At 40.9% G+C, this 109,273-nt stretch overlaps 5 protein-coding genes across 6 annotated transcripts; 3 read left to right on the top strand and 2 right to left on the bottom strand.

Moving 5' to 3' along the window:
• Positions 1-3,684: 3,684 nt before the first annotated feature.
• Positions 3,685-13,238, top strand: faah2 (fatty acid amide hydrolase 2). Its single transcript, XM_022764136.1, has 11 exons — positions 3,685-4,262; positions 6,706-6,788; positions 7,396-7,532; positions 7,876-8,085; positions 8,891-9,010; positions 9,505-9,640; positions 10,018-10,135; positions 10,235-10,354; positions 11,263-11,374; positions 11,727-11,915; positions 12,066-13,238. Exons 1-11 carry the CDS (start codon positions 4,074-4,076, stop codon positions 12,239-12,241), a joined length of 1,590 nt encoding a protein of 529 aa, XP_022619857.1. The 5' UTR covers positions 3,685-4,073; the 3' UTR covers positions 12,242-13,238.
• Positions 13,239-14,267: 1,029 nt separating this feature from the next.
• nelfa (negative elongation factor complex member A) lies at positions 14,268-19,757 on the bottom strand. Its single transcript, XM_022764135.1, has 11 exons — positions 19,415-19,757; positions 18,249-18,420; positions 17,144-17,305; positions 16,881-16,970; positions 16,478-16,605; positions 16,239-16,308; positions 16,060-16,148; positions 15,807-15,915; positions 15,336-15,664; positions 14,968-15,067; positions 14,268-14,555 (listed from the first exon to the last, which is right to left on the bottom strand). The coding sequence occupies exons 1-11, from the start codon at positions 19,622-19,624 to the stop codon at positions 14,371-14,373; spliced, it is 1,644 nt and encodes a 547-aa protein (XP_022619856.1). The 5' UTR covers positions 19,625-19,757; the 3' UTR covers positions 14,268-14,370.
• Positions 19,758-20,736: 979 nt separating this feature from the next.
• On the top strand, positions 20,737-23,988 carry cunh4orf48 (chromosome unknown C4orf48 homolog). Of its 2 annotated transcripts, none has more exons than XM_022764179.1 (4): positions 20,737-20,823; positions 21,049-21,181; positions 21,782-21,870; positions 22,787-23,988. In XM_022764179.1, the coding sequence occupies exons 2-4, from the start codon at positions 21,070-21,072 to the stop codon at positions 22,856-22,858; spliced, it is 273 nt and encodes a 90-aa protein (XP_022619900.1). In that variant the 5' UTR covers positions 20,737-20,823; positions 21,049-21,069; the 3' UTR covers positions 22,859-23,988. The 2 variants fall into 2 exon arrangements, with proteins under 2 accessions (XP_022619900.1, XP_022619901.1); XM_022764180.1 differs by having other exon boundaries at positions 20,744-20,823; positions 21,035-21,181.
• Positions 23,989-39,013: 15,025 nt separating this feature from the next.
• Positions 39,014-52,515, top strand: nat8l (N-acetyltransferase 8 like). Its single transcript, XM_022764161.1, has 3 exons — positions 39,014-39,461; positions 40,883-41,047; positions 51,975-52,515. The coding sequence occupies exons 1-3, from the start codon at positions 39,158-39,160 to the stop codon at positions 52,340-52,342; spliced, it is 837 nt and encodes a 278-aa protein (XP_022619882.1). The 5' UTR covers positions 39,014-39,157; the 3' UTR covers positions 52,343-52,515.
• A 10,020-nt stretch (positions 52,516-62,535) lies between these two features.
• Positions 62,536-106,922, bottom strand: poln (DNA polymerase nu). Its single transcript, XM_022764111.1, has 22 exons — positions 106,590-106,922; positions 106,127-106,296; positions 105,885-105,997; positions 105,325-105,461; positions 104,913-104,981; positions 104,754-104,814; positions 104,286-104,350; positions 100,525-100,608; positions 100,199-100,294; positions 99,683-99,739; positions 99,505-99,561; positions 98,172-98,237; positions 86,845-86,902; positions 83,773-83,850; positions 76,605-76,716; positions 73,949-74,031; positions 68,999-69,130; positions 64,373-64,483; positions 64,009-64,087; positions 63,517-63,584; positions 63,231-63,292; positions 62,536-62,628 (listed from the first exon to the last, which is right to left on the bottom strand). The coding sequence occupies exons 1-22, from the start codon at positions 106,920-106,922 to the stop codon at positions 62,536-62,538; spliced, it is 2,184 nt and encodes a 727-aa protein (XP_022619832.1).
• Between the last annotated feature and the right edge of the window lie 2,351 nt (positions 106,923-109,273).

The raw sequence follows: 109,273 nt of genomic DNA, 5'->3' as shown, positions 1-109,273 counted from the left end.
ACGTAGTGTGTGCTGCATTCTGCACACACACACACACACACACACACACACACACACACACACCTCATGGCTGCGGAAAGGTAAGAAAGAAAAAAATGAATAAAATTGAGCACATTATCAAGCTGTTTCCACATGTCGATTATATTTGAGCATGTTTCCACATATCTATCTTATAATCTTTTTTTATATTGTTTTCTTATTCTGCTTTTTAATTCAATTTTTATGCTTCTTCTATTTCTGTTAAGCACATTGAATGACCTCTGTGTATGATAATGTGCTATACAAATAAATTTGTTTCATAGGCGTGCTATCACAAGATGTTTTTATTGTACTCAAATGTGGGGCTTGACCTGATTTTGTAAAGCATTTACAGTTAATTAAAAACTATGAGAAAATGTTACGTTTTCTGCACATTTTCCACATCTTTATTAAGTTATTTGGTAATATTTGTCATGCATTTTGTTTGAATGTGATATTGATTTAAAGGCAATTTCTCCACGTCGCATCACCACAGAGCTAAACTATCTGAAAAATGTAAGTAATGTTGATTGCAATGAAAAACCCCATCCCTGGACATTCAGATTTTCTTGTTAATGATAATAATAATAATAATAATAGAAGAATAATCTCAGAAAAACTCAAAATACTTTGAATTCTAATCAACAAAAAAGGTCACTTAGGCTCATAAAACAAACCGTTTCACCCCGGGGGACAGACATATCAGCCGACATCGGTCTCCAGGGCACAGAGGAGGTGCTGGAAAGTGGATCAGAGTGAAGAGCTGCTTCATCCGAAGGGAACAGTAAAGTAAATTACTGTCCACTCCAAGATGACTGAAAACAGAAGGGGGATTGGACCGTGATCTCATTAGGAAAATTAAATGCCTAGGTAACTTGAAGGGAGCTCAGAGACAGCAGTCCTCCGTCAAGGCCAATGTCAAACAACATACACCAGACTTCAGACAAAAAAAAAAATTCAAATTCGTATTAAATTAGAATAAATAGATTTGGGTTCGTCCCTGGCTCATGCCACATCACTCCACCGAGTTAGGTACTTTTTGTGTGATCAAAACAGACAGGTGAGAGCATAACATAAGGTAATAATAGATGTGACAGAACAGAGCATAAAATCATGAGCCAAAATGGCGTTGGCCTACAAAATCTTGGGTGTCACAGACTTTTTTACACTGTGTGTGTAAAATGTGAGAGTCACAATAATGAGCTATTGGTAAATGGCATGTGGCATGACAACAGACACACGAAAGAAGACAGAAATCAATACAAAAGAGCCCAAAGCCCTCCTCTGTTGTTCACTGACCCCATATCACTTTACCCCGAAGGCCTCCATTCGCAAAGGCTTTAAAGTTCCCATTAAGCACAACAGAGCCCACGGTATACTCACTGCAAAGACACCACATAAACTCAGAATAATGGGCAGTAACATGCAATTACATTTACTTTATGCTCTTTCCCAGACAGTAGCGGAGCTGTAGCAGCCTGACACAGAGATACAAACACTGTTGACTGTGTGTCTTCTCTCTTGTCTCTACATGCCCGGTAGTTTTCTGAGCTTCAGGTTTCACCTTACAGGTGAGGAATGATCTGTTTTTCTCCACTAGGTTGGGACTGTGATATGTTTGTGTTATGTTTTTTTAGACTGGGCGTACCCCTCCAGAGGTAGTTATCTCTTATTTCTGTGAATGTCTCTTCATTGTGTCAACAGAAAATGCGGCTGGATAAAGCCTCTCAGTTATTTGTTAATGGATACAGAGGTTATAGGTCAACGTCTGTGCTGCAAGGGTTGCAACATTTTTAAGTGTGCAAAACATCCACTTCCTTCAGTTGACTGAACTGAAAGAAATCTAACCTCATCCTGGTAAAAATTTCCTGCCTCTGACCGTCGTCTGTTAATCTCAAAACTGGCTGTGAAATTAGGTTCCTCCTGAAAATAAGAGGATCAATAAATAGCTCAGCAGGGTGTATGCTGCCATTCTGTGGATATTATTGATTTTATATGTCTATTCTTCACACAGTCAAACCATAATGTGAAGCTTTTTCCAACAGTATGGTAAGTGCACAACCCCCCCTGTCATTGGTGAAACATTTATCAGGCCAGTTTAGTTTCTTTTTACTTTAAATTAAAGATACAGAATCGATAATTTAACATATAAATGTCATCATATGGCTCTTTAAAATAAAACAGATTATAGATTCATTATTTGATTCATTATATAGAGTTAAGATGCTCTTGTAGATGTTAGCTTTAACCTGAAAATATATAGTTTCAGCCAACAAATACATTGAAAATATCAAATCTATGCAACTGAGGTTGATGCAAATGCAACAACAGTTTATTTTAGATCTTTAATTTATGTTCCCCAAATAAAAATATCAATACAACATTACAAATAAAAGTCCTGCTTTCAAAATCTTAATTGAGTAAAAGTACAGACGTATAATCAGCTAAATGTGCCTAAAGAATCAACAGTAAAAGTATTTGCTCTGCAGGCAAATAGACCCGAGATTGTTGTATTGATATAAATTAAATGATTAGATTATGATGCGTTAATGTGAAAGTAGCAATTTACTGACAAACACTGATAAGAACAGTTTTAAACTTGGCTTAATTTACATAACATCTGTGTGGACCTAAAACCAAACAGTAAACTCCCTCACCACCGACATGTCTGCACAGTGCGATGTTGCTGCAGTATATAACACAGCAGCAGCAGAACTGACGGGAAACAATGGACGATATAGATTCTCCACTAACCCACTGACCTGCATTGCAGAGACAGGTTTGAGACGTGCTGTGTATGTTCAAACAGGGATTAAAGCATCTGTGTTGTAGCCTTCAGCCATGCTGCCCTCTAGTGTCAACAGGCGGTCACGTCATCGGAGCCTTTTTGGTTCTCCTCACTGATATTATGATATATACAGATAGATATTATTAGATTATAATTGCTGATGCATTCATGTGTTCACTACTTTAATGTTGCAGCTGGAGCTAATTTTAATCATTTTATATTGCAGGATAACTTGTTGACTTATCTACCCATAATAAAACATCATAATTTATTTGTTGATTACATTATGTAGCTATTATTAATCTAAATATGCCAAGTAACTACCCACTAGTTAGTTAACAAATAAATAGTGGAGTAAAAAGTACTGTATTTACCCCTGATATATAGCTGAGTTGAAGTTTAAGTAGCATAAAATGGAAATACTCAAGGAAGGAACAAGTACTTTATAAAATTGTACTTACACTCCTAACTCCAAACTTTCACAGGACAAATTAACAGTGAACAGAAACATCAAGTTCACACGAGAGGATGTTTGAAACAATAGCTTGCCTCTTTTTCTGCACTGTGCCGTACACATTGAAGACGACAGGAGAGGGAACACACACACACACATGATGGTTAACCTGACTGAGCCATTGTGAAATCAGTAACAAGATCCAGGAAGAACAGGCAGCTAGCTTGACCCCCTCTCTGCCGGGAGAGGCAGCATCAGTGCAGACAAGTGGGGTCAGGAATGACAGGGCATAAATGACACAAAAATCCACTGTGATGTGCAGTATTTAGATTTATTGGAAACTTTGTGATCTCCCACTATTGTGATGTCTGATCACGCAATAGGGATTTCTAAAAAAGGAACAACAACTCAATTTTAATGTATGTGTGACCATGGGAAACAACAAGGAAAATGCCTTGTGTTTGGCCCCTTCCTGTTGATCCTCCATTGGGACGGGGAAATGAGAAAATGTTGATAAATTTTGATTAGAAAATGAGTTTAACGAAGGGTCGCCGTTGCCAGACAACTTGGTTGTAAATATTATTAAGCTACGTTGTATATATATATTCTACCACTGCTATATATAGCCAGTCCAACGGTTTTATTTTGAAGGCAAAATACTACATTTCCGGTAATATCCTCGTCCTCGCTCACCCATGCTAACTTGACTACCAGGTATATATGCATTATCCGGACCAAAGACGGTAGGAGCTGTTCCGGAGTGACAGCGGCCGTGTAACCGTTGACCTTCCTTCCTCTCACCGCAGTGGAAACATGGCTCTGAGCCGTTTGGAAAAGGCTCAGGTATGGCTCTTCAAGGCGGTCATGGGAGTCCTCTTCACGTTTTACCGGCTCTTCTCTCCTCGGAGACCCGCTCTGTCCGGGAAGAGGCTCCCGCCCGTCAACAACCCGCTGCTGGTCGTGTCAGCGACGCAGCTCGCCAGGAAGATCAGGCGAAAAGAGGTGTGTACCCGGTCAACTGACAACCGCGGCGTAACAGCCCATCAGACTGCGCTTCAGTTAATAAATAGCCACCTCTTACTTAAGTATTTCGAGTTAATGATTGTGTAGACTCACAAAAGTTACATACACAGTTAGCTGTTAGCTAGTCAGTAGATAGTAGCATTGTAGGAATTTCTTTTTGTCTTAACATCCCTGCAGCTTGTTTTTTTTTTAATTTACAAACCATGACAACCCAAACCAGCTGCACCTCTGGTCCACTCTGTAGGGATATTTTATTTTGTTTTCAAGTCTGCAAGCCCTGAGGGTGAGACTGTGACACCTGTGGATTAACAACACATCTATACTTCCTATATATACACACACCAAGCACTTTATTAGGAGCACCATGCAGTGTAGGGCTTCCCTTTGCTCTCAAAACAGATTCAGGTCTGGTGACTGGGGAGCCCACTGAAATACACTGAACTCATTGCCATGTTCACGAATCCAGTTTGACAAGACCTGCTCATTGTCAGCAACATTACTCAGATAGACTGTGGGCATTCAAGCCATGACTGATGGGTATTAAGGGTGCCGAAGCGTGCCAAGAAAAACAATCCCGACACCATTACACCAACAACACCAGCCTAGACTGTTGACATATGGCAGGTTGGGTCCATGACACCAAATTCTGACCCTACCATCTGCAGCCTCAGGAGAAATCCAGATTCATCTGACCAGGCTTCAACTGTCTGGTTCTGCTGAGTCTGTGCCCACTGCAGCTCATCTGCTTCAAGGTTCAATGTGTTGTCCGTACCTAGAGGCTTCTCTGCTCACCACAGTTGTAAAGAGTGGTCATCTGAGTTACTGTTGCCTCTCTGTCCGCACCTGTCTGTATGAACGTCCCGGGAGATCAGCAGTTTCAGAAATAGTCAAACCAGCCCGTCTGGCACCAACAACCATGTCATGATCAAAGTCACATTAACTGATCCTCCTGACCTGTATCTGCTGGATTTTACAGATTGCACTGCTGCCACATAATTGGCTGACTGGATAACTGCACGAATAAAGAGATGTAGAGTTGTTCCTGATTAAGTGCTGGTATATTATATATACACACTGCTTAAAGCGGACACTATATAAGCAGCTGCCATCAAACGCTGTAAGATCATGACTAAAATTTAATATTTGCAGGGCTGCAACGCATTGACGACCAATTAATTAATCCATTTTGATAGTCAATTGATTATTTAAGTAATTTTCAAGCAAAAATGCCAAACATTTGATGGTTTGAGGTTCTTAAAAGTTACAACTTGCTGCTTATAGTGCAGCTAAATGATAGTAAATTGACTATTTTTCACAGCTTTCTCATGTTTTATAGGACAAATGATTCATCGAGAAAATAATCAGCAGATTAATTGATAATCAAAATAATTGTCAGTTGCAATCCTAAATATTTGTTGTATGGCCATTGTATTGGATTGCAGTATATTGTACTGGTGCTGCTTTAATGCAGAGTTACAACTAGTTAATTAATCAATTAGTCAACAATTTTGATAATATATTATTTAGTCTCTTTTTTTAGGCATGAGGATTTCACCTGGGAAATAGTAATGGAGATTTTTTAAAATGTCTTCTTATGTCTTACATATTATGAACAGAATAATTAATACATTTGTTGGAAAAATATTAGGTAGGGCTGCAACTAATGATTATTTCATTATTGATTAATCATTCAATTAATTAATCATGAAGTATGAAATGTTGAAAAATTGGCAAAAATACCCATCTCACCTCTGCGGAGCTGAACACAACATCTTCAGATGTTTTGTTTTGTCCGATCAACCTCATATTTCAGTCTTTACACAAAGTTCAGGTTACTATGATATATGAGGAAGAAAAGCAGGAAATCCTCTCATGTGAGAGGATGGAATCACAGAATATTCCCTTTACTATTTGTGCTTGAAAAATTATGATTATCGAAATAGTTGCTGATTATTTTTCCGTCAATCGACTGATCGTTTCAGCTCTAATATTAAGCCAAAAGGACAATAACTGCTGCTGCTGTATGTCCACACCCGACATCAATACACATTTAGGCCTTTTAATGCACAATTACAACTTTTCCTTCTTTTGTTTGTTTTGTTGTCCTACTTCAGAAGTCACATACTGACACTGGTTTTTGAAGCTGAAACCTGTAACTGTGAGAAAATATTTGTTTCTTCTCCCCTTCCTCCTTTTCTAGGACAAACCTGATTCATGTTACATATGAAGAGGTGTACCGTCTGTTTCTTCCCAGTTCTGTCAGTTTGACTTGTTTGTCTGTTTTGTGTTTGTTCTGTGTTTGTTTTGTTTTGTGTGTGTGTGTGTGTGTGTGTGTGTGTGTGTGTGTGTGTGTGTGTGTGTGTGTGTGTGTGTGTGTGTAACTAACCCCAACACACACTTATGTAGTCTAAATGTTGTGCAGGTGTCAAGTGTGGAGGTGGTGCAGGCTTACATTGACAGGATCCAGGAAGTCAACCCCTTACTGAACGCTGTGATAAAAGACAGGCAAGAAAGAATCAGTCATCTTTATCTGAATAATCTTTTTAGTCTTTTTTTTTTTTTTAAAGCAAATATTTGGTGGTTCCAATTTTTCAAATGTGAGGATTTGATGCTTTTCTTTGTTGTACAGGTGTTGAACTGTTGTTCAGACAAAACAAGACAAGTTGGAATAAAATATTCTCTATTTTATGGACAAAACAATTGATAAATCAAGAAAATAATCTGCACATTAAATGTTAATGGAAATTAATTGCAGCCCTATTGTGCTCCCATTTCTAATTATTCCTCCTTGTGGGTGTTTGGAGCTAATTTATTATTTATTTCAATGCTGCCATTTTCCCTTTTAATTTTCTTCCTGCACAATATGTTGTGTCATCATCTGCCATGTTGGATACTGTCTTTGATACTGAAACTGAACTGAAACATAAAATCTGAAATTTGTTACTGAAAAGTATATTAATTATATAAAGAGTAATATCTGTCATGACACTTGAATTCTCTCTTTTATTTTGAACTTGATTTCTACCATATTTATAGTTTCCACTATGATGCATCGTCTGAAAACTTTTTAAATCAGGAATTACACAAATAGTTTACGTCTCTGTCTGTCCAGGTTTGCCGCTGCCCTCCAGGAGGCGGCCCAGGTTGATAAGCTGATAGAGGAGGAAACTGGAGGAGAGGAGGTACTGGAGGACCGACTGCCTTTACTGGGAGTCCCGCTCTCTGTCAAAGAGTCCTTTGCCCTCCAGGGTAACTTCCAGAAATCTAATCTCCTGTCAGCCACTTGAAACCAGGCTCTTTACTATGATTACATACATCAAATGACCAGTACCTGAGTCAACATTTGATACTGATAATATACCACATCCACCCACACCCACTTCTGGGAACATACAGCTACTTGGACAGTAAAACAATTGTTATTATTACACGTATGTAAGATTTTGAGGCAGCATTGTTAATCCTGTTGTGAAGGCCACTTTTAGTTACTGTTTGCACAAAGTATGAGAAGACAAAAAAGAAGAAGGAATAAAATACAAAAGTAAGAAGAAGAGTATTTCCCATACTTCAGTTGACCGGTTCCGTCTTGCAGGCATGCCCTACACCACAGGTGTGATCTCTAGGCGAGGAGTCGTGGCCACCGTCGACGCTCCACCGGTGGCCCTGCTGAAGAGAGCGGGCGCCATCCCGCTGGGCGTCACCAACACCAGCGAGCTGTGTATGTGGTGCGAGTCCCACAACCACCTGAACGGCATCACCAACAACCCGTACGACCTGGAGAGGATACCAGGAGGAAGCTCAGGTCAGCAACTGTCGGCTTAACTACTGAGCTATGAGGTGAAGGAGGGAATCACACACTGTTTTTTGACTTTAAATTCAGAGTTGAGAAGCATTAATTCAGAACAGCTTTATGTTGGAGTCGATCTCTATGTCTCCAGGAGTGGCCCTGGTTTAGCCTCATAATCATATTACAGTTCACTGCAGACACACAAACACAGGCTCTGGTTCTTTAAAGGGGAACTCCTCGATTTTTTTCCACATCAGAATGTGATTACAGATTTTATTTAGTATTTAATAGTTCTTTAATTCAGAATGTTTTGATCACTTACATGTTTGGTGAATTCACAAGAGTTATACTGTAGAAATAAATAAAAATACAGGCCCTTCTTCCTCATTACATTTATTTGGCAAATTGTTTTGTCCATAGCGTTAGCATAGATTTTCTGTAGGTGCATTTTTGGTGTCTAGGTAACACCAACTTTAAAGGAGCCATTTGTAAGTTTTGCTATTGCTACATAGCTAACATTAGCATTAACAGCTGTTTACTTACCTGTCTATCAGAACCGTTGTGAGTTCACATATACCCACATACATATACCCCCTTTAGGTCCCTTGTACTTATGTAATAAGTCCACTGATGTCTTCAGGTAGGGGGAGGGGTCAGTGAGTCAGGAACACTAGAAGAAAAGGGAACAGATCTTGTAGAATAGACGCTGTGCTCTGTCCAATAAACTATAATCAAACTATGGATAAAGCAGACCTGGTTGAAATCCACAGACTGATCTTCTCTGTCTCTGTTTATCTCCTCTTTTCCCTACTGGCCTCAGGTGGAGAGGGCAGTATACTGGGAGGAGCGGGTGCAGTCATTGGCATAGGCTCAGACATTGGCGGCAGCATCCGTATGCCCTGTTTCTTCAATGGAATATTTGGCCATAAAACCACTCCTGGTAAGAGAAACGTCACCTTAAACTTATATCCAGCATATCCTTACATAATGTGCTGTTGCAGGATCTATATTAAATAAGTACATGTTTATATTTGAAGCAAATAAAATAGGTATTTTAACAATAACAATGTGACACCGTACACTAACTGCTCAGCACCAACTGCAGACGGACACAGTTAGCAACAAGCAGCTAAGTGCAAGATATTTCCCTGAAGAGTTGGCAGAGACCAAACACAGAGCTACACAGAGAGTAAATGTTGGACATTTGTTCGTTAGAGAAACAGGAACACAACCTCCAAATGAATGATAATGTCACTCCATATCTGCTGGATGTGTAAATAAGCAAATGTTTCTCCTAAAAGGTGATTACATGTCAGTGTTGTGTTTGCAACTTGTTTCCAATGCCCCCAAGTGGCCAAACAAAAAGAGGTATTGCAGGTTTAAAGAACATATTTATACATCAGACTGTGCTGTACCTGTGACGTGTGTCTGCAGGTGTTGTGTCCTGTGAGAACCAGTACCCTCCCACCTCCGGCAGACAGGATGAGTACGTCAGCACTGGACCCATGTGCCGTTACGCTGAGGACATGCTGCCCATGCTCAAGATCATGGCGGGACCCAATGCTCACATGTAAGAGCTCTGCTGCTGGTGTCCCGACTGTCTTTCTGCAACACTACCTGACTTTACATTCAGATACGTTCATAGCTGATGCAGCGTACACACACTATGTTTGTACTAAGACATTGTCATTATGCCGCCAGACTTGCTGTGATAATCAAATTGTTGAGATGCAAATATGGCAGCTGTGAGGAGGCACATCCACAATGTTGCAGGTGTTTCCCTCACGCTGCTATCTCAATTCAAATTCTTATTTTTACATGACATGGATGTTATAATGGGCCTCATACAAGAACATATTTGTATTCTTATCCCAAGGTTTGTAAGACGGTGGTCTTTGTCGACTAATGTTCCTCTAATCTGCAGTATTTCCTAACACGTGTACACAGGTTGTCCTTAAATACGAAGGTTGACCTAAAAAAGCTGCGGTTCTTCACCATCCCTCATGATGGTGGCACGCCTCTGACATACCCCGTCAGCAAAGAGCTCATGGACATTCAGAAGAAGGTGTGTTGAATCTGTCCATCAAATAACTTGCAAAACATATCAGGAGGGTTATTTTTTTTCCTTTTTAAATAACTGAAATCCTCATGTGATGTTCTCCAGGTGGTGGAGCGTCTGGAGGCCGATCTCGGAGTAAAAGTCCAGGAAGTGCATTTGCCTGAGCTCCGCTATGGCTTCCAGATCTGGGACACCTACATGGGGCTTCCTGATAAGGAGGGCAAGGCAGGTCCACCTGACAACATTCTCCAGAGCAGTGTGTCCCTGCATGGCTGAACAGAGAATCTATTGGACGGCAGATAATGAGTGTTTTTCATCCGTTTTCCCGCTGGTGTAATGGAGAAAAACAGGAAAGACAGGAGGAAAAGAGGCATTAGTTACTTTACCGTTGCCAAGACTCTCCGTCTATTAACACGATTCACAGTGAAGGAAAGCAGGCCGAGCCGTAGTCACAGCACCTATTGTAGTCTGCTGCCTAGAAACGCTTTACTAATCTGTTTAGCTGCCAGGGCACAGCATACCACACACACACACACACACACACACACACACAGTCGTGTTTCCATCACTTCAGAGGACATTACATTGACTTTCATTTGTTCCGTGGAGACTTACACTAACCTTAAACCAAGTCTTCACCATCAAATTTAATAATTTACCTTACAGGGACTTAGTTTTTGTCCCTGGAGGAAGTCAAGTTCCCATAATGTGACTGAACAGATACGTGTCCTCACAAGTAGTAATACGATTACACACGTCTCTGAGGACGGCAGGGTCCTGGGTTAATCTAATAAATGAATATTACCCACGTTATTACTGAGGCCTGCTTGGTGGTGGCACACAACCACGAGGCAAGGATTCTAGTTTTAAATTAAAGCATGGTTTTGAGATAACACACTGATAGTACGGCAGAGTGCACTAACACAGGTTAGTGTCACCAGGGTGATAATGATCCCTCTACTGGTTGAGGAGTCTGGCGGCAATAGAAAACAACAACCACATGACCCTCTGCCTGTTGGTGAATGGGAACAGCACAGCACTGTGGCGGGTGAAAGATAATATACACACTCTGTGTCCTTTATGTGACCTTAGAAACAAAAACCATTTGTGTTTAACCTGTTTTCTTCCTTTAGCCTCCTCTGCCATTTGCTACGCTGATGGGGGAGCCAGGACGGCCAGTGTGGCCTCTGTGGGAGCTGCTGAAATGGATAATGGGGAAATCAGAGCATACCATGGCTGCTATTGGTAAGATTATTATGTAATTTTAGTATTAATCAATAAAGACATAATGATACAATATATATCAATTATTTAAAAGGAACAAATGAACCAACAGTTTGTGAAATAACTGATGAAATAATTAAAACCAAAGTCAGTATGATGAAATTTTGTTTTCCTGACAAATTAATCTCAACAAAATATGCATGATCAGTCATCCACAAAATAAACTTTAATAGTAAAATCAATCGTGTGTAATTATTTGTAATGAGAGCGAGGCTAGATGTATTAGCCCCTAAAGTCATCCTGTTGAAGCTGTACAAGTTTCCATAAACTGAACTGACCTGTGTGTGTGTGTGTGTGTGTGTGACGTCTTCAGGCCTGGCCCTGCTGGAGATGACTCATGTGTCCAGACCCTCGACCTTCATCATCGAGCAGAAGGAGAAGCTGCAGAAGACGGTGGACGAGCTGCTGGGCACCGATGGTGTTTTTCTTTACCCCCCGCACCCCAGAGTGGCACCCGAACACCACCACCCGCTCTTCAGACCATTCGACTTCGCTTACACCGGTCAGTATTCATCAAATCCTCATATTTCAATTTCACTGGACAGAATAATCCTAAAATGCCACCAGGAAGCTGTTAGAATGATCCAAACACATTGTGAAATTGTGAGTTTCCACTTACTAAACCATCTCATCCATTCCCTTCTATCTTCAGGTATAATCAACATCCTCGGGCTGCCGGTCACCCAGTGTCCCCTGGGTCTGAGTGAGGAGGGTCTGCCCCTGGGTGTGCAGGTTGTGGGTGGGAAGCTGCAGGACCATCTGACCCTGGCTGTGGCTCTCTACCTGGAGAAGACGTTCGGCGGCTGGAGGGACCCCGGAGCCAAGTAAAAACACATACTCCTAAAGCCATTACCAAATCTCCAGACTGGAGCCAGTTGGATCAAAGATTGTGGTACTCTATCTGCCTTGCTGCTTGCTGTAGTACACAATCACCCAGAGGTACGATCAGCTGGCTGAATGTTTAAGTGAAAGAGATTAATTTTTGTACCAATGAGGGATCAGCTGGTCCAATTAAATGTTTGTCATGATTTTATCATCTACCCTGTTCAGGGACCGTTATGTTATGAGCACAAGCTTTAAAAAAAAAAAAAAAAAAAAAAGATTGATTTTTATATTAGTGGAAATATCTTTAATCGAGCATTCACATTATCATGCAAAAACAAGGGTCTTGTGCTCTTCATGACTGGATATCTGAATTTAGACTGCTTTACCACACTGGCACCATATCAGACCTTTACAGTGTGTAGTGGAAAATGCCAGAGACTTACCTTTCAAACAACTTTTAAGTTTACACACTTTAGTTTTTACCGTTTTGTTTTGACCGGCAGCTGTACAGGTATGTATGTATGTTACTATTTTAACTCTCAAAAGGTTCCGTTTTTTAAAGCCCTGTGTGTACAAACATACACACAGAGGTTGTTTCTGTTCTGACTAATTAGACCTGCACTCAGCTTCAGGCTGGGTGTTGCTCTGCTGGGAGTTTGTTACCCCACTCCTGAAACATTAAACAATCATAAAAGGTGTAATTTTCTCCTGCGCCAACAGGCACAAGTAATCTAGAGAGGTGACAATCAGGTGTGAGGAGGTCCAATCCGCCAGACATGAAACACCTGTGTGGTTCTGTACTGTAAATGTGTAGGGTCTTTTAACTCATAACTAATACTAAGACTTTAGACAACAAATATTTTAACATCCTGACAAAAACATTGAAAAACTGCTGTTGCGTGATAATGTGAACGCTGTATAATGGCTATTAATTGATTGTGGTGCCTGTTTTATGCTGCAACTCATTTGTTTCAGCAAATTAAAAAAAATGAATCTTGAATCTTCTCCCTCATTTATACAACTCACATCCTCTAACCAAACATTTTTTTGCAGCAGGAGTGAGGTACGCTCCAGGTGAAAAAGGCTGTTAATCCTAATAACCAGTGTGCAAACGGCACCAAACCAGGAAGACAAACTGTATATACCAGAAACATTTCACCCTAAGTGTACAAAAAGAAAAACAAAATCAAAATAATATTGTTTAGAAAGAAACAGTTTAACATTTCAGCAAATACTTATTTACTTTCCATTAAGGCTTGATGTTGCTAAAAACCTGCTGCACTGTCTTACTACATGTTAATGCACAGGAAAGTAAGAAACCCTCGTTGATCAGCATGTGATCATTTCGAAATGGGGGAGGAAACGGTTACACCAAACACAAAAACCACAAATACAGGAAACTCCTGATGAAAAGTTCCCTTCAACAACAAAAAGCTCAGTCAGAAAAAAAAGATGAGAAACGTCCCGCTGGAGTCTGTTGTCATTTTATTTTCTTCCCTTCTTTTGAAAAAGGATGAAAAATTATTAAACATCTATCAGAAGGCTCCGAACAGAACTTGACAGCACTGAGAACTATTCAACGCGCATCTTTTTTTCTTTTTTTTTGGTCATCTCTATGATGACTGTCATTATTGTTCTGTTTTTCTTTTTCTTTCACAAACCATGATTCTGCTCTGAAAGGTAGAAGAATAAGCTGCAAACATCACATTCATACAGAAAAATACAGACGTTTCGTCTTTTCTTCTTTCTAGACACGTGACATGCTTGTACCTCGGAGTACAAAATGTTGAAAGGTGCCTGCCGTGAGAATAATTCCTCTGCTCAGACTCGTATAACACTCGCAGCCCTCCTGACCACAGCGTCATTCAGGAATCGGAGGCGACTTAAAAACAGAAACAATAAAAGGGTATGAGAAAAACAACCGAACAAAAAATACAGAAATATTCTTCAAAGAGTCCTGCAATTTGGCAGTGCAGGAAAAGGGAGGACCTTTCTCTCCTTGACGATCTCTCACCCTCCCAGTGCTTCATTTGGCCCAAATGTGTTTGCAAATACTTGTATGTGTGTAAACATGGTTTTTTTTGAAGTGGATAAGAAATTTTGGGTGTGTGATTTTGAGCTAGTGAAGCGCCTCAGGAGGTATTGGTGATGGGTTTGTATTTCTTGAGGCGGGTCCACTGTCCTGTGGAGTAGTTCATTTCGAAGACTGTGTCCACCAGCATGGTGGTGCTGCCGGTGCCGTCGGCTTTGGGCAAAACCTCTGTGTGTTCGCTCAGCTTGATCTGGATGATGTCCCCCTGCTCCGGGCACGGGTTCTCTGCCAGACGGGAGGAGGCAGACAAGTTATTGTTGGCTTTACCAGGTTTGTGTTTGGAAATAATCAGGTGCATTTACTGTAATTATATGACTGTGTGGTGCCTTCATCAGCAACTCTGTGGGACCACTCAGACAGACTGATGTGAAAACTAACAGTTGAATTTAGATTCCTGTATTTCCTAAGAGTTTTTCCAATCCTGTTTTCTGCTCTTAAAAATGTGACTGCTAGGAAACACCAAGTTATCATATTGACAAGATAAATGTGTTTGACGATGTGTGTCAGTCTCTCAGTAAGGGACTAACAATGTGTGAAAAATGAGATCAGACTTAGTAAGGCAGAAAATTGACACTAATTAGAAATGAGTGTCTGAATGACAACGCTGATCAGGCAGCTAGTGCGACTACTCCTGTACCTCTGGATCCAGCCATGAAGCCCAGGATCAGGGCCTTCTCTGGTCTGGTGACCTTGTTGGCCGTCTTGAACATCTCCTGAGCAGCGTACATCTGGTCCCTCTGAGGAGCAGAAACAGCACGGAGCACAGAGTTTAGATGACTGAGAAGAACATGGAGGGCTTGAATACATAGGTCTGAAAAGTTAAAGACTCGTTACTGTCCAGAAAATTTGAAGTTTCCCTCTTTTTTGAAGACATATACACCGGTTAAGACCATTAATACAGGGAATAATAAAGCACAGAAATCAATTCACAGATTCTTTAGTCTTAGGAGAAGTATATCTAACCAGATTTCTTTCAACCACCCAGGCTCTTGTTTTACACCTTACCGTGAGTGAGAGATTCTTTTTGGGCTGGGGCTGTGGTGGCGTAGGGGTTGGTGTCGGGGTGGGGGTTTGAGGTGTGCTGGGAGGCTGGGTGGGGGTCTCGGGCTGGCTGGCGGTCGCAGCGGCTGGGGGCCCGTTGCTGGCGGGGGTGGAGGCTGGCGTGCTGGGGGATGTGGGGGTTGCGGGGTTCGCTGTGGTGCTGGCGTTGTACATAGGCGTCCTCTGTTTGTACTGGCCCGGTAAAGTAGGGGTGGTGCCAGCGCCCGCTGTTGCCGACTCCTCTGGTTGTCGAGCCGACTGCAGCGTGTCCCGACCCGAACCACCAGCATTCGCTTTAGAGGAGGTTGATGAGGAGAAGAGATGGTGAGATAGATGCGATTGCTCACCTGATGCCAGCAGGGAATTGTTCTTTACCCCCTTGAACTAATAGTTTCATGAAAGCAAACAATAAAAGGCAGTGTGGTGTTTCCTAACCTGGTTGTGCCTCGGAGCTGGGAATGTAAGATGAAGAGGGAACCATGCTGGGTGTGGCTGGTAGGTAGCTGGTTGACGGCAGAGGATTCTCGTTCAGCGCCCCCAGTTTCTGAAAAACAAAACAGCATGTTTGAAAAATGTATTATGATAGAGACTGAAAGACAAGGGAGGGGGTACTGTGAGACAACACGGGAGAAATCAACAATATCTGGGTGATGTGACAAATAAACACACATGCAGAGGGGTAATGTACCTGTGCAGAGACGAGGCCAGCGGCGTAGTCTGGTGTGGTGTTTTCCACCACGGCTTCTTCTTTGGCTGCTTTCTCTCCGGCCTCTGTTTCTACAGCAGCAGAAAACATCATGTAAGCACTAATGTATTCACAGTGTAGCGTTAAAACTCGGACTGATAAATGGCTGGAAATATAATTACCCAAAGTCTTTCTTCTCCTCTTCGCTTCTCTTCCAGCTCCGACCATGTCTAGCTCTGAAATATCTAACAGCTGAACAAGAAAAAAGAAAAACGGTGAGAAAATTCTGACCTTGAACACACAGATCCTGCAGGAACTGGATGAAAACATGTAACAACATTGTGAAAGTGATAAGCAAAATGAAATTACAGCCAACATTTGTGATGCATAACATGATGCAGGACTTTAAATCACACATTACCTTCACCCCCCTCTCCTTACGCAGGGGCGTCCGTGCAGGGGCTATAGGTGTGCGGTTACTGGGAGGGCTGAACATACTGGGGGCAGTGGGGCTGCGGAATGGGGCCTTAGGGATCCCCTTGAGAGGAGCTGTGGTGCAAATATAAAATACATGTATCAGCAACACGGACAGAAATCAGAATAGAAAGTCTCTTGGCTCTCACGTGGAGTAAGTGATTCTTTCTTGTATCTATTTCGACTGCTAAAAGTTTAAGTTATGATTGTACTGTAAATTTTTTTTTTTTTACAAAAGTAACTTGAGACTTGGATTGCCAAAATGATAAAACTCTAATCATGAACTTGGAGTTTTTACTTTAAATCCCAAGTAAGCACTAAAGAAGTGTGTTTATTGGTCTTCAACTCACTAGTAGTGTCAATCTTTTTGACCAGTCCTCTCCCTTTGGCGTGAAAAGGCACTCCGGCTGTCTTTTTCAGCTGTTGGGCTGTCTCTGTGGCTGGAGGAGAAACGAATAAAGAAATGTAACCTCAACATTACAAGACAGAGGGAAAGCCTAAACCACCCTGGCAAAATTACTGCAACTGTAAACACAAATAAATAATGAACAAATACAAACATTTCTTAAAAAAAAGGACAGAAAAGTGGCTTGCATTGTTTTAAGTAACCTACATTTCTGTAGCAGCTCTGCTCTGAGGGTGGCACTCTTCGGCTTCCTTTTCAGCTGGAAATGTTTGACGGGGGGTGTAAGGGGCCCAACCAGAGTTGTTAGCGCACTCTTGTTCAGGTACTGGCACTCCAGAGGAAGCATGGCAGATGCCTCGCACTCGCTCACTGAGGAAGAGAAGACAGACAGATGTGAAGGTCAGCCGGGACTTTACTACAGAAATGACTGAATTATAATCCATGGGCTAATGTGGTTGGTTGCAAATCATTTTCTATATATTGACTCATTTTCAGTAGTAGCGCATTTTCATGGATATTCAAGGGGATAAATAAAGTCTGTCTTTCAACAAGCAATCCATCAGTGTTGAACCATCTGTCCTAATACATATTACATTGCTCCAGTGTGTACAACAGACACATAGCCGGGAGTGTGGATAAATATTTCCAGTTTAAATCCTCTCTACAAATGTTTTCTTGGCCTTTACTCATCTTGACATGTTTACCATCAAGGGAATAGAGCACATTTTCTATAATTGTGTTATAACAAGTGGTAGTGATCGAGACAGGAGTTTCCCACACTCATCCGCTAAACTATGTTTGTCTACACCATGAGCCACTTAGTTGGTTAACCAACCACCATTTGGAGGTACTTTTACCAAAACTGCAGTACAACTACTACTGCATAATTGCATTTATTAGATGGGGTGTAAATTGTTAAAATACATACCTATTCCCACCTTACACATGAGCCTAAATTGTTCAACTGTATTCATTAAAAAAAGTTTCATAAAACTGCAGGGGACAAACTGACATGATGAGTTATTGTGGTTTGCAATACTGGTACTTTTCCAAACAGTGTGAACACATTATGCAGAGATTTAAATTCATATGAGCCTAAATGCAATTAAGGAACAGTTCTAATTTGACAATTTAAATGCATAGGCAACTCTGTGATTAATATATTTTATTCCTTTTCAAGCAACAGGCTCAGTAATATGGCCAGATGGTGTGTCATTATATTTACATTTTTGAACATAAGGGTTCAGGTGGCAGTCTATAGGGGCCACTATAGCTAAATCAATATAAAAGGAAACAGTGACACATCCCCTACCTTTCTCCCTGAGCTCTCCAAGAATATCCTGCACATTTGGATTCTGCTCCTCCAAGTCCAGATTTAGAGAGCCTGTCTCTGGGAAGGACTTGAGGATATCTGCAACCATCAGCACCCAGGGTTCTGAGTCCACCGTGGCCAGTTGGATTATCTCTGACAGGGCCTCCTTCATCTGGCAAGAGAGGATGGTGGTGTTAAACAATTTTACGTAACAAAAGATAACATGTATAATACTGCCTGAGAAATATACAAAACTTATTACAGTTGAATAACTTATTATGGTTAGAAAAGCTTTTTTTTTTACTAATAATTACAGGTGTAAGCATCTTCATCTATTTTCATCTAAAATTGAGATTATGTAACAGGGTGTATGAAGCATCTGTAACCCTCTAACACTGTTTATTTTCATAAACAAAACAAATAATAAACAAATAAACTTTGCTATTAAGGATATCCATGCAATTTCCACGAAAAGCAGTAGGACTTTTTCTTGTAATGGAGTACGTTTATGTCGAGGCACAACCAACTGTGCTTCAATAAAACACCAGCAGTACTTCCACCTAAGAAGTCCTTGGTTCGGATACTTCTGCAGAGGTAGCTCATTTGTCTGAATATGTGTGAATATGCAGGACACAGTGATGACGAGTGTCAAACGTTTTAGGCAGCGAAACAGATGATATGTCGGACTGAAACTGGTACCGCCCTCCAGCTCAGTCACTCAGCTCGCTTGTGCCCATCCCACCATCATGTCTGGACGAGACCCGCCAGGCTAATGTTTCCCGTCGTCGCTGGTAAACCACTGCGGGAAAACACTCTCATGTACAAGGGACAACTTATTCGTGACGCTGCTTAACGTTAACGTAAATTAAAAAAAAAAAAAAAAAGTCTTGAAACTGAGGGAAAAAAACAACTTCGGGATAAATAGTTTGCCGCTTCTTACGTTGGCTAACGATATTAATAGTGAAAGAGAACAAGCTAACGCTAACTATATAGATTTAATTGCGTGGTTAGACGTTTCACAAGCAAATTAAAAACACCCGCAGGAAGAGCAGTGACTTGACTTCAGGGAAGCTGACCGAGACTGAGCTCTTGTTTTACCTGTGTGTCTGTGTTAATCGCTTCCCTTACCTGTCAGGCTAACACCAAGCTAACGCGCAGCAACCCACCTCGTCAACGGTCCGCCTGGGGAGGTGCAGCATCCCGAGCAGCAGTTTCAGCTTCACCGGCGGCGACAAGCTCGAAAAGCAAAGTCGTATGTTGTCGATTACAGACACGGTGAGGAGAGAGGCGATGCTAGGAGGCGTCCAGAGCTCGTCCGTGGAGCCCAGTTTGTTGTGAAGCCACAGGCCGGTGTCGCTGTCCTTCATCGACGCCATCTTGGAAAAAGAAGTGTTTTGAGTTCGGGCATTTTAACGGGCTACCTAAGAAAACAGCAGTCAGGACCCCGCCCACACCGAGCAGGGGGGCATTCATATCCATTGAACCATGAAACATCTGTAAGAAATACAAAACAGCTGTACTTCAAATTTAAATAAAGTTTAATACTATGGCTGTATCTGGTTTGATCAGGTTTATTTGTCCTTATGTTGTATGAATTGTTTTGTTAATAAAGTTAAAAGAAAAAAGGTCAGTTTCACTTGAAACATGGTATAAGTGTGTATGGGTAATAGGTATTATTTCATTTTTACCAATTCTTTTAAAATTAAAGTAATTAATTTACTAATTAAGTAATTTAAATGCTGGATTAGAAACTTGGGCTTGGGGCACAAGATTCAAGGTGCTGGCTGTGGTAATGTTATCAGTTGGTTTACAAGGGGAATGTGCACTACTAAAGTAAATATCAATGTCATGATGGTGGGTGACCTTTATTAGGTTCAGCGTAGTTTTTGACATCTCAAAACATTCCTACAAAAAAGTGGAAAGGATGAACATATTAGCACGTAGGCAGCATTATGAAAGCAAAAAAAAGGCAATTTCATTTTGATAATTTATTAATCATCATTTTACTACTTTTCAAAGCAAAAAAGGCAGGATTTCCTGCTTATCTTTTTCATGTGTAAAAGTAAACTGAAAACCTTTAGTTTTGATCATCTGAAACAAATGACTATTTATTAATGAGTTATAAATAAGCCTTATTGTAACTCATTAATAAATGGTGATTTGTTTCATACTTTACAATAAGGCTCCTTTTGCCAATTATAAATGGTAGTAACTATTTAGTAAGATTAATGAGTAGTACCATTAACTTGATCATGCGATCAATAGTGAGCCTGCATCAATGTATGAAAACTGTGTTATAACTTGTTTATAATTGTTTGTTTATGATTTATAAAGTGGTAACAACCAAATTAATAACCTCATTATAAACCATTTATAAATCCTTTGTAAGGGTAGTGTTATTGTAAAGTGGTACGGTTGAGGCTTTTATTTTGAATGTTGTCACCGGAAGTCTTCATTCTGGTCCCTAAAGCAAATTTTCGGTGACCATGCGCATGCGCAGTATCTAAACCTACATAAAACAATCCTAGGTGGGCATCTTGCGCTGATTGTGAAGAATATCATCGACTGATTGACGGTAGGTTCACGTACAGTTTGTTAAATAAACATTATTGCTTCTCCGTTGACTGTATTATTATTTTTTTAAAGAACACAAATATCTACCGATGAAACCTGGACTATTTTTCTAAACAAAGACTGCAAGGTTCGGTCGTTTCATTGACTCACGGCCGTGAATGATTTTTTCCCCAATGTTTTATCTATGCAAACCACACACCTGCTGATCTTAGTCTTCACATTAAAGGTCACTGATCGGACCATCACCATGGCATCCAGCGGATATCTGCAGGCAGCGGTGCTCCTTCTGGCGGTCCAGCTCCTCTGTGTCGGTGCAGCTGCTGCGGATCAGGAGCCCGGGACTGTCATCCCTGCCGAAAGTAGGTGGATTTAAATATGAGATTTAGGTTTTCCTGCCTGTTCGGGGCAGGTTTTCAAACGGTTGTCAGGTGTAATTCGGTGCACAACAGTGATGTTTATACACAGTCTAATTATAGCAGGTCCCTACAGGGCTTTCTTAGTGGGGATTATAGGTCATCTTAATTGGTGTATAAATCATGAACTCTACATGAAACTGGGCCTGCACTGCTCGGCTGAGCCACAATTTATCATCTGTACTAAGCGGAAAGCAACAGAAAGGTTTGAAGGAAAAAACCTGTAATTTGGTTTGCAGAAAGTGGAGCTTGATTTTAGCTTTCTCCACAGTTATATGTGCTACATGGAAAAGCTTCTGAAATAATATTTACACCGAGATGTAAAAGCCAATTGAATAAAATAGGGCTACAACTAATGATTATTTTCATTATAGATTAACCTTTCCTTGTGGCCGTCTTTAAGTTTACTGAATGACAAGGCAATTTTGAAATGAGGTCCAATTGCAAAAAAAAAATAAAAAATATCAAAAGGATATTTACATTCTACCAGGAAAACAACCAGAATATGAATCATTGCATTTCTGAACTATTTCCTCTTATTTCCAGGTCGCCCATGTGTGGACTGTCATGCATTTGAGTTCATGCAGAGGGCACTGCAAGATCTAAAGAAGACTGCTTTCAACCTTGATGCCAGGGTAGGTGAAGTCCTGCTCTCCTGGATGGTTTTGTGCCCTGTATTATTTCCTTTTTCTGTGATTTGTGTGTCAGAAATGATTCAACTCCCAATGCAATCAAAGTGTTAAATACAGCTATAATTTCTACAGGTCATCTAAATGTGAAAGTTGAGATAAACAGAGAGTGGCTAACACACCATATATCGACCAGTTCAAATCTTTGAAATCAGGTGGATTTTCGTAAGAAATAGCTAATTAAGACCAACTAAAGCTGTTGTGTTGAGGAGTTAGTCTCAAACTTATCTTTATGAAAACCTATGTTATAAACATTATGTTAGAAATAAAACAACTTCATGTCTTACCTCTTTTAAAAGATCAAAGTTCCTGAAACAACACCGATCATATATTTAAACAAAACATTAAATTAGTATATTGTTTATTGCTGTACAGATTTTAAAGCCTTCAAACATGATTCTGGGCTATATAAATAAAATTTACTTGACTTTAACTCTATTTATCAATAGAAATTAACACTATACCTTTTTTGAGTTGACACAGGGTATCATGCTTCATTTTTGCTGAAAATCTGTTTTAATTTGGAAACAAAAATCCCTCTCCTGTATTTTATCTGTGTTCGATAAACACAAGCCTCCTTCTTTTTATGGGGAACTTCATCATCATTACTGGCTTTACTTTTGTGAGGTTTTATTGCATCTCTATTGGGTATGCTTTTATTATCTGCAGGAAAGATTGGAAACAGATCTAATTCAGACTCAATAAACCATGTTAACTGCTCACAAATGAACTGGCCGTTCTCAAGATGAGATAAAACTGTTCATTTTGATTTGAGAACCTGTTCCCCTTCTCGAGTGTTTGAAAAACGGGGCGACTTCAGCTGCCGTTTAATGCAGTAACATTTGTATGTGGACCGTTGCAGACAGAGACGCTGGTGCTGAGAGCAGAGAGGAGGGCTCTGTGTGACTGTATGCCTACCAACTCACTGCGCTGAGATCTCACGAGTCCACCAGAGGACACGTCCACCTGCCGTCACACCCCCCCCTGACAACACGCTGAAAACAACCCTGTCCCACTCTCCTCATGTACAGCGATTCTCATCTTAACTTATTCACACGATAGGCACTTTATTTTATTTTCTGTCACACCACCGTTGAGTGAAGCTTTGATTTCATATCGTGCATCGTAAGGCATGTTATTGTTCTGCCTTATTCAGGACGACTGATGTTTTACATTGTGAAACACATGCCTGTTGAGGTAGTTTGTCGCCATTGTTATAGGATTTTGTTCAGCTCTCATCCGTCTCCTATGAAACAAACTATTTTTTGTACTTTTTAGTATTTGACTGTATAATATAGATACAGCAGAATGCATTGATAAATTCATTTGTTGAATGTGTTGTACGAGATTAATGTTTACGACGATTATACACATCAAACTGTAGCATCACGTGGAATTTATTTAACTGCTCAAAATATTTCGATAATGCTAATTTCAATATTTCGATAATATTTTAGTTAATGAAATTTAGGAATCAGCAAAATGACTGTAATTAATTCAAATTAATTGATTTGCAGGCTGGCTTCTTTTGCAAAAATGGTTGGGTAACTTATTAAAAACTGTTATTTTTATTTGTAATAATGATTTTTTTTTGTAAAGAAAAATAGTCAGCAGAAAGAAAAATGAAATTTTACAAACAATATTTTCAGACTTTTCTTTGTTTTGGCAAAAAAAAAAAAAAAAAACCTTCTTGTAGGTCTTGATTTAGCACAGCACTGTAGCATGAATTCACAGCACTTTCTGTTAACCTACTGTTAATATAGATTGTATGTATATATTATGTATGTACACGGGTACATGTAACAAAGGTGTCAACAGATTTGTCCTCTCTGTTTGACAAAGGTGTGTGGAAGAGTAGTAACGGACTATATAGTATCAGATGAACTGCGATATCAGCAGACTAATAGAGGAATGCTAACTGCAGCAGGGGACATAGACATAGAAAGAAATAATTGTCTTATCGTTGATTGTTCATGAACATTGTCCTTTGTTGACATTACGTCACAGGAAGACCCATTTATTGTCTTAATGTTGTACCTCAATAAAAACAATGAATGATCTTGATTGCTTTTACTGTTTAGTCTGACTGTGTCTGTTCTCACACATCTTCAGTGTGGGCTGTGATAAAGAAGCACTGTGTGGGCTTGTGCTGGCATTAATATGGACACATCCATTAATTTATTTATTGTGGTAACTGCAGGGTCTCACAGTTTGTAGGTGAAGCGCTGCTATTTCTGTGTAACAAATATTGTTTCAGTTTCTACAAAGCTTCTTTTCTAGGGTTGCAACTATCATTTTGTTTTCATCACTGATTAATTAAAGTCTTGATTCACCAATTAATTGTTTGGCTACGGCGAAAAACCAAAGATCTTAAGTTTAGCAGACTAAGAAAACCAGTGAGCGTTCACATTTGAGAAGCAAAGAGTTGTCACTTGAGAAACTCTCGAGCTCTGTTCACGTACATATTTCCAGTGTTCAAGTTGTAGATAAAAACGAAGCAATTTTGTTTCTCCACTGATCAACAGACCTGTCTTCCTGCTGTGTTTACTACTGAGTCAATCAGTTGACTGAGAGAAAATTAATCACCACCAATTTTGATAACCGATCAATCCGATTTAAGGCAAAAACAAAACAAAAATACTCTGTTTATGGCTTCTCAAATATGTGGATTTGCTGCTGTTGTCTATTTGAGTAATTGCAAGTGGAAAATCTTTGAGTTTTGAACATTGGAAGATGTCACCTTGAGCTCTGATCGAATGGTGATGGGTATTTTTCACTCTTTCTTTGACATTTTAAACTATACTTCCAAAAAGCACATTTGACAGAAGAATCAATATTAGAAGCCCAAGTGATAGAAGGTTATGTATTAGATTTAGGTGGCAGGGCTCCGCTTCTGTTATGTGTGCACATTTAATTTTACACTGGTTGTATACGAGCAACGCCTTTAGCCACAGCAACACTCCTCTGTGTCCATTTATCCAAGGCGCTGGACTGCAGAGCCACAACCCTGTCAGAGCAGTGTGTGTGTGTGTGTGTGGGCTACCAGTCTCAGAAGTGATGTTATAAGGTCCTGCTGTTTTAGCTGACCTTGTCCCCTCCCACACACACACACTCTGCTTTATTTATTTACAACAGGGATTACAGCATGGAAAAAAAACCCCTGCAAGACCCTTATCTACACCAGCAGGAGGAGCCCTAAGTAAAGGCAGACCGCCAGCTGTGTCGCAGTGATGCAGCACTCTCCACACTCTCCACTTCTCTCATGGCTGTTAAATGCAGATGGGGTGAAATACTGTAAATAGATACAAAAAGAGGAAGCTGAGGAGCCACATTGGCCACTGAAGCGCCTGCAGTGACCTGGCAGGAATCTCAGCCCAGAGGCACCTCCATGTAATGACAGCACTATCGAGGCAAATCCCCTCATACTGCACCACAGCACACAAGCAGAGGCAACAACCCCAATTCACTTGCTTGAGGCGCTTTGAACCTACCAGGCTTTTTACTGGAAGGAGTGACTGAGAAGTCTGCGTACGCAGGATATGTTTCAGAGTATACGCTGAATCACTTTGAAAAATCCTTGTTGTCAAGCAGCCTCCACTTTCTTTCTCACTCTCTCTCCCACTCACTGGCTCACTGGCTCGTTCCCTCTTCAGAGGCCTTTCAACTTTTCTTTCATCTGCTCCTAGAAAAGCTGACTGAATCGTTCCAGCTGTTTGAAATTCTCCAGCGGTGGCAAGCAGGCAAAAATACTCAATATTCTCTCCCCTCTTTTTCCCCTCTGTCTTACTTGGATACTGCTCTGACCTTGCTGCAGAAGTTTGCTCACCTCACTCAACTCTGGTGGCTATTTAGTATGCAAATGTATAATCCAGAGGCTTTGTGTGTGAAAAGTAGAGCGGTGGTTCTCGGCCATTTTTGTGTCATTGACACCATTCGTCATGCTGCAAATGTGTTAATTTGAATTGATTTTAAACTCTATTTATTATATAAAAGTTAATATTATTACAATAGCTTTTTCAGACAAGTGAACTCTGAATGCTCAGGTCAGTTGGATAAAGTTTGCATTCATACCATTAAAGTAAACTTTATGTATTTAGAGTTGCAGACAGTTGACATTTCAACCATTTATCCATTACTATTAGTGAATAATTAGAACAGTTTATCCTTTGCTTTCAACAAATCATTGTTCAATCATTGTTTATCTATGACTTTTACAAAACCATTTGAACTGATTTTCCATTTAACTATTTCCAACTGTTAATTCAATTTGTTTGCTAGCTTGTGTTTGACCTCCATGTGAAGAGCACATTTTCAACACCATGACATTTTGCTGGGCCCCACCCTCCATGTAGACGGAGATGGCTCTGTGATGCCAAAATGTCATGTTAAAGAGGAGACTTAGTGCTAATTGGCCCAGCCATCCTTCACAGGAAATGGCCGCTTGATGGCCCAAATAACATTTATTTTCACCCTGACACGGAAGCCATGTCTCATTTTTTGTGAGCACTGGAAGCGATTTGCATTCTGGTTAATGTTCTCAGTCAAGACATTATGAATTTACTGCTTCAGTCCATTTTCTTTGAAGCTGTATAGGACCTATAGTCTGTTTGTGCTATTTCGTTAACCAAATGTCACCTTTTTAAAAAGAAGTGCATATTTCAGTCTGGAAGATAAAGTGTGAAACTGGAGGAAACAGGAGAGACTGGTGTTAACATGGTGGCCATCACAAAACCATCAATGAGAATCTGAAAACAAAAACCAGCAGCTGATGTGAAATGACACCGTGAAACAATGTTGGTGCTGGTTTATGACTGAATCTGTTAAACTGACATTTTCATTAACACCAGCTCTACTTTGTGTGTAATGCAACAAAGGGACTGTAGTATGCTAAATGGGGAACACAGTAAACATTACACCTGCTTACATTTTCTGATCTGTGTCTGGATGACAATGGATGACATCAGAACAGACACATCTGGAGTCACAGTGAATATTCTGTTGTTTGTTTTAAATATTTCCAGATAATTTCAGAGATCAAGGCGCTGAAGCTCTTTGGGCTTTCACTCTCACCGTGCATCTCTGTGCATGATGATTTAAACTCCATGTGTTAAACATAAAAATGTTATAGTAGCAAAAACTCATTAAATGGTTCTTCAATGCCCCTTGTTGTCTCTGCCCTGCAGCTCCGTGCTGGTGCTCTGGTTGGTGGAAAGCCACAGTAACAGCAGGAGGCTGAAGAATTTGCCAGTGTTAGCAGGGCAACATGAATTAGTGATATGCATGATAATGCATTAAATATATATATGTATATTTTTGCACGGCCTTCATAAATTAATCATGACATGACAATCTTGGACAACGCCTGACCAGTCCTGCAGAAAAATGTCCCCAGGAGAGACAGGGAGAGATTGGAAAGTGACAGAGGAAGCTCAGTTCTGAGGAAGTTATGGTTTGATCTTCAAGAGATGTTTGAAATGATGAAGTGAGCAGCGAGGAACCAGCAGGCAAGACAGTATAGCAGTGCAGATGCAATCCAGCTGGTTGCCAAGGCAACTTGGAGTTTTTTTTCCACTCAGTTATCAATGTGCCAACCTCCACCATACTGTATGTTTATGTATCAGTATACTATAGGCTTGAGTACAGATTCAGTTCATCATATTAACAGAGCCAGTACAGTTGTTTACAGTTACTTTAGTTTGTGCTTAGCATTTCAAAATCAGGGTGAATCTATTTTACAAGTAATTTCATATGTTAAAGCCCCTGAAGGACTGGTTTCAAATTTAAAGAGTAACTACAACCCCGTTTATTTTACTGTACACATAATCACATAGAGCTTTGTTGGCATATGATGTTGATACAGGCAATTGATCAAGTTTTTCTGCTCAAATTGAGTCTCATTTTTCGATTTAAAAGTTCAGTTCAGCCAAATCCTCCCATCCTCCCTTTTGTACAGGGAGAACCCAAGTCCACCTCTTGGTAAAAAATGTTTTTTACCACAAAATGCTGCTATGTATTTTGTGGAAACCAAGGCCAGAGCATTTCTTAAAAATATTAATGAAGCAACTTGCAGCTCTGCATCATGATCCATGAGCTTTTGAAATATTTATTTTACCTGAACCAACAGCCTTATCACCAACAGCAAATATTATTTCAAAAACCTGTTTCTTCCCAAGGATAACTCTGGAAAGACTAACTTTAGGGAATACACCCCACAGGGTAGACTCAGTGTGTTTGCTCACTGTGTGGCTCAGAAGAGATTAATTTAAAATGTACTGAACAAAGACTGAAAGACACATTTCATATTTGCATGTGAGAAATTTTAAAATTAGGTATTTGACTAACTTCACTCTTCAAAAAGCCTGTATGTGCACACTGAAGAAATTATCAGGAAAATAATAATGTGGCCGTCTTTATTCTGTAATATCACATTCAAGTATTCAGCTTCTTCAGACACCTTTCACAATGCACTTTGAATTAATGTCAGCATTTCTGGGGATCAAAATATTGGAAAGATACAGAAAATGCTCATTTGTAGTCGTTTGTCATGAATTAATAAATACCTGACACACACACACACACACACACACACACACACACACACACACACACACACACAGTAAAAGGCACAAAAAAATGCTAATATTGAAACAGACAAACACAATTCATTTCATGTCGTCAAAGGCTTTTACTGGATCCCATTACTGTAAGACAATACTGAAATTGGTTTTAATGCTCTAATACCATTTGTTGTCATTGTAAGGGAGATGGCGGTGATGATACCCTTTGTGCTGGAGATCAGGTGTTGGAGAGCTGCAGAGAAAGAGCAGATAAAGATACATATGAAGACACAGCCTGCACAATATGAGAAAAAGCACAGTTTGTTTCTCTGCGTGTGCAGAGATTCTGAGGCAAAATGAATACTAATTCTGTCCGTAGCAACATTTGAACAGATGAAGCAGATGTCGCTCAGACAAGACTACAGAATACGCTTGTGATGTACCATGGTCACATTTTATATACTCGTGCATATGGAAATGAATGTTTAATGAATAATTATATAATCATAAGAGGACAAGATATGGTCATCACAAAGTAAAATTCACTGACTCATATTCACAATCTTTTGTGGCCATTATTTCTCATTCCGCTCATCATCTCTCTGTGTTCCTATGGAAGAAATAAATTATTTGAAAGTATGAAAAGTGAAGTATACCTGTGACATACAGGCCGAATGTTGTGAGGGGTTCATCTTTCTCTGCTTATTGAACATGAGGCACCTCACCATCCAAAGCCTTCTCTTTAACCACCTCATCTCCCAAACCCTCCACATTGAGCACCTCCTCTTCCATGGCCTTCTCTCTGAGGAACTCATCCTCACGAGCGCTCTCCATGAGCATCTCCATGAGCTCCTCATCTTCCAGGGCGCTCTCAACAAGTGCCTCCCCGAGCTCTTCATCTTCGAAAACGTGTTCCATGAGCACATCCTCTTCCAGAGCAGCCTCGTTGAGCACCTGATTTTCTGAGGTCTTCTCATTGAACACTTCGTCTTCGAAAGCTTTCTTCAGGAGCACCTCGTTTTCCAAGGCCTTCTCATTGAACTCAGGTCCCAAGGCTTTTTCCTTGGCTTTCAAATCTTTAGCTAAGCCTGCTAATGTGGGATCATTCTTTAGCTCATCAATGTTAACCTCCTCCAGTTTGACTGAATCAGCTGTGGAAGTCAGAAACACATAACTTTGTCCATCAATAAAGGAAATGTTCTCAAATAACTTTCTGATTAGACTAAGAACTTGGTGAATGTTGTAACTTTACATTAAAATGAGAAGACATTGACGGCCGAATGCATACACATACAGATCTACGACATTGCATCAATACAAAAAGGCGCACGGCACATTACTTCAGATATTATGACACATATACACCGCATCACATTTCATCATCTAGTTACCTTTGGCTTGTGCAGCACTGTTTTGTGTTGGCGCTGCATTGATCACAGCCACAAAGGCAAAGACCAGGAACATAATCTGGATCCTCATTCTCTGAAAGAAAACACAAAACCTTAAGAAAAATACTATCAAATGCTCTTTGAGTGTTTAGTAACTGAAGCTGTTGGATCTGTGCACAGAGAAATAAAGGTACTGTACTCACCTTTAGCTTGCAGTGGCTGACTGATGCCTTCAAGTGGAATCAGGAGGTTTCTGACTTTCTGACCGACGCTCTTCTAATATTTGTAACTTTCAGCTGGAGCATCCTTGTTCAGTGTTTGTGTTGTGACTACAGCAAACAGCTCATCCAATGAAAAGCTTTCACATGTTTACTAGTTTGTGACAAACAATGCTCCAAGGCATATGGTATAGCCTCCTGCAGGCAGAGGCACGTTGTGACAACCAGGATCAACTAGATGCTTACTTTTGTTCCCTAATGTCAAATACTGATCAGGTGTACAATATATTTAGTCTCTAAATAAAAGCATTCGTAAGCTAATATAATCTATTGTACTGCAGTGGGTTTATACTTTAATTTATAATAATATTTCATTCATATTTTCATAAGGCTTAAACCTCAAGTCTAAACCTAGAGGTGGGGACTCCACATAAAACTGATTGAAAGAGAGGAAGTGTCAAATGAATGACAAAATTAGTATGTCCTGGGCCGGAGCCCACTGGAGCTGAGCTACACCTCCTGGCATCTAAACAGCACCCTGCTGAGGCTCAGCTCCATGTCCTGTCCTTCAGCATCACAGCGTTGCCAGCTCCCACACAACTCTGAAAACGTCCTCAGTCAGACGCCGTCTCACGAAACAAATGTAGAACGTACAAGCTCCTTTTCTTTGACTTTAATATCTGTGGTGATCACACAGCAGCAGTGTGTCTCCAAATTGAGAGAGAGGCAGGGTGAAATTTACATAACATGACTCAGCAGCGATAACTTCATTAGCTTCATTAGCTTGTTTTTAACCTAAATTTTTTTCTGCACAGCAAAAACAGGTTTACACAGTGAAATCGTGGGGAACAAAGTGACTGTGTTCAGAATGAGCATCATCAAAGCTACGTTTTTATTTTCAACTGAAGTCAAAATATGGTTTCCTCTGGAGAATCACATTGTTTTTTCTCTGATGTGGATTCGAGTGGATTAATACAGGGAATTTTCAGTTGCTTTGTTTAAATGCAATAATATTTGCAGTGTTGGCAGTCTGCAAGCGTGAAACCATATCTAATCACTTCAGTAAATAAAAAAAGGCAACATATATAGCAGGCTTCATAATGAAAACACAATTTATTGTACTCAGCTTGTAAATGGCTGTAGATACTGTAGATGCCTCAGTGTAAAGATTTAACACAGCTCTTTCAGTGTTTCTTGAACCATGAATTGAAAGTATTTATCTATAATGCCATATTCAAAATCACACAATAACTCAACAAAGATCTGAGAACTGGAGTTAAATAAATAAAGATTTACTAATGTTTAAGATACTAATGTTTTACCGCTATTTACAGTATACTGTTTGGTAAAACCACGACCACATAAGTGATAAGTGTCCTGACTTTAAGAAAGCCAAAGTCAAATATTTGTTTTTCAACTCTCGCTCTAATTTGGCTAATGCCCTGAGGCTCAGGTAAGAGGGCTGACGAACCTGCTGAGTCAGAGAGCAGCTGCTTTCAAATAATGATATGGAGGCTGCGGTGTAGTACTGGATTAATTAGCTACTATTGTAATGTAAATAATGATTTTTTTTTCACAATAAAATAATTTTTGAAGTGATTTATTATAATTGCATGATGAATTTTACTAACCAAATTGAAGCAAAGTGGTCAGCTCTCTTAGACTTGGCAGTTGACCGTTTGCACATAATGTAGTTTACTAAGATAACGGTGGCACATTTACCATTTAAATGATCAGTAATCGTGGAAAACAACAGTGTTCTTTCAATAACAATACTGTTATTTCATCCCGATACCTAACATCAAATAGATGTGTGTTGGCATTCTCAAACAATATGTTTTCACTTTCAATGTTAAAAGAGAAAAGGCTTTTAGAACGAGGACTCACTGACGTGTTTGGAAAGTGTAACACGATGGTGGGTAACATTGGTTGTGGTGTCTATTAACTTCTCCTACAAACTGGCAGAATAACACACAGTGGTTTTATATATTTAAATAATATCATTGTGTATTCAGTCCGACAGCTGGCCTGATGCATAAACACTTACATCTCCCTCAGCTACCAGGGGGGCCTCTAATGAACGAACATCTAAACTCTCCCTCGGTTCCTCTTTTTATGTTCTGATCAAATTTTAATAGCTTTAAAATACGCTCCCTGACTTTACTATGATATCCACTGAAATTGAGATGTGCAGGTGCTGATTTTTATCTCCCTCTGTTCTTGAAATAATCTTTTTTGTTTGCTTTTGCTGATTTATTTGCTTTTTTACCATTTTTTCTTGATGTGTTGCATAATCTGACTGTGACAAGTGTGCTGACTTTTTTATTTATTTATTTTTTTTAAGACGGTCAAAACCGAGCTTTTCCACCTTGCTTCTTGGATATTTGCTTTTCAACTGTCAGCCCACTTTGCCGGAGCCCCTGAGGGTCACACAGGTTGGCTGATGCGAAAGCAGAAAACAGTGTTTACTCTTGAGTTCCTGTTAAATATATTCAGTCTTTGCACTGGGACCACGGCACGTGTTTGGGGAGTCGGTTAACGAACAATGCCCCGAGGCTCCTGACACAGTGCGGATGATCAGTTTTTAAATATATTGTCTCAGTTAAAGCCCAAGTATCCAACTGCTGCTGCACATTTACAACAGTGGTCAGCAATGTGTTTGTTTCTTTTGATCTATTTCAGAATACATTTGATTTATAAAACTGTTTTTGGATCATATATGAGGATAAACTGAGCTGTTTGTGTTAATACTCCTTTGGCAGAAAATTACTAATTTTGATTCATTCATGGTTGAATGAAAGTGTTGTTGTTGTTGTTGTTGTTGTTGTTGTTGTGCAGCCTAGGAAAACATTTCTGTAAGACTGGCATCTATTTACATTTGTGAACACATCTGTTTCTGTCACATGGGTTAAACCTTTCCTTTCATCAAGGACCAGATATTTTTGCTAGAGGGCTGGATTTGACCCATGGGCCACAATTTACCCACCACTAGAATAGACTGCCAATGGACATTGTAATTTGGTAGTTTATTGCCATGTTAATACTTTACAGTTTGTTAAGTAAAATATTTTCAAAGGAAAAATGGTCACAAAGTAGTCAGTTATTATAATCAGTTATTCAAATGGCTCCCACACAGGTACACCTTCAGATTTAGTGCAATTCAGTACAATCAGAACTCCAGCCCTGCAATGAATAAAAGATGTTGTATTGGCCTGAATTAATATTAAAAGGCGTTGCCAGAGAAATACCTGTGGACACACTAACAATTGCCTCAGTATTACCCCCAACAACACCTCTCTAACACCTCTAAACCGTTTGCTTTATACCTGCTGCTCCAGCTCTGACTGAGTGTGTCTAATCAGCATGAAGCTGTTTCACCCCTACAGGGATATTAAGGGATATTAAGGGATATTAAACATATTAAAAGTAGCCCTTGATATCTCCTATTTTATGGCAGAAATTGAATAAACCCATTAAAATCATCTGAATATAACATCCAGCACTCTACATTAGTGAAATAAGTTACTCTTGTCTCTTCAGTAGTCAGCTGCTTTTTTCAACTGTCTTGCAGGGAAATAATGAAATGACATGTTGTTAAGCAGTACATCAACCCCCCGTATGTCACCTTGAAATCTTTAGGAGATGCAGAAATGAAATAAAAACCATTCAAGGCACAGCACTGATGATTCTGACATCTGACTATCAACCATATGTTACTGAGCTAGCCTTTGATATGTCAACTTTCCCTTGGTGAATCACTCTACTTTTAATTCTTTTTATTTTTCTACCTTCTACCTTTTCGACCTCGAATTTAAATTGAGTTATAGATTCTTCAATGAAAAGTACAAAAGTGCACAAAAAATACAAAGTATGTTTGGATAATAATTTGTTCATATTTCTTGTATTCAGCTCAATCTAGTTTTTAGGATGATTCAACACCCCCCCCCCCACACCCCAAGGTCAAGAAACTTCACATCCCTCGACAACAGGACGCATTCATGAAAGATCTTAAGTTCAACATCATCCATAAAAACGAGGTCAAAGGAAGTTCTTCTCGCTCCCTCATATTAGTCAGGATGCTCTCGGCAGCTTCATAAATGTGGATCAGAAGGAAATTTTTATCCATGAACTACAGAGCTTTGTGGGAAAAATAACTAATGGTGAGATAAAACATTTAATGAACATGGCCACAGATCTAACACCTCATTTCCATGTCTCAGAAACTACTTCAAACTCTGTTCTGCCTCTGTGCGTTTGACCTGTGACCACAAGAGGGAGACAGGCCTCTGGTAGTACGTCAGGACTCTCTCACACAAACCAACACACGGATACACACACCGACCAACCGTTCCCTCTTTCTTTCACATCTGAATCTGTGCCACGAAGTTGAAAAACATTTTGATCTCAATTTAAAGCCTGAAAAAGAGACTGATCAAAACTACTTTGTCCTTCAGTCCTCTACTTTCCTCGACTCTTTATCTTTGCTACTTTATTGCGTAGCCAAAAATGAACTTTGTGTCCATTACTTTAAAATCCTTATACTGCCTGAGTCTAGTTAAACATCACACAGAAGCAAAAAGAATAGTGTAAACAAGGATAAGTGCAGTTTTGGAGAAAGCACTTTTACTAAAGTGCTGTACTTCAATACAATTTCAAGGCACTTTCCATTTTCTGCTGCTATATTCCACTTCTACTTTGCATGTTAAGATTTTACATACATAACACATGATCTGTTTTTCAGATTAAGATACACAATAGTATGAAAAGTAGTTCAACTGCATACAAATGCATAGTTGCTACAACAAGGGAGGGAGAGGAGAACCAACCTGGTGCACACTCTGCACACTGTGGGAAACATGATGAAGCTTTAAACTTCTGAGCAGACTCCTGCTGGGCTGCCTAGTCGCTGAAAGGGGTCAGAGGTCACAGCAGGAGCAGAGGCAGGAGAACCAGTGGTGGCATGGTGTGACCTTTAGAGAGGAGGAGGGAGGGGTTTCCTTAGCTGCAGGGAAACACAAAGTGCCAGAGGTCACATTCAAGATTATTGGAACAATATGTGGGGCTCAGAGTGGTGATATTCAATGCGGAGAATAACGGAGAAGCAACAACATGCAACACGCTCAATATTTAGGGGTGTATTAGCTTGTAGTTTATTTATTTATAGGCATGCTAAACATGTGACTCCAAGAGGGTAATGTCTCTTATTTGGTCTGTCAGTCCAGCTCTTTGATCCAGGGTGAAATACATTGACAAGTATCAGATGTGTGCCATGTAATTTGGTCCAGGATGAATGCTAACAAAGAATCCTAATTATGCAGATTAGTATTGTATAATTAAACATATACAGCCTGGGATTTAAACAGCTTTATTCATGAATATTCAACCAGGTCTGATGATGTAGAACCAGGCTGGAACAGCTGAGTGTGAGATGACCTGAAGTGACAACTGTACAGGAGATGAAACTGTTTAATGTTGATAATGAAATTGACTTTTTCTGGTGGAACCCTGATTATAAGAGATGAATAGCAAAGTCGTCCATTCAACAGTTTTGTTTCCTTGCACCTAAAACAGGGCTGAACAAGATGAAAAAAATAAAATAAAATCATACTGCAATTATTTTGGCAGACACTACGACTGTGATATGAGTCATGATTTCAGGTGGAGTAGTAATTTTTTTTGCATTTAATTTACACTGGAAAAGAAAAAATGATGATGATAATGATGTGGTTTTTGTTGGGGCTTGTACCAAACAAGCGTGTTCCTTTACGTCTGGAGGATATGACTTGTAGCCCGGGGAGCGTCTCTGTGGCACCACAATGCCTCATTTGTGGTGTGTCGTGAGACATTGTATTCAATGCTATTAATCATTCAGCCCAAACCTAAACTATATGAATGAGTAGTACATCTCCACAGGGGCTTTTAGACTTGTCTAAGTATTTGTAATGTAATTGTTTTCTTTAGGAAAGATAAGATATCACAAGAGGACAACTGTGAACTTTGGAGAAGCCGGAGTCATTGGTTTTACTTCTGATTCATGGCACATTTTATGCTAGACAGTATAGGTATTGTTGCTTGGTGTTTCAAGCATTTTAACTACACCATTGAAAATGCATTCCTGCTCGCTTGAGACACAAACAGCCCAAAGTTGGAGAGTGCTCATCGGGCTTTTTCAGGGCACAGAGTTCAAAGCTACATCGCTCTGCAGACACATCATTTAACATGTGACAAGCATTCAGCTCCCTGACCTCAAACTTGTTATATTCCAAGGGCTGCTTCTGTGTTTTCGCTCAGCATTTCTTCTGTCTCTTTGATGAAAACACTGGATCCTATCATTTGTACTGCGGCCACAGTGAGCATGTGCAACAGGACTGTTTGCTTTGTGCCATTCCCTGTAAACACGGGTCATTTATATTGTTGTGAACACAGATTGGAGCACAATCACAAGGTTTGTAATAACACGTGCTGAACATTTACCACAGTATGAAAATGTGTTTTTCCTTCATGGCTTTTGTACGGCTGTTATAATATCCTCACTGTTGTTCCACTTACTGGCTGATCTTGTGCTGATGTGACAGCGAAACATTTGGTGATAACATGGTATTAAGAGAGTGTGCCTGAAGGAGAATCTGAACTATCCACCAGCTGACTGAGGGAAAAAGACAGCAAACTGTAAACTCACATGGCTAAACATATTACACAACCTTTTTTTTTTTTTTTAAGTGGCATTCTATAGAAGGTAAATGTGTTGACCTCAGATTAAATAATAATATATTTTTCTATCTAACGTAGGTTCCTTTCTCAGCTGCATTTCACTGCATATTTCATACTCTATTTATACTCTCATAAACCACAACAACATAAACACTGACCACTCAAACTATGATGAACCAGTGTGTGTTGTTATGTTTTCAGAGCAAGTTATATTGGGATTTGGAGATATCATTAATATCATAAATATCTCCAGATGTATTTAGGGTTGTGCCAGGTTGTAAATGTTTCATCTTCGAAAATTAGATGTTTTTACAACTTTGCTTCTTTGCCGTTTCATGGTTGCGACATCACCGACAGCACTTGAAGGCAGCACTGCCAGGAGTCAACCCAAAGAGAAACACTGCGCATGCTCGGAGCATCCTCCACCCGGTCGGCATGGTGAGACCCGCTGCAGAGCAGGTGCTGATGCGTAGAAATCCATCTTTCTACCGCATTTTTGTAGAGCAAATGCCAGAATATGTGAGGACTTTTTTTTTTTCTTGGACTCTGCAGGTTATCTGCCTGCCCTCCTCCTCCTCCCCTCCTGGTGGCTCTGTGGGTGGGAGGAAGGGGAAGAGGACACCTTAAGTAGGAGGGAGTGGGGGTGGATGCAGCCTTATCAATAGCAGGTTGCCTCTGATGATCCAGTTCAAACTAGTTCTGCTTTACATATGCGACTGTGGCTCTGCGAGGCTCCTCACTTCCACAAAGAGGCTGAGAACCAAAACAAATTTTCATATGTTGTCTGAGCAACAATGAAAATGTTTCCTCTAATTTTCATAATTAAAAGGACCAAGGGCAACTTTATATCATATTATTCTTTTAGGTGTCACCACGTGTCTGTGATGCGCAGTGATGGTGCTGTTTAGGTTTTATACTAATATGGACATGGACCCTATTGTTTCCCATCTGTATTCAACTGTATAGCGTCCTTATGTATCTATTATTACCATCCTTTTTCTCATCTTTGACGGGAGGTGAAACTATTTTCATGAACTGCAAGTGTCAACTAAACCTTCATTCCCTAATTGTAATTATTTTCACGGCGTCAAAATAAAAGCACACATCAATAATGGCAGCACTTTTGTTCATGAAAGCGTATAATAACAGCCACTGTTAATTACAGGGAGTGTCGGGGGACAACAAAGGACCGGCTCGAGCATCATCACCACCATCATCACCATCACCGCCGCCGCCACAGCCGTGCGTAAAAGCCGGTATTGTCGCCGCGGGTGCTTAGTGTATATGGTGCAAGTCGCCGGCAGATAGGCTAATGGGAGGTTTCAGAGGAGCAGTATAATGCGAGATGTAATCTCCATGTTAGGAGTGATGTATGACAGGGGCAGGGTGACAAAGCGAAGGGAAGCCGTGGAGGAATCACTGCAGTGCAGCAGAGCTGTCAGTCACCGCGCAGAGGAGGCTGCACACAGCCCCACTGTGAGCCTGTAATGTGCAGCCGCTGGCCAGACACCAGGGCGACTGCCAGCTGAATTCAAGGCTTTATTGTGTCATTGAAATCATCGAATTATATCAGAATATTAATGTTTGTCTTACATCAGGGTCTTTTGTATCCCTTGCATTGTCACAGTAGCCTTTTTATCTGCGCAACAGCAGACACATCCAGCGATACGCTCAGGAGCTCTGCCAGAAAAGCTAACTCCAATTGAATTATAAACCTGATCTTAATCATAAACAGTGTAAGAGCTTTTTCTGAGGAGCTGCGGTCCTCCTGTTACTAGGATTTCCTCCTGTTTGACGCATCGCCCCCGCTTTACCTTGCGCCTTTGTGCTGCGTATCGCATCCTCTATAGCCACGGTATCTCAACAAAGCGGGGATCCTCCTCATTGTGAGACATTATGAAGACAAACCTGCTCAGAAACAACCTCTCTACGCAATCTCACCATCACACCCCCTCCTCATGGGCCCACATCCTCAAAATACACATTTCGCCGGCACACACAAGCCTGCTCAGATGCAGAGGGAACCAGTGAGTGTGTGTGTATGTGTGTGTATATGTGTGTGTGTCTCTCTCTCCCTCCTCCCTCGTCCATCAACCGCTTCCACCAATCTGTGCAGCGAGAGGACCTCCCCAACCCCTGAACCTGAATCTACCCGCCCTGCCCGCTTATAAATACTGCTTGAATCACGCCGGCAAGTCTTGGTCGTCAGAAACGCTCAGGGTTGCAGCAGAACATCCCCCTTCGTCTTATCCCCTTCATCGTTTCTCTGTTTTTTAAGAAAATCTCACGCATCATCCATTTTCATCCTCACTCTTCCCACTTTTTTTCCGAACTGTAGTTGTTTTTTGCGGCCAGTTGCATGCATTTTTCGTCTCCCAAAATGGTTTGCGAGACTAAAATTGTTGCGGACGAACACGATGCTATACCTGGGACCAAAAAAGAGTCGATCATGTGGAGCTCTCCTCCGTCCAGCGCGGCTCTGAATCCCGCCGAGGCCAAGGATGTGAGGAAAGATGCGGTTTTTATCCGCGAGTTCGAGCTCGGGGATCAAGAGGAGGTTCGCCGCATCTTTTACGAGGGTATTATGGAGAGGATACCCAACACGGCGTTTAGGGGGATCAGGCAGCAGCCCAAGACCCAGTTTTTATATGCTTTTCTGACAGGTAAGTAGCCTACCATCATTACTCCACATCAGGTAGCCTGTGCCGGCTCCTGTGTTCCTATAAAAGGGCTCAGACCCACTTTTCTAATGAAGAAAAAAGCTTTACTGATAACATTATTTATGTGTGTAGTAATTATTTCTTTATCTTATTTGTCTTTGTTGTGCTTTTTTTGATGTTTTCATCCTAATGTGATTTAGGCTATTTGAGGAACTTGTCTTAAATCCCACACAATCTAACGTTTCTCTGCACTATCTGGCCCTGTAGGCGATGCACAGTTAAGTTGAAATCTGTTGCAACAGCACACTGTTCCGTGGTGGCTCTCTTTCCGCCGGCACACACCGGCATGTTGCTCATCATGCAACAAAAGGCATGGCCATGCGCATGGTGCATGTGTATAACCGGCGAGCCTGCTGATGATGTGATGACATGCCGGTGCCGTGAATGAGTGAGTGAATGAATTTGAGGATTGGTCCAAAGGGTGCGCGCACGCACCGAAAAGGAAAAAGAAAAAAAAAAAAAAAAAAAAAAAAAAACACTCCCCCGCGCCATCCCAACACAGACATTAAAATCCCCCGCGGCGCGCACACGCACAGTGCGGGCGCTTCCCCTCCTCCGCCTCTGCACAGCAGCCAATGCGCCAATCACGCACTGAACTCGTTTGGCTTTTGTTGATGTTGCAGCCGCAAATTTAAGCCTCATGTATCGTGACCGCCGCCGTTACGCACGTCGACATCAATCAAGCTGATATATTCTCAAAATCTACGTAGTTTTGCCACGAAAAAGTGGCTCCCTGAGTCAATTTGGCGTTAGAGTTACGCACCAGACACGAGAGTCCGGCCTGTAATATCCACTAAACAAACTATTTGATTGCTGTTTCTTTGTGGATAATTCAATTGTGTGAGGAGCCATTACCCTCCACATTCCAGCGCTGATGTTTCACACCACGCTGGGGTGCTGTGGAGTAAACTAACCACTAGGTTATTGCATGCCACGCAGCAACATGCTATGCAGCATCCAGCCTGCTTGTTTGTGTTTCCCTTTGCGCCCCCCAGCGTCACATCCGACTAATTACTCCAACATGGAGTGAACTGGTTTGATGAAATCAACACTAGCATGTGAAAACCTGAAGTATTATCCTGTCAGAGTGTGTGGTCCTGCAGCTTTACTAATGTGCCTTACTTCACAGTTTGATGAATGTGACTTTGCAGCCATGTGTGAAACTAATCCTGATCTCTCTTTACCAAAGTGTTCACATTGTACCATTATCACAGACTTTGATGCAACTGTTTTGATGCTTAAATATGTCATATTGAATCTGCTCTTTTTCTTCTGTGTCTGTGTGGGGTCAAATTCCGCCAAAATCAAACATGTGATTCTCTTTTCTGACAGGTTTCGTTTATTTTTCTTCCATTTCTCCATAGTATTGTGCTTTTTCGTGACCAAATCCGTCACGCTGACCTGCTGTGCACCCCTCATTCTCATGGGTGCGCGCTACTACTACAGCAGGAAAGTTATCCAGAGTTATCTGGACTGTGCTCTGCACACGGACATGGCTGACATTGAGGCTTATTACATGAAACCCACAGGTAAGACGTGGGAGAAACCTCACTGTTCTCACTGTAGTGTGAATAATGACATAAATGCACATTGTCTGGTTTGTCATTTGGCAATGCTCCACCAACAGTGTTGATTTTAAAAAGTAATCTAGAAAACTGATGAGAAAGGTACCGTGTAAAAACACTATAGAGATAAGGTGTGTAACTTTGCTACAGCAGGGAGGACAGACACTTGAAGCTGTAAAAAGTGGCTGGGTCTAAGGAGTCTTCAGGCAATGCAGAGGCAACTCATCAAATATGCAGTTCGTCTCTCTGCTTTCCTTGTCCTCCACCCTTCTTTCCCACCCCTCCTCCCTGTCTCTTTCTCCGCTCCTTCCCCCACTTGCTTCCTCTCTGAGCTCCACTTGGTCACATGCAGGGGGGGTGTGTGTGTGTGTGTGTGTGTGCATCACAGGGCAATTGATCGCACGGAGAAAACTGCTGATACACTTTTCTGCAGTGCTCTCTGTGTCTGCAAAGGTTCATTTCCACCACTGAAGCTTCTAATTGGAAAGATCCCAGCGTTATCCCAAATTAGTCTTCTTACTCAGGAGTTCAGTTTTGTGTTTGGGCGAGGGCCAACTACAAAAACATGACACATTTTCACACATTCCCCTTGCCCTGGAACTTCTTGGACACATTTATCCCCTTTTAACCCAAACCACATGGCCAATATAAAAAGCAGGTGTTAGTTAAGCCAGTCAATTGCCCCTCATTGTCTCTATCTCTCTGACATTGTGTCCTCTGGCCTGGTAATCCACTGCATACACAATTGCAATTTAGCATTCCCATTATTGCTGCAGGGCTGTGATGGTTTAGAGGGGGTCAGGCACCACTGCTCTTGGACAATGCTAATGATTATATCCATGCGAACTGAATGGGCCCAGGGGGGATGAACACCTGGGCACCAACATGAAGTCCTGGTGGAGAGGCACCTCTGACATCGCTGTCATTTGTTGTAGCGTGTGTGTTGTGTTATGGCACATAGCAGGAAGGAGCGTGTGATCATGTACAGAGAGCAACGTTTAGCGCCTTGCAGAGGATGTTTTGAACTTAAAGGCCCAGGCTCTATTAGTCTCATGTTACTGTTTGCACACCAGCTTCCGTTACACCGAGTGGCTAACATTAGCTATACAGCAGAGCTAATACGGAGACGTTCCTTGTTTTGACTGAATCTTCTCAACTGTACAAAACGTAGCCATTGTGCAGGTTGTTTCGTATTGTGTGTACAGTGAAACAGTAGACATACGGCATTTGTACATGTGTCAGACAAGCACAAGTGTAGACTGCAACTGTGACATCTCAGAAAACAGTGTCCACAGTGAATACCGGGTGTAGGCGTACTATCAGAATGAGTGAAACAAGTCAGAAATGTAAACTGTAATGTGTAAAAATTAATTATCTATGCTAGTACTGGACATAACAGCCATTGTAATGACAGATAAATGCCCATTAAAGGTGTGTGTGTGAGGTGAGTGTAAGGGTATGTAAGAGATGTTTGCCGCATGTGTATAAAAACGTTTGGAGGACTGTGTGTGAGATGTTTATAAGAACATATGTGTGTGTGTGTGTGTTTTGGTGGAGAAGTGGCACATGGTTGTAGCCGTCTGTGTGTTTCGAGAGAGGGTTTGCTAAATGCGTGGGGCTTCATCTTTCAGAACTTAAAACATCATTTTTAATCAATGTTTAATAACTGAGAGGTCTCAGTGCGGATGATAAATGTCGCAGCTCAGCAATTCATCAACTCAAAGGAGAAGCACTAGTTTAAATCGCAGGACGGGAAGAGAGATCCAGAGACAGAAAGAGTGAGAGACAGGGAGGATGTCCTGAGCTGCCCATTCTTTACATTTTTTAACAATTCAACAAAATGTGAATTGAATAAACTCTAATAAGTAGACACTGACTGAGTAATAGAATGAGACTGACTAAAGGCACATATCCCCCCGTACACATGCCGCGACTACACCAATCAATACTCTTATCTCCTCTGTGTGTGTGTTGTGATCACTCACTCTGCTGCCACTTAAGGCCAGCTGTCACCTCTTTCATTTGCCCCGTAATAAAGTGCATGTGTGCGATTGTGCGATTGTGTGTGTGTGTGTGTGTGTAGGTGGAGGGGTCATAAAGCAAAATGAAGGAACAATGGCTGGGGGTATAAAGGTATATGGCACTGCAAAAAAAGAACCAATAGCTTGTTTCCCCTGACATAACAGCTGATGATGCTGGAAGAGTTTTATACACAAATTCAATTTTCAAAGCACAATTTGAAATGAAATTGAATCTATTTAAAGTAAATGAAGGAACTGGATTATCAGTTCAGCTTTTTCCAATCAAGCTGAACTTTCAAAATTATTTTGGACTCTGAAGACCATTATTTGACTTAAACAGTTCAATCGGAGGTTGACAAGGTCAAACTGGTGAAATTACAATACAACATCTGCTGGCCCAAGTCTCATTGCAAGTGAAAAACCAATAATCAGTCAACCTGGCAATCAATATGTCACCACTGATGTGTTAAAAACTACGCTTCGTTTGCTGAGAGGAACTGAAAATGAAGACAAAAGACTAAACCATTGAGGGTATTTTATCCAGATAAAACAGTTGCAAAATACCACTGAACTTATTCGTCCATAAGCTTTTATCCACGAGCATCTGACCCTAATTCCTTCTGCTGCACTCATCTAATCTCTTTGTAGTCCTGCACTGGAAGTTCTCAACAATACACAGTGTGGATACGTTATCGGATACAGGGGTGCATGAGTCAGACCACAAGGACAAGACCTGCAATTCCCTCAAAATAAGAAGACAACACTGAGTTATACTGAAGCTATTTGGAAGTAAACTGATATTGTCGACAAGTTACAGGCAGCAGCATTTTGTATATAATATATATATAATAAACAGCAGAAGAATAACTTCCTACTTGACAAGCTAGAGTAGACTTGAGCTAAATTAGACTTGCTGGAATCGTGGGTTACCAAGGTAACGTTATTTCTTTAGCCTTCCAGAGCTTCAGTATGCCGCTGAAATAGTGAAGTCTACATCTGAAAGCAACAAACACCAGCTGTTTTGATGTTGGTGTTGTGCTCATTCTCATGGCCCTTTTCCAGTGTTTATCACTATATCTGGGCTCGGTTCATGTCAGCACTGTTCTCATCAGGCAGTGCTCACATGGTTATCACATGGCTTCTCTCATAGGAAATGAATGCAACTATCATTACTATGACACTCCGTCACTTAATCTCATTGAGCTGAGGAAGATACAACAGCTTTTCTGAAAAGGGAAACCGACTGTAAATACAGAAAGGAGGTGTGCAAGCAGTAAGTGGAAGACATATCCCCTCGCTTGAACTCTTTACTTGCTCAATCACTTCAGGTCACTCTGAAGCAGCTTAGTGCCTAAAAAGTGAATGTAATATAATGAGGGCGACACTAGACGCTGAGCCAAACCCTCCGTGGCTGGAAGTGATAGCCACTCTGTTATACTGGCTGTTTAATGAGGCGTCATCACCACTGCAGGGTCTTATCGAGGCAGGAGACGTTATAATATCTGCTGGTCAGTCCCATTGTAGCTGTGTGCGTGTGTGTGTGTGTGTGTGTGTGTGTGTGTGTGTGTGTGNACTGGCTGTTTAATGAGGCGTCATCACCACTGCAGGGTCTTATCGAGGCAGGAGACGTTATAATATCTGCTGGTCAGTCCCATTGTAGCTGTGTGCGTGTGTGTGTGTGTGTGTGTGTGTGTGGTGTGTGTGTGTGTGTGTGTGTGGGATGAGTTTGCACTCGCTCTGTTCCAGGGGAGAGAGCAGCTTCCTCCGCCGGTACCTGCTGTGCTTATTTTAGCTCTGAGCGACAGAAAGAGGGAGACAGACAGAGAGAGAAAGGGAAAATGTGTGAAGGGAGGGAAGGAAGTGAGTGCTACATAGAAAATGGGGGCATCGGAGGGAGGGGCATGCTCCTCAACTATAAGATATTTGTTGTGTGCACGTGAGCAAGACGGAGATATAAAGAGTTTGCTGGTTAACACACAGACAAATGGTTCCCCTGGGTATATTTCAGACTCGTCAGCTGAAGCAGCTCAGATTAATAAGCAACCTTTTCCTCTCCTATCCCTCCCTCTTGTTGCTGATTGAGCCACAAGTAATTTACTAATAATTAACAACTAGAAAAAATTGTGTACTGTAGATAAAAAGATACAGAGCAAAATAACCATGTTCAGGTCATTAATCAAATAATTTATCAAGAAAAAAAAGGATTTATATTTATTGTTGATTTAGTGCTTTTCTATCATTGTAAACCGAATATCTTTTGGATATTCTGGACTGTTGGTCGGACAAATCATGCAATTTGTTTTCTGTGATTTTAGAGAAGTCCATACAGCAGGAGTACAGTGCACTGCCCCTGTTTTGGTGTGAAGCCTCGGAGTCCCATGAATGAGCTTACTCAGTCAGAAAAAGGTCTGAAAGCCTGAAAAGGTCAGAACAACATGGAAGCACTCCAAAATCCTAATATGTTCAGCCTGTTGTCCTTTACATGACTGGCTGACTCTGCTGTTCTCAGACAGTGCATACTGAGAAAGTGGAGACCTCACTAGTCCATTACCTTTGCTGCACTCTGCAAGAACGTGAACATGTGTATCTCTTGTCTATTCAGCGTTCTGAGGAAGTGGAGCCGATCATTAATAATGTATTGTAATCTCACTAGCCTCAGCCTTTGTTTCGCAGTCTGCTTAAATCAATACTGAACAAAGACACCCACTGGAAAGAGTAGATGACGAGTCAACAGCTGCGTCATTAATTGCAGCATTGTCACTCTGGTGACCAATCACAATGCTTGATCACGACGGATAAGCAATTTCAAACCCTGTTATAGATCGCTGGGTGATTACTCATTTGCTCTATAGATTTCTGCAGTTTGAGCCAAATCAGTTTGGTCTTGACTGACAGAGGAACAACATACAGTATGTAGAGATTAAGATGTAATAATCTGGAGTCACTTTAAGCATGTTGGTGTGAAGCCCACCCTGATGGCCTTTGACCGCAGGATTGAGCAGGGAGAGAGAGGTTCAGGTTCAGACGTAGCAGCCCTGTGAACAATGGCATGCACACAGTAAAGTGTAGCATGTGTGTAAAATGTGAGCATGTACCTGCATGTTTGCATACAAACAAAACAACATGCATAGACACGTTGATGGGCAGGAAGGCAGTAAAACCAACAGTAAAGGGCCGGATAATGAGCTCCTCTGAGCTAATGGAAATGTAACGGGGAACGGGGCACGCTGTCGGAGTGTGTGAGTCTCTGTAAAGTGGATAAACACACACACGTGACAACACACAGGTTAATGCGTCAGTCTCCTTTGCATACTCAGTTTGGCTTTGAGGCCAACTTGATGGCGAAGGCTTCAATACACATGAATTAGTCATTTTCTGTAACACATCTGTAAAGCATGTGCTGTGTCTGAGGGTCACATTCCTCTCACACTTATTTGTTCATGATGGAGGAAGAAACTGCTGATGTGCGGGTTGTACGTGACAGGCTAATCCATACTCCGAGCTCTGATCTGAAGAAGATGGTGTGTGTGTGTGTGTGTGTGTGTGTGTGTGTGTGTGTGTGTGTGTGTGTGTGTGTGTGTGTGTGTGTGTGTGTGTATGGAAGGGCATTAAAGAGGTTGTATGTGACGTATAAGCCCAAGGAACACTAGAAAAACTCTTCTTTAAAAGGGAGAAGTCTACCTTGCCTGTCTACATGCAATGATGTAAAAGTGGTGCAAAATAATCACTCAGGGTTTTCAGGCCATGAATTTATAGGAAAAAAAGCTGCTTTCGATGCCTTTTTGAGTTTTGATAGCCAGCCTCAACAATCTTTTTTGTGAAGCAGGTAACAAAATTGTGGTCAGAACTGACTGTTAGGATACAAATTTATACTTTGACATAACTGGATATTGCACATTCATCCCAGGTGGAGCTATCACCACTAGCTTGCCATCTAACGCATCACAGGGTCCAATTAATCATGCACTGATGCAACAGTCTCAACCCAGAGCCACTCCTGAAACATAAATCACTGGTGCTTAATGAACCCTGCAACAATGACACACATGCTGCGGAGAAATATAAAAATAACCACAAATTCACTGTTTGATTGTTAGAACACAAAATAATTAGTGAGAATACACAGAGAATAGAGTCAAGCTACTTATGAGCTTTCATGAGGGCTTACACCCACAGAGTGCTCAGGACGGCGTTTGGCTGACAGAGAAGTGAACTACACTGCAGTGAGGCGGCGTCTAGACTGAACGCTTATCAACTGAATTAGCCCTCTAGGTTTCATCTGTAGGAAAAGAGAATAATCTTGTTAGACACCACAAAAAGTATTCCCCTTGTTGCGCTCTTGTGTTTTTCTTTTTGTTTTGTTTTTTTTGCTCTTGTACAAGCTTCATATCACAACATCAGCCAGTGTTTAACACTCCCACACACATGCACGGAGGCTTATTAATATCCTTGTAAAGTAGTTAAAGAAATTAGATCTGTTGCATTAAAAATAATCAGATTTTTGCTTGTGTGAGGGCTCAGAGCTCTTCCTTCTAGCCTTGATTTACAGTATTTCTTGTCTTAAAATCATCTGTATTCTTCAAGTCCCCCTCCCCCTCTGTATTAAGGGTAGATTCTCTGCCCCCCCCCCCCTCCCTGCGTTTGTATGCCCTAGCAGCAATAATGGATCCTTTCAGTCTCATCACTATTACACAGATGCCTCTCCTCCCTCCTCCTCCTCTGCACACTCCTCCTTTCAGAGAAGACAGATGAGTGACTTCTTCTTCTTCATCACCCCGCTTTTGCTCTGAGTTAGCTCATTCATAAGACTTTCTGGCCTCACTTACAAACACATTAAGACAAGGGTGGTGGACTGTTATTACCACTGTGTGAAGCTTTACTCTTAGGCAATGAGATGCTGGGCTGGAGCAACAGGGAGCTGAATGCCTTGTTCTAAACCATCACAAGGATAATGGTTGTTATTGATTCTTACTCATTCCCTTTTTCAAATCATGAAGGACTAAGCAGTTCTGAATTAGGACAAAGGACCTGTGACACATATCTAGAGAGGAAAAAACTAGTCCCAATCAGCTCACTCTGTCCCGCCTGTCTCACAGACAAAGTAAAAATGCTAGAAAGCTTAAATCCAAAACTATTACAAAGTACTAAACAGATTATATCTCAGGTCTGGACTGTAAGGAGTCTTTAACAAGACTTAGTAAGACCTGCAAACATAGTATCAGCTCTGTGGGGCTGTACTTAGGCACAGTGGTGCTTGGAGCAAAATGCTAACATCAGCAAGCTAGCATACTCGCAGTGACAATCTTAACATGTCCTTATTTAGTAGTTATAATGTTTACCATGGTCAGTGTCTTTGCTTAGGATGGTACCATTTGCTAATTAGCACATTTCATGGCAATCAGAACAGTGATACTGCCATTCCTAGTGCCTTGCCACTAGCATGGCTAAAATCCCTTAATAGATCCACTTCATACTGCAGAGTGGCCCACACAGCCTCACTGAAGGAGCTAGGAGTCAAGTGACCTGCCCAAGAGACGCTTTACAATAAGTGTTACTCCTTCACAGTCCTCACATTTCCCTCTATGAGCCTCTGGTAAGAAGCCCAGTTTCTCTAAACTAAGAAATTATGTAGAAAAAGAAGTATATGCAACAGTATGCCACAATGCACCTTCTATTTTGCATCAATCATGATATTTCACTTGCAGATTTGCAGACACGAGGGTCGAGAGCATCTTCATCTCATATAAATAAAATGACCCATAAGAGCACATCATTATGGCTCCACCACTTTCTTTTGTGCCAAAAAAACTCTGTCCGTCTCTGTCTCTCTCTATCTTCCTATCTCTCAGGAAGTGCTGTTCCCAGCAGAAATAAAGATAGCTCGCTAAGTCCATGCAGTTTAATAGTAGCAGTGTCAGATGCAGCAGATGTTAAGCCGTGATGTTAGGAAGCTTCGAGATCAATATACCCTCCTTAGCTTACAAGAAAAGCCGAGTCAGAGGGAGAGGGATAACAATATTTCTGACTTTTTTTTTTTTCTCAGTGTAGTTCATTGTTGTTGTGATCTAAGTGAGCTTTTTGAGACTGGGTCTTAAGTAATACACACAGTCTGATGAGCAGATAGGCAGAGAGGTGGTTGGCGTGTATGCTTTCCTGTGCTGTCCTCATTCCTGGCACAGGCTCAGTTCAGACAGATGGTCATCAGGGCTTTATGGAAGCGTATCCCCCCCCCCCCACACACACCTCCAACACACACACAACCACACGCACGAGCATAATAATGCCGGCAGAGTGCCACAGGAGTAACACCGCAGCTTTGACATCTGCCTATAATGAGGCATCATTCCATAGTGTTTAGTGAAGGCTGTGAGACACATAACTACTTAAAACTTCTGAGTTGCACAGAACAATCTCTTCAACAATCACCCACCAGTCACAGTTAGTTAGTTAGAGAGTTAGGCCATCCTCTAAGTTTGTAGTTATTCAGGGTATTCAGGAGGGTGCATTTCACCACTGCAAGGAGCTATGACTCTTCCAGCATTTAATTCATAATCACACCTCCCCTGAAAGATTAGTGAAACACTAGTTGAGCACTGGGAGGGCAGGATGTTACTCGGGCTTTCCTGTTGCTGCTGCATCCTATATGTGACAGTTGTTTGATTCAGTAACAGAAGCCTCCAGATCAGCTTAATACAGGGCTTCAGGGGCATCAAATCCTGCCTAACTCACGGGGAATCCAGCAGAGAGGCATGATGTTAATGTGACCGTCTGTTTGTGTGTGTGCGTGTGAGTGAGAGATTCGGTAGAAATAAAGGAGAGGTTATGTGTAAAGGCAAGGAAAGAGGGAGAGAGAGAATTAGGATTCAGAGCTCGTGGACAGACGGGCGCAGATTTTTACTGACTGCACGTCAGCCTCTGCCAGTCACAGCCCTCTCAGATTTACTTTATCTATAATAAACAGATGGCATTTTAGTACAACCACCGCCAACACATGCCGTAAATACTGCTGACATTGATGGAAAGGCTGTTTGAACATGGTTACATAATAAAAACACGAGGTTGAGAGGGTCGTTTTCCTTGAAAGATTATGATCTGTAAAGGAAATGAGCAAGGGGTCTACACCTACACGGCATATTAATTTAAAAAAACAGACTGATTAAGATTCAAAAGTGAATGATTTCAAAGAAGCACGATGACGTGCAACATTTACTGACATTTCTCTCTGCTCTGTCTGCTATTTAACACCCTGTGAAGTTTGTGTGATTGTGCTATGCCGGGGCAATGTGCGGAGTAACAGCGGGAATTGAACTGTGTTTTAATTTTTCTCAGAAGGGAGTCATTTTCTAGCTCTGAATCTAAACATAAAAGTAACACAGATGTTTCAACTAATGAAGAGAAATCAAAGTTAAGATGTTCTATAGCTCTTGCTCATGTTGTTTTGTCCCACTAAACCAAACTATAATTATTGAAAATGCCATTTAAAGGCTAAAAAGGAAAATAATTCGCAAGCATAATCATACTGTATCAAAGTGAACAGTTTACAAACTGCAGCATGAATGTATATTGACATTAAAATGAGTTGATATTCAAGCTCTTATCTGTACTCTGGTGGAGGAGCATTGTCTGCTGACATTTTTATCTGTATTGGTCTAACCTTGTTTGTCTGTCTGTATGTGTGCTAGTCTTTCTTTTTTTTTTTTATCAATCTGTCTGTCTGATGTATTAACTCTGCAAGTCCCTGATACAGTACTGCTGTAAAGATGCCAGTGTTTTGTTCCTGTCTATGATGTTTTTACGTGACAAAATGAGATTCAATTCCTGTAGCACAATCGTGTGTAAACTTCGCAAAGTTTTACTCTCTTCTCTGAGATCTGTCACTCTGTTCCACTACGCTGTGAGCTCTAAGTGACTGCTCCATCATGCCTGTGCTTTTAATCAGCAGCATCTCACAGAGTAGCTAATGCCATTAAGCACCAGTCAGACGCTGGTCTCTGCCCTCCTCACTCATCTACTCCCTGTATCCCTTCTTTTGTTCTCTCTCCCCTGTTCTCTCCAATCAGAGCATCTAAGCTATACGACATGATGCAACATGCTGGTAATGGAAACACAGGACATTCATTTTGACCCATGTTTCTACCCTAGACACCCCACATCCATTCTAATTATCAGTTTGTTTGTTTATTCCATAAAGGATGCATATTTTATTAAGAACTGAAATATAGTCTCGAGCTACACAGTGTATTGGAGCAGCTGAGCGTGTGGGTCTGTGACAGAGAAACTTCAAAACCAAGGTGTTCAACCCCTTTTTATGCTTATATAACAATAAGTATAACAATTAATCCTAAAATAATTGACATATTAATTAATATTTAAAATAAGAAGCCATTGCAGAATGACGGTATCAACAGAATAGATCAATCTTTGGGGAAATATGCTTATTCGCATGCTTGGCAAGAATTAGATGAAAGGATCAATATCACTCTAAAGTCTGTAAATCCAAGGAACTGGTTAGCTTAGCTTAGCACAAAGACTGGAAATAGGGGAAACAGCTAGCCTGCACCTCTAAAGTATGAGAGGTGAAAGTGCCATATATTGTAAATGTGTTAATGAGTTTAAGAGGTCAAGGTAGGCTGATTTTGTTTCCCCTGCACAGAGCCAGGCTAGCTGTTCCTCCCTGCTTCCAGTCTTTATGCTAAGCTAACAAAACAGCTGGCTTTGGGTTCACCACAAGGACATGAATGTTGTCAATCTTCTTTTTCTTTCCCAAAATGTTGAATTATTCCGTTAAGTTTTAAGCTTTAACTAAAGCCTTTGCTATACCCTGCTCATACAAGCCAAAGCTGATTATTATTGTGTCTTGTTTCGGCCAGGCTCCTGTTTCTGGGTGGCAGTGCTCGACGGACGTGTGGTGGGCATCGTGGCGGCGCAGGGCCGTGAGGATGACAACACGGTCGAGCTGCGGCGCATGTCGGTGGACTCTCGCTACCGCGGCAAAGGCATCGCAAAGGCACTGGGTCGTCGTGTCCTGGAGTTCGCGGTGCGCAACAACTACGCTGCTGTTGTCCTCGGCACGACGGCTGTCAAGTTGGCCGCCCACAAGCTCTACGAGTCGCTGGGCTTCCGCCGAACGGGCCAGAGCGAGGACTACAGGCTCCCCGGGATGAGCCGCTCGCCGCTGGAGAGGCTCTTCTTCCAGATCCGCTACAGTCGCTACCGCCTGCAGCTCCGTGAGGAGTGAGAGGTGACAGGGAGAGGGAGAGAGAGAGATGGAGAGGGGGAGATGGAGAAAGAGAGGGACAGAGACAGAGAGAGAGAGAACAACGACCCTCCTTCACCTGAGAGCCCCGACCGCATCCTCTCCTCTGACAGCTTTTATTTATTTTGTGTCATTAGAGATAACTTCAAGTACTACTTAACACCTCTACTATTTCATCTTTAAAGTCACTAACGTTTTTATTACTATTATGCTTTTGTTGCTGTTGTTTTTGTATTTATACTTTTACATTTTAAATAAGAGTTTGTTTCTTTTCTTCTATTTTATTAATCTATTTTTTGTACTTTTACCCCTCCCTTTTCATTGTGGGAGAAAAAAAAATTGGCATTCATAGAAGACATCTAACTGGCACGCCGACTAGGCACCCTCCCCGGCCTCTTTGGTTTTGAGCTCATGTGACTCAAATCAATACTCCCCTTCATTACTATTCCACAATGCCCCTCTTTACCCTTCCCCCGTTACCTCAAGCCTTCCCTTCCCTCCCACATTCTCTTAATTTCCTCACAACAAAACTCAACAGGCAGGTTTAGACACGAGCGAGTGCAATGACACATTTGCATTCGTTTATTTGGGGGTGGATAGAGCGATGGACAGGGTTGGGAGGGGCAGACATGACTTCTTTCCAGAGCAAAACACACAAAAAAAGTGTGGAAAGCTTGTGGTGTCGATTCAGACACTCTCTCAAACTCTGCAATGTCACATTTTGTGTATGCATTGTGGACACACACGCAAACACACACGCACACACACCAGTTCATTTGGCTTTTAGCCAGTCCCTCAAGACACCATATTGAAGCACAGCGAGAGTGTGTTACTGACCCCCAGTGAGAGAGAAGGATGACAGGATGGTTGCCGGAATATGCAGTGTGTATCCTGCATCCGAAATGGACATGAATCAACACAATGCATCTTCCTCACACATGCCTCCTCTTCATTCTCCTCACTAATTATACGATTGGATCTCTCCTTCCTCTCTATTTTTTTCTCTCTAGATGTACCATCAGTTAATCACTCCTTTTCTCTGCTGGAGCTGTGGAGAGGGTTTTCTGATTGGTTGAGGTGACAGGAGGGTGGCGCCTTCTCGCTGCAGTGTCCCTCTGACAGAACCCAAGATACAATATAGCTGCATGTCAGAGCTTGTGTATGTATGTGCGACTGTTGGGAGTATGTTACTGTGTGTGTGTGTGTGTGTGTGTATGTATGTGTGTGTGTGTGTGTGGGTGTGTGTGTGTGTGTGTGTGATGAGGCTGTGGTCAGACATTTGACCACGCCTCAACACTGTATGATGAACAATTAAGCTATTTTGATTTTGCGTGAACAGATACGCAACTTTCTTGCTGAGTCAAGTATTATCTAACTAAACATTACTACTTTCTATGTGTACTTATAAACTGTTTACTGATTGAATCTAGATAAATTCTAACATTTTGAATATGTTTACTATTTGACTGATAATTAGTAATTTTATAACTTTAAACACATATTACCACATTGTAATATGCAAATTTTCAAAACTACAACAATTACAAAGTAGCTGCAGTCTATGCTCCACGTACTTAATCCAGGTTATTGGGGAACAACTTGGGTAAGACATGACTACTGGCAATACTTGCAATCCTACAGTACATAACTGAGCACAAATAGCAAATAATTATTTAAAACAATATACTGGCATTAGTATTACCCCTCCCCCTGTTTATTTATATTGTGTATACAGTTGAAAACTCATGTAGCGAACTAAAAGTCAAAGTTTCTCCCATAACACCTCTCTCCATCTCCATCCTCTGAACATACAACCAGCAGTAGATTCAGCCATCCACTACTCTGAGCCTAAGTTGTGTCATTAAACCATTTGTAAAAAGCAAAATATAAATCAAAATACAACAAAAAAAAATCACATAAGGAGAAAAAAGAGAAAAAAAAACTGAATACAAACGTAATCGTCATGAAGTTAGCACTGACCCTCCTTGCCTTGCCACCCTTTCCCTTCAAACTCTCCCCTCCCCCCCATTCATGAATCTGTCTGCAACCCTGGGCTAGACCCCACACCTTCCATTTGAACCTTGCACACCCTCCACCGACCTTTGACCCTCGCTGTCCCAGTCCCGACCCATTTCCCCCCGCCCATCTCTGCATGCGCCACAGAGCCTTGCTGCACTGCTTTTATTATTCCATTTGAAGCTTGTTGGACCAACCCTTAACCCCGCCCCTACTCTGATGTCATCTAGGCAGTGTGACGTTGCCTCTGCAACTACAGTGCCAGGATGCAAGGGACATGTATGGTTATACGAGTATGGATGTGACGCATAAGACACAGGAAAGTGAGACAAAATGTGTGTGTGCGTGTTTAAAGTCGGTGCAGACATAGGATACACTCACCAACTGCAGCGCTGCCTGGATGACATCGTGCCTGCCAGCCAACCAACTGTAGAATGCAAAAAGCAATGCAAGTGTGGCATGCCTCTGTACCCAGTGTGTGTACGGTGCCTGCCCTGGAAAAGTGTAGAAAAAAGAATTAACTGATATATATATATATATATACATACAATATATATAAATATAACTATATATAAAAAGAAAATAAGCTTCTTTTTTAGATGAACATAAAAGAAATGTGTGTTTCTTTGTTTGGAAAAAAGAAAAATTGTACCATTTGCATGAAATGTGTCTTTGAATGCAAATATAACCTTTAGGGGAGAAACTCCTAGCACATGGCATACAGTGGAATCACAGACTTGCAATTTTCTATAATGGTTTATTTTATTTTAAATTACCTTAATTCTCTGTAATCAACACCAGGTTGTGAAATCAATACCAGCCACTAGCCAGTGCTCATAAATCTTTGGGAGGGAGCCAGCTATCGTATATAAATTGTATCCCATTCTAAAAATCCTTGATAAATTTGAAAACAGCTATATTGATTTGTCTGCAGATTTATCCGTCACTGGCTGGAGGAGAAAAGTTAGTTTTCTTCCTTGATCACAGTGGGAGTGAGGGCATCACAACTCTTCTTCTGTTAAACCAGCTTGTAGCGAAGTTCCCAAACACTTTGCAGGACTCAAGATAGGCTGAGCAATGGGCATTTGACGAATGATGCAAAAGAAAACATGTATTTCCATGCGGTACATAGTGCAAAAGCTTGTGGTTGATTATGAGCACCAAGTGAAATATCTTTCATCTACCAAGCCCTTTACCAAGTCTATCATATGAAGATAAAGGAAGCACAGGCACTGAAGATCAAATGTTTAGACTCTGCTCCAGGTGTCACAGGTAGTAGAGCTGTATTTCCTGTCAGAACCACAAACTGAGCCTCTATTGGTCGGCTAAATGTCTAGAAATATAAAATACATGCCTGTTTTCTTTTGCATCTAACTTTTATTACACTTATCACAATATTTTTTTAATTAGGGATGTACAACAGTACCTAATCTCCACAATGGACAAAAGTTGACGTTAGCGACTTTAAGCTGCTGAGATGTCTATGTATGTCAGGTCTCATGGTACTAAGGTTTCTTCCCCCTTCCCTCACTTTGTTTAAACCATGTGAAATGAGAGAAGAGGCTTAGCTACTGACAAGTTCTTTGTCTTTTAATTTTAGTCAACTTAAGATTTCTCTGAGGTTCTACAAAGTAAGCGCAAGGCACAAATGCACTGAAAGCATCAAACAGTATTGTTTAAAAAAAAAAAAAAAAAAAAAAAAAAAAAAAATGCATCAGTTGTTTTCATTGGGCCAACATATGGAGGATGCCTCACACCACCTTGATGCATCTGCTTTGAACTTGGTTGTTGCTGGAGAGACAGAGAGAGAGAGAAGAGGACCAGACTGTATTTTGTGATATTTCTGGAGCAACAGCTACCACTGATCTTCATACAGTACTTCCAAACTTCCCACTAAAACTAAGCAGGAAATTAGCTAACAAGCCACAACAGCCAAACTACAGTATCAACACTACACCAAACGTTTCTCCGGCTTGTCTCCAAATATAAGAATCAGACTATAAACTACCTATTTCACCTAAAGTAAAAATCTTGATATCACAGTTTTTAAGCCGTGGGTGAGGTCTGAAGGTTGAGAGTGAGAGGTGGGCTTTGCTGAAGTGGATTGTACAATAAACTGTAGTCTGGATCTCGTTGAAGAATGTGAAGTCTGTCAATTCTGAGCCATTTCTGCTGCTGCCAATCTCAGTTTTTTGCCTGATGAAATTTAAAATGCTCCTTCATGTATTTTTGGGAGAAATCCTTATCCATATTGGTACTCTGAACAAAAGGTCATACTCAAAACGCCTTTGCCAAGGCCTTATGCACAGGAATCAAACAAGTTTCAAACATCTTGTGGACTGCATGGCTTAAGGTAGTTAAAGGGGGATTTTGAATTGTAAAGATGAAGTGCACTGACTATAATGCATTTTTGTTTTGTACTTCATGTGAATGCTATGCTACACCCTGTGAAGTCTCACCTCCCATTTAAAACTGGTATTGCATACCTAATGTTAGAATGTAGTAATTAAACTGTATGCAACTTCTACCAGAGTGTAAATTTAGTTACAACCCATTCCTCTGAAATGTTCTGCTGATGTACAATCCAAAAACAATCTCACACTTCTTCTGTTTGGTTTTCTGTGATTTGTTTGAGTGCGAGTGTGCTTTCCTATTGGTTGAGGTTTGAGAAGGTATGCTGCATCAAGGCCTCTCCAGCTGGAGATGGTTCTTTTAGATTAGAGTGCTTTAGAACCCAAAAATGATCATCTGATGCTCTCTCTCTGACGACAGACAGAGGCACAAGCTGAGGCTACTGAAGCTTCAACTTCTGCAGTTTTTTTAAACCCTAAAACACGGGGGGGCCACGTTCCATTCTGGATGTTAAAATGGTAAAAAAATATCAATACTTGTCATGATCAATATTTTATTCCGTTTCTCTTTTGGTGAAGGAGCATAGAATTCGAAACTGCACAAATGTACAGATCCTGTGGGTGTGTTGTACTACTCTGATGGTGTGTGTCAATGCTCAACAAGCCTTGGGGGCGAACACTCACAGGCATGAATGTAAACTGCCAACATTTAAGGTCATAGAAAGATTTTTATGTTTTGAATCTTTTCTGGTTGCTTTTTTTTACTTTATGAATGAGAAGAACAGTGGAAAAAGGGGTGAAAAGCAGCTATTGGTTCTTTCATCAAGTGATTAAACCACTACATTAGATGTTAGACATTTTGTGTGATTGTAAATAGCCGTATCTCTACTATTGCTAATGTATTATTTACTGCAACCCGTCATCTTTGCTGGTTTTAACCAATCCCAATGGAGTTAATTTTTGTCTCAGAAGATGGCTGTCGCCTGGAATGTTCCACCCAAGGAGGAGGGCGAGGGGTGAGGGAGGAATGTACCAGTTACAAAGGGGAGGGGTGTGTGGTGGGGGCTGCAGGAGGAGGTCTGCAGCATCAGAACTCCACAGCATGGACTCCCTCTCTCTCTCTACCTCTGGTGAGGATTTTGCTCCACTGTGGCAAATATGGAAGGACTCACTCTGGACTGAGGCCACAGGTGCCAAGAACACATAAGCACTTGTAGCACAACTGTGTCTTGTTTTGCTATTACAGTACAGGTAGTTTTGATTTTTTTTTTTTTTTTTATATTTCCTATGAAGAGTATGGATAAAGTTTCTCTTTCTCCTGTATTATTGACTGTATGTATCTTTAGCATATATACAAGACATGATACCATAATATATAATTCATGCTATGACCCACGGCTATTTTTGGAGGTGTTAATTTGCCAAAGGTGACAGTAACTGCTGCATTTTTATTCCTCATGTGGTTATATTTTGTTCAACACAACCCTATACTTATTTGGTATTATTTGGAAAAGAAAATCCTGCCCAGGTGCCATCTAATCAAGCAATAAACAAACAGACAAAACAACAAAATAATGACACTCATGTACAAGGATTTTATTAAAAACATGAAATGCTGCATTGATGTTATATCCCTTATACTGTACCAATTAGTGGCAGTGATGCCGTCACAGTATTGGCATTGCACCGTTACCACTCATTACATCGAAGCCTGAAGGGGTGTTTGATTGTATAATGTTTCTGTTTTTTGTATTTTTCTTTACAAAGAGGTGTCAAAGAAGTGTTTTTTAAAACTCAAAGTTGAAGTACACAGGTGTACCTCTGCATATTTGTACAGATGTCAATAGAGAAATGGGGGAAATGACAAGAGGGGGATAATGGACGCTAAAGAATGGGCAGCTCAAGCAGACAGGAAAAAAAAGATGGCGTAGCCACACTCTGAAAGTGCTATCTGCTGTAAGTCTCCTAACTGATCTTTGAATTAACCACAAAGACTTCCGATTAACTTGTACCACTGACACATGCACTGCAATTTCACTTCTCTGTCAGTACGACTGAAAATAATCAATTAAAAACATGCTGCAGCTGCCAGAATCACAACAGTCAAACATGTTGACTTTTCTTACAAGTGAGATTCAAAGTCTTTTTTTGAATCTGCAAGTTAGTAACTGTAAAGTTGTAAAGTATATTTTACTGTAAATAGCATCTGGGGGTCATTTTTACTCCTTTTGTAACAGAAACTGTGGATTTAAAATATATAAGATATATTTTAAAGATATTTACAGCACTAATAAAGAGATTCTACAGTAGTGCAGGTGTCTTAATCTGTACTACCTCACAATAATCCCATGAAGACTAATGGCAGCCACCTTCAGGGTCTACAGTGCACGCCATCTTAGCCCTGGTGTTTCTGTCCCACACTGATGGGTTCAGACACAGCCTTCCTTGTCCTGCCTGTCTGCTTGAACTCTCAAGTCGTCAGAGAGAGCCTTAAACACACTGCAACTGCAGCAGCTCACTTAGCTTATGGCACAAACCAGTCACGGCCATGAATATCAGTGACACTGGACTGAGCTATCCAGCTATAGCAAGCTGCTGCGATGCAAGAGGCTCTCTCTGCCCTGGAGCCCTGTCATGGCTGTTGTCTGTTGCCAGGAAACCAACCCGCACAAAGCACAGCAGGGGATTGATATGCAGCCACACTGTGGGGAGGCAGGCAGGTCAACCAGCCGGCCATGATAGAGGAATGGAAGGAGGGATTGATGGATACATGGATGAGATGGATGGATCTAGGGGGGAAGGGAGTTAAACTGCAACTGAGGGAACTCTGTAATTGGGGGGTAGGGGACCTGTCGGGGAAGGAGGGGTGATTTGGCTGGGGTGAGGAATTTGAGAAAAGAGGCCCTTCGGCACGTAAAGTGGAGCAATGAGTAAATAGTGCCTGAGGCCCAATGTGTTAGAGAGGTTACAGGAAGAGACGAGGATCAAAAAGAAGAAAAAGCTGAGTCAAAATTATAAAGAGGGATGATGTGGTCCGAGATTCTCATGCGCGGTACTGAAGAGAAGCAGTGTTGTGGTGATATAGCAGATTTAGTGATTCCCAGGGAGACAGGGCTTGAGATGAAGAAGCAGGTCAGAGAGAGGCAGTAACACAGTGTAGGTGGTGGTTCAACCAGTCTGCCCCGACCTCAGTGAGACTGCAGTGACAACCTGGTTTTTAGTGGGGTCTATTAGCTTTCAGTTCCCTTTCTGCCATTCCTTTGGAAGACTGCTGTATTACCACACTGGGATTACTATTATTATTGTGATTAACGCTTTCTTTTATACTGACAACAACTGGAACACTGTATAGATGTAAAGATGGGATTTCTTGCATTATGACGATGATTGAAACATGGATGTACATATATTGTATCAATTAAAAATGACGATGCATTAAGCTTTTATATGTTGCAACTGGAAACTGATTTTTTTTTTTTTTTTTACTGAGAGAGTGTAGAAGGGAAATACTACACACTGAGAATAATTACAGGTTAATATTAGATGTGAAGTGACATAAATGTCATTAATCACAGCCGTGAGGATATGTTCCGCAGGGTCTACTTACACATCTTACGGTCACCATGGCAGCTAGGGGAAGCTCATGCTGTTGCCCCTGACAACTGGAGTCTTCAGAGGGACCATCAGGCCTCGGCTCCTGTTAATGGCACACGTCATTAAAGTGACGGCATTAGTCAGTGAAATGAACATACTCATAATCTATTTCATTATCTTTAAAATGATATTCAAATCCAAGAAATATAGTGGTGATTCATTTTTTCCCTGCCTTTGTAACTGTAAAAAAAAAAAAAAAAGATTTGCTGCCAGCCCAAAAATGATGCTAGACTGATGATAGAACAAAAGTGTAGAGCTAGTCCAGTGTGATGTTGCATCCTGTGCATTTGCTAAACACAAACAAAGGAGTTTAAAATACTGGAAAACAGCTTTATTAGTGTTTGTTTTACCTTAATACCTCCTTTGAACACCCCTACTCCAAAATTGCAGAGTGCTCTCTAGAATTTGCACATACCAGTCTCACACTCCCCTCTCAAAAGGGGGGAAGGCCTTGCACCCTTCAACCACAGAACAATGAGAGAATAGAGGGGCAGATTTCCATAACACTGTCCATTGCTGTGGCTCTGAACTGCTCATACTGACCTGGTGAGAAAAGCTTCTCTCACATCAGCACATGGGGAGCACATTCCTGCTGGTGGGTTCAACAGGCAAAGTGAAGGGCCACTGAAAAAGAGAGGGAACTAGAAGAATGTAAGTACATGACAAGACAGAGCTGCTGGCCGAGCTGCTAGATATCCTACATGCCACCTTTATAACCGACTTAAAAAAGTGACAAGTCCTATAATTAGTAACCAACATGAGGTGACATTTCAAATAGGTAATGGGGGTCAGGCTTTGTTTGAAATGTCACAAGGCGTATAGTTCTGCTAGGCCCATTTTCAGGGCTTAAAGGGTCTTAATTGGAGGACAGTATAAAAGGGGCAAAAAGATTCTCTCTGTGGCTGCCAGAGACAAGGAAACTCGGTCAGTGTGCCTGGAAGCCGGTGACTGTGTGTGAGTGCATTCATGGTGTCTGTGTGGATAACAAAAAAAAAAAAAAAAGTGAGAGTTGCGTGTGTTTTTCTGACCTGTCGGTGTGTTTATGCTTGTGTACGAGCATTCGTGGAATGTGTGTGTGTGACTGAAGCACGAACAAGACAAAGGGGAGAGTGGGCTAGAGCCAAGTGAGCGGATAAAAGATGAGCCGGAGAGAGCGAGGCACTGGATGCCCACAGCTGAGCAAAATTAGATCATCTGCTTTGAATCAGATGAATGCAACCAACACAAAGGTGAAGTTTATTAAAGAAAGTGTCCCTGAGACTATGGCCTTAAAGTAATTGAATATCTAAATACGATTTTTAAAACTCTCTCTTGCTCTTTTTTACCCTGGAACTCAACTACAATTTAGGTTCACATGAATATTGTCAGGGAACTCACTTGTTGAAATACAAGGTTATTATGCTGCTTCAATTGTTCTGCACCTCTTAATAAGCGCATCAACTCTAAAATTGCACAAAATGGAATAATGAAAATAGCTTAATTAATTAAGGATTAGTGTTTGGAATACAAAGAAAAACATGCAGAAAAAAAATGAAAAAGGATGAGGTCATTGGGTTCAAGTGGGAAAGTAAGAACACAGAATAAATTAAAGTTTTATTCAACACGAACAAAGCATAACAACAACAAGTCTTAGCTCAACTGCTATGCTCTTTTAAAAAAAAAAAAAAAAATCATTCTAACAACCAATTTTATGAACCAATACATTCGAGCACTCCTTCAAATGTGTAGCTTCACCTTGGCAACGAGGCAGAGAAAACACATTGGTCTTAACAAGATAGTGTGAAAACAGAGGAGGAGAGGAGGAGGACGAGGAATGTTTTTTGTTTTCAGGATGAGAGAGAGAGAGAGAGAGAGAGAGAAAAAAAAGAGAACTGGCGCAATCCAGTCTGTGGCTCCTGCCGTTGCCCCAGGATACGGATGGAGTGAAAGCACGAACTGGGAGCTGGAAGGAGCTGCAGCTGCCTGGTTTCCATAGCGATGTGGATGCAGGACAAATGAGGAGAGAGGTGGAGAGACATGCTATGGGAGGGAGAAGTGGAACAAGAAACTCAGAGAAAGATGAGAACCCACCAAGAGGGAGAGAGGGGAGAAAATGTTGGTGAAAAAAAAGTATATTATTTGAACACAGGGGCGTGGTGGAGAGATTCAAATGACTCAGAGAAAAGCAGAGGGAGACACTGGAGGGATGTTAAGCTCAGACATGGACCCCCAGGACTTGCCACTGGAGACCACCACCTTCAGGGGGACCTGGGAAACATGCACACACACACACACACATACAGAGGAAAGGGGATATGTGTCAGGGTGTTAGCATACATGTGTAACATGATGTGTTCACAGTGACCTACATTGATTTTCATCACTCACCTCAACTGCTGCCTAATACAAGACAAGTGTCAAAGTGGATGGTAATTTCAATACCAATCAATTTCAATTCAATTCACTTCACAGTATAAACGCCCAGTAGTGGGGGTTTCTGAAGCAAATACATGTATTTTTAATAGTCAGTATTTCAATGATTAATTATTGGTTTTTACTGGAAAGACAGAAAGAATGATTTCTGAGTCTTAAAAACAACAAAACTAACAACTACCATTTAAGAGTAAAGGCAATTACTGCAGATCGGCCATGTGCCTATGCTCGTGATCATTCCCCTCTGCTAATACAGAACGATTGTTATTGTGTACATCTTTATTAGCCTCGGTGCTATGGCAACAAAAACAACTTGAACTTTGTGTACATGATTAAACAAAGGTAGAGAGTGCAGTGCAGTGTAAAATCTCTAAACATGACAATTGACCCTACTATAAAACTGGATGATTGTACCTAGCCAGGTTCTAGTCACTCACCTTGAGATGGACACCCAGATGGTCTATGTGCTGCAGGGACTCCATAGTGCTCTTCACCAAAGCTGCAGACAAAAAGTGTATGCACACACATATCCACACAAATATCAACAATCATATCATTTACCATAGCCATAATAATAGAAAGCCCTTTTATGCAGCACTGTTCAACCACACTAGAAATTGTAGAATTGTTACATAAATGACCCACAGGTTTTAGTATCTGAAATAAATTTCAAGGATATTTGATAACTGATCTCTGATGCTGACAGTAAATGCATCCACATACCTGCAAAATGTTCCACCTGAGAGTCCTCCACTTCGTACAGCAGCTCATCATGGAGCTGCGCTATCAGCCTGCAGTTACAAACACATTCAGAATACTACTACACTACAACCACAACTACTAATAATAGTGTGACACACAGTTGACACCAAGTATCTTCATTAACAAATCACCACAAGGACTTTACTCTAGCTGAAAGTTGGGCATGCAACGGCAGAAATCATTCAGGAACATGCCTCAAAAATTCAGGTGGCTGGTAAACCAGTGAATGCTTCTCATGTGTTTTAATGTGAGAGACTCAAGTCAGTTCCTGTCTATAAATATAGGGCCTGTTTTTCCTGTGTAGATTCACAAAGATGCACGGTGTGAAGAGCCAGAGTGTATTTTGTTACAGTAGATGTATGAAAGGAGAGATAGAAGGATACAGTGTTAGGTATAACATGGGAGCAATGGCTTGTAATATGAGCATCCTCAGTCTGCAGAGCCATGGTGTACCTGGCAGAGAGCGAGGTGGTGGAGGAGACCAATTTGAAAATTCGGATCATGGCCATCTTACAGAGATCAGCAGCAGAACCTGTACACACATACACATAAACAAAAATAACACACGCATCTGTTGGACCACAAACATGTTTCCAAGCAGTCATCAAAGTGATGACAATTAGCCTGCGAGTTCAGGGTTTTAACATGTTGTAACTGTGAGGATATTAAATGAAGTTACAGTAATTGACTTTATCCACAAACAGCTGTTATCTAACAGCTGCCACTCTGTGATCACTGGAAGCAAATAAAGAAGGTCCAGCTTTTACAGACCAGCACACAAGCTGGTGCAATTCCACATAACTGTCAGTCATCCTACCTTGGACCATAAAATTGACAGCTTGCCTCTCAGCCTGCATGCGGATGCCCCAATCTGGAGAGTTGATGTTAGGGAGGGTCCGCCGACGACCCATGATGGAAAGCACATAACCTAGATAAAAGCAAAAATTGAATATATTTCAAATGTAATCATTTATAGTTTTGCATGCTGCGTTCTTGCCTTCAGTTGTGCGAGTTATATAAACAACATACTGTGAATCCCTTTCTTTATAATCATTAAGAAGTCAAATACAACATAAATAACAATCAGATTGTCACAAGACAATCAACAAGTTGTTTTTCAGACATTTTTCTGATAGTTGCTTTTTTTTCACACCAACAGATTTTTTTTTTTTTCTTTTGGTCTTTAGACCCAAGTGACACTGACTCAAGTGACATCACTTAACAAATTTCATACAGCTGCAAAACACAAAAGGCTTTACACAACCTCCTCCAGACCTGTAAAGACTCTTAAGAATACAGTCGACGTGGAGAGGGGCATGTCCACAAGCAGGACGCTCAAAGTCAAGACTAGTCCAAGTCAAAAAACTGTCAAGATTGAAACAACTTGAAGATGATAAATCATATTTTGACCCATGACCCTGGATGGAAACACTTTTCCTTTTACTGTCTCACTCCTTTCAGTCAAGCGAGTCATCCATAACTACACATTGAGCAGAACTAAAAGCTACAGAGTGCAATTTGAAGGGAACAGTTTCATGAAAGGTCATTTGTTGATACAGCATTATAGGTGATTATGGTAACAGCAGGCTTACAATGACACAAGCATACACCCACCCACACACAAGTGTGCAACACACACACACATACACACACACCGTGGCATCCACGATACACATACAGAAGCAAAGAAACACACTTTCATTCCCAGTACAGTCACAGAAACACATTAGAAGGCAACATAAGAATGTGCAGTGACATAAACACACCCATTATCATATGCAGGTATGCAACACACACACACACGGCCACACTCGCACACAGTGGGACCAGTACATTCCACCAGCTGGACAACAATGGAGCTGGCTTTACGGCTAAATCCCTCTAGTATCCCTTACTATGGGGAAAGCCAACCAGGGCATGAAACCTGAAAGACCCTCTTCCCAGAACACACACACACACACAATCACGTACACAAGCATAAATGCATAGGAAATGAGCACACGCCAGTAGTGACAAACACAAAAACCTTCTACTCACTGTGAATTGACCCATGACACATGAGTGTGACCTTTTCACTAGGAATGTGACCTTTGTTCTGGGGCCCGATGACAGGGATGTGCAGTGTACTTTGGGTCCGTGAAAACACATCACACAAATGTTTCCATTTATGGACAGGTATGACTGTGAGTCACACAGGAATGTGTGTGTTTTTCATACTCAACAGGTCAGGTTTTCAAATCAGTGACACAGGACACTGCTTTTCAAGTTCAGATGGTTTTCGTGGTCAGTGGTTGGAGAAAGTGGCTCTACATTTGATGGACAGCAGCACTAGACACTAGAATTGAACAACAATTCAACATCATTTATTAACGTTCAGTGGTATTGTACTGTGATGATATGATCATAATGTTTTATTGTTCTAAATTAATAATTTGGTGCCAGATGTAATTAAAAACAAAAACGTGTCATTTAATGTCCTGAAACACTTTTTTCTCAATCAGCTTCTTCTCTGTTCAAACCACACACATACAATTCTGGTGAAGCAGATTAGTTTCAAATTCTTCTCTTAATAATGTTGGGATGTTTTCTTTAACTTCAATCTTGTTGCATTTTTATTTAATGATATAGAAAATGACTTCAGATTTTAAATTTTTTATGGGCTTTAAGCCCTTTGGGTTTAGTCTGATGTATTGCATAACAGTAAGAAGAAAGTTTATTGCACTAGATATCCATTTGATTATTTTTTATGCAGTTTTGCATAGATGATCCATTTTGTAACATACACGGACAGTGGGAAAACATTTTTATTAGTGTTGTGATATAAATTTTGACCCAGACCACTGCAAATTGTTGAGATTTAAGAAAGATTAGAATATTTATTATATCTCAGAACTCAAATTTTAATAATGGTCATTAGTAACAAAACCTTTCGGAGAATAAAAGTTTGCATTTATTATCATCTCTATGTAGTGTTTTAACTGGAGCTGTCCACATAGCTCAGTATTGCTTCATCTGTGGTGACGTGCCAAAATCTATGAGAGAACATAAGAGGCTGAAGCAGCTAACAGCTAAACTTCCAATCCTTTCTTTATTACTAATAAGTTTTGGCCAGCTCCATTCTCTGCAGCTTGCACGTGAAATATCTAAATGCATATGTGCATGAACAATTCACAGTGCATCAGAGCCAGGACGTGTTTATGTGTGAGTGTTATCACAGCCGGGTGTTTACATATCTGTGCAGATCAAGGCTTCCCCTGTGTCTGTCATGGGCTTCAGAAGACTTGGCCGGTGTTCCATCTCTGTGATTCCCCCTGTTGTGTTTAAAAAAATCTTCTTCATCTTTTTCTTTTCTTTTTTTTGTCTCAGACTGTCTTTACAAGTTAATGTATGGCATTCATCCTGAGAGCATTATTGAAATGTGCATGATATGAAGAACAACCTCACGGGCTTACCCAGAGTGGTGGCTTTATCTCATTTTAATATCAAAGACAGTGAGTGTCAAACAGTTCGTGGACCATTTAAAAAAGCACAGCCATGGCAGCTATGGCTAAGAAGTTATATATTGTAGTCTATATAATAAAAATTATCAAAATATTCCTGTTTTTGTCCTCTTCTTTGTACTGTGCCTTCTTTGTTTTTACGTCTTTGTACGTCTTTCTCCATTACATCCTTTGCGTTTTTCTTCTTTCTACACCCACAGTGTGATACTGACCTCACCTTCACGTTTCCCTTTCTAATACATTTCCAACAAATATGAGAGTAACTGAGCCTGCACTGCTCACTTCATCTCTGCTCAGGCTGCCTGCATCCACCAGAGCTGAACACAATATCACTGTATCAGATACCAATCAACTATAAGCTGAGTGCAAAGTGGACAAGGAGCCACAGCACGAATGAATTTCTGCTCCCAGAGTCACAGCACAGCAGCTAAAACAGCCAGTGACTCCAGTGTGATACTGTACGTCTCTTCCCAGCCAGTACAGACTATTTTATCGATCAGTTAAATTTCTGCTTTGGAATGAGAAGAGGAGGCGACAAAAGGGAGAAGCGATATTAAAACAATGACTTAGACTTGGACAGGGAATTGCAAAGAAGAAGAGAGAAAAGAAACAAAGAGAAAGAGCGCGACAGACAGAAAGAGGGACCGAGAGTGTGGGACGAGCGGGGCAGATAAATCCCAGCACCGTCTCTGATGGGAGCATCACCATGGTGATGAGCTGAATTAAAGCCGACTGTTTGGCGCATCATCACTCTGCCCCTGAGAACGAGAAGGCTTCCACTGTGATCTGTGCGCAGCATTTTGGAAGAATGAGTCCATTACGCTGCTTCGATTAGGAAGCTGACACCGGAAAAAGGGAAGGCGATGATCGGGGAGCGGGGTGTGTCACCGGTGATAGGTTGCTGTGGGTGATTGAGCACCTGTTTATGCGCGACAGTTGTGACAAAGGTGTTCGCCATCCCAGCGGGCATAAAAAATATCTGCTGCCCTGACCTAATTCCTGTTGTTTACTACAACACAAGGTTACCAATCAACACTGTTATACAATATAAAATGACGAAGGACCTAGTTTTCCATGCAACAACAGAGCAGCTGAAGTTGACTCTGACACATTTGGTTCTTTCCCACTGATTTCTTCTAATTTGATTAGGTTGTAATTGGTTTACAGTGTAACCCATCAGTGTTTTATTAGCAAGGGGAATGTCAATACAGCACACAAAAGACAAAGTTAAGATGGGATCAGATCACAAGCCAAAGGCTGAGGTCTAAACACAAGCATAGTCCTCGGTGTTGCACGTTGGAGGATGCGTTTTGGTGCATTCTGATTGCATCTGTCTGCCTGACACTGGGCTCATGTACCGTGTGCAATGAGGGTTAAAGTGCAAACTTTACACTATTTTGTGTGAGCGTGTTCAAGTCTCAGGTGTGCTGTGTTGGCAGTTCAGTCGGAATATAAATAGAGTGTCCCGTCTGAACCATCAGCCCCTTCCCATAGCACCCCGCCCACCCACCTTGTCCCCCCTCAAGTATTGACCCACACCAGTTTGTCTCATTCCTGCCAATGCAAGCAAATCCTCTTCTTCTGCAGCCAAACACACACACATACGCACACATACACACACATACACATCCCTGGTGAGCGTGGGTGTATGTGTGCATGCATAAAGAATTCAAATGACATGTATGTCAAAAGTGCAGGGCCTAACCCAGACATACACACACACATTTTTGTTATATTTGTGGGGACATTTTACCAACCTTCACCTATTTGTAATTCTTCACATTAGCCCCTAATTTCCCTTAAATCTGACCCTGACCCCCAATAATCTAATAAATAAATATTTTGCTATTGAGTATGTGACATACTTTCTCCAATTTCTATTCGTTAACCTTGAGGTAATTATTCATATGTGAGACACAATAGGAATATGAATGTACGCAGACCTTGCTTGTGGCACAACTGAATGGTCCTCTGGATGAAGGCCTGGACTTCTCTGTAGGTCTGAAGGAAGCTGTCCTGGAACTGGCTGGCACGGTCAGCACTCACCCCCAAGATCCCTGACAGACGCTCACGACCTGCAGGGAACAACATTTACGACTCATTAACTAACGCATATTTAATAATGCAGGCTTATATCAGCAGAAGTTGAAAGGGAAACACTGTATTTTGGACGGATTAAAAAGATGACATATAACATGTACTTGTGTTAATTTACAGGAGCTAAACTAAGCTAACTGGCTGCTAATGGTCGCTTTATATTTACCATACAGATATGAGAGTGGCATCAATCTTCTGAAATAACTCTGAACAAGAAAGTGATAAAGTATATTTCCTAAAATGTTGAACTTTTTTTTTTAATCTTACATCAATGTTCTGTATTGATTTGCAGCATGAATGACCTTAATGCAAAAGACCTTGAGCTGACGAATCAATAACCAGAGAAATTAAATGGAGCAAAACTACCTTTATCACGACTGAGTGACGAGTTGTGAGACGAGAAGGTAGAGGCCGGGGGAAGAGAGGAAAGTTGAGGGAAGGAGAGTGAACAGAGGACAAACTGGACCAGAGGGTAAGAGACAAAGAAAAAAAAGTAGAGCCAAGTGAAGGGTGAGAGATAGAAGAGGACAAGATAAAAGCAGTGTGGGCAAAGATCAGGGCAAGACTGCAAGGTAGGTGTGTGTGTGTGTGTAAGGTAAAGATAAAGCGAAGAACACAGAGGCCATTGTGTGTGTATGTATGTGCCTTCCCAGGAAGTGGATCGATAGAGGAGTGTAGAGGGTGAGCTAATAGGTGCCACAGCTACAGTGTCGTGTGTGTGTGTATGTGTGTGTTTGTTCATGGCTTTGAGCTCTGAGGGGTGTGTGTTGATGTTTGGTTGGTGATGAGTAATGTCATGCCAAACAGCCTGAGAGCTAGTAGGAGGGTTACCAAGGGTGGCAGCAGTTTCTGCAAATTCAAAATCACCCCTCACACACAGACACACACAGACACACACAGACACAGACACAGACACACACATACTGGATGTTTGACCTTCACTGCACAGAATCATATGAGCAGAGTTTGACATTAGAGGAATGTTGTAGTCGACAAGTCGACTGAGGAAGAAATTAAATCTCCACAGCACAGACACTGAGGAGGGAGTTTCTGTGAAGTAGCGGGCGTCCCGTGTTCAGTTGTTAAACTTAAGAAATTAGAAATATTTGTATATTCATAGATGGAGAGGGACTAGATTTGTTAATGAGGTAATTCAACTTTTTTGAGGAAAAACAATATCAGACACAAATTATTATTTCATGAACAGTATTTTTATTTGTTTGAAAACATGCGTGGGCACCAGGCTGTATCATAAGAGTGAATTCAATACTTTAAGAGTCAATATAAATAAATCAAACAAATATCAATATAATGTCAGTCAGAATTGATTACAGGTTGACCTTAACTCGTAGTTTTAAAAAGTTGATATGGGTGAGATAATTACCATAGAGCCTTCTGACTCAGGTGTTCTTGTTGATAAAAATGGCACTTCATACTTTTATTTTGAAAATTAAATAGCTTTTAGATGTCTCTTTTTTGTGTGTGTTGCGCTGCAGGCCACTGAGTTCGATATGTATCTACTGTATGAAACAGGGGCAGAGGATGTGACAGAGGTTGACATGTAGATGCTAGAGAGCACTGACTAAGGATAAGCATGTTCCTCTGTCTGTGTGTCTGTGTGTGTGTGTGTGCGCGTAGCCGCACATTCCTGCTGAATGAGGTCAGTTCAGGGAGTGACCTTTAACCTCTGTTCCTGACGCTCCCTGCACTGCTCCTCTTGTACCCCCTCTCAATCTCTTTTGTCCTTGCAGTTTGCCCTCTCTCATCTCTTCTTCTAATACTGCTGCAACATTCCTGTTAATTCTGCCCTCTTTCTGTTGCCCTCCTTTCTGCCCCTTCCAATTAAGTTACTGTATACTCAAAATGCAAAAACTGCAAAAAGGTTGCTGATACTGCTACTTTAAATACTTTCAGCAAGGTCACTCAGTCCTCAGCTGACAAAATGTAAAGATGTAATGAATGAAGAACTTTTGTTATATTTTCAATCAGTTTTTTAGCCATGTGGTCCTCCTTTATTTTCTCACTGCACACCACACCTATCATCATCTTTATTGTACTTTTTTTCCTCCTCCAACACCATCGGCTGGCCTTCTTATTTGCTGACCTATTTGTATAACGTATGTATGTGTGTGTGTATGTGTGTGTGTGTGTGTGTGCGTGTGCGTGTGTGCGTGCGTGAGTCCATGGCACCGCTCAGCCCCTCCTCCCTGGCCTGATTATTGTCTTGCGGAGAAAGCTTCCTTTTAGTATTCGGTATCCATGGCAACGCATCCTTCCATGAAGAGCTGTCTGTCTATGCTGATCAGGAGCTCCTTCAATTCCTCGTCTCATTTCCCTTTCTGTCTCTCGGCCCAACCCGCTCTTTACTCTTCCCCTTTCCCCTACATTATTCTCCCCTCCACCACCTCCCCCTTTCTTTTTTTGCCTTTAGCCTATATTTTCTACAACCTCCTCACTATTCCCAGTGTCTCACCCTGTCTCTTTCTTTTCTATCTCCTGGTGCGCACTCCATATTTTCTCTGCATTTTTAGCACTGACCTTTTGCTTTGTGAATTGTCCCTGCATGTGTCCCATGCCCCCCCCCCTACTTGTCTCAAATGAATAGCTTTTACAAAATTACCTCATTGCTTATTATAGTTGAGACTTACTGAGATTCCTAGAACTGAATCATTCATCTGTGTGTGTGTGTGTGTGTGCTTGTGTTTGTTTTTTCCTGCTGAGGTGTGCCACAGTAGAAATACTACAGAAACAATCCATCATCAGCTTGAGAACATTAGATTTTGTTCAGCTCCTGAATGTGAGTGAGGGATAGCCGCTGGCCCAGTTCCCTACATGCAGATTCTGATGCAAACCATGCGCTTTAGGGTAATTGCTGATTGGTTAATTAAATCGAAGATATTTTCTGGATTTGTCATGATGCTGTCTTCAGGGAGAACAGTAAATGTCCTGTTTTAGTGATATATCGTGTCTGGGTCACAGTGACAGAGGAGCACAGGAGCCAGATTAGTGTTTATGTAAAGAGGTCTTCAGTTTTGCATTGAGATAAACAACATACAACTATTTATCATTTTTATTTATAACTATATAGTATTTGAATTTTTCAGATATTGGCCATCTCAGCAAACTATAAAGAGGTACCTTTATCCGTATACTACAGCAAATGAATAGGTTACTGATCATTATAGTTTATAGTAATTGAACTTCCTCCAAATAAATCTAGAGAGAGCTTCTCTCACTACGCTGACCTACGAACCCAAGAGAGCAGCACCTGTGCAAGAAGTAAAACTAGGAAATGACCTATTTCAACTCCACTCAACTGTTGGAACAGAAAATGAACTTAACTGGTAAACAACTACATTGCCTATTAAAACTAAATTTGTTTCAAGGAAATCTAAACCCTACTCACGACCTTTGACCCGTTTACCCGGACTTACAATATGTTTATCAATATATTTGTCACTCCATCTGGCCATATGGCGCCTTTCCCTGTCCTTCACTTTGGCTCAGACATGTTGAACAAAGTCAAGAACACAGATGCCTCAGATAGAAAAGCTGTATGAGCCAGCAAACTGTGCATGGACTAGTGAAATGATATGACATGTGATTAAGCTTTAAGGATTTTTTTTATGTCTTTCCTCGATATCATCTGTTTTTTTTTTCTAAAGGAAGTGATCAGATTGAATCTGGAAGTCATGTCCCTGTGCATCCAAAAGCTTATAATAATTTATGGTAAAACATTTTAAAATATTTTCTTGTGTTTTAAACAAGAATGATCTCTGCATTAGAAGGAGATTGTATTTTAAACGGGTGCTGTAATCTTGTATAATTGCATTTTTGACAAAAAGCTCTTAATCTTAAAACTGTTATCATTCCTCATTACAAGCTTTTTGAAGGTTAGGAATTTATTATAAGTCCGTACCTTGACGGTCCAGTGGTTGATTCACACCAGGTCATAGCAGAGGTGTTATGATGTGTTGTGATAACTTTGGGGATAAAAGCTGTAACTCTAAATAAGTATTTAAAGTGGTCACTGGCAATAAAAGTTGATGAGGAGTGCACTGCCCGTAAAACCTCCCTCCATCACACAGGTGAAGGCACAAATGCACATGTAAACTCGCCCACACTTTGTATGCAGGCAGATGGCAAACACGTCCATATATACACACCGACACTCACTTATTATTTGTCAGATTTTCAATCCGCTGCCAGTGATCTACTACAAGAAACACACACAAGCACACTAATATTTGTTTAGTCTCCCATGACACTCACTTATGTCACACTGGTCATGTGGTTATGTACAGTGTGTGTGTGTGTGTGTGTGTGTGTGTGTGTGAGATCACAAGAGCAAACACATGTGTGAACCATAAAAGGGTCACAAGTAGCACAGACGGGTGTCCTTATGAACCACAAAGGTGCATTACACATTCATCTTCCTCTTACTCTTTTTCCACAACATGAAAGAAACACAGGAAAACTACTATGTCCCAGAAGAAATCACTGGTAACCTAAAATCTTAGCTAAAGTAATCACATCACTGCCCTACTCCAGGCTCTTCCTCCCTCTGTCACTGGCTTGTTTTATCCCAGAGTTATCTCTGCTGCAAACACAGTTCCCCTCTTCACACAATCAACCACTTGTAGCTCTGCACTGATCGCCAATTAACTCCTGAACCCATCGTTTTGTCATTTTTTGTGATCGATGTTGACTGATGAATATCTGTATTTTCATTACTGTCAATCAATTATAAGCACCCACTGCTCTGTGAGAACATGCCTGTGTGTGTTTGTACTCACCTGCCCCGTACACAACAGAGTAGACAATGCGTTTAGCATGTTCCCGATCCTCAGAGGTCACTTCACCCTCACTCACCCCCTTCCTGAGTGACAGAGATAAACACATTGAGAGAAATAGTGTGTGTTTCTATACTAAATCAAAATACACATAAAAAGAGTCTTAATATTTTTTTTTAGAGGTGAACAAAATGGTATTGGTGTTAGCTGATGGTAAAATGGAAATATGCAACTAAAGTCCTTGGTTGACAAACATTCATACATGTCTGAATAAAGTTTTGTTTAGATCTTTGTTGACTTTGATCGTTGTCTCTTTGGTTTGAATTTTGAAAGACGGAGATAGATGAGGAGGTAAACCAAAACAAAACAAAGACGACAAGAAAAAATGAGGAGGAATAATGTGGAACAGAAGAGTGATGCTCTACAGAGGTTAAAAACTCATGAAGTACAAGGACACAGGACTAAAGGAAATACCAGGGACAGGAGGAGAGGGGGGAGGGGGAGGGAGAGAGAGAGAGAGAGAGAGAGAGAGAGAGAGAGACAGAGAGAGAGAGAGACAGAGAGAAAGGGAGAGAGAGAGAGAGAGAGAGAGAGAGACAGAGAGAAAGGGAGAAAGAGAGAGGCAGGGATGGACAGACAGAGACAGTTATGTAATGTAGACAGCCGTAGTACTGTGAGTCAGACAGGGTGGGATGATACGTCTGCAAAGTGGCATTTCTGGAGGGGCTGACAGGGAGCTGCCACTACTGATCAGTGTTGAGAGCATGCCCCCCCCCCCCCCCACCACACACACACACACACACACACACACACACAGAAAAATTATAAACGTGTCTGGTGAGCTTCAACACTCCAGTGTTTCATGATGTCAGATGTCTCGATGCCTGTAGCCTCAGGATAAGGACTCTTAAACATGAGGTAATTAAACTTAAAATGCCCACTCTTCTCTCTCTCACACATACAAATACACATTTCTCTGTTGATGGTGAATGATGGTGACCTTTAACCTCCGACTGATGACCCAAAGGTGAGCATTCCCCTCTACTGTGCATAATCCATACTGGATTTTCACTGCCCCCTGCTGGATACACATTAATCTACTGAAGACTTAAAACAAACAGTCTGCTGTTTTACCTCATCAGGTTATATGTCACATTTTAGATGAAACAAGCTCTTTTGTTTGTCTTGAGCTAAAATTCTTACGTATTAATGTTTGCCACTGATACCAGTTTGCAACAAGTTGGAAGTTAAGAAAGCGGGAAAAAAGTTGCAGGTTGTTCTCTGTGGCTTCAAATGAGAGTTCATAAAGAATCTAAACAATATTCAAAGTAACAAGGAATCAGTTCTGTAGCAGGCAAAAAACGTCTGGCCCCACAGACTGTGAACGAACAAACTAGACCTAAACATGTCTTTCTCTTTGCGCAGTAGCTTGGTAAGAAAGGTGGTTTCAACCAAATTAATCAAAGGCTACCTGGAATAAACTGGTGAGAGACTAATGGGACACTTTGGGAGGAATAAAGGAAACGAGGGGAAAGAGAGAGAGAGAGAAATAGGTGAAAAGAGGAGAAGAAAAAAGAAATTAAAGCAGTGTGTAGGATTTAATGGCATCTGGCAGTGAGGTTGCAGATTGCGACCAACTGAACACCCCTCCCTTGTAGGAGAACGTACGGTGGCCTTCAGGTAACGTAAAAACGCTAACACTCTCGAGACCCAGTGTTTGATTTGTCCGTTCTGGGCTTCTGTAGAAACATGGCCATGCAACATGGCGGGCTACATGGAAAAGGACCTGCTCCCTACGTAGACATGAAAGGCTCATTCTAAGCTAACGAAAACACAACGATTCATAACGAAAACATAATTCAGAATATTAAATTCCACTTCTGCCAACAGATCCCCCTAAATCCTGGACACTGGTCCTTTAACATATAAAAGATTGACAGAAAAGGAGGGGGGAAAGAGGAGTAAGAAAGGAGTAAAAAGAACAGAGAGGGCAGACACTGACTAAAACTACTTGAGAATAAAAAGTAAAGAAAAGAAGTAGAAGACTGTAAAAGAGAGGGAAACAGGTTCCAAAACAAATAAGGTGAAATAATGTGACACCACTTAATTTGTTCATAGGTGAAAGAGAGATAGTGAAAGAAAAACAAAGCAGAGCCTCAGTAGAGCTGTGATTACCGTCTGTGTGACCAGGTAATCTGTTTAACCGGTTGCCCTCTGCCACACACCTGACTGAGATAAATGACAGGAGTAAAGGGGACACACACACACACACACACCAAACTTGAAGCATTGAAAAGACAAGACAGACCTGTGTGTAAACACCGACACACAAGTGCAGCGGGAGAGGACAAAAACACACATACACAATCACAAAAACACTTCAAAAGCGCGACAATGTAATCACTAGGGCGACCAGCCCAGGGGTGTCCTGCCCATTGGAAAGAGAGAACGAATGAGGCAGTTGGCATGGTAGTCATGGCAACAAGGTTATTAGCGTTTGAAGTGAAGGAGCTGGCAGTCTGGAGAGAGCGAAAGAGAGACTGGGAGTGAGAGAGGGAAAGAGAAAGAGAAACCATGTGGAGTATAAACACTGGCCTGTCCTTGCAAGGATATCAGGGGAGTGTGTGTGTGCGTGCGTGCGTGTGTGTGCGAGACTTACCACTGAGAGGCCAGCATGGTGAAGACGTCAGCCTGGGGGTTGGTAAAAATGCGGAGCAGCTCAGGGTCAGAGGAGAGATGAGCTAACAGACGCAGCTCCACCTGGCAGAAATCTGACACGTGCACACACACAAACACCTTGTTAATATATGTCACACCCAAAATCACCATCATCCAATCACAACAATTGCATCATACACCCCCAGTTGTGGACCCAGCTGTTTGGTTTTAGCACTTGGACCTTTCTTGCCAAAAGTTGGACAGGAAGACCGATACCACTCTCATAGGTGCACAATGAATATGTAGATAGAGCTAGTGACCAGTTAGCTTAGCTTAGCATAAAGACAGATAGCCTGGCTTTGTCTGAAAGTAACAAAATCCACCTTCCAGCATCTGTCCAGGAGGTAAATGCACCTGGCCGTGAAGTAGTCTGACACACGATCCCCTCTATAACCACAACATGGTTTTTGTGTGCATTAATCAAACGAAACATTAACTGCGAATAAGTGTTTTCCAACATGTCAAACTAGTGCATATATAAGAATTGAGATATACAGTACCAAAATATTTTGTGATGATTTATGAGAACAGTTAAATGAAGCACAAGATATCTTGAATTTACCATTTTATATAATTGTGTAACCCTGAAAATGGCAACTCAGATTTAAATTTTAAATCAGTTTGAGCAAGATAAAACTTTAACGAGGCACCGGAGAAAGCAAAAACATCTGTGTGTCAATGAAACTTTAAAAGGGAATATCAGAATTCAACAAGTGAACCCTTAAATACTCAAACATTGTTGGAGTAAACACTATAATTAATCTGAGACATTCAGTGCACGGAAGGTGGTATTCATGCTGTTGAAACTACAATTTTGTGATGCTATCTGTTCCTAAACCTGTCATTTTCACTTCATTTAGTGACTTCCAACATTTCCCAGAATAACTCTGAATAACCTACAGGGAGTGGGTGTCAAACACTTGTATTCAGCTGTAAGTCATACGTGTAGGTGAGGAGAGCAACAGCAAACAGCGACAGTGAGAGCAAAAGAACAACAAGCCCCCAGTGAAGAAATTGGTGTCTCTACTTCCTACACGTTTCTCCTTGTATTACTGTTGATGGCAGTGGAAAACTGTGGGCCGAGAATGAAACTGTCCCTTTTCATCTTCTGCCAACAAAAAAGCGCGATGCTCACAATTAATGTTTTTAGATAACTGAACAGTTTTGTGCAATCAAACTCGATTGTGCCTTAGCTGCAGAAAAATGTGAGTTTCCCTCCGTGATCAAAGGCAAACACAAACAGCCGCTACGAATTCACACAAAGGCGCTCATATTTTGTGTGCCAGTACTCCAAGCACAATCCAAGTACATCATCTTTCTGTATATGAGACATATGATAAAAAACAGGAAATACAATACAAACAAAGCAGTCGGATTTATAATGAATGTATTTAACTCCTCCACAGTGTCTGCCATCTACCAGACTGAAACTGAACGCACTGTGCCAAGCAATTAAGTGTGAATCAGGACACTTGATCCAGCGACACTCAGCACATTTACCAGCGCTAACGATCTAATTTTAACTTGATTTAAGCAATATCTCTAACTATAATGAGTGTCATGTAACTTCTCACAGTAATAACGCGCTGGAAGTGAAAATTGTGCACCAAGAGGTGTAATCTTGGAGGAAAGGGTCTTAAAAAAAGAATCACACAAACTGCAAATAATCTCCTCTTCCACTATTTTCTACAAATGAAGCATTTCACTTTTTCAATTGTTTTCACCTCCTTCCTGGTACACTTGTATTTAATAGAAAGTACACGACTGAACTGCTTCAGTCAAGGGTTTTGCAATGTGAACGTATGCAGGTGCTCTCAATAACACAGACGCGCACGACTGATGAATTAAAGATAAGATTAATTATTGTCTTTAGGTCATTTTTTTTTTCTTTAAAATGAATCAAACTACCATCCATGTCATGAAAACACCAATCTTTTTTCATTTTGTTTTGACTGTCATGAAGCTTATTCATTTCTATCAAACATTTTCAAACCAAAATGAATGCATCTTTTGTTAAAGAGTTGGGGCAGTGGAGGTCAGGAGTGGATAACTGCAGGACAGAAAGTTTCAGGACAGTTAAGTTGCAGAACAGACAAAATAAAAAAGCCTCTGAGGCCAAATCATTTCAGAAATTTGCCCAAGGCTCTTACAGTATATCAGCTGAGAGATAACCAGAGGCTATAAATGAGACACACTGATGGAACGGGTAGGCAGAAACTGTCTCCCCTAACTCCATACCATAATACACATGCATTCATAGATGCAGACAGACAGACAATGCTGTAAACACAAATAAGGACAGACGCATAGAGAGAGTAAAAACACATACACACACCCCTTTGTAGCAGGTGACAGTGTTGGGGCGACATGTCCTGTACTGACAGGTCTACAGCTCTCCTGTCAGCTTGGCAGATCTAAACTCTATCAAGACATAGTCACACGTACACACAAGGATACACAAACACACACCTACATTCACATCCACAAAGCAACCACGGTACATTCCATTACTGCCATTTCACTCAGACACATCTCTTTGCTCGGCAGCTTCAAAATCAAATTAAACCCCATTAAATGCAGAGAAGACAGAGTCGGGATGAAGCAACCAGCTGTAACAGGTTTCTGCTGCTGTGGAAAGAGAAAGAAAGATGACGGATGGGTGGATTGGAGTGTGAGAGGGGGGGATTTCATGCACCGATGCATTTAAAACAGTTATTGTCACATTTATCACTATGGAGATAAATCTGACAATTTATTGTGGTACAGTTTCGGGTCATATTGTTCAGCCCTGTACTGAAAAAGGGAAGAGTGACAAAGAAATTCCCCAGACTGTTCAGGTCACAATGCAGGTTAAAACAAACACCATTTCCTGTTTAACCCAGGCCAGACAGAGACTGCAGAAGAAAAAGATTTAAAAAAAAAAAAAAAAAAAAAAAAAAAAGGGAGAGGGAAAGAGTGAGACCTCAGAGGAGTGGAGGGGCGGATGGTGAGGTGAGAGATGGAGGAAAAGAGACGACTGGCTTTGGCTGTGATGAGGTGAAGAAGGGAGTTTCTAAAGATATCATCCCATCAATGTTTTATGAGCCTGATCACATTTCCTCCAAGCATAGCCGGCAGCCTCAGAAACATATTGCTGACCAGGATTTCTGTGTGTGTGTGTGTGTGTGTCTCTGTGTGTGAGAGTGAGAGAGTGTGAAAGCGAGTGTTTTCCTTCATGCATATTGTGTATGACAGACGTGGAGAGGAAGGGAGAATATTGGGATGGATTCATGTGTGTGTATGAAACAGAGACCACACATTAGTGTAGAGATTTTAATCTAGTATATGTGAACTGTATGTGTGTACGTGTGTGTTCTGTGTGTGTGTGTGTGTGTGTGTGTGTGTGTGTGTGTTCTGTGTGTGTGCCACAGCCTGCCTCTGTGATAAAAACGCCACAATCAAGAATCCTTGTATTGATCTGTACAGGAATAACTCCTTCCTACAGTAAGCTCTCTATAGACTGACCCTAAAATTAGAGCAGTTGAATGCCATATAACTAAAATAGTTTTTAGATGCTAGATCAGGTCAGATTTATTAGTATGTTAACTATCAATTAATATAATATTCACTATTGGTTTCCACTGATTTTAATTCCTTAAACAATTTAATTCCTTTATCAATCAAAAACATACAATGTGTGGTATTGAAGCTAATGCTAAAGCAATGCCGATGATTGACAGAAAATTAATCATTGACAGCTTTAATAATATTAATTTGAATATCTGTAGCACTTGTAAAACTAAAACAAAATAATGAACGATCATCACTTTGGGCTCTGCTAACTTAATGATGGGTGTTTATCATTATTAACAAAATTATTCTACTGACAATAATGATAATTGATGAATAATAATCATTCGTAGCTCTAATAAATCACTTTATAAATGCAGAATGCACTTTTTTCTTTTGCAGTGTTTAATTTGACATAATGAATAATGACTTTCCTACTTTAAATTTCTATGCAACATTCATGTTCAACGTAGAGGCCTGTATTGCTTCAGACTGCAGATGTTAAAAACAATAAATAAGTAGGTATTAGCTCCTGCAGTTCCTTGGACAGTGTACTAAGATATTGACAGGATTAAGCCATGTCTCATACATTTTTAATGCCACCACCCACACTACCCTGAGCAGCCCTCAGTGATGCTTTGCAGTACAGAATAGAGCATGAAGGTTATGGATAAAAGCTTAAGAGCTCAACTAAAACCTGCTCATTGAGAATATGAAATGTCCCTTGTGGGTTGTGGTTGGTCTAAAGAAGCTTCCAGGAAGAATGAATCAACCAGCGCATAGAGAAACATAATGACACATAAAGTGGGGTCCAAAATCTAAGACCACTTTCGCCACTGTAGGTTGAACTGGATTGCGAAAGTTAAAGTCTACTGAGGAGGAAAAGTATCCCACATGTACTCTGTATCAAATAACTAAAACCTAGAAGGACTAGAGGAGGAACTTGACCACTTTTCAAAATTAAATCGGGATTTATCCCAAGAAAACAGTCGCTATTCTCAATCTCAGTAAAGGTCATCTTCTCTAAAACTACCAGATTACAAAAGGAAGTGATGACCCCAACCTTGAATTGTCCTTTTTACTATTTAACAATGGATTTTTTCAACACCCATGAACTGTACGTTCCTTGTGGAGCTTTAGACCTCTAGCAGCAGTAGTGCAGTGGCTCCCGTTTTTTTTGTATTGTGCACGTTTACAAAAGATGACGTAGCAATGCACCAACAAAGGCTAGGAAGAAGAAGACTGCAAGCTATCAAACACAGGTAAATATTCCACAATTTAAGATCGTAAAAGAATTCAACTTTTTAAATGTTTTATGAGGGAGGAAATCTGTTCAATATGTTTGTTAGACCTCAAGGATACACACAGCGTGTTTTAGTGAAACACTGGATGTAAACATAACTTTTGTTTGTTTACAAAAAAACTCCACAGGGTACCTTTAATATGTGGAACAGTAAGAAATATGTTTGATGAGTCACTTTTAATTTTTTAATTATCATTTTACACAGTTCTGCACATAAAAGCTGCGACTCCTGAGGACAGATCAGTTAGTGGGCTATTTAATATGCATACACACACAGTGGACAAACAAACAGTGAACCAACCATAATGCTGTTTAAGGCCAGTAGCCTGAAACACATTAGCTCATGTCTGCTGCATTAAAATGAATGAGATATCTGCCAATGGAAAAAAAAAAAATTACTTCTTAAATTACTTCTCTAAAATGACGAGATAACAAAGTGCATCATGCAACTGCTGTTAACATTTTAGTTTACCTTCAACCTCAGCTAACATCATCCTGTTTCATTTGTGTTACTGAAAAGCTGATTGAAAAGAATGATCTATGTACTAAAAGAAGTAAAACTGAAAATCTGAACTAAAACCAATTGAGCCACATTTTTTTTAACAGGACTAACAGGGTTGATGAGGGAATTAAGTCTGCCTTTGTTCTCGTTTTGGCTAGCCTCTTCCTCTCCTCTCTCTGCTCCAGCCCCCACACACCAGCAGAAATCTCCCAACAGAAAATATAAAATTTTGAAAATATAAACAAACTAACACACACACACACACACACACACACACAGGTTGCTTGAGGACAGGAAAGATGTTCATTCCAAATTCCCAAAAAAACAAAATGTACCATAGAGAGTAGTTAGTTTTATCTTTGGTAAAACAGACTCGAGGTGGATTCTGCTGAGGTTGGGATCAATACATAAACACAACACGCACTCAAGACCAAATCTGCATCGTACCCACACACGCACAAAATGCTTTCGCAGACAGCAAAGTAAAAATCTGATACATAATACCTTCTGACATGCCTCTCAGTTGAACTTTTTCAAGTGATACCGGAAAGTGATTGTGGTTGAGACACACACACACACACACACACACACACACACACACACACACACACACACACACACACACACACACACACACACACACACACACAGCAGTTGTTCCAGTTTGGGAAGGACATCGGAGGACATGACAGGGTGAGGGCTCCCTAGGAGGGGTTGTTTCCATAGCAACCTTGCCTCTAAGTGCATGTGTGTTTGTGTGTGTGTGTGTGGGCATGTGTTGGCCTGATGGTGTGTGTGTGTGTGTTTGTGAATCGCTGCCATGTTTTGTGTATATGTGGGATCCTCACTCTTATCCTGCTGCTGCTGTCCTCCTGCTAACCCTGGTTTATCTGTCTGGTTATGTAAGTGCGCGACACACTGTCACAGCCAGCAGACACCCGGCGTTCCCCACAAAGCTCTCCGAAGCTGACAGTGTCCCAGCTCTGCCCTGACTGCCCGCACAGCATGGACCAGAGTTACACCCCGAAGTGACCTTATGATGCCAGCTGAGGTCGTGTCAACATAAGAGTTTTTAAGTTACACTAAGTTACAACTCAAATAGACAAACAGTTATGCTGATTAGAGACTGCACATGCAAGGACCAAAACACAGCAGGACAGAACCTAAAGGAATTTTTTGAGATGTCTTGTGTTTGGCTCACAAATCCAGTTTTCATATGGACTGCCGTCAACAGATGCTCACACACTTTGTCCATGAAGCTGAACCATAAAAGCAGAACTAATGTTGCTGTAACTGCAGAGCAGGAACTTTTCCGCTCCCTTAGGTTTTGCTAATGGCTGGGTCAACGGTGAATGCAATGACATGCCTGAGCAGCTGCTGAATCAAGAGTAAAAATTAATTTGTGTCAAAACATGTGAGTGATTAAAGTCTACGAGTGTGGCCTTTACTCGTTAGCTGCATGCTAATGTAAGAACGATGAACAGCTGTCTGTTATTACCAATCCTTTGATAACTTTTTTTAAACATGAAAAAAAAATGTATATCATTTACAACACATTCAAACATTTACAAAAAAACTACACATTTATGCAAAGGGAAATGTATAGACAAGAGTAAAATGAAATAAACAACATGCCTCTAAAATATTCAGATATTACATGTAAATGTACCCCTCACTTTATGTCCAATGAGGTTAAAGATATATATATATATATATAGAGAGAGAGAGAGAGAGAGTGTTTATGTATTGTTCTACCTGCAGCAAGGAAGGTCCAGCCCTTCTGAGGGATGAACATGGCTCGAGGGTGAACAGTCATAACCTCCTCCTCCTTTCCTGTGGGACCAAACACAGACCCCAAACTTTCAAAATACAGTATATACAGTAATTATCACAATGATGAAATGAAATTAGAGCGAAAACAATTAGCCAATTAAATAATTAGTGTCAACAGATAAATAATCTACAAATATTTTGGTAATTGTTTTAGTCAGTTTTTAAGCAAATGCTTCACATTATCTGGTTTCAATCAATGCAGTCCTAAATGAAACTGAAGTTAACACAGATTCAACCAAGGTTACATAAAAAGCTAAAAAAAATTCAGGCAAAAGTATCTTACCTATAAATGAGGTTAAAAATAACCTCCTTAAAAACCCTCATGTACATTATTCAGTAAATAATAGCAACTTGTGTGCCATGCGTTACAATACACTGGAAACCACACACAAACACTTAGCTGATCAGAAATGCATTTTTAATTGTGCCATGGCCTGTCACTTCTCAGCTTTGTTATTAGAAATGCTGGTTGTGAGCCATGCCGCACAGAACTCAAATTAAACCTACCTTGCATAAAATAAGCAGCATCTCAGCATATAACACACGGATGTCTTTCACAGCACATTACAAAACAAATTTACTGACCGGATGTATCATAACAAAGTGATTTATTTCTAACAATCTGTTTGTGTGGTTGACAGAGAGCAACACAGGGAGACTCAGAGAAACGCAGACAGTGAGCGGCGGCTGGGGACTTAGTGGAGCAATAAAGACAGTTAACGCTGACATCTGACTTAATGAGGAGTTAAATTCTGAAGACGCAACGCCTCATTTAGAGGCCAATCCAAATCCAATCAGGATCAGACTATCACTGCACTCTGCAATGATGGGATCCATAACAATGAACCATCACATCCTATGTCAGCATAGTGGAAATACCACTTCAGCAGTGCACACATATACAAACAGGGGCACCGTAATCAGATGTGATTAAGGCTGCAAACTCTCCCCTGAAGGCAAAAGAGGATAACCGATATGCGGATGACAGAGGGATAGAGAGAGGGATGCTGCTCCAGGGAAAGAAGGGATGATATGAGGGCTGCAGCAGGGACTGAAGAAGATTTGATGACAAGGGGCTTTGGGAATCTGAGAGAGTGAAGAGCAGAGGTGCTGATGTTAGCACCTATGAATCACTCAAACAGAGAGAGAGAGAGAGAGCGAAAGAAAGATAGAAACAGTGAGAGAGCGGGGGACAGAAATAGAGCTATAAAGCTGAGTGTGGCCGCACTAGCCATGACTGACAGCTGAGTCAATGTGGACTGGCCGTGCCAACAGATGGATGGACTTGTTTTGATGTTTTATTCATTCACAAATGGAGAAATTTTGCTTTTTTTCCCTGTGTTTGGGAAACACTGTCTGCCAGGCTAATCCAGCACCTCTGGAGCAGGAAAGTAATAAGTGAAGCACTCCAGATAAGACTTAATTTCACAAAACCACAACAAGCCATCCTTAATTAGGAGCTGATCGTTTATCAAATGCTGTCTGGGTAATGACACAAAAACATGACATCATAGCTGGATGGACAAAGAGTTCGGTGGATGGATAAGTGGCACGTCAACTTCAGCTGAGATTAAAGTGCAGTCAGGGATTTATCTTGGTCTATCTGAAATAATTTGGCCTGCAGGCTATCTTCTCCATTACATACAGAATGAGCACTGGCCAGCATTTATGTAATTTTTATTTACAAAACCTAATGTGCGGGATTCGTGTAGAAAAGTAATTCTACTGAAATAGAATGTCTCTGTGAGGCAATTGATTTTCCTTCAACAAAGAATACAGGCAAAATAGGCAATATGTCAATGGAAATCAATATAAACTTTAAGAAATATTGATTTAACGTCACCAAACTTTCAAAACAGTGTGGTCAAGGCAGAGCATGTTATTTTAGCTAAATTCTGTCATGCAATATAATTCTATCCTAATATAACTGCTGTGGCGCTCTCAAGCAGCTGTCACACAAAATGAAGAGTCAGGCTGTTTTCCCAAAGTGTTGGAGTGGCACTTTTTATCAAATGATGACTGTGTGCAACAAGGGCAAGGCGAGGTAATTAAAACTTTTACCAGAGGATAAAGTTGCAGCAGTCTTTTGTTTGTTGACTCAGAGGTTGAGAACAGAGAAGGTACAAAAGGAAAAATAATCAAATCTAATGGTGCTAGTTTGATGCTTGTGTATATATGGATAATGTTCTCCCCGAGCTGTCTCGGGAAAGACATTCTGCTCATGAAAGTAAACAGAGATGCTACAGTGCAGTTGAAAGATTGAAAGATGGGCTTGGTGCTCTATGTTGCATACATGATCAGCTAAGCACAGCAGCTCATTTTCTCAGACATTTCAACTGGCTCTGTAACACGGTACACACTAAACAAGGGCCGTTCTCACAATGAATCATGGGACTTGTTAATTCACAGCGCACCATCTTTTTCTGTCCTCATCAAACCAGCATAAGCTTACACCAGGGGGAACAGAGAAACAACTTCCAGGTCCATTTTAAAACACAATATGTCCCATTTAATCTCTTTTAATCCAGCTTTCAGTTTCATTGTCATATCTAAGCATTTTTTAGGCTGCAGACAAAATTGGAAAAATGAAAAATGTTTAATTTTTTGAACTTGCATATCCAGGTACAGCTTTTCTTTCTTTTTTTTTAATATATATATATTATCATCCTAAAATCAAGTAGATGCAACGCAACTTGGAGGAATATACGAACAAGTTAAACATGAGAGAGAGCAGACAAACACAAACACAAAGGAGACACTTTTTAGTGACTGGCCCTTTGCTGCTGCAGAGTTTTACCATCCTCATAAACCCTCTTTACTGGCTCCCTGCTCATCAGTTTCTGTATGCCCAGAGAAACATCTCCTCACACACACAAACACACATCGACATTTATCACTGTCTCCTTCATTCTCCAGACTATGTGGGAGGGGTGTGTGTGGGTGTGTGTGTGTGTGTGTGTGTGTGTGTCTGTGTGTGTTAATGATGCATCTTACCTTTGATATACTGCTTCTTGGTGATTTGAAGTGGTTGTCTTGGCAGGGCCTGGAAGTTCTAGTTTGGGAGAACACACAGTTTGTAAACCAGCTGGAGGGAACTACATCTCTGTGCAGTGTGTAGTTACACATAGTTGGACAGATAAATTATTCCCCAACTGTAGAAACTGTAATCCAGCTCTACACAAGTGAGAAAGGTCAGCTGCATATATCTACAGCCGCTCCCAGCATGCTCCTCTGAGGCTGTAATGAAGGGAAGGGATAAAAAAGAAAAAATGGAGGTGTAGAGGTCACCCTCAGTCGGGTGTATTCGTGTGTGTTAAATCAGAACAATTTCATTCTGCTCCACCAAAAAAAAAAGACTGTTGGGAGCGTCTACAAGTACTGCATGCAATTTCTCATATTAAATGTTACAGACGCTATGTGATACTGGAGAGGGGTACTCCAGCAATTTAGTATCACCCTCCCATAAAGCTGATGGATTTATAAGAGTGAAAATCACAAATCAAAGCAGAAGAGGCTGAATATAGTTCAAGTTGCAAAAACACATGATACAATTTTCAATGATCATCCTTGCCTTGTGAATGCCCACCTCCAATTCTTCTCAAAATCCACACCTTCAGTTTGTAACACAGTCTTTATTCTAAAAATCTATTGTCTCAATACCCAGGCTGAGATAATCCATCATGATGACATCATCGGGGTTATTTTCTCAGACTATACAGAGCTCCTTCAGAGCCACAGAAGACACTGCGTAAGAAATTTCTCAGCCTAAATATTACTCCCTTTCATATCAACACAAATGTAGTGTATGTTGCATCTATTTCCTCATATAGTGTTCAAAGGATATTTTATTATGTTTTCTAGGGCAACCACTTTTTATTTGTAATTTAAACTACTACAAAATAAATTTTAATTATGGACTTTTCAATGTTGATCCGAATTATTAATGACCTTTTGAGACTCTAACATGATATTCCCTTGTAATTTGAAGACCTAAACAGTGTATTGCTGTCTGCAAAATGTTGCTTTTTAACTCAGACTTGCTTTCTGAACCAAACAACTACAAACCACTGTGTAAAGACATAAATGTAAGGGTTTTAAATTAGATGTAAAGGTTAAAGAGTTCCCTCATAATTACACTTTAATACAGTGGAATCACCAAATTCTGGTCTGCTGTCTGCTGTCCTGAATTTTCCCAAATATTCCATGACAAGCAGAGACCCTGTGTAGCATTTACATGGCGCTGGCTGCTTTGCTTGGCTGAGATTAAGAGAAATAGAAAGCCATCCTGAGACTACGGCCAATACAGATCTTTTAAGTTTTCAGACACACGTCTTAAAATAGGAACAGCCTGATGCTCGCTGGGCTCTTGGCCCACCCTGCATCGACCCACAGAGTAATCTAAGATGCTGCTGATATAGACACACACAAACAAAATTACATGTATGCAGTTTTGTTCTGCCTGAAGGAGGAAAAATGGGAATGTGATAAGGCTCACAAGCACACGTGTACACACACACACACACACACACACACAAAGCACAGCATTTGATGGGGAGAAGCGAAAAACAGATTCAGACTCAGCAGTTCCATTTTAATCCCCGTTAATCCCACTGTAACCACCCTTTTAACACACACACACACACACACACACACACACACACACACACACACACACACACACACACACACACACACACACACACACACACACACACACACACACACACACACACACAAACAGCACAAGGTGTGGGTGTGTGTATCAGGAGGATGTCTCACTGTTAAAGGTTATCATCAAGGACATGCAAGACACGTTAATGTATGTGTAGTGTGTACACATGAACACACACAGATACACACAACATTGGTTAACATGGAGAAGGGGGCAGGTGAAGCAAAGGACATGGAAACACGGAAACACAGAAACACACACACACACAAACACAATTACAAAAGTGTCTCCCATCATGGTCACAATCCAAGTGTGTATGTGGTTGGTTTGACCCCACAGAGTGTGCATGGGTTGTGTGTGATCCAGAGAGAGAAAACAGCTCTCTGCTTCCAACACTCATTCATTATTCAGGGGAGAGAGGGAGAGGGTGAGACACAGAGGGAGGGAGAGAGAGAGGGGTAGAGAGGGAGGGAGGGAGGAAGGGAGAGGAGAGGATGTGAAAAGACAGGACTGCAGTGGCAGGGTGTGGACAGTGGAAAGAATACATTAGGGACAAGGCACCAGTCGCTTATGTAGCAATAAGCACACACACACACACACACACACACACACACACACACACACAGGTTCAGTTACAGTACTCCTACAGCAGTACATGAGATACGTGACCTGTGGTGTGTATTCAGGGCAAAGTGAACAGGAACAGGTAAGGGTGCAGGTAATTACAAACGTACGTGTGTGTGTGTGTGTGTGTGTGTGTGTGTGTGTGTGTGATGTGACAGGTGATTCAGCATGTCAGTTGTGAATGTTCAGCTTCCTATCATGCAGTGTTGCAGTGACGGCAGCATAAATCACGATTCGGCACACACACACACACACACACTCATACATATAGTATACAGAGCACACTGAATCGCCTGACAGTCTGTCAGCACACTAGATACTCATTTTCCCAGGGTACAGTCAGATCTCTTTCTTTAACATGCACACGCATTTCTCTGCTATGGCAACACCATGTAGACACAAAAATACACACAGCATGCTGTGCAGCAAAAACAACTAATGCAAATACAAAGACCAGCTAGGATGCTCTAGTCCAAGCTGTGTCAAACTGATCCAAAGTCAGATTGGGTTATTGAATGGGTTATTGAATATAATGGTTTGTGAAGAGGATGTAGCGAAGCACAAACAGTCCATTTAGGAGCCAACTATCTAATTGTTGTTAATACCTTTTGTTGATTATTGTTATGCAAAAGTGACTGGTGCCCTGTGTTCTCATATGTAATCAAAACCCTCAGATGCTTTTAAAGTCAAAGTCAGACGTGAGCATGTGAAATGAGAGAGACAAGAAGAAAGGAAAAGACAAGCGAAGAGATGGAAAGGCGGGAAAAATAGAGGGACGAGGATCAAGAGACAAAAAGAGAAAACAAAGGAAAAGAGAGTCAAAGAATTAAATAGGAGAGATGCAGAGGGACTACAGCGTGCGTCACTGCAGTCTGACAGAGAAAAGATGAATGAGAAATTGTAAAAGATATTAAAGTTGTCCAGGTCAGTTTGCTCTGCTCCCTGCTGACTGTACACTTTAAAACACACACACATACAAACCCTCTCCCCAACACTGGTCAATAATATGCATGAAAACCTCCATGTACACACACACACACACACACACACGCACGCAAATAATCAATGCCTGTCATTCTCAAACACACACACAACATTGTAACAAACCAGCTCAACGTTTGAGACAAGGAGGGGCGACATAAGTCAGGTTAAAATATCAAATAAGTGTTTTATTTATAAGGAAACCAAAATAACTATTTACAAGAGATGACCATAGCATGTGAAGGTGAGTCGCATCAGTGGTGTGTGGAGTGTATGAAAAATGTGGATGTTGTGTTGCGGGTAGAAAAAAAATGTTGAAATGAACCAAAACTTGGCGGCGTGGAGCTGAAGGGAGAGAGAGAGAATGAGAAGGAGCTGGTGTGGAGGTCAAACCAGGTTTCACCACATTACACTAATCACCCTCCTGTCTGCAGGCACCTGCTAAAGAGGACAGGTTTGACAGAGCAACATGAACAAGGCTAGTAATCAATAATGAAGCTATTACACGGACAGACACATATAAATATACTGCAATTAGATTATCACTACTACATCTTCTGTATATCCTGAACAAAAATGTAACTACCAACTGATGATGATGATGATGATGATAATAATAATAATCAAGGTGCTATCACAGCAATTCCAACAATGGCATGACTCACTGGACAAATGCAGCCACTGCATACCCTCCCCAACTCTGACATCAAGAAGCTACATGTCAGATAAGACAAGTGACGACAGCACACGTACTGTATTTGCACAATCACTCACAGGAAGACACAAAAACAATAAGTACATATAGAAGCCACATGCACACACACATACCTCCTGCTCTGTGTGCCGGGTAAGTCATTATCACCCTTACTGTGTCATGAGGAACGGAGCACCAGTTCATTAGTGGACACCGTGGGAGTCAGTCACACTCACATCCTTGTATTTCATTTATTCTTACAAACATACAAGTAGAGGAGCACAAACAGTACAGACATCAAACACAAAGAGTAAGCAGGCAGTCACACTGTGAGTATGGCACATCAACATGCACAGACACACACACAAACAGGCAGGCATAAACAGATACACATGAGCACTTGCACAGGACGGACTCCATTAAATGGCAGCTGATGTTATTGTTCCTCCCCTAATTATATCAAGGTGTGTAAATTATACAGAGCTGACACAAATACTTGTGTATCACCCTCTGTTGCACACATACAAAAACACACAGCATAAATATTCCTAGACTGTCAGACACAATACACAATACACACACACATTGCTTGAAAATATGCCTGGGCCAATGACTGCCAAACACACCAACACACATGCTTGGGTTTTCCCCTCATGGCCTCATTGACTCTGAATGGGCCACTTCATCATGCAGATGTGTTTCCATGTTGTCTTTCAACTACCCAGCAACATTCCTTATTCTCCAATAACAACCCGCTGTTTGTATTCTTTAATGCCCCCCTCATCTTCTAATAAGGACAGACAATAGCCTGATCCTTTTCCTATTGGTCCTTCAGTGGGTCTGCTCAGACCCCACAAGAGCCTGACAATGACGCTTGTTGTGAAAGCACCTGTTAGCAAAGCTGACCCAGGAATTCATGGTTTTAGATTAGCATTGGTTGAAATACTTGTGATGGTTTGGTTAGGGCTAATTCATTTGCAGCTAAGATGCAGATAACTGAACAATCACCGAAAGTAATTATTGTGAAAGGGCAGGATTTTACCAGTGTGCTGAAATGAGTAGCTCCTGCTGGTCCAACAGTGTTTGTTGTTGTTGATGCCTTTTCGGCTGTTCCCATGAGAAGTCGCCACAGCAGATCACCATCTGTATATTTGATTGTGGCATAGGTTTTTACACCAGATATCCTTCTTGATGCAACCTCAGCCTACAGGAGCTGGGGATGAAACCGCCAACTCTCACCTGAACCATGGGCCCCCTGGTCCAACAATTTTTAATTACTGTATATTCAATATGCATTTGCACAGGATTATTTCTCTCCTTAGGAAAGTTCAGTCCAAACACAGTTTCTCAATGTTACACTGTGGTTTTTCTGTAAATGATTTAAAGTCTTTCTAAATCTATGCAGCATCTCTATCTTATTTCGACCACCTAAATGAACCTGGACTGGACTTTCAAAATGCACCTAGATGGTCGTCGCAGGGGCTGATTTTGAAATGAGCTACTGTTTTAGCCTGTCAGGTTGACACCAGGAGCCAGATCCATGACTGAATAAAGGGTCTACATGAGCAGGTCCATAGAACCTGGGTGTGTATTACTGGTATTGTCCTCCTGACCTAGCATTATAGCTGTGCATGCACCCCTAAATTCATGGTAGACCACACACAATGGTCTACTTTCAATACTGTATAAATAGAATTGGCCAAATCAATATTATTAATAAATATAAACTGATTTAGATGGCTACATCAGTGCATCTGGCACTAATTACACACAGTTTGTGAGCGCAAATTGAATGAAAGGCGCACTGCAAATTTGCCCTGTGCTTTCATCAACGTAAATCTGGCCCGCAGAGATACAGAGCGAGTCTCACAGGAGTAATGCCTTGTTAAACAGATGGGGACGACTGAATGACTGTGCTGGTGAGGGATAATTTAATCACACCGAACCAATTTAATGACTAATCACGGAGAACATACAAATACACATGCATGTCTTTATGCACATTCGAAAGCATCCTGGGCTTGAGTGCACACACAAACAGATGCACAGACTACTAAATTATCTCCATTTACGATGCAACCTCAAACACACACACACACACACACACACACACACACACACACACGCCAAAATCCATCTGCTCAGCATGAGGAGAGATCGGCACATCGCCACAAAGCCCACAAATCCCACAGCCAGCTTATCCATTAGTTGGAAAGGTGACTGACTGAAGACCCAGAGTGGAAGGAGTTTCCTGTTGTGAGTTTCTGTCCCTCTGAACTCTGGGATTGCTCCTGGTAGCGGTGCTCAATAAAACCAGTTTATCTATAACAGCGGCCCTGGCTGATTGGTTGATACACTAGGACAGATAGGCGACTCAAGTGGCAATTTAATCTAGCCACTAAACATCTGCAGCTTTTGCCCAAAAGCCAACATCACTATGAAACCTAGGTTTCTGTAAAAATGTATTTGAACAAAATTCAAACCAAATGGATAAACATGAAATATGGATGATTAATGAAAAATAAAAAAGAGGTTTCATGAACAGGGCTCCCACACCTTCTTAAACATCAAATTCAAGGACCCAACACAACATAGTTTGAGTCACAGATCAAGGGTAATTACTGTTAAAACACTAAGAATTTTTATAATGAGATCTAGCAGCTTTACAGAAGCTCACAGACAATTAAGAAGAGAGAGGGGCTTGAATGTGTGAACACTTCTCAGCATGCTGTGTGAGAATGATGGCAGACTATATGGTCACATAGTCACACATGCAGACAGCATATATATATATATATATATTCTTTTTAGATCTTCTGTACAAAAATTCTATTTTTATAATTCAAAATTCAAACACTTTCAATGACCCATGTCTATTTTTAAAAACAAAGCCTTGATTTTTTTTTCTCAAATTCACAAACTTTCAAGGATACCATGGACCCCTGGGAACCCTGCATGAATATTATACTGCACTTTACTATCACTCCTAATAATTAATTATGTACACTAAAATCTGCATACATTATTATTTTTAAATTATTATTTTGATATTTATAGCTTTCTAGCTAAGCTACCAGAGTAGCTAATAGAGCTACGTTACTTTTTATGCTTGTACATCAAGAGAAAGGTTTCTGCATCTCAAAGCGGCCCTCCCTTTCTGTCTCACACAGTGGTAAATAAAATGCTAAATGTATACAATCGTATATGCAAGAAACTGTGCCTGAGTGTGTTTTCAGATGTGTCAGCAGAGAACATGACACACACTTCAGGTAAGTGCTTAGATTTAGATCAGACTTGGGAAGACTTTCTGTAAGTGCAAAACACTTCAGCTTTGATACCACTAAACAAATGATTTGCCATAAACCTAAAAACAACAGAAGGACAGAATGTTTCCACCTGTTTTCTGTGTATTTGCACGAGGGGGTGAGTGAGTTTGACGCACTTGTGGGTGGAATGAGTGTAGAAATCTCTGAGCGCCCTAAAGGACAAAGGCACAAGCTAGGGTGAGAGGAGAGGGACAGAAAGCAGATGATCCAAGGCAATGCACTGCAACAAGGACTCAGCAATGTTGTCTACCCTCTCTGTGCTCCAACATGGAGGTAGAGAGAGGGAGTTCAATCTTATTTCCCTCATTTGGTTTCACTATCACACTATCATGAGTGTTAAATTGTGGGGATGTGTATGTGAGGTAAAGAGAAAAGGAGTGGGCAGAAATAAAGAATGTAGAGAAGGAGAGAACAAGAAAGACATGGGTGTGTACATAAAGAGAGAGAGAGGAGAGAGATAAAGATTAAAATTGAGAAAGAAGGAGAGAGAAAATAGACAAAAGAGAGGAGAAGAACAGACAGAGAATGTATATATGTATATGGAGAAGGGGGAGCTGAGGCTCACAGGCTGCTCATACTTTTGCTTTTAGCAGATAAAAACAGATGAGGCAGAGGAGAAAAGCCCACTTCCCTCTGCAGTGAGACTCACTTCTTACAGCGCTTTAAACACAGTACCAGTCTAATGGCTGTCCTGCTTTAATTCAGGCTCCCCTTTGTTGCTGCAGTCTGGCTTCACCTCAATTGAACCCACAACAGATGAAAGCTAAACCCCACTGCAACACTCCTCATTTGAATATATGTGTGTGTATATGAAATGTGCTGCTGTATGTGTGTGTAGAGTGGTGAGTGGCAGAACACTTCCATTTTCTCCCTTATACCCAACACTACTGTATAAACTGCAGCTTTTCCTCTTCAAAGCAATAAGATGTGACATGTTCTTAATCACTGTGAGTCTACAATTATCTACTGGCACATTCCACTCCACAATAAGATGAGAATAATTATGAGTGAACTTCATTTATATGCTAGAATATCAACTTTAATCTGAGGAAAAAGAGAAAACGACTTAAGGGAGTTGACTCCTCTCCCTTCTGGCTCAATAATGGTGAAATGATCTTTTCATTTTAATCAATCAAGAGTTTCTTTCCATGCTCCAGCACAAACCAAAAGTTTTAATAATTACGACTTGCATTTCTTCCTCTGCAGATTATCAAAATAGTTCCCATTTAATGTTATATATGTAGATCAATTAATTGGATAACCATTTGAATTATTGATATCTGCTAAACTTTTTTTTGTTACCCTACTACTACTTGTTTGTTGTTGTCTACAGTGAAAGCTACTGTGTAAGAGAAACACTGAATACAAACACAAGTCCACAACCACATTTGACATAAGCCAGAATTCACTTTGAACATGAGAGGAGCGAGTGACGCACTCAGCAGTGGCAGTGAGGCAGTGAGAGAAGCAGATAATGTAACCAGCTGGTGTCATTAAGTGGGCATCATGCAGGGCCACCATTTAACCTGGTACTACAGAAAACTATATTACACCACATCACTTAGTACCTCAAAATATTTAGTTTACTCACTTTTATCATAATTTTTATCCTTTCTCCTCATAACAACTATTTTTTACGATATGTCAAACAACATGTCTAGACCTGAATCTGCTAATTTTCCTTTTGACAGTTTTGTGTTCTCTAAAGCTCACATTGAAAACAAATTACAATTATAGCACAATAAACACATGAAAGATCAAACTGGCACGCACACTCCAACACTACACATCAGATACAAGCATCCAAAGGTTTAGTTCAAATGCTCACCCAAATCCCAGAACTGCATGAAAGCAGAGGGAACAGAGCTGTGTTAAATCACAGCCACCCAACAGTCATATATCATTCAGTAGCAGCATGATCAATTCAATGTGTAGCTCACACCGGTCGCAGATCGGTAAGTGAGATTAGAAAAGTTGTCTCCACGGTTGTATATATATATATGTGTGTGTGTGTGTGTGTGTGTGTGCGCGCGCGCGTGTGTGCGCGCGTGTGTGCAACAGAGAGCAGTACTCAGTGACAGACCCACTGGACCCTGACAGCTGGGTAATGTCAAAATGAGCTATCGACCACCCCATACTGGAGGGAGAAAGAGAGAGAGACAGACAGAGAGGCAGCAGGTGATAACCAAGCTGACAAGCATAAAAGAGACAAAGCATTTGTTTGTAGGTCTGTTGTTGATGTATGTATTCTTTAGCACATTGTGTCTGGATGTGTAATAGACTGAGAGGCAAAGAAGATTAAAAGGTACTTTCACTATAACCTCAACTACATAAGGTTCCCTGTACTCCATCCAGAAACATGTATGCAAATACATCACACATCCAACCCAAAAACACCTCTGCCATCTGTGATACAGATAACTCCAATCATAGTGCACAGTTAAAAACTTCCCTCAAAGTAACAAAGATTACTCAGTTCTGCTGTAAAACGTGACGAGTTTTTCTTCTGTCATTATGAGCATAATAAAATCTATGGCCACTGCGCTGTATCTTGGAGTAGGCTGTCTATCCTTATGTTTTACTTCAGCGCTCCAATTCAGAAGATTGATTTTATGACACTTACATGGGGATTAGATCAAGGTCTGAATCAGGTGCATAGCTGGGCTCAGACTTAGTTTTTTGTCCTCCCCCAAACTCCTATTATAAAGCACAATGTTGGTGGTTTTGCATGTTTTAGTCCAATAACAGTTAGCTGCATACATGCATAATGTATCTGTGTTACTGCTGATCACTTTCCAAGGCATACTACAGGTTTTAAAATAGACTTTTAACCATTGTTTTCCATTATTTTCATTGTGGTTCAAGTATCAACTTTCTGCTTGCATCTGCATCACCACATGATAATATGCAACTTTGTGCAACTGGATTTTCATACTGCCCCAATGCAACTGAAATAAATGGATGCCTAGAACCACACAGGGAAATTAAACTGAAAAATGAATGTTACTTTTTGGAGAAAGCGAAGGCAGTAATATAAAATAGTACATGGAGTTTGTGGGGCACTGTGGTTGGTAGTAGTAAACATATGAACAAGTCAGAAAATAAGAATTCAGTGTGCACTATCAAGGAATTATAAATATTTCAGTAGGCCCATTCAACTGTACACCCTCTCTATCAGCCAGACATACTGTGTGTCTGAAAAAGACCCAACCTCATTCATTCTGATGTTTTTAAGACTCAGCTGCTGTCTTTCAAATACAACAACTGTAAACAGACACACTAAAACTGTCATTATTGTTTGTTTGCTCCCCCACACACACACACACACACACACACACAGCTAAGAACTTAGTGGTATGTGTGTGCATGTGTTTGTAACTACTCTGCAGTGGGTTTCTTCAAAAAGTCTCTTTGGTAAGACAGATATGTACAAAGACAGGGAAGAGAAGGGCCAGCAAAGACCAGGGAGGAGAAAAGAAAGAAAAAGAAATCACACAGTGAAAATGATACTGAGATTTTTGAAGGTTATATAAAGGACCTGCTCTTTCGTAGACACTGAACACCCAAACAGCCTCCTTCTGTCATATAGTAAATTGACTTTTTGTTTTGGGACATTGAACATTTGCAAAATCCATATGCATCTGGATATCTTAGATTGAATGGACCAAACTGAGATTAAAGGAGTATCTCTGTCTGAGTAGAAATAGACTGAGTTGTATGTATCCCTCATGCCATTAACTTGCCTAATTTTTACTGAAACATACACTCAGGTTCTTGAGTAAGTGTTAAGTATTGTAGGCATGCACAGAAGCTCTGGCCTGCAGGATAACAAACAGCTAGGTTCAGCCTGCAGTTCAGCACCATGGATAGTTCCACTAACTCAGCACTGTTGTCCTGCTGACAACATATGCAGGGAAGCACGAGCCTGATGAATCAACTTAACCTGTGTAAACTAGTTAAAATATTTAAAAAACAAAGAAATTAAGGCAGGTCGATTGGTAGGGATAGTAAAGTCTATACTTACTGGGTGTTTTGCAGAGATTCTCCCAGTCACAACACTAGTCTGGTACCATGTCGAGGAAATGTAGTTCTGATGAGTTGTTGAGAGACAGACATAAATAAATCAGATACAGAAGTCAATTGACATAACCAACATGTTACCACAGCAACATTTACAGGCAAAAATTAACAATTTTTCCAACCACAATTTTCTTCATAGAATATAAATGTTTCAGTGAGTCAGCTTTGTGATCAGTAATGTTTACATGTAGCTGATTCCCATCCAGTGCAGCCTGGATCCTCATTTCTATCATCTCTCCGATTCTGCTTTTGGACCAACAGGCACAAACAGTGCCATGTGACTGCCTGATATCCACTTTGATCAAACTGTTTGCAGTCTGTGGTGCCAGTGATGTTGGCGCAATAAGCAATGGCAATAATAAGCAATAATGCAACAACACAACTGTGCTCAGGGCTGCTGTTACAGTATGTGATGTAACCCCAACATCTGGTTGCAGCCAAACTTATTAAGCTGACAAATTAGGAAACTATGGTCAACAGTAGCTTACGCCCTGCTGTAGCAAACAAACTTGACTCTGGGCTAAAGGTTTCTTTGGATGATTGCAGTGTAAATAGTTAATTATAATCTACTCTACAACTACTAATAACAGCCTAGTAACCGTAATCACGTGACAAAATCATTTTATGTACAATAACACCCAAATTACCACCAGAAATTTCATATTTGTTTTTGTCAAAAGCACCCTGCTCTAGCTGGGACTTTTGCCTGCACTGTCCAAAAGACCACCAAATGAATCACCACTGTCAGAGGCCAAACAGCTCTAGAGATAGCCAGGCAGACTCATTTGCAGAGTTGAGTAAGCACAGATTGACAAACACAAGCTGCTGCATCCATACAGAGTCAGACGAAGCCCACATGGAGGGACAATCAGACATGGAGCTGCATCTTTGCTCAGCCAGTTCAACACAGCAGGATGGGTTTGTCTAGTAGCATACAAGTACTGCTCTGAAGCATTAATGCAAAACTAAACTGTGAAGTGAAGAAAAACAAAAGCTGTGGGATCTTTTTGAGTCCATGTAGCCTGCAGCAAACTCTCAACTTTTAGTTTCACCCTCTTGTTTTTGCAGTTCCAGCCTCAAGGAGAGAAAAACTAGAGAAACACATATCCCAAAGTGAGCAGAAGAAGAGTTAAGAGTTGTGAAATAGCCTGTTTATTAGACTTGTAAGTCTGTCTGTAAGAAATCCTTTTTGGTGAATGTGCGTGCCAAGAATATGCTTACATTTTAGGTATTCCATTGACAGTTATATAACCGCCTGAAACCAGCTGTAGGCTCACCTTGCTCATCATGCATGAGAGAATCCCATCAACAAAAGTGGACTTGATCTTGTGAACCTGGGAGTAACAATAAAGACATTTTACTGTACAAACAAGGGGAGCATTTTCAGAGAGCTACTGCTTGAATGAGCAAAGCAACCCTTTTTTAAAACAATGTTTCTGACACAACATGACTGACCTGTCTGTACTCTAGAATGATCTTTGGGAGAGGGTGCAGGTCCTGGAGCTGCAACAACTACAACAAATAATACAGAGGAGAGAAAGGATGAGAAGAAATTGTTTATCAAAGAGCTCAATAGCAATTTGAACAAAGATCCAAGCAATTTTGTTTGTGGCAAATCTGTTGTATTGTTTTGTCCTTTTCCCTTTATGTGAAGTTTTGCTAATGTTCGATTGAAACTGCAACTACAGAATAAGTTGGCAAGATGCCTGTCTACCTATTGATTTGTACATACTTACTGTACTCAGCAACTGTTTACCAAATACTAAAAAGCACAGCAATGTGCCAGTATGTGAATTGAGTGTGCATGTGTGATTGTGTATTTATGCGTGTGCCTGTGGATTCATCTGTGTGAATGTGTCAGTGCACATACTGAAACTTAAAAGAAGACTGAGCAGGTTTTCTTAGACTCAACGAGATTTGAGGATCAAATTAACATGTCTGTGTGTTTTTGTGTTTGTGTGTGTGCCGTACTGCAGCTTCTGATGTTGACTGCTGCTGTTTGTTGATGGTCTTGGGAAGTTTCTTCTTCTCGCAGCGCTCATGGAGGCGCAGCTTCTCAAACAGAATCTTCAAACATTGCAAATCCACATTATCCACAAATCCATGACATTGAAACATACACACAACATAGGAAAACACACAGATAGAAACATGTGCAGGAATAGAGTACATATATACTGCATATAAACACACAATAACACATTGGAAACATTTCAGGCATTTTCACACAGAAACTGGTGAAGTCCTTGCAATATTAAAATTCAGGATCAGGAAAATAGACACATAAAGGTACACACTGTTCGTAGCTGAGTGTTGCTGGTGACCAGGAATATTTGCCCTGCTGCTCGGTGGGCCTCCTGCTCCAACTGCTTCATCTTAGTCTGGTAGAGACAGAGACAGACAGAGAGACAGACAGTGTAAGGAGTAAATCAGACTGGGCCTATGTAGATTTTTTTTTTTTACATGAACCAAAAAGCCTACTTAGCCTATCAGTACTTACTGATTGTTAAAAGGTCAAAGTCAGACTATTAACATCATTCAGTTACTCAACCAATGTGCTATGTGCTGTACAAAGTGCATGTAACAACAAATACTAATTAGAACTTGTTGAACCAGAGCAGTACATTATACTATGCCTCTATCAATGAGTCAAAAATATGTGTGTGGTTATGTAACATTTGTGGCTACTGTTCTACACAATTCACAAAAAGCAATCACCTGGGCCGTACAGTGCATGTGAAGCTTGTTTTACAATGACAACAGTAGTTCATCTTTACAGTAAAGTCAGAGTACATGTTTAGATTCAAGGAGTTTAATTACAAAATGCTATTATTAATGATACTTTCTGACATTAACATAATACTAATTTATTCATTTCGAAAATAAAGCTGAATGATTGCACTGCGCTTTTTTCTACGTCTAGTCTTTGCAAAATATGTCAAAAGTTTTTTGTCATGTAATGTTTTTACTTTCATGCCAGGTGCTGTTTATCAAAAGCAAGGAACATTTAATTCCATAAAAACATTTTATATCTTTGTCAGACTTTTTCCAGATTAGCAGCTCTATCCCTCAGTGGGTATAAAGCCAATTAAAATGTAAGGAGACAGCAGAGTATTTACGCCAATTTGATGGGATAACACAGTTCAGCAGCCGAGTGACTGTTGGTTTGGCAAAAACTTTTCAAGACAAGTAAAGTGTCAAACACATTTTGCAGACCTGAGCATGAACCCTGCAGTAAAGCTGTGGAGGTTATTTGAGGCCAGAACTGTTAATATGTGTAAGACAGAACTTGTCTCATTTCTCCGTCCCTTCAATGGCCAAAGGCAAAGCACTCTGTTAATCTGTCTAATGCACACATCAGTCACACAGCAAGCGCATTAAACTCACACACAAACGAAAAATGGCATTAGCTCAAACTAAGCTGAAACACACACCCATATATACATATAAATGCGACAGCATAAAGATACATACAACTACAGAAGTACACACTTTCAGTCAGACATACTGAATCTTTAAGAACCAGAGAGGCAGACAGGGTTTAATGACTGCTGTGATAATCCAGTGAAAATATGGAAAAAAACTTTGTTTTTCAGGACAGACAGCATGATAACCACAGCAAGAAAGAGGACGAAAAATGGTTGTGGGAAAGAGAGGGAAAGAGAAAGTACAATCAAAAGAAAGGTAGAGAGAAAAAAGAGGCTATGATGAATAATAGGAAGAAAAGAGAGAAGGGACGTGGGAAGGGAAAAGGGAAAGGAAGCAAGGAAAGTAAAGGCACTTGATGAAAATGGAAGGCCAAAAGCCTATGTCCCAGAGAGACAAAGATAATGATGAAAAGTAAATAAGGAAGATGAAGAAAAGTGAATGAGGGGAAAAGGTGAGCAAGTGACAGTTAAACAGATTCCTGCCCATACAATATTGAGTCCAAACATTGGTTTTATTGGGGTTTTTTTTGTTTACGATTGGGGTGACACTCACACACCAGCAGCTCATTTCAAGTCTAACTGAAGCAGAGAACACTTTTAACAACTTGAAAGTTGAACAAGAGAGCGAGGGGAGAGACACGGACGAGAATAGAAAAACAAAAGGGAGGGGAGAGGTTGAGGTGGGGTGATGAAATAAGAGACAACAGACAGAAAGAGGAACAGATTGACAGACTGGGTAACATAGTCAAGGACATAGAAAATTTGTGAGTGAAATGGTTGTAAAACATTGAAATGTGACAGTGGCTAGATGGGAAAAGGATGAGAGGAAAAAACCGAAATGGTGTGAAAAAAAGATGAGGAGTGAGTGAACAGCAGCAGGGAAGGCTGGGGCTAGACCTTGATAGAAAATGGCATTTGCAACAAACAGACATCAGTCAGACAAGTGAGACAGTTAGACAGACCGAATTTGACAGCATGATGGGCAGAAGCGGGAGAGACGACAGTGGCAGAAAGAGCAATAAAGGAGAGGAGGGTCGAGACAGGAAGACAAACACAGGGATAGATTTAAAGAGACAGAGAGAGAGAGGGAGGAGAGAAAGAGAAGAGGAAAAAGTCTAGGATCTGGCAGACAACTTCCAAAATATTTTCTCTCTCTCTCACTCAGCGCCCAGAGCAGGCTCCAGACTGCCTCATCAATATTGGATGCTAGCCCCTTAGTACTATGTCTGACACACAACCACACACACATACACACACAGAGCGGGTATGGCAGGGAGCTAATATTGCAAGACAATATTCTGGATCATCACATTAGGATTAGTCATTGCATCATTTCAGTTTGATTCTGACATGATAGATGCCTAATCTAATCTGATCTGAATAGTGATGCCTGGAAAACACAGACAGAAGGTGAAAAAGGGTTTATTAAGTGGCGTCTGTCCAGCTGATTTTTGATAATACTGGCTGAAAAGACGAGAGAGCATGTGAGCATGTTTGTAAGATGCAGCCTGACAGACAGGAGGGATCCTCTGCTTGGTGTTCAGACAGGTGAACTTGACAGCGCAGATAAAAAGAAATCCAACACGACAGAGTGGGGACATGCGTGGCTGCGCTAACAGGCACATATTATAAAAGCACAAGCACACACACACACACACAACTCTGCAGCAGTCTGCAAAAACTTCACTGCCTCAGTATGTGTGTATGTTGGCAGAGGCAGACAGCGTTGCTCCTTCCTGCAGCACAGCCTCTTGAAGGAAAAAGACATCCATCCTATTTATAGTAACACGACAAGATACCAACTCTCTCCACAACAACACCCCTGCTGGCTCTTGCAAGAGTTGGAAGTGGGTTTAAAAGTGTGTGTCTCTATGACCGCCCGCAAAACTGATTATGAACATGTGTGTATTTCTGAGCATGCGTGTGTCGACAACATCTGTGCGTCTGTCTTTGTGTGTCCATGATCAGTCTCAAATGCAGTCTCTAGAATTGGCTTTTATCTGCATGTAAACAGGACAGGTCCCCAGAGGACGTCCACCCACCACCTCACTAATCCTACCCAGAAGAAGAAAAAGAGAAATTCTATTTCTTTTTCCTTCTCGCGCTCTTTTTCCTGAGGACTCCAGTTTTTCACATCCTCCCACTCTTTTGCTACGTGCTTTCTTCCAGTAGAAAATTCTGACTGTCTCAAGATCAGTTTATGCCTACAGTTTTTTTTTGTGTTTCTTATTAAAAAAAAGAAAGAAATATACATAGAATACTGTTGCGAACACTAGCTAAAGCATTGACCCACTTTAATCTCAGACCTGTGCTGCTGCAGTATTTCACTTTAAACAAGGCAGCCAATTCGATCTAAATTAAATTACGTTAAGTTAACCTATCTTTAAATCACACTGAGCAGAGTTTATATATGTATACACTGCTCATGTTCCACTGTTGTGTTCTGGTGGGAAATTAACATTAACCACGGGGCACGTGCTGATAATTCCTGGCTGTGGGAGATACGTTTGTTTACCCCGCCAGCAGCCATATGAAAATATATGCTCTATTTATTAATAACACTGATCCACTGGCCATAGTATTCAAATTACAACAAGGGTTTGTTTTTCTGCACTGATGTGCTGTCTTACCCCCAGCAGGTCTGAAGTTCTCTTAAGAGCCTCTTTGTCTACATGGATGTGATGGCTCTCCATGGCTGAAACAACACAGACTTTTACTATTCACAAAACCAGCAGTGAACTACTGAGAATAGAGTTAACGACAGAAACCTGGTTTGAATGTTAACATGAAAGAACATAGTGACATCAAAGTGAAAACAGGAAGCAGCAATCTTGTTCAAATTTATAGTTGACTTAGAGCATTGTATTATATCATCTCTCAGCCACAGCTTCAACTAACACAGCGACTCAAATTCATATGGTATAAATATCAAGTATAAATGGAGGATATAATCAGCCAATGCTGCATGCTTATCTGTCCTTACACAAATCGGTCACGGCTGGTACTTTATTTAATTAGTCAGGGGCATTCATGGATATTTTTTCCCCACCACAAATGCACCGCATCAGGGTTGAAATGGAAAATTAAGTGGTCCTCACCTGCCAGGACAGGAATCATATTCAGCTCCATGTCTGAGTAAAGCTCCCACAGCCCCTTGCTCTGGACACACAAACAGTGAGTAAATCAGTCTGTGTCAACTGAATGTACTGATGCATGTGAGTGAGTGTGTGAGTGGGTTTGTAGGTGCATTTGCTAACCTGTAGTTTAGAGCATAGCTCCATATTCAGCCAGTAAAGTGAAGAGAGACCAGAGATGACCTGAGAAACCTGAGAGAGAGACAGATAGACAAACATGGAGAAAGAGAGTAGATGAGGAGTAACATATGGTACTGAGTTTGCTTTCTAGAAGAAGATTTTGTAGAATTACATCTTCTTGTTTTCAGAGATGAACAGGTGGTCCAGGTACTTGGGAATTGGTGTTTAAATGGAGTATGAAATATCTTAAAGGGCTCTCTATCCTTCCAAGGACAGATTTCTGAACATTTACAGCCACTGTCTATTCTATTCTGTCTATATAGAGGGGAAGTATTGACTTAAGTCCACCATGTTGTCCTTCAAGACACTGAAATCAAGAATTTACTGGGATCAATAAATTCACATTTTAACTAACCTTCTTGGTGCCCAGGGCAGGTGTTGTACTGGGTCTTTTGTAGTGTTTATTGAGAAGATCCTGGTAGCAAGAGAAGGGATGTACAGGATCTAGTAGCCACCCTGACACCTGTGGGTCCTGGATACGACAGCCTAACACTGGACAGAGAGGAAAGCTCTTTATGAATTTAAACAGTATTCAAAGATCTGTACAATACAGTGATTAAAATGTTTGCTGCAGGAGTATTCAGCCACTCCTGCAGCAATCAGACACTTGGTCAGTGAATGTTTCGATTCTCATTTTCTCCTGTGAAAACTTGTCATTACTGAAATCCATTGTCATCAAAATAATTCAAGCTGTAGCTGCTGCTGTTTGTGGAAACTGCCAGACTTCTCTTGAATAATGTTTTATTTTTACACCAATCCTTTGTGCTTTGGATGATTACACTCAGTGGAATAAAGAAATACTGCGAAGAAACCACAAACATTTAACAGCCACCTTTCAAGCCAAAGAACTAGATCTGCATGACTGTATGTACGTGTTAGTACGTGTTCATGTGCATGTTTGTATGTGTGTTATGCCTTGTTTCCAGTCGAGGTCTCGTTTGTAAAACTGCAGAGCTGTACGTAGCAAATCCTTGGCTTTATAGCACACCACCAGTTGAGATCTTGATAGTACCTGTAGCAGCATATCTCTATGGGACATACACCCACACACACGCATTATACATAACATGCATAAGCACAAATGGACGTACATTCATCATCATATTCACTATCACATCTCTCTCATTCTCATACAACAAACATATACACTTGCACACCTAGTAAAGAGTTCCTGGCTCTGATGTGTGTGTTGTTGGGCCCATGCAGGTGTCCGCTCTAGTTTTAAATAGACCAGACTGTCGTTTGGCCCAACAGAGTCCTCTGGTGTGCTGCCATCAAGATCGTTCTTCATCAGTACGAGGAGGCCACACACTGGCAGAGTGAGCTTCTATATCAAGGATCAGAGCAAATGGTTAATGAAGCAGTAATGCGGGAGAGAAGAACAGTTTACACTAATCTTACAACAGCTGGGAAAGTAAAGTAGCATGTTGTACAAGTTTTAAATGCAACTCAGTCAATTTGAAATAAGAACCTGACCGACAGTGTATTGCTTAATGTTACCTAGAGCCTTGTGTTCATATATGCTATAAACATTATAAATTCTACTCTATTATTCTTGTGACAGCTCCTTGGTTATAGTTTCCAGATGATACTGGCCTCCTGTCCCCCAGCTCTGCTCACCTGTTCTGGGTCTAACTGAGTGGTTCCGTCCTGATACACCATGGTGAGCACCAGTGTCTTGGCCTGCCCAGCTTTTTCGAGCATCTTCATCTTCTCATCGGCGTTCAGCTTCCCAGAATCCTTTACTCTGGAGTCTGACGTCAGGGTTTCAGTCAGATATCCAGCTGTAGATTGGGGCTTACCAGTTTTGGCCAATTCATGGAATGTTTTTGACCCATCTGTGTCATGGTCAGGCCCAGATTTGGCCTGCTTGTGCTTGGGTGTTTTGCAGGTCACAGAGTGTGGGGTCTGTTTGGAAACTGTCCTGGTGGATTCATGGCACCTTTCTTCCATTTTACTACGCCTTTGTTTGGTTTGCTTCAGGACATATGGATGCGTATGAACCCCTAACATGACTCTTGTTTCATTTGAAGGCATGGCTTTAGTCTGTGGTTCTGGGAGTACAGCTGCATGTTCAGGGACAGAGGTTTTGGGGATACACTTGCTGACTCCTCCTTCCCTTGCCTTTTCTTGTGAGGAACGAGGTGGTTCCCATTTTGGAGGACGCTTGATTAGGCAGATTTTGGGAGGACAGTTATCATTGTGTTGCTGAAGTGCTTCATGCTTCCTCTTCAGGGGGAGGGAGGAAATCCGAGGAGGTTGATGTGAATGAGTTTGGAAAGTAGGTACGCAGCAGTTTTCCAGTTTTTTGTTTGGTTTTGAGGAAGCTGAAGCCAAGTCCTGCACTGTGGAGGAGTTTTGTCCAGTAGCTAAAGTGCTTGCTGGGGCCAGTACTGTCCTTGAGCTGCTCCCGCTGATGCTTCCATTAGCAGTCTATGCAACAGAAAAGGTGAACAGTATGCAGTCAGACAGGGACAAGGGAAACAGAGAGAAAATGACAGGCGAGAATAAATTCATTCTGCAGCACCAGAAGGCACTTGAAAATATCCCCTTATCTTCCATAATGGTTTTGTTACATACAGAATCAAAACATAACAAATAACAAATCAGTTTAGAAAATTGGGTTAAATTAAATAACATATTTCAGCAGCACATACTTAGCTTTAACACACGGAGGGATGCAAGCCTAAATTAATCATTCCCATCCAAATTTAAAGCTGGTTACATAAGGCTGAATTGGTGAATGAGTGAATGAGAGCTGAGAAAGTAAACAGGTGAGCAGGTGGTCGAGCAAGAAAGATGAAATAAAAAGGGAAGACAAAAGAGCAGAAAAAAGGATGTGATGAGAGAAGTGATGCACCTACTCAGCCTTCAGCGCTGTGTCCCAGACAAAAACATAGACAGTCAAGACACTGTTCGTCTGACAAGTCTGCCTGAAGCTGGGACTGGATCACAGACGCAGACAAACACAAACTCACTCACTCAACAGTCACGCGCATTCATTCGTGCTTATCTATTTTTCATGAAAAATAAAAAAAACTGACAATGAATATTTGACACAACCCAATTGGATTTGAAAGGGTTCAATGAACAGATTACATGTATAGGACAGTGTACGAATACATGAAGTATACATGGCCTGTACATATATGTATGTAATCTAATACTTAATATGTCACAACGTGGGTATGGTACTGTGTAATGAGATGTTATGATCTCATAGAGGTCATTGGAGAATTGATGTGAGAAAAAAGGTGTGGTGGTAGTAAAGGTGAGAAAGAACAAGATGACAGAAATTTGAGTCCTACCTTTGAAAAGCACACCTCACCTTCCTGTAACCTTTCAAGCATCTTAAAAACATCTCCATTATTCATAACCATAAGTCCCATCTCTATTTATGTAAAAAGTACGCACACATGCACTTGGGTTCTTTGAAATCAAGGTAAGAAATGTGAGGCTGGGTATTCTTAGGATTTTCAAAGACCATGCGTGAGTTTTATGTATGTGCACAACCCCTATATGGTTGTTGGCAGTGAGGTCTGTAGGTAGGAATTCCTGTGATTCAGCTCCCTGAGGAGTGTCTTCCTCATTTCCCTGTAAACACAACCCCTTTTCCTGCTGACAAAGTCATCAACCCCCCCAGGGTGCTGTGCTACAGGATATAGATAGAAAACCAAGGCAGGCCACGGCCCATAGCCCAGCACTGGGTGCAGGAGAGTGAGAAAGTGAACGAGGGAAGAAAGTCAGAGAATGGATTGATGTGTTTGCATCCGATTGTAGCAATACAGTAAAGTCCTGCACCTCTTTCTATCTCTCCTTTTCTCCTCCATCTTTCAGCCTCCACCACTTTTGTCCCCTTCAGCTCTTTCACTGCTTCTCTCCCACTCTTCCACCTCTCCACCTTCCTTCCTCCCTTTCACTTTAGTCTCTTTGCTGTGACTGACTACTGTGTCTTTTGTGACTCTACTGTGAATTTTTTTTTTTTTTACTTTACGACTCAGTGGGGAGCTATCACTTGTCAGTGTGCTGCAATACTGCAGACGGCACGCCTTTCCACACAAGCCAGATTGATTTCTATGTGCATCGGGGAAATACAAGCCTAATCCTTTGGAAAGCAGCTATTTAAATTTCAGGACTTTTTGGTGTGTTGGGGCTATACACGCCGATGCCCCCGCATACAGGGATTACTGGGGTAGAGTGGGAGACAGATAAAAACAGGAAAAAATAAAGACATCAGTATTTCTGCATAAAAAGTCAAGTAAACAAATCTCAGCAAGTGAGGTACACTTTTCCCCAATTAAAGT

This window comes from Seriola dumerili, unplaced genomic scaffold (genome assembly GCF_002260705.1).
Source record: "Seriola dumerili isolate Sdu_G_001 unplaced genomic scaffold, Sdu_1.0 BDQW01000531.1, whole genome shotgun sequence".
In the NCBI taxonomy this organism is placed as follows: domain Eukaryota; kingdom Metazoa; phylum Chordata; class Actinopteri; order Carangiformes; family Carangidae; genus Seriola; species Seriola dumerili.
This window is presented reverse-complemented; position numbering and strand designations above follow the sequence as displayed.

What these genes read in the sequence shown, in the direction of transcription:
- faah2 (XM_022764136.1), top strand. Translation starts at nt 4,074, where the DNA reads ATGGCTCTGAGCCGTTTGGAAAAGGCTCAGGTATGGCTCTTCAAGGCG. An exon ending in TGGCCATAAAACCACTCCTG is followed by an intron (nt 9,011 to 9,504) that starts GTAAGAGAAACG and finishes GTGTGTCTGCAG; the next exon opens with GTGTTGTGTCCTGTGAGAAC. An exon ending in ATTCGACTTCGCTTACACCG is followed by an intron (nt 11,916 to 12,065) that starts GTCAGTATTCAT and finishes TTCTATCTTCAG; the next exon opens with GTATAATCAACATCCTCGGG.
- nelfa (XM_022764135.1), bottom strand. Translation starts at nt 19,624, where the DNA reads ATGGCGTCGATGAAGGACAGCGACACCGGCCTGTGGCTTCACAACAAA. An exon ending in GAGGAGAAGAAAGACTTTGG is followed by an intron (nt 16,149 to 16,238) that starts GTAATTATATTT and finishes CTGCTGCTGTAG; the next exon opens with AAACAGAGGCCGGAGAGAAA. An exon ending in CTGGCCTCGTCTCTGCACAG is followed by an intron (nt 15,916 to 16,059) that starts GTACATTACCCC and finishes TTTGTTTTTCAG; the next exon opens with AAACTGGGGGCGCTGAACGA.
- nat8l (XM_022764161.1), top strand. Translation starts at nt 39,158, where the DNA reads ATGCATTTTTCGTCTCCCAAAATGGTTTGCGAGACTAAAATTGTTGCG. An exon ending in TTTATATGCTTTTCTGACAG is followed by an intron (nt 39,462 to 40,882) that starts GTAAGTAGCCTA and finishes ATTTCTCCATAG; the next exon opens with TATTGTGCTTTTTCGTGACC. An exon ending in TTATTACATGAAACCCACAG is followed by an intron (nt 41,048 to 51,974) that starts GTAAGACGTGGG and finishes TGTTTCGGCCAG; the next exon opens with GCTCCTGTTTCTGGGTGGCA.
- poln (XM_022764111.1), bottom strand. Translation starts at nt 106,922, where the DNA reads ATGGAAGAAAGGTGCCATGAATCCACCAGGACAGTTTCCAAACAGACC. An exon ending in AGCTATGCTCTAAACTACAG is followed by an intron (nt 104,815 to 104,912) that starts GTTAGCAAATGC and finishes TTGTGTGTCCAG; the next exon opens with AGCAAGGGGCTGTGGGAGCT. An exon ending in ATCTGGGTGTCCATCTCAAG is followed by an intron (nt 62,629 to 63,230) that starts GTGAGTGACTAG and finishes CATGTTTCCCAG; the next exon opens with GTCCCCCTGAAGGTGGTGGT.
- cunh4orf48 (XM_022764179.1), top strand. Translation starts at nt 21,070, where the DNA reads ATGGCATCCAGCGGATATCTGCAGGCAGCGGTGCTCCTTCTGGCGGTC. An exon ending in GACTGTCATCCCTGCCGAAA is followed by an intron (nt 21,182 to 21,781) that starts GTAGGTGGATTT and finishes TCTTATTTCCAG; the next exon opens with GTCGCCCATGTGTGGACTGT. An exon ending in CTTTCAACCTTGATGCCAGG is followed by an intron (nt 21,871 to 22,786) that starts GTAGGTGAAGTC and finishes GGACCGTTGCAG; the next exon opens with ACAGAGACGCTGGTGCTGAG.